Below are 144,179 nucleotides of genomic sequence, written 5' to 3'. Positions count from 1 at the left end.
ATAATGATTACGGCGGGTAAGAATGATATATATTATTACGGGTAATAATGATTACGGCGGGTAAGAATGATATATATTATTACGGGTAATAATGATTACGGCGGGTAGGAATGATATATATTATTACGGGTAATAATGATTACGGCGGGTAAGAATGATATATATTATTACGGGTAAGAATGATTTATTCGGATTCATTCATCTGCAGGCTTTAAATATTTTAGAAAACTAACTGTATTTAATAACTCTTCTGCAGGTTTATTTCCCAGAATATATTTCTATCGTTGTGAGTTTGAGCAGAGCCCTCGTCCCCGGTTGTTTCTGTTATATTCTACTTATGATGTACTGTTACCCGTTGTACAGCGCTGCGGAATATGCTGGCGCTATATCACCCAATAATAATAATAACAAATTATCCTAGCCAAGATCCAAACCAGGGCCAGACTGGTGATCATGAGATGACCCCGGCCCTTTAAGGCCAGCGGCCACCTGATGACATAAGTGTGAATTTTATTCAAGAGTGTTTATTTAACCCCTTAATGACAAAATGCATTGTTTGGGTTTCGGGACCGCCCACTGATATTACCGCACACAACAATGGTCGCTTTTTAAAGACAATATAATGAAATATATAAAAATAAGGTATCTTTTCTGACAGCGGAATTCTAATAAACTTCACAATCCAGCTACATTTTTTTTACAAATCTTTTTTATTTTTTTTTGCGCCCTGAAAAATCCCGGGGTCCTTTTCTAACTATTGCGAGGTTTTTGCGAAGTTCACACATATTTTTAATGCCAAACAAACAGCTACAGCGATGAATAATTTACACTGAAAATTCAATAGACTTAAAATGTTACTTATTAACACTTTGTGGTTCTGGATACTTGCAGGAGCAAAATAAAAAATATATATATATCCGATGACAACGAATAGCGGCTTCTGCTACGGAGGGCGACCGGGGTGTGAAGGCAACCCTGCGCTCCGGGGATCAGACCCACCGTAAGGGTTATCGGGGTTACAACCAAATACTGGCCCAAGTGCCACAAAGACAAGTACCGGGTAATAAAGAAAAATGAATAACAAGCGCATGCGCAGGGGGGGAGCTCTGGTGTCACAGGAATAGCCTCTGTTCCGGATTTTCTCAAGCAATTTTATTTTAAGTTCTAGGAATTAATTTTCCAAAATCCTGGCCGAATTCCACCAAAACGTTTTCTCTGAGGTCACCCAGCGGGGCATTCGGAGCAACTCAGGCCGGGAAAACACGAGGTCATAAAACCGAACCTGATACAGACCACATCTTCCATAAGAAGAGGTCCGGCAGCCACTTAAAGGGGCCCATAGAATTTTTTTCACCCCCAGCACTGTATACAGTAATAACCCCCCAGGGCTGTATACAGTAATATAACCCCCAGCACTGTATACAGTAATATAACCCCCAGCGCTGTATACAGTAATATAACCCCCCAGCACTGTATACAGTAATATAACCCCCAGCACTGTATACAGTAATATAACCCCCAGCACTGTATACAGTAATATAACCCCCCCAGCGCTGTATACAGTAATATAACCCCCAGCACTGTATACAGTAATATAACCCCCAGCGCTGTATACAGTAATATAAACCCCAGCGCTGTATACAGTAATATAACCCCCCAGCGCTGTATACAGTAATATAACCCCCAGCACTGTATACAGTAATATAACCCCCAGCACTGTATACAGTAATATAACCCCCCAGCGCTGTATACAGTAATATAACCCCCAGCGCTGTATACAGTAATATAACCCCCAGCGCTGTATACAGTAATATAACCCCCAGCGCTGTATACAGTAATATAACCCCCAGCACTGTATACAGTAATATAACCCCCAGCACTGTATACAGTAATATAACCCCCAGCGCTGTATACAGTAATATAACCCCCAGCGCTGTATACAGTAATATACCCCCAGCGCTGTATACAGTAATATAACCCCCCAGCGCTGTATACAGTAATATAACCCCCGGCGCTGTATACAGTAATATAACCCCCAGCGCTGTATACAGTAATATAACCCCCAGCACTGTATTCAGTAATATAACCCCAGCGCTGTATACAGTAATATAACCCCCAGCACTGTATACAGTAATATAACCCCCCAGCACTGTATACAGTAATATAACCCCCCAGCACTGTATACAGTAATATAACCCCCCCATCGCTGCATACAGAAATATAACCCCCCAGCGCTGTATACAGTAATATAACCCCCAGCGCTGTATACAGTAATATAACCCCCAGCACTGTATTCAGTAATATAACCCCCCAGCGCTGTATACAGTAATATAACCCCAGCACTGTATACAGTAATATAACCCCAGCGCTGTATACAGTAATATAACCCCCAGCACTGTATACAGTAATATAACCCCAGCGCTGTATACAGTAATATAACCCCCAGCGCTGTATACAGTAATATAACCCCAGCACTGTATACAGTAATATAACCCCCAGTGCTGTATACAGTAATATAACCCCCAGCACTGTATACAGTAATATAACCCCCAGCACTGTATACAGTAATATAACCCCAGCACTGTATACAGTAATATAACCCCCAGCACTGTATACAGTAATATAACCCCAGCGCTGTATACAGTAATATAACCCCCAGCGCTGTATACAGTAATATAACCCCAGCGCTGTATACAGTAATATAACCCCCAGTGCTGTATACAGTAATATAACCCCCAGCACTGTATACAGTAATATAACCCCCGCGCTGTATACAGTAATATAACCCCCCAGCGCTGTATACAGTAATATAACCCCCAGCGCTGTATACAGTAATATAACCCCAGCGCTGTATACAGTAATATAACCCCCAGCGCTGTATACAGTAATATAACCCCCCAGCGCTGTATACAGTAATATAACCCCCAGCGCTGTATACAGTAATATAACCCCCAGCGCTGTATACAGTAATATAACCCCCCAGCGCCAAAATCCTGGTTTTATCTAATTTTGTCCCAATGAACTCCCTTTATCTGCAGACCGGGAGCCGCCGTCGCTGTCAGTCATGTGATATTTTGGGCGACTTTCCCGGCTCAAACCCCACACTGAGCTGATGCTTTATGGCGATGCTAATGAAGTCCGTTCCTCCATAGACTTTCATTAGTCAGAAAGTCCAGCTTTATGAATAAGACTGAGCCATTCTATTGTCCTCCACAGGCAGTATGATAAGGAGTCGGGGGGGTTTAGTAGATCGGGGATCAGATAACAGAGCGAGAATCATACAAATGGCTGATATGCAGCTGTCTGAAAACTTTATATTATGGGGCAAAAACTACAACTGGGGGGAAAACAGGAAACAGCTAAATATTTTGAAACATATTTTTTATCTGATTCGGTGGGATTTCCCTTGAAGCGTTTGTTGGTATCATTTATCTGAGTACAGAGCGAAGCTGGATGGACGGTTTGTTTCCAGCGTTGGACGGGCTCCAGGGGACACGTCTTCAGAGCGGAACCGAGTCCAAGCGAGGGGGAGAGCGGTCTGCCAGGGGCACCAGAAAGAGAGAGAAACAGAAAGAGAGGGCGAAAGAAGAAACACGCCGGGAACATGGATCGCTAAATATTTTATATGGTGATTATATCACAACCCAAATATCTCTCGGGACTTTTAATTGAGCGAATAGAATAGAAACTAAAGCCACCCTGTCTGCAGATGACACACTATTATTTTCTTCACGTGCCTGCTTTGGCACAGGTGTTAACTTAGTCTTCACTTATTCACGCCTTTGCAGGGATTTTACAACACACGAGCCTCTCAGGACAGTCTCTGTTTCTCCAGACAATGTATCGGCAGCCGGGAACTGAAGCAAAAAAATCTCCAAATCTCCGGCATAATTGAAATTATAGGAAAAGAGCCTTTAACTACTTAATGACTACATCAGGGCTGACAAATATTAAAATAAATAAATAACTGTCTGACACGGGGCAGTATACCTGTGATACGGGGCAGTATAGCTGTGACACGGGGCAGTATACCTGTCTGATACGGGGCCACTGTATTCATTTTGTTTGTTATTATGATTATTTCTTTTGATTATATCTCCCACGTGTCCCCTCCAGGCACTGATCAACCATAGGAGCTGACCCTCTAATTTTATATTATGGGCTGCTGCTGCATTTCTCCTCCTTTGGAATAAACATCCCTCCTGTCCCTTGTTAAATCCTTTTATGTATTTAAACGTCTCTCTCTCGTCTCTCTCTCCTATCTCCTCTCTCTCTTCTCTTCCTCGTCTCTCTCTCTCCCATCCCCTCTCTTCTCTCCCTCGTCTCTCTCTCTCCCATCCCCTCTCTTCTCTCCCTCGTCTCTCTCTCTCCCATCCCCTCTCTTCTCTCCCTCGTCTCTCTCTCTCCCATCCCCTCTCTTCTCTCCCTCGTCTCTCTCTCTCCCATCCCCTCTCTTCTCTCCCTCGTCTCTCTCTCCCATCCCCTCTCTTCTCTCCCTCGTCTCTCTCTCTCCCATCCCCTCTCTTCTCTCCCTCGTCTTTCTCTCTCTCTCTCTCTCCCATCCTCTCTCTTCTCCCCCCAGGCCGGACACAGTGAGACCCCTCCATCTTTCCCGATCATTTTTTCCCGCGAGCCGTTCAGCGTTATATATCGGACATACGCAGCCGATAATAAAGTATTTTCGCACTCGTAGCAGCCGATACCTAATATTCCTGCAACGGCTGATGCCTCGGCTTGGGTCTTAACTATGTCTAAAGCACTGATGGGGTTAATCCCCCTCTGTGCACACGCGTGTGCTCTCTACTCCAACATGGTTACTATGGAACCAGCCAATTAAATTGACATCTTCTCACCAACTTGATCAATCATATCTGATGTTTCTTAGGTTACGGCGACTATAGAGACAAGAAGCCGAGCTAATTATTCCACGCACAAAAAAACTCAAATTTCCCCCATTTCGTTACAGCTCAGACCCGACGCACCGGCTGAAAATAAGCTCTGCTGGTTATAAAGAGATTTCCGAATGGTGCACGAGACCCCCAGCTCTGCTGCCCGTCTCTTTATTAAACAGGAAGAGAGAGAATCCATATTATCGGCGCTGGGGATGTCACGGATCCAGCGAGCGCCATGATCCGGCGTTAAACAGGAGATGGGGACATGTCTACTTCATCAGGATGCCAGCTGATGTGTTTCTAAACTCTAACGGGCGCTCTCGGGATACTAATATCACTAACATCAGATCAAAAGACTGCTTTTAAAAATATCGCTCCATCTTATTTTTTACCCCTATAATATAAATGTTTTCGGGCAGCTGCATATCAGCCGTTTGTATGATTCTCACTCTGTTATCTGACCCCCGATCTACTAAACCCCCCGACTCCTTATCATACTGCCTGTGGGGGGCAATAGAATGACTCGGTCTTAATCCCACAGCAAGACTCCATGACTAATGAAAGTCTATGGAGGAACGGACTTCATTAGCATCGCCATAAAGCATCAGCTCAGTGTGGTGTTTGAGCCGGGAAAGTCACCCAAAATATCACATGACTGACAGCGACGGCGGCTCCAGGTCTGCAGATAAAGGGGGTTATTGGGATTTATGAAAGTATTTTTTAATGGAACTTCCCCATTAATTTCCTGACATAATTCACTGTATTAATCAGCGGATTAGGGAATCATTCTCGTGTCTCGATTGCCTCACGCAGCGCGTCCCTGAGACTTAAAATAAGGAGTCTTAACACCCTATTTTTATATGGTGGCTCATTGGGTCGGAGGCTCGGAGTCCTGTATCCGGTTCCCGCCGTGAGTTAAAGGGACAGCACGAGCCGCATTAGAAAGAGAAGTCCTGATCTGAGTATATTTAAAAAAAATCAAAATATCAAATATATTAAATTATTCCTCCTCATCGTCGGTAAAGCAGGGCCGCGAATGATACGCGTGTTTATAGAACCCGAATATATCATTATAAAAGTAACATTTTATATCGCTTCTAAATGTCTGTTCTTGATCCATACATGCCCTCCGCATACTATAGACACATATGGATTATATACAGAGATTATATATAAATAGCAGACAATAGGCAGTGAAGACAAAGACAGATTTATGTCTCTCTCATTATAAATATGAATTAGTCTGCCGGAGAGACAGAAGCGTAAAGGAATTGATGATCCAACATATTTAAACGAGCCGCAGAGAGCCCTGTCGACAGAATTCCGGCTATCTGTCTCTCCGGCTCCTGGCCCCCTGCCCAGATATTCCAATACTGTAATAATATTATTCAAAACGCGTCAGCCCAAGAGCCGACGCGTTTACTGAGCGCTAAGAAGGATCTCTGATCCGTACGATGGGGGGGGGCCCACAAACGCAGAAAAACTGCCCCGATGTACAGCAGAAATAATGTGTACCCGGGTCCCGGCACCTCAGGGGTTAAAGTTATGGCAGATTTAATGATAAAAAGATGGAGAAAAGGAAACATGCGGCCTTTTAACAAATAAAGGAAACACTTAAACAGACATAAAACATAACGGAATCCATTGGGATTTATATTGTCTGTCCCGCCACAGCCGTGGCACTTGATGCTAATTCCCCCCCCGTTTCTCATGATCCCTCAGTGCAGGCGGCATCGGAATCCCATTGGTCAGCCCGAGCAGGAAGTTGGAAGCCGCTTCCTGTCCCCCCCCTGTCAGCCCGAGCAGGAAGTTGGAAGCTGCTTCCTGTTCTCTCCCCGCGTTGTTTTAGCGGACGGCGCAGGAGCCTCTAGCGCTAGAGATTGTTTCCGTCTGTGGCGTGTTATTAAAATCCCGTTTTATAAATAAAATCAGAATAATAAATGATCAGTTTAATAAAGACACAGAGTCCTGAGGAACGGCTGCTTTTAAAATGATTGCTCCGTACACCGAATCCGGCAGATTTGTAGCGAATGTTTATGTAAATACACCGGTATTCACCCCAAAAAAACAAAGCAACACGCAAAACGGGGAAACGGGGTTAATCACAGCGTAAACGCACCCAAGCGAATGTATATATTTACTGGGCGTTTATGAAGCGATGTTCGGCGGCCTGCTTTGTGACGTTTCCTTCCAGTTTTATTCTTTTGACCTCCGTATCCGTGGAAACGCGTTCTTACAATATATGTCACTTTTATTCTGCTTGCATTCCGACTCTCTAGAAATAAGATGTCCTATACAGCGTTCTAGATTGTCAGCTCCTGTGAGCGAGGCCTTCCTCACCTCTGGTTTCTGGCCAGCTTGTTATATGACGCATTGCGCATGTCCTGTTTACACGTTGTACTGGGCTGCGGAATATGATGGTGATATACCGGTATATAAATCAATAAATATTATTAATAATAATACACAGACAGTGGCTAATAAGGGGTTAATACATTGGGGATCGCCTGGATTCTGGGTTCTCCAAACAGAGGGATTTCTCCCCAAAACCAAATCCAAAGGGTATTTCGGGGTTCGCCTGCAGCGGATCTGCGCCCATCAGCCCCTCCGAAGGATACAACTGTATCAAAGTACAGCACGGCTTCCGCTCTCGCCAATTAGGAGCCTGGACCCCCGAGACGCGCATGTTTAGACGCCGTGCTGCACGTCGCATCCCCAGATCCTCCTTAGCTTCTCACAAACAGGACGGGAAGAAGCAGCCGTGTCACCCGAGGGAACACGCGACGTATCGGGAGACGCTCTGTGTTTTCAAACACGTTTAGTCAATCCTCCCCAATTAGCTGCTCGGGGACTCGGCGCCTTTACCTACAGAGCAGCGGAACAGCCCCTCGAATTAACTCCCGACGACATTAAAACGGGAGGACGAAATATCCCCGAAAACACCAGGATTATAACGAGAAAAGGTCCTTCAGCTTCTTTACATCGAGTTAGAAACAAAAATATAACAGAAGGCAGGATCTCAGCTAAATTGATAGATGTGATAGGTAAGAGGAACAGCCTCCCAGCAGAAGTGGTAGAGGGTAATACAGTGAGGGGATTCAGCATGCATGGGATAGACATACGGCTCCAGAATCTAAGACGAGACCAACGACTGATTAAGGTTTGAGTCATTTCGCCCCAATAAACCCCCCCTTTATCTGCAGACCTGGAGCCGCCGTCGCTGTCAGTCATGTGATACTTTGGGTGACTTTCCGGCTCAAACACCACACTGAGCTGATGCTTTATGGCGATGCTAATGAAGTCCGTCCTCCATAGACTTTCATTAGTCAGGATTTATATATGAGTGTCTGGCTTGGTGATTGAGACTGAGGCATTCTGTTTTTTCCGACAGGCAGTATGATAAGTAAGAGCCAACGCACCAGCCGGCTCACCAGGGGACAGGGCTAGGAATGGGGTTTTGTTTTTCTTTATTTTGACTTTATTTTGCAAAAATGTTAAAATGTAAAGTGGAGCATTTGAAACAAAAAACATAATATCAGCTGAGGAGACGATGCCAGTAAATAACTCAATGATGCTAAATCTCTGTTCCTGGTCGGTTTTCTGTTCTTTTTAAAATAAAATTGAGTGCATTTTATATCTGGAGGTTGCGTTCTGAATACCTAAAAGTCTGGTGTCAAAGATTTTAATATATTTATCTGTGTTATTTATTTATTATTATTATTTTTATTATTATTATTTATTTTATTATAAATATCATTATTTTTATTTGAATAAACAATACATTTAAATTACAAACACTACATGAAATCCAATAATTGACACCATTTTCCCCCCAAAGCTTTCTCGACCGGCAGCCCCTCTGGCCGGAGACCGGAAGCTGCTTCCGGTTAGTTTTGTGATTTTTTTGTACCAGATACTGATGAGAATTGGGGTTTTTTGTTTTTTTTTCTAAAATACCCTCCGCTTTATCAGAAGAAACGTAACTCTGCGCTTTTGGGGAGTCACAGCCCCAAACAGCTAAAAGATCTTTTTTTTTTCACTTTGTAATTTATTTATTTTTATGAATAATCGCAGATGATTGGACCGTTGGAACGCGGGATCCCGACAGACGGACGGAGGGACAGACGGACTCCTGCAAGCAGCAGCCACTTACTGCGAATCCATCATCATCTCTCGGCCTCATAACCTCAGCCATAAGAAGCCTTTTGCCTCCAGCCAATCACCTCTTTCCTTCTAGATGCTTCCTATCTATACATCTGTTTCTATGGCAACTGGACAGTGACGACGCTTAAACCTCTCCAAATGACATCAGCTCTTCTAACGATGTGAGCGTAAAGCATTTTATTATCGGCCTCTGCAGGTACAACAGGGACCCCCAACTCTCATCCCCTGAAGCCCCCATTGGATCAACCAGGGGCCGCTATGTATGACGGGGGCCACCTGTGCGTCCGGTAAAAGATAACATGTTGGTGCGGTTTGGAGGAAAGAGGGGATGAGATGGAGACATTTAAATAAGTGGTTATAGTGAAAGGGGGAGAGGCAGAAGCATGGATATTACTTCACTGAGAGGGTGGTGGATACGTGGAACAGCTAACCAGCCGCAGTGGTGGTATTTAATAATAAATGATGACCTTAATCCCAGAATTAATTCCCACAATCTTTGCTTATGAAACGTGAATTATACATGGGAGCAGGGTATCCGTGTGCATTGGGTCACCTGGCGTGTTCGGGGGTCGGATGGTATCGGGCTGCACATATATAATGCGTTGCGACATTGTTGCATTCATTATAATATAACAATCCATTTATAATAATTTGCCGCCTCCGCTGATGCCTGATTTTTCTACAAATAAATACATTTGTGTTTTTGTAACTTTCTAATAACTTTTCCAGGTGTCGGTGGCGGCATAGAACCCGCGGGGATTTATCTTTATTTTATGAGCTGTCGGCGCAGTAAAAAACTCTGATTTCCCAAACACGGCGAGCTTTAAAACGCACGGAGTGAAGAGTCTCGTAAATCTGTATTTATAACAACTTCCTGTTCCCAACCGCGGGGTGAGAGAAACCCCGGCGCCAGGTCGCCATGACGACCGCAAATCCCTTCCCAGCACCGAGGGTTTTGGGGAGCGCGGTCACCGGCACCTGTCCTGAGCCGAGGGGCAAGAAAGTGCGTGTTACACTACAGTGTGTGTGCGTGCGTGTTTGTGTTAGCATGTTACTGTGTGTGTGGTAATGTGTGCGTGTTTGTGTTAGCATGTTACTGGGTGTGCGTGCAGTAATGTTTGCGTGTTTGTGTTAGCATGTTACTGTGTGTGCGTGTGGTAATGTGTGCGTGTTTGTGTTAGCATGTTACTGTGTGTGCGTGCGTTCATGTGTGCGTGTTTGTGTTAGCATGTTACTGTGTGTGCGGTAATGTGTACATGTTTGTGTTAGCATGTTACTGTGTGTGCGTGCGTTCATGTGTGCGTGTTTGTGTTAGCATGTTACTGTGTGTGTGCGGTAATGTGTGTGTGTTTGTGTTAGCATGTTACTGTGTGTGTTATACTACTGTGTGTGTGTGTACGTTGCGTGTTTGTTAGTATGTTACTATGTTACTGTGAGTATCTCACTGAGTGTGTGTGAGTACCGCACTGCGTGTTAGTGTGTGTTTGTGTGTAATAAGTACCAAATTCTCCCACAAAACGGGGGGGGTCGCAGCGCAGAACGGGGTCTCCAGACGAAGCCGATACTTTTTTGGGGCTCATATAGAAAAACACACAAAGTCACACGCGACCCCAGACGAGGGAGTCTAAAGAGCCGAGACCCCCGGGGAATGAGAAACGCAGGTTACGACTGGGGGGGGGGCGTCCAAACCGATCCAGCCGTGTACCCGATGATCAAAGCATGGAACATCACACACGGATCAGCTCAGCGTGTCACGTATGTTCTGATATCCATGTGTAACTATATACAGGGGGAATAAAAAGGGAAATTAACCCTCACATCTCCGAGACGATCCACATCCCTCTCGCCACCCTGTCCCAAAACACAACAGGAGACCTCGTCACCAGCTGCCACGTGGGAAGAAAAATACCCACAGAGGGGCACTTTTTGGGTATTTTGGGTTTATTCACCCCTGTGTAATTATTGGGCTTTTAGGGCTGTAGAACCCTGTGATACCCTCATACCCAGCAAACATTCTGGGGCATCAGGGGGGAGAGAGGGGCATCGGGGGGGGAGAGGGGCATTGGGTCAGAGAGAAGGGCATTGGGGTGGAGAGAGGGACCGATGGATTTGGGAGAGGGACTGGTCAAACGAAACAGGTTTTTGGGAGAGGAGAGAACTCTTGTGTCTGTGATTTGCTGCCTTAATTAGGCTGGATTATTGTGTGTCACATAAAGCAGGGACAGTTGGCAGGTATGATGTGCTCCTCTTCCTCCCGCGATTCCCTGCACGGGGTAACGGGATGAGTTCGATCCATACAGAGTATCCCGGATAACAGAGAACGTGTAGCCGGTGATTAATTACTCGCTTAATTCTATAATTAGTTAAAGAGGAGACTAACCTCAGCTCTGCGTTATTTCACAATCCGAGTGACAGAACCAACGCACAAAACAGGACAATACGGCCCGTCCGGACGCTACCGGCCACAAATCAATAACAGCTAAATATAAATGTATTCAATTGCCCCAAAAACTCACTACACGGGCATAGCAGCAAAAACAATGATTTCCATGGTTGAGCCGCACCATAATACCGTTATATTCAACCATGCCCCAAATGAGTCAAAATCTGTATATATCAGAATATTCAGCAAAAAATAAAAAATAGCAAAAGACGCAGCGGAACGCAGAGGGGAGACCCCCGGGGGCCACAGGGGCCACGTCATGAATGATTATTTTGCCACAATAACTAATAAACCATTTAATTGTTACATTTTCTTCCATTCATCCCGTTGCTTGTTTTAATATTTTAATTCGTATTTTTTTCAGCGATTTCCCTAAAAAAAAGTATGAGACGCTCAGCCTTTTCACCAAGTACTAAAGCTAAACAGTTTACCAGATTAAAAATAATAGAATGGCTCGGTCTAAACCGCCCAGTTGGACTCTCTGACTAATGAAAGTCTATGGAGGAACGGACTTCATTAGCATCGCCATAAAGCATCAGCTCAGTGCGGGGTTTGAGCCGGGAAAGTAACCAAAATATCACATGACTGACAGCAACGGCGGCTCCCGGTCTGCAGATAAAGGGAGTTTATTACTGTATACAGCGCTGGGGGGTATATTACTGTATACAGCGCTGGGGGTTATATTACTGTATACAGCGCTGGGGGGTATATTACTGTATACAGCGCTGGGGGTTATATTACTGTATACAGCGCTGGGGGTTATATTACTGTATACAGCGCTGGGGGTTATATTACTGTATACAGCGCTGGGGGTTATATTACTGTATACAGCGCTGGGGGTTATATTATTGTATACAGCGCTGGGGGTTATATTACTGTATACAGCGCTGGGGGTTATATTACTGTATACAGCGCTGGGGGGGTTATATTACTGTATACAGCGCTGGGGGTTATATTACTGTATACAGCGCTGGGGGTTATATTACTGTATACAGCGCTGGGGGGTATATTACTGTATACAGCGCTGGGGGTTATATTACTGTATACAGCACTGGGGGTTATATTACTGTATACAGTGTTGGGGGGTTATATTACTGTATACAGCGCTGGGGGTTATATTACTGTATACAGCGCTGGGGGTTATATTACTGTATACAGCGCTGGGGGTTATATTACTGTATACAGCGCTGGGGGTTATATTACTGTATACAGCACTGGGGGTTATATTACTGTATACAGCGCTGGGGGTTATATTACTGTATACAGCACTGGGGGTTATATTACTGTATACAGCGCTGGGGGGGTTATATTACTGTATACAGCACTGGGGTTATATTACTGTATACAGCGCTGGGGGGGTTATATTACTGTATACAGTGCTGGGGGGTTATATTACTGTATACAGTGCTGGGGGTTATATTACTGTATACAGCGCTGGGGGGTTATATTACTGTATACAGCGCTGGGGGTTATATTACTGTATACAGCGCTGGGGGGTTTTATTACTGTATACAGCGCTGGGGGGTTTTATTACTGTATACAGCGCTGGGGGTTATATTACTGTATACAGCGCTGGGGGGTTATATTACTGTATACAGCACTGGGGTTATATTACTGTATACAGCGCTGGGGGTTATATTACTGTATACAGCGCTGGGGGTTATATTACTGTATACAGCGCTGGGGGTTATATTACTGTATACAGCACTGGGGGTTATATTACTGTATACAGCGCTGGGGGGGTTATATTACTGTATACAGCACTGGGGGTTATATTACTGTATACAGCGCTGGGGGGGTTATATTACTGTATACAGTGCTGGGGGGTTATATTACTGTATACAGCGCTGGGGGGTTATATTACTGTATACAGCGCTGGGGGGGTTATATTACTGTATACAGCACTGGGGGTTATATTACTGTATACAGCACTGGGGGTTATATTACTGTATACAGCGCTGGGGGGGTTATATTACTGTATACAGCACTGGGGGTTATATTACTGTATACAGCGCTGGGGGGGTTATATTACTGTATACAGCGCTGGGGGGTTATATTACTGTATACAGCGCTGGGGGGGTTATATTACTGTATACAGCACTGGGGGTTATATTACTGTATACAGCACTGGGGGTTATATTACTGTATACAGCGCTGGGGGGGTTATATTACTGTATACAGCACTGGGGGTTATATTACTGTATACAGCGCTGGGGGGGTTATATTACTGTATACAGCACTGGGGGTTATATTACTGTATACAGCGCTGGGGGGGTTATATTACTGTATACAGTGCTGGGGGTTATATTACTGTATACAGCGCTGGGGGGTTATATTACTGTATACAGCGCTGGGGGTTATATTACTGTATACAGCGCTGGGGGGTTTTATTACTGTATACAGCGCTGGGGGGTTTTATTACTGTATACAGCGCTGGGGGTTATATTACTGTATACAGCGCTGGGGGGTTATATTACTGTATACAGCACTGGGGTTATATTACTGTATACAGCGCTGGGGGTTATATTACTGTATACAGCGCTGGGGGTTATATTACTGTATACAGCGCTGGGGGTTATATTACTGTATACAGTGCTGGGGGTTATATTACTGTATACAGTGCTGGGGGTTATATTACTGTATACAGTGCTGGGGGGTTATATTACTGTATACAGTGCTGGGGGTTATATTACTGTATACAGCGCTGGGGGGGTATATTACTGTATACAGCGCTGGGGGTTATATTACTGTATACAGTGCTGGGGGTTATATTACTGTATACAGTGCTGGGGGTTATATTACTGTATACAGCGCTGGGGGTTATATTACTGTATACAGCGCTGGGGGTTATATTACTGTATACAGCGCTGGGGGTTATATTACTGTATACAGTGCTGGGGGTTATATTACTGTATACAGCGCTGGGGGGTTATATTACTGTATACAGTGCTGGGGGGTTATATTACTGTATACAGCGCTGGGGGTTATATTACTGTATACAGAGCGCCGGTGGGTGTATCAGCTGGGATCGCCCCCATTATATAGGGGGCAGGTATCGGGGCTGTTATACGATGAGGTTATGTTACATTTTGTTGCCTCTGCCGCGTGTAAAATGGGGGGCGCCGCATGTCCGAGGACAAAACCTATGATTTAAGTACAACTCCCAGAACTCACAGCCAGACACCAGCGCGGAGGATGCTTTAAATACCTGAAATCTCATTACCCTCAGCCAGCCCTCAGCTAACGGACCACTATAGCCCGTATCAGCCCTGACATCTCAAGCCAGTCCTTCCTTACAACTCCCATCACTCTGGGACAGAACCTATTGCATTATAAATAATATTTCCCTCTGCGGAAAAATGGAATCCGTCTCACGTGGAGAACCGGATTGAGCCGAGAACATCCCCCGCCGGCTGATGACATCATCCGGGTCAGAAATAGACAAATATTGAAATGTTTTACCCCAGATTAATGCAATCAATAAACGAGGCTGCATTAAACGCACGCGATCGCCGACAGCCGGAAAATCACCCAGACTCCGCTCACACAAAAGGAATAAATTCAACCGCAGAATTAATAGTGCACACGGCCCACGAACACAGTTACTCCTTTACTGCACCTGGAACCTCCGCCCAGCAGAGCAACATCCAGAATCAACACCTTATACAGGGAAAAAATAATCCGGAGCGAGAAAAGTTACAACAAGAGACCCGAATCTAACACCAGAGGGTCCGAGGCTGCGATGGGATGGAAGGAAGTTTTACTTCACTGAGAGGGTGGTAGATAAGTGGAACAGCCTCCCAGCAGAGGTGGTAGAGGGTAATAGAGTGAGGGTATTAAACATGCATGGGATAGACATACGGCTCCTGAATCTAAGACGAGACCGACGACTGATTAAGGTTTGAGTCATTACAGCAGGAGAAACGGGCGACTAGACGGGGGCCGCCGGGGGCCGATCTGCCGGGGGGTTCTGGGTTTCTATGGAATGGGATGCAGTGATGGTCAGTAAGAGACGCTCCGCTGGGAGACGGACGGACACACAGACTCCACGGCCGGATGGACGGACATACCGCGAGATACAGACATGGGGGTAGAGACGTTCTATCTGGACGGACGGCGGTACCCGGTTAGCGGGGAATATTCTGCGAGCCGCGCCGGGTTTTGGGGAACGGGGTTCAGTTATTGTATTTATTACGGAAACATCTAGAACGACACAAAGTGCCGCGTCCAGCACGGAGTCGCTGCAGACTGGTTTTCACGCCCGTCTCGCGGTCCGGGATACCGGTTGCGGTGGCCAAACTGGTGGAGACAGCCGCGGGTCACGGAACCTCCAACGGAGCTGCAGGGGCCACGTCAGCCACGTCTACGGCGATACCGTCCCGCAAGACGGAGCCAAGAAAAGGCTGACCACAACCCGCCCCCTAGAACCCTCAGCCGGCGGGCATTTCACAGAACAGCAACCGGCTTTCAGGGTACCGGAGGAGATCCGGAACGCGACCACGCGATGATATTATATAGACACACAATTATACCTAGAACAAAAAGTCGGTTAGAGCCAGACCATAAAATATACGACCGGTCACCGCGCGTTCCGTATGGATACATAGAACATATAGAACATCCCACGAGCCGTACACGCCAACAAATCACACGCAAACCAGGGGGTCCCGGAAGACAATGGCTGGACACACATCATGCCGAGCGCCACGGACAGACGGACGGAAACACCAGAACAACAGAATGCGTGACGGATGGAGAGGGAAGCAGAGATTGCGCGTTCTAGAGCGTGGCCGGGGAGAACACGCAGGTGGCGGGGCTGCGATGCTGTAACACGTGTTGGGCACCCACTCGGGGGGGCAGGTATCGCAATGTGTGTGATGGACGCACATACAGACGGGGTACATACAGGCGGCAATATTCCGGAACGTGTTCTATGGACTCACATTCCAGAGCGCGGAACACTGTGAGGATTCCACAGCATTCCAGAAAAATACAGAAATCGAGTTCTAGATTCTAGAACGCGAGGATCCGGAACCATCCAATCAGATGTTCCAAAGCGGAGACATCGAGTCGTGGACCCGACGTTCCAGAACACAACGAAAACACAATAATCGATAATCCAGAATAACGAGACCCGGGGTGACAGAGCGCGGAACCCATGTGGCCCCCGCCGGCGAGAAGACGGCACTTACTTGAATCTGCCTTGGCAGTGGTGGCACTGATCTCCCACCCAGCCGGGGTCGCACACGCAGGTGGCGTTGACACAGCGGCCGGAGAAGCAGGGGCTTTTCTCGCATCCTTTGCCCTGGGAGCCGGGGGTGAGGAGCAGCAGGTAGAGGAGTCCGGAGCGGAGCAGGGTCAGCCCGGGGTACATGGCGGCCGCCGGCAGCCCCCCTGCCTGGCACAGCATGGTCACCGGGCCACGTCCTGGAGCAGCCGGTGCCGGGGTTTGGGGCAGAAGCTTCCTCCAGCTGGGGTATGTAGCGGGTACCACGAGCATCTACCTCGGGGGCAGGTGACCCTATAAGTGCCCTCTATAGGCCCCGTCTATATGGCTCTGTACATGAACCCCCAGCTCTGGCATCCTGCGGGCATCTCGCATTTACCCCGGGGCTGCTGGGGGGTCTACACGGGGTGTGGGGGGCTGAGGCCGGGTGCAGGAGGCCAGAAACCTCCGAGTCCGGCTGCCAGGGACCGCGATGGGATGACTGTCGGCCCTGGGTCCCGTGCTGCCCCCTGTGTGTCCCGTGCTGCCCCCGCTTCATACACTGTATCCTCCGCCGCAGTCACTCGGATCCGGCTCCCCCTCCCGGCAGAGACGGCACAAAGCGGACAGCTGAGCATGCGCAGAGCCCGGGGGCTGGGGCACGGAGTAAAGGGGGCTGTCACTGTATATAAGGGGCTGACACTCGGTGTAGGGGGCTGGCGCTAGGTTTAGGGGGCTGGGGCAGTGTAAAGGGGGCTGTCATTGTCTATAGGAGGGCTGGGGCAGTGCATGAGGGGGGGCTTTCGTTCTGTATAGGGGACTGGGGCAGTATATAGGGGGTTGTCATTGTCTATAGGAGGGCTGGGGCAGTATATAGGGGGTTGTCATTGTCTATAGGAGGGCTGGGGCAGTATATAGGGGGTTGTTATGTGGTAAACACGGGGCTGGGTACGGTACATGGGGCTGTCACAGCGTATAGGAGGGCTGTGCAATGTATAGGGGCTGTCATTGTGTATCGGGGGGCTGGGGTGGTATATGGGGGGCTGTCATTCTGTATAGGAGGGCTGGGGCAGTGTATAGGGTGCTGGGGCAGTATATTTGGGGCTGGGGAAGTATATAGGGGGCTGGGGCAGTATATAGGGGGTGTCATTGTGTATAGCTGGGCTGGGGCAGTGTATAGGGGCTGCCTGTATATACTGTATACAAACAGTGTATAGAAATACCCCCCACACACACACCGGTCTCTCTACAAAGGGGCGGAAATCCGGGGGGAGACCGGCAAAAACTCAGCAGTAAGGGCCCAGAGAGCATACCTCCCAAGTATCCCTGTTAAGTTTGTCCAGTCCCTCTGCATCAAACCCCTGATGCCCCTCTCTCCCCTGATGCCCCTTTCTCCTCCCTGATGCCCCTCTTTTCTAGGAGGTGAGAATGTTTGCTGGGTATGAGGGGATCGCAGGGTTCTACAGCCCTAAAAGCCCCGATAATGTGTATAGAAACAGCAGGGAACGGCTTTATAAATTAAACGGGGGAAATAAACCCCATTATTCTTCTAAATGCCCCACTCAGTTACGCTATAGCCCCAACCACGCCTCTTACCACACCCCCTACAACAAAAGTGCCCAAATGTGGTGGTTTGTACCCTTGAGGGGTATAAGGAGTTTCACGTGACTGGAAGCCCTAATTTAATAGCCCCAAAGATCCAGTAACTGTGAGTCTTGTGTCATCCTGCGGAGGTTAGAGGTGGGGGGCAGCTGGGGCAGTAACTTGGGTCAGCCAAGATACATCACTGCCCCCCACCCACGGCTCCTATTCGTAAAATACCCCGGGGGCATCTTTTTAGGGTATAGGCTCTGAGGACGCAAACATTTACCCGAAAGGAGCCTCCGAGTCATTGATATCAGAGCTCTAAAACTGCCCCTGCACTCTCCTGTCACCCCCAGAGGGTCACTCGTCCCAGTAACAGCCTCCTCTCCCCGCTGTCCATGGTGCTGACCATACCTGTCCTCCGGTGCTGTTACCGGGGCCGCTGGTTCCATTAATACCCCAACCCTTCCCAGCACCCAGTCTGCTCATTACCCCCCAAACCACCCTGAGGGGGCACTTTGCTTGAGGCGTGACTGGGGGCGGGGTTATTTGTGTGACTGAGTGGGGTGTTTAGAAGACTGGATATTATTTAACATTTATTTTAGAAACCATTTTCTTCAAATATTTTAAACTTTATTTTTATTTTGTTGAGCAAACGAGCGTCGCAATAAACTTTATTACAAACACAATCTATACGTTAACAGCAAATGACGAAAATGAAAAAAGAGAGAAGAAAACACAAGAAAAAGATTCCCGGCCTCCTTAATCCGACAAACTGCATCGGCAGATCAATGAAATGTTTACGGGGGCAAAAGGGGCAAAAAATGAAAAATAAACACACTAAGCCGAGATGGCTAAGAGACGGAAGAGACAGCTGACAACAACCCTGACGCTCTAACATCTATACATTGTACACTCGCTGATTTAGCTATACATTATACAGGGGGTCGGCTTGCTAATTTATCTATACATTATACAGGGGCTCGGTTTCTTGTATCTGTTTCCACGGATTAGGCTGATGATCAGATTTGGGTCGAAGGGATTTGACTGAAACGGTTTTATTTTACAGGAAGCCGTTAAACCCCAGCGAGCGCGTGCGGCGGCCGCAAGAACCCCCGTGGATTTTGTGGCACATTAAAGCATTGAAGGAGGCCTGAAACCCTTTCAGAAGGCAGCAAGGGGTTAACAAATCGATTACAGGTTTCTGTTGCATCCGTAACAGTTAAATGTAGCGGTTAATGTCAACGGCGCCTTTTTGGGGATATTCAGCTAATTTCCGCATCATTGAAAACGCCCCAATATCCCAGCCGATAAACACATTGACTATTTCACTGCCACTGCCGGGGGGATGTGTCGGTGTGTATATATATATATATATATATATAAAGTCAGAGAAAGGACCGGAGATGGTCCGAATTTAAATAAATTGGTGTTAAATGCACTTTACTACAATGACCCGTGAGCGCCCATGTTTCTTTGGTTACATATACCTGGCTATTTTTGGGGGGCACCCGGACAAATAAAAGCCTGCGTATACTAACAGCGTGCAGCCGCTCCCTTTGGTGTGTGTGGGTGGGTGTATGTATGTATGTATATATTTATATATTCCTTACAGGTAGAGAAGACCGTATGCAAATCAATAACTCTCTACTTCGTTGGTTCATTTGCATATGGTACCATTTGATGATGTCACGGAGGAGGAGCCAGCCCATGTAAAACACTTTTAAATTGAACCATAAAGTTGCTGCCAAAGATTCATTAAACGGGTTTGTGATAATCTGATGATTTCAGGACCTCGTTATTATTGATCATGGTGAGGATCAGACGGTCATAGTGAGAGAGTCAGCGCCGCGCAGGAAGCTCCCGGACGCAGCCGGTTCCAAACAAAACATGGCTCACCCTGCTTGTGTTCAAAGTTAAACGTGGAACTTTTTCCATTTTATATTAATTTTATATCAATACATTCAAGACCAAAAAATGTAAAAAAAAAAAACAAAAAAAAACCTTTATTCATAATAAAAATAAAAAAAAATTAAAAAGCGGATAAACACAGAGCTGACGCGGCATCCGTGTGACGCAGACAGAGCCCAGAAACATCTCCAACCCACATCAACTGATCATTCATCATCCTTAAATAATTCAGGAAAGTAAAATATATACACACACCACTCCCATCACTCCTGTGTCCCAATGGCCCTTTATCACTCCCATCACTCCTGTGTCCCAATGGCACGTTGTGTTCGCTGATCCAGGTTTAAAAGGATGATTGTTGGTTAGAAACTCTTTTAGTAATTATGTTACAGACAGAAATGTCCTCGTTTTCCATGAAATCAGCCGAGTGACCCCAAACTTTTGAACGTGGTGTATCTTCACACCCAGCGGTAGGAGGGGTTGGTCTGGGACGGGGAACGCGCGGCGATGGAGTCTATTTGTGTCGCTGTCGTTTTGTCACACTTGAGGAACGACTGACTTCGCGCTTTAACGTTTGCATAACAGGGCGAGCAGATCCTCTCTCCCAACACGGATGAGACGCGACCCTCGCCGTTTGTTGCACTGAATTCTGATCGCACGGGAAGGTTTATATAACAGGAGACAGCGTTTCCCCCCCCCGCTGGCTGCGATGCCGAGCGTGAAGCTCACCGACAGGCGATAAACGCGTCTCCCGGGCCAAAGCGAAATCCGTCATACTGTCTGCTGTATCGCAGGCGACGACCCTCAGACGCCGCGGCCTTATTCGGTCTTTAATCTTTTGGCCCCCGGCTGCGCGGGAAGGAGGTGTCCGGAATCCTGTAGCGCCTGCGCGATGGAAGAGATGTTCCACTTTTCCTCCTTCAGCGCATGTTCATCCAGCGTGAACGGCCCCTGCTTGGTGCGGATCAGCTCCTTGACGCTGGCGCAGCTCGACAAAGCTGTGAAAATGGAAAATCTCAATTAAAAACAGGAATGAGGAGAGCCGGGAAGTTTTCCATGTAAAGTTACAACGAATACACGTCACGGAAAGACTTTCACCGAACACGGACGGCACAGGAGCCTCTAGCGCTAGAGATTGTTTCCGGCCGCGCAGGTCCCTCCGTAACGCTATTATCACAGATAACTCGAGGGGGGGGCATTTAAACCATGTAGGGCATTCTGGGCACACTTTTAACTTACACATTATCCCGACACGGGCCGACGTCGGCTTCCTAGGCTTAGTATTTGTTGAATAACTAATTATATATTTTTACCTTCACCGATATCTCTGACCAGACTCCTGACGTAAAAACCACCTCCGCATTCAACATCTGTGGGGGAGATTTAAACAAACGCTGGCTTCAGTCATCAAAACAGCGAAGAACGTTCGAAACCAACAATAATAAAATCAAGCGTACAGGATTTGCACAATGTATGGATCAAATGGCATGGAAAACATTCCTACAATTCTCTAGGGCAGACTCCCAGCAGAAGTGGTAGAGGGTAATACAGTGAGGGGATTAAACATGCATGGGATAGACATACGGCTCCTGAATCTAAGACGAGACCAACGACTGATTAAGGTTTGAGTCTTTACAGCAGGAGAAACTGGCGACTAGACGGGAGCCAGATGGGGGCCGCCGGGGGTTCTGGGTTTTTCAGTTTGATCACACAGTGAGGTTACATAAAACCGATAAATAGGTTCTTTATACTGTTACGGCCCTCGTGGACAGAGGCCTGGAGGCGGTGAATCTCTTACCAAGTGTGAAAAAGGGAGGCTGGAAATCGGTGAGCGTCAGCTGGTGGACAGTCACTGGTCTGGCCGGCTTCGCTTCCACCTCGGCACCTTCTCGCACCAGACAGGAAAGTCTCTTCCCATCCTTCTTCAGGGCAGAGAAGCTGGAAGAGCAAGATGTATACATTATACAGGGGCCGGGTCACTGATTTATCTATACATTATACAGGGGCCGGTCACTGATTTATCTATACATTATACAGGGGCCGGTCGCTGATTTATCTATACATTATACAGGGGGCCGGTCGCTGATTTATCTATACATTACACAGGGGGCCGGTCACTGATTTATCTATACATTATACAGGGGCCGGTCGCTGATTTATCTATACATTATACAGGGGGCCGGTCACTGATTTATCTATACATTATACAGGGGGCCGGTCGCTGATTTATCTATACATTATACAGGGGCCGGTCACTGATTTATCTATACATTATACAGGGGCCGGTCGCTGATTTATCTATACATTATACAGGCGGGGGGCCGGTCACTGATTTATCTATACATTATACAGGGCTGGCTTGAGCAGCGGGGAACTGAAGTCACTTCTTGGAAGAAAATAAAAGTCTCGCTGAACACCAAGGTCTGCCCTGCCCGATATTTATACAATATAATCTAAATAATTTATATTTCTCTCTTTAGGGGCATCGACTTAGGACCGACACCACGACGACGACGCGGAGACCGGGATGGCAGGTAAGTCGTCACTTACAGCGGAGGGATTTGCAGGATTTCCCCGGTGAAAGACGGAAGCACTTTCTCCAAATCCTCTTTCGTTACGTGATCTGCGCAGAAAGACAGACGGGTCACTGAAACGTTACTTATCATGGCTATCAAAAAATAGTCATAACTGCTTAAACCCGGATTACAAAGAGAAATAAAGGGTTAATTGTGATCGTGTTTCCCTTCAAACTCCTGCCATGTAAGAATTAGGGTGATGGACCAAGCATTTACATGATGTGCTGTATTTGGGAGCCGCCATCTTGCTGCCCCGTCGCGGGGTTAAATCGCCTGTCGCCCTGAGATATCTGTGATAATAGCATTACGCGGGGACCTGCGCGGCTGCAAACAATCTCTAGCGCTAGAGGCTCCCGCGCCGTCCGCTAAAACAACGCAGGGAGAGAACAGGAAGCGGCTTCCAACTTCCTGCTCGGGCTGATGGGAGAGAACAGGAAGCGGCTTACAACTTTATGCTCGGGCTGACGCAGGGAGAGAACAGGAAGCGGCTTACAACTTCCTGCTCGGGCTGACCAATGAGATTCCGATGGAAAATGGGGAGGGGGTGTTTGGATAAAATGCCCCGGCTATAGCTTTGGCGTTTTTTAAAACTAAACCGCAAGAAGCTCTCATGGGAGACAAATCTACGCAGCTAAAACCTGGAGCGCTCAGCCAGAACTTCCTGTTTGTTTCCATGGTAACTGCTTCCGGTGCAGACAGGTACCACACTCTCTGGCTCCCCCTGCTGGCTTGGCCCCGGCATAACGCCCGGTTCTTTCTGTATAAAAGCCCTGGAGGGGTAACAGGCGATTTCAGGGAGGGTGAAAATGATTTAATGTTATTCAGCGCCTTTCCTGCTCTCTGTATAATAAATGTAAACGGCGTAACGGCTTCTGCTGCTTCCTATCTGAGCCGCTCTCTTCTCTCACCTGTGTGCACCAAACAGTACTAAGAACCAACAAATTAAATATTCTACGCTGTAAAGTTACGGTCAGGATCTAGAAATCACGCTTTGTAAGGAAGAGACGACGGGGGTCTTCTGACGCATATAATTTCAGGGCGAGTGGGACGCACCGTAGGGTTTCTCTGCCGTCACGGCTCCAGACGCATCCAAGGTGTCCGTGGCTTTTCCCAGCTCAGCGACCGTTGTGTATTTCTGCGAAGGAAGGAGGACACGGCCTCAGACATCGGGGGAGGGGGTCTGATAATTGCCCTCCTTAGGGTGAAATTATTCACAACGACAGCCCCCACATTTTACTTACCTTGGACCCGGTCAGCATCGAGCTCAGCATTTTCGTGCCCTCACCGATACCCACCACTAAAAAAAAGGACAGTAAATTTTCTGCACGGATATATATATATACTTAGAAATTTGCTGGGAGCTCAAACCTCTAAACGCCCTCCCTGAAAAGAACTTGAAGCCCTCCTCTACATGGACATCAATTGCAGAAGATGGAGGAGGTACACAGACGCTCCTTGTCCCATACTCACAGAGTGAGTCTCAGCTCTAGAAGAGCAGATCCGGGCAGGGAGACGACGAGAGACGGCACAGAAAAGAGTCACCGAGACGCCCTAACAGGGGCCAAGAGACCGGTAACGGACAGAACATCTCGAGTGCACTCGTGCCGAAGAAAATGGCCACGGCTCGTCTCTGGAAATGAGAAGACTGCAGGCAAATATGAACCGGCTTCTCAAGGAGAACGTAGAGCTGTCCCGGCGCCGGAACAGAGGACTCAGAGAGTCTTTAGGATGGATGTGGCGGTCGCACCTAAGGGTGATGATAGTGAGGGTCATCTCCAATATAACCAGGGGACGGATATATAGTGCAGTGTGTCTTATGGAGCCAACGCGAGTAATTATAAGAAGAAGGAGAAGAAGGAGAAGAGGAAGAAGAAGGAGAAGAATATAAGATAAATATAAGATAAATACAGCTGTGTTGTAGCGGCGTGGGCAGAGTAACCCCTGTCTGTGGGCGCTCTTGCGGATGAGGCTTCTTCTGATTGAATGCTTGGGACACAGGTTTCATAGTCAATAATGTCAGAGATATAATAAGCTAATAATGGTTGCTCAGTTCTCATCAGCATGGGTGGTATTTTCAAGATAAGTGACATAATTATTATTATTATTATTATTATTATTGTTTTATATTCCGTAGCGCTTACGAGCTTACAGTCTACATTTGTTGTATTGCATGCGATGAAATGTTTTATTTATACTCTTTATTTCGTTGATTTAAATCTTTCTACTTTATTAGTGGTTTTGTCGGTGGTTTTGCACGCAATGTAACTTTATCTGTTTGTTAGGAAACGTTTGTATCGGAGCATCTCGTTGTCTAGTATCATTTACTTGGCATAATCTTTTTTATTGTTTCATAAGATATCCCGATGTTTTTGTATTCGTTTTTTAACGGCTTTGCTTTTGTTGTTGTAGTTGGTATCTTTTTTGTAGGGTTTGTTTCTTCTTTATGAGATCTTCTCTATTTCAGCGTTCGATCGGCTTTATTGTAGGATCTCTATTATTCTCAGTATATTTTTCCAGTCATTTTAAGACAGTTTGCTTGTTGGTTATAGACAGTGGTATCTGTACGATTCCTCCTCAGTCTGGTTAATTGGTTTTTCGGTATACTATCGTTTTTTTTTTAAACGTGTTTTCAATGTTTTCTTCAATGTAAATTTTACGGAACACTTAGGCGCTTTATATGAAACCACTAACTTACCCAGCACGCCGGATGCCGAGCTGTCCAGGGTCCCCCCGTGCCCTATTTTAAGGGTCTGCTTTCTTTTCTTCACATATTCCTTGAGGCCGGCTTCTGGAAAACACAAAAAGTTGCAAAAGATGACTTTGGGGATCAGCACAGAATGGGTTAACCCCCAGCGAGATAAATGGCGGCTCTGCGCATGTTTCCTGAGTTAACTCTTCACACAGAGAGCGGGAAATGCAGTCCAAAGGCTGCTTTTGCTGGTTCACACACAAAGATACCATGGGGGGGGGTAAGTGTGTATGTCAGGATGATAGGATTTGTAGTCCAGAGGCACTGATCGCATACACATATTGTCAAGCAGGGGGCCCCTGGGATGTAGTCATGGGAAGGGGCAGTTTGCAGGATGGTTAGCCGTCTCTGGCACACATTCCCCAGCAGGGGGCAGGTTGCAGAGAGCCGTCTCTGAGCACACACAGATACCCCAGCAGGGGGTAAGTTTAAGGCTCTGACCTTTCAGCAGTTGCCCCTTCAGTTGGTTCAGGACCTGCGCCGAGGTGGGTCCTTTCGGTTTGTAAATAGGGAACAGACCGCTCAGGGAGAGCAGCCTGACGGCGTCTCCAGCCATGCTCGCTGTGGGTAGTTGGGCACAGTTACTGAGTGACGTCACCAGCCCGCGACCGCACGCACAGGACTCTGGGAGTTGTAGTTCCCGCCCCCTGACCCTTATTACTCATAGCACAGAACACACAGAGGGCATGAAATGTCAGGGGCCGGGGAGCTACTTCCTGAAATAAACCATAAATACAATTATTCCTCCCCAGAAATAAAATAAAGCTCCCGGGGCACATCCTGCTACAACCACTGCCTATAACCATACGAACGATTACAGTGCATACATGCCAATTGTCCCTATTTAGTTTGGGCAGTCCTTGTCCCAAATCCATGTGCCCTTCTCTCCCCCCTGATGCCCCTCTTTTCTAGGAGGTCAGAAAGTTTGCTGGATATGAGGGGATCGCAGGGTTCTACAGCCCTAAAAGCCCCAATTCTTTTATAAGTGCTCCACGCATTATTTATTGCAATAAAAAAAAATCGACTCCGTAAACGTGATTTCTGTTCTGCTGTTACTTTTTTTAATGCTTTACAGATTTCATGCCCAAAACAGACGCCCGCTGGTTTCTGAAAACATTTTACTTTCCTGAGTTTTTACTGCAGATACGGAGAGCTCGGATTACGGTAAAACGGTCAAAAATATAAAATAATCGTCTGATTATAACCCGCAGAATCTCGCGGGCCAGAAACGGCAGCACCGCGTCCACGAAAAGCGATAAAAGTGGAAAAAGTTTTCGCTGAACCCTTTCCTCTAATCTACAGATAAACGAGCAAAAGTGTCTCCCGAGGGTAAAACGCGTCGGGCTCAAACGCCGGGGACCATCTCGGCTATCAGCCCTTCCGCTGCGCCTTTGCTCAATGGGTCGCTTACAAGGGGGACCCCTGATCTCCCCCGACCGGCCCATTCATACTATAGAGGCTGCGGAGAGGCAGCACAGCCCCCATTCTACGCATTACACGGCTGTGATGTCATAACCTGGCACTCTGTGGTGTGGAGGGTCATTTAAGGTCACCGCTGATCGTTTGCCTGGAAAGTCACGGTGTCCTCCGGCGTGAGAGCGGCCGGGCCGATCCTCGCCGTATACACAGAGCATGAGCTGGAGCTTTACATTAACAACCCCCTGCCTCTTACCCCGGTTACAGGGCATTAGAGAGAAGCTGCCCCGGACGCTTCACGCTCTCTGCCCTTCCCTTTCTCTTGGTTTATTTTATGTTATATTTTGGGTTTATTCAACAAATCAAAAGTATCCACAAAAAATAATATAAAAAAAACAGAATATAAGAAAAACGGGGCAGATTTCCACCAGATGTATTTATTCCGGAGTTTTTTTTGCCAGTGTGTGTGTGTGTGTGTGTGTGTGTGTGTGTGTGTGTGTGTGTGTGTGTGTGTGTGTGTGTGTGTGTGTGTGTGTGTGTGTGTGTGTGTGTGTGTGTGTGTGTGTGTGTGTGTGTGTGTGTGTGTGTGTGTGTGTGTGTGTGTGTGTGTGTGTGTGTGTGTGTGTGTGTGTGTGTGTGTGTGTGTGTGTGTGTGTGTGTGTGTGTGTCTTGAGCCGGACCACAACCTGGCTCTTGATTCATTCAGTTCTTTGTTCTTCAAGCGAAAGAGAACCGGATTACGGCAGCCAAAGAACGTCCAACCACTTAGTGACCTACAATATATACTTTCTTCATACTTATATACAATTAGACCTTCGACACAGCCGGGTTTACTGGCCCCAAAAGGCCAGACAACCCCCAGCATGCGCGATTACCCTACAGCTTAAAATGTAAAGGGTGCAACTAATAAGTAAATACCCCAAATATACGGATGGCATCTATAGCAAAGACATTCAAACGTGTGTGCGCATGTTTATACATATTCATACAGCTACACATCGGTATACAAGCCTTTCATAAAAGGACCACGAAGCGAGGCTTTAAGCAGCCAGTAACCTGTCGGCAGATCGGCCCCGTGGAACAGCCTCCCAGCAGAGGTGGTAGAGGGTAATACAGTGAGGGGATTAAACATGCATGGGATAGACATACGGCTCCTGAATCTAAGACGAGACCAACGACTGATTAAGGTTTGAGTCTTTACATCAGAAGGAACGGGTGACTATATGGGGCCGGCGGGGGCCGATCTGCAAGCAGGTTCCGTGTTTTGGGGAGAAAGAATAATAATTCTCTTCCGTGTAACGTGTAGAGCTGCATGCACCGGCAGACGTCAGAGCTTCAGCCCCGGCTCTGTATATTTCAGTTCATTTAACAGAACAAATTACTCAGAAAAGAAGAAAAAAAAACCAATTCTCTGCGATAAAAGGTTTGTTATTCATCAGAATATATTATGTTTCATTTCGTTGGCTGATTCTGAGAAATATCATTAAAAGAAAGTGTAACATTTCAGAGGACTCCACGGACGTAGCAGCATCTCACAAAGCAAGAGAGAGGAAAACACAGAATTTTGGCAGCAAAAAGAAAGGGATGTGCAAGAAAGAAAGACCCCCCCACACGGAGACATCGTGAACGTGGGGGGCATTCGTTCGGGTTTGGGGGAGTCACCCCAAGGGTTAATATTTGGTCGCTTTGGGGGCTTCAGCTACCGCGAGGACGAAAGGATCAGAAGAGACAAAGTCTTAACGCATGCGTGACGCGGACAGCAGCGGAAACCGCCGGAATCTTCCTGTTTTTAGGCAAATCTTGTCCAAGTTGTGACGATAATAATTGTCTATTGGAGACGCTCGCCTACGACGTATCAAACCAGCGACAAAAAGAAATGTGTGGACAAGAAACACCGTAAAAAACGCAAAACGCACTTAAAAAACGAAGGATAAAAAAGGGTATAAAGTCCGGATCGACCCTTTTCTGGTAATTTGAACATTTTTGATGTCCTCTCAGATCCGCAGCATAACGGAAATATCTTCTCGTAAACCAAGGCGGCCTTCCCAGCGACGGAGGGATCCGTCTACCTCTGTGATAAAAATATATATTAAGGAAAAGAGATTTAAAAAATAAAACCCAGTCTGTTAAATAAACGAAAAAACACGAAGCCGTTTCAAATTTAACGGAGGGGGGGATTTCCGGGCCGTAAAAGTCTGGGAAAAATAATACTTCGAGAAATGAAGAAAACTGACGCTGAGAACTCCGAGGCGAGTTTTTTTTTTTCCTGAAAACCCTAAAACCGGTGCTTTTGGTTCTAGCAGACGGCACCGCAGGTAAAGCGAGCGCGGGATCTCCGCAGATGCAGAAAGCGTTTTCCCTTCTTGTCCGAGGTTCAGACTCCGCAAAACGTTTGCAGAATGCGTGAAATTTGGTCTCGCAGGTGTGCAGATTCCAGGCCGGGGGCATCAGGGGGTCCGGCAGGTGTGATATTTGACGAACGCGATGGCGGCCAACTCCTTGCAAAATTCTTCAAGCACGATCACTCCTTCCAACAGGGTCATATGATCAACACTGGGGGGGAAAAACAAAGTAGCAGAAACTTAGCAGGTGAACCAATGAGCAGTAAAGTAATCTTCATGATACAAAGAACATGAAATTCTGTGTATATTCAGGGCCCTAAATTGGTATCACGGAGCAGAAAAAGGATCCCAGATCCCCCCCCCGCAGGCATCTCCAGGGTGAATGCAACAGAAACGCCTAATTATATATTATTATTAAATAACATTCTTTATTGCCCGTGGGTAGGTGATGTCATGGTGGTGACATCACAGGGGAGTGTTAAGGTGGGGCAGCTGGCATTTAATATACTCATTCCCTATGGATTTTTGCCTATGCTGCCCCTACACATCCAACAATGACCCAAATCCCAGCAATGACCCAAAACTCCAGCAATGACCCAAAACTCCAGCAATGACCCAAAACTCCAGCAAATGACCCAAAACGCCAGCAAATGACCCAAAAATCTAGCAAATGACCCAAAACTCCAGCAAATGACCCAATGACCCAAACCCCAACAAATACCCAACCCCAGCGACGACCCAAACCCCAGCAAACAGCCTTACATCGGTCCATCAGGCTCCAGCCCCAATAACCTTTTCCGTACAAGCAGGAGTTTGGGTGTAAAGTCTGGGATCCGCTGGATTCTCACCATAAGATCTCCTACCACCTGAAGAAAAGCACAGAATATAACCAGAAATTCTACAAACAGACCGACAATTCGAGGGATATAGAAATATAGAACCTCCCGGCGGATCGGCCCCCGGTGGCCCCCTTCTAGTGTGCCCTTTATCCCTGCTGTAAAGACTCAAACCTTGATCAGTCGTTGATCTCTTCTTAGATTCAGGAGCCGTACGCCTGATGTCTCCAGAGCTGCACCCGGAGGTCTGACCATCTCTATACATTTATTTATTTTAATATAATTCAGTGATAAAGTTTGCAGTGAAGTGAAGTTTATCCTCTGGGCCGGATTTTATTCCCCAAAGATTACGGATTTCTTATTTAGATTTCCCAAAAGTCCCTCTATTACAACTCTTCTTGTATCATTTTTCCGATTGATTAAAATTGTAATTCACCAGAAACTTGTATGAATTAATAACGTTTCCAGCCGGTCTGCAGAGTGCATTCATTCGCCGGACGACTTACCCGGACTATGACGGAGAACAGCGACCGGCACCCCGGGGCCAGATTGACGTAGGGATCCAGCAGGAACTCGTGCAAATGCGGATGGGGAAACAGCGAGAGCTTGGAAAGCACCGACGTGACTTGCAAATTCACATCATACGGCTGAAAGAAGAAACAGGTCGTCGTCCACGTCGGCCCTTTCAAGCGTTTGACTTTATAGAAAACTCTTTCATGTCGTTTGTTTGGACGTCTGTCTGGTGAATCGTTACCTGATCCAGAATCCTGCCCATTCTGTCAAACAGAACTTTTAAGAAATGTCCCTCGAAGAAAGGAGCTTCTAGGTTGCACTTCTCGATGGCCTTGGCCGTGCCGGGCCAGTCCCACTGCAGGCAGACGGCGCAGAAATCTCTGAACTGCGTAACAAAGAGGAGAATGTAAAACGTTTCTGATATATTTCACACCACCAGAGCTTTTTGGGTCTATTCTGACGTCCAGAGAGACATCGCTTGATATAACCAAGTGCAGAAGAGATCAAAATTGATGAAAAGGGTGAGCAGCAGAGTTTTGGAGAGCGCCGCGCCGCGGGGAATTCTATCCCACGGAAGAGCGAAACGTTTTGGACGGCTGACGCGCTTCCATGCCTGGCTACCGGGCAGGAGAATACCTAAAATAGCCAATTTCCAACAATGCATTAATTTGTGACAGGCCGAGAAGGCCAGCCGGGCGTTTCGGGCACCCGGCTTCACATTCGGAGCAGGGATCTGACACAAGGAACCCGTCCGGCTGGAAAGTTCTGCTCAGCAGCGCACGGAATAAGAGTTTGCGACGCGTTCTGGCGATAAGGAACGCTTCTGATCGCAGCGGCGGATCATTTGGGTATTTAATATGTTTTTTGCTTCGCGTGTTTCACACACCTGTCTGTGCGCGTCCCTGAGGTAGGTGTCATAGCCGGTGCCCTCCACTTGGTATGAAGATTTGGCTTCATCGGGTACAAGGCAGAGAAAACTAAAGAAGAAATGAATGATAAACATTAAACACGCAGAAACTTAAACATATTTATGTGAAACAAAGAAAAAAACATAGCGGAGAACGGGAATCACGAGCAAACCGACGCTCGTCACTCCACGGCACGCCAGGCACCAAAATGTTGGACTGCAATTTGCTTCCGTTTCGTTTATTAATCTATTTTTCTTTATTTCTTAACAATAATTATCACTGTCAGCAAAATATTCCACGTGTCCTGCAGCACGCACCTGTTCACTATCTTGTGCACCTCTGTCTTCCCGTCGTTGCGCTGATGATCGGGACTGACCGGCGGCGAGGCGCTCAGCCATTCTTTAGAAAGAGTGTTTTCGGGAGACATGTCGGTGAAGATGGGATCTTCTTCCAAGTCGCTAAAAAATAAAGGAGAAGAAAAATAACTTTTAGAAACGTGTAACGCAGAGCCGCGGCCCTCCGCATGCCTGCGTCTACGTACCCCAATCTATTAAGGAGTAAGTAACACGCTGTACTGCGCTGCGGCATCTGTTGGCCACATAATGAAAAGCAATAATGCAGAACACAACGCATTTCCACACCAGGGATTTCATTATTTTTTTACTGCTACTGGACTTTGGCAAAAGGGGGGGGGCATCTTCCGTCGCACTCTTCCTGCCTAAAGCAGCCCCCTTTATTTACTACGTGATCAAAAATAACGGTTAAGAACAAGCTAAATCCTCAAGTAAAGTTGGGAAAAATGTATAAGAATGTAAGTTTTATTCTTTCCCTTATATGTCGTCTGATATAGTACCATAAGAGTCCAGCGTCATGCGTAAAACTAGACTACTATTCTAATGATGCTTTAAAGAAAATGAAGCATTGTGAGGGTTGCAGTCCAAGAAGTCACAGCCAGGTGCTTTGTGATATTAAATATCCAGGACGGTCCATCCGACCCCCCCCCCCAAAGCATTCGTTACGTACACGGCTCCCGCTATCTGTCCGTTCTCCACGATGTCTTTGTCTTCTGGGCACGGGGGCTTGTACTCCGTGTAGTTGCGCTCCTCCAGGTTTCTCAGACACAGGTTATAAAGTATGTGCTCGTTGGGTTTTTGTAAGAGATGTTCAAACAGGCGGAGGGTCATAATACTGATCTGCGAGGGAAGGAAGGGTCGGACTTTAAAGCATCAAACAGAAAATTCACATTCTGATCCAAAAAACAAAGCCTGCTAAGAGTTAAACGCGTTAAAGCGGCGTTACCTCGTCGGAGATGTGATTGCAGTGCTCGATGAGCCGATAGCGTAAGGGGCAGCGCTGGATTTCCCGCAGCGTCTCCGGCTCTCTCTGCTCCCCAAGCAAGAAACAGACGATTTCCTGCAACAGGGCTTCAGACGAGACGTGGCGCACGATCCGGTGGAGCAGAGCCGTCGCCGTCAGGATCCCGATCTCAGACCTGATCAGTGGGGAAAGACCCATTACATACAGATACGTTTGGCCGGAACATGCGCGCTTCGCTCCTTCTGTGAACGAACGAAAAGGAAAAACCAAAATAGTAATCATCGCGAACTCACGTCTGCAGAAGCTGCGGTTCCATGACGCCGACGAGGAATCGCTCCCGCACGCATTTCGCCATCGCGGACGCAGCCATCTGGTGAGGACAGACACGGTTAGCACATGTGCGTTTAAATACCGGATGATTGTGACATATAAAGGGTTAGGGTTATAATAATAGGATCTGGATATCTCATTATGGAGTCCGCAGTAGGAGCGCATTCAGATTTGGCAAATTAGAAGGAAATATATTTAAAGTTAACGCGTAACCTTAATTACTGCTGCGCTAAAAACTTGTTGGAAGACAAAAAAAAAGGAATTGTATGATTCTGAATCACTGGAACAGCATCGATCGTTTCTTATTCTCTCACATTCGACTAACTGCGTCATCGTCTAAAGTTACGATGTATCCGCGTTACACACCGTCCCTTACAGAACAATTCATTCAACTTAGAAAAAGTCTAACTGTAAAAAATACAAGTAAAAGCTAATAAAACAATAAACCAAAGAAAATGTAGCTGGATTTTTAATGGAATCTCTTCACAGGCATACAGAGGGCCTTTATCACTCCCATCACTCCTGTGTTCCAATGGCCCTTTATCACCCCCATCACTCCTGTGTTCCAATGGCCCTTTATCACTCCCATCACTCCTGTGTTCCAATGGCCCTTTATCACTCCCATCACTCCTGTGTTCCAATGGCCCTTTATCACTCCCATCACTCCTGTGTTCCAATGGCCCTTTATCACTCCCATCACTCCTGTGTTCCAATGGCCCTTTATCACTCCCATCACTCCTGTGTTCCAATGGCCCTTTATCACTCCCATCACTCCTGTGTTCCAATGGCCCTTTATCGCTCCCATCACTCCTGTGTTCCAATGGCCCTTTATCACTCCCATCACTCCTGTGTTCCAATGGCCCTTTATCACTCCCATCACTCCTGTGTTCCAATGGCCCTTTATCGCTCCCATCACTCCTGTGTTCCAATGGCACGTTGTGTTCGCTGATCCAAGTTTAAGTTTAAAAGGCTAATTGATGGTTAGAAAACCCTTTTATGTTACGGACAGAAATGCTGTTGTTTTCCATGACAACAGCTCAGTGACCCCAATCTTTTGAATATATATAAATAAAGACGGGTCACCCACCCTGTGCGCTTCTTTAATAAGCTGGTCGCAATAATCAAACCAAGACAGGAAAGATATGAGAGCGCGTTTCCCAGGGAAGGCCGAGGCGTCGTCTTTAACGTTGTATGAATCCAAGCTGGATAAAAACGAGACACAATAATAATAATTAGCGAAGCCGTTTATCTGCCCCGGACTTTCCCCTACAGCTTTACACCGGGAGTCGGATACAGAATGTAAAGTAAAGTAAAGAAAGGTTTGGGCATCACCTAACGCGGGATATTTGCTGCTGTTATTATATATATGTTATACGTAACGTGGGATATTTGTTGCTGTTATTATATATATTATATATTATACGTAACGTGGGATATTTGCTGCTGTTATTATATATATTATATATTATACGTAACGTGGGATATTTGCTGCTGTTATTATATATATTATATATTATACGTAACGTGGGATATTTGCTGCTGTTATTATATATATTATATATTATACGTAACGCAGGATATTTGCTGCTGTTATTATATATATTATATATTATACGTAACGCGGGATATTTGCTGCTGTTATTATATATATTATATATTATACGTAACGCGGGATATTTGCTGCTGTTATTATATATATTAATAATAAAAAGTGGGATATTTGTTGCGGTTATTATATATATGTTATACGTAATGCGGGATATTTGCTGCTGTTATTATATATATTATATATTATACGTAACGCGGGATATTTGCTGCTGTTAATATATATTATATATTATACGTAACGTGGGATATTTGCTGCTGTTATTATATATATATTATACGTAACGTGGGATATTTGCTGCTGTTATTATATATATATTATACGTAACGTGGGATATTTGCTGCTGTTATTATATATTATACGTAACGTGGGATATTTGCTGCTGTTATTATATATATATATTATACGTAACGCGGGATATTTGCTGCTGTTATTATATGTTATATATTATACGTAACGCGGGATATTTGCTGCTGTTATTATATATATATTATATGTAACGCGGGATTTTTGCTGCTGTTATTATATATATATATTATACGTAACGCGGGATATTTGCTGCTGTTATTATATATATATATTATACGTAACGCGGGATATTTGCTGCAGTTATTATATATATTATATATTATACGTAACGCGGGATATTTGCTGCTGTTATTATATACATTATTATAAATTGTCTTTGTAAAATATATACACCATCCCCCGTTGTGACAGCGCTACGGAACCTGCTAGCGCTATAAATAAAAGTAATGTAATGTAATCATTTTCTTAGCGATATAAAGTGGGGGTGGGGTGCATAAAACAGACTGATGTCATTCATTCTGATGACATCACAGCAGCCGCGGAAAGCTGTCACTCAGAACGCGGATAAGCTTTTTGTATTTAAAACTTGCGATAAATCCGTGGTTTAGCGGAGAAAAACTCTGAACGTAGCAGAGGCGAAGGAGCAACAACACCAAAAGGCTTACAGACGTATCAGCGCATGCACGGGGTAACATAATCACAGCAGAGACAGAGAGGGGCATTTAAAAACTGAAGCCGACCATTATACAGGGAAAGGCACACAGGCAGAGGCCGCTGGAAGCGCTAACAGGTCAGTTTATTAGGGCGGCTGGCGATCGGCGGCGAATTGTTCTACGCAGCTGATAGTTACCCCCAGTTAATCCCCTCCACCGTCTCGATATCCAGCGGGTCGATGGACTGCGGCAGCGCCTGGTACAGCGAGGTCAGCCGGTCCGTCAGCAGCTCGCACATACAGGTGCCCTGCGTCAGGCATTTGGCAGCGGCAGGTTCCGGCAAACTCACGAGAAGCATGAGACCCTCGCAGGCCTTCACTGCGACCCTCCCGTCCTGCGAAAACAGCAAGCGAGCGCATTCTAAACATCATTCCAGCATCGCCCCCCCGACAGCTGCCGGCACGGCTCCTTATGGAAGCATAATATATATTTAATATAATATGATATGCGCCTTCAGCAACACACCTAGCGCTGTAATCTGTAATAACACCACACTGAGCTGATGCTTTATGGCGATGCTAATGAAGTCTGTCCCTCCATAGATTTCTCAGTCAGAGAGTCTGTCTAGATCATTAAGACTGAGCCCCCCACAGGCAGTATGATAAGGAGTCGGGGGGTTTAGTAGATCGGGGATCAGATAACAGAGCGAGAATCATACAAACGGCTGATATGCAGCTGCCTGAAAACATTTATATTATGGGGGCGAAAAACTACATTTGGCTTAAAATAGAGCAATATTTTATAATACATATTTTTGATCCGATACTAAAATTAAAAACAATGTGTAGGAGATCCCCTTTAAAAACTGTATTAAAAAAAAAACATTTTCTACAATACACAGTTTTCCCCGAGGCTTCTGTCAGACTTTGGCAGCGATCGGAGCTCACCGGACTCTTGGTGAGGTTCAGTAACGAATTCACCAGGTTATAATCCTGATAGACGTGATTGGCAGACGGTTCTGGCAGCGCAGACGCTTTTAGGTCGTCGGATGATTCGGGGGGAGGATTGGCACCGGCGTCCCCTCCTGTACCAGTCCCTGCAGTGACCGGCTGCCCAGTATCGCTGGTCAGGACCTGTCCGCTGCCACGTGGCCCCGGCGCGCTGTATGACGATGCCGCGGGTTGCGTAGATTTTGATTTGTTCTGCGACAAAGAATAAAGACGGGTTGAGGTTTAACACAGAATCGTACAGCCTGTTAGCAGATCGGCCCCATTTATTCCGCCTGCTTTTCTCGAGAGGAAACCACGAAGGACAAAGCGGCTGCCGCGATGCGACGTTTAAAGGGAACGTTCGGCACCCGCCGGCTCCTCTCCGACGGTGTGTTTTTTTTTATTTTGGGGGGGGTGGGGGGGGCGGCAGCACTTACCTCCAGGAAGAAGTTGACCAAATACGGGTCCTGTTTGAGTTTGGAGCAGACGATGCACAGGAACTGGATTTCCTCGTTTTCGGTCGGGTTGGCCAGGACTTCACCGCAAAGACGGATGAGTTTCTACGACGTTAAAAAAAAAACTCATTCTCTACATAAAACACAATCTCCAGAACAATCCGCGAGGATCTCATCATTCCAGGCTGCCCATAATAACAAAAAATCTCTTTAACACATAAAACGCAGAAAAAAAAAACAAGAAAGAGCGAAACTGACAGAGGAATAGCCGACGGGGCGATATTAAACGCCCAAACCCAACGTCCTAGAATGCGAGCTCCTTTGGCTTGCAGAAACGAAAGGTATGCTATGTCCTGTTTACCCCGTGTACAGCGCTCCGGAATATGGTGGTGCTATAGAAACCAAGAAATGATAATAAAAAGCGTGCTTTACATCAGAAAAGAAACCATCGGGAGGTTTGTAGGGAGTAAAATTCTATTAACTGCCGACAGAACATAAATGACAGCAGCGATGCGAGTGCCCCCCCCATCATCTATCTTTTCTCTGTGAATACCGTTAAAGCTGTTTCATTTTTTTAATATTATTAGATTTCTGTCATTAAAAGTTAATTATTAATTCCTGGAGGGTAATTTTCTCTCCTGTGCCCGCATTCCCAAACGACAACCCACAAAGTTTCAAAAATATTATCACTGATTATTATAATTCTCAAAAACCTCAGAATCCGGCCCCCGCATTAATACTATATACGGCCTCTTTGTACTTTCTTTCTGCGATTTCCTCGTCTCTCTCCTCGTTTTTCATTCTATTTATTTGCTATTAAATGCATCGTTTATTATTATTTTTATTGGTCTATAAAGCGCCATCATATTCCGCAGCGATGTACAATGAGTAATCAGGACTTAACAAGTAGCGCATCACAGAGACGAAAAGATGAGCCGGTCCCTCGTACAAAGGAGCTTACAATCTAGAAGAACAATCTTTAACAAACAATCCAACAACACAAACTGTACAGAACAAAATATTAAAAATATAACCATAGAGAATGATATCGCTGCTTCTTATTTAAATTTATGGTAAAAATACAAATAAACTATTTATACAAAGTAACAGAATCTGGCGGCAGATAAGACCCGCTCGGCCCTCCGGTTTGCAGATTTTTTTCCTGCTTTAAAAACCTTGAAATCATATTTTATGCCGCGATGAGATTGAAGTATTTTGACGCGTTTCACGTTATCTATACGCAGAAACCCAATATTTGTGCAGAATAATTATTTGCAAAGAAATCTCAGGATCCGTACATTCTTTTTATAACCAAACTTTATTGGCCACATAGTACATAAGGTTGAAGAAAAGACCGAGGTCCATCAAGTTCAACCTTTCTACTCCTGATCCAAAAGAAGGCAAAAAACCCCTGATTAAGCTGCTTCCAATTCTGCCATCAGGGGAAAAAATTCCTTCTTGACTCCAAACGGCAATCGGATTTCTCCTTGGATCCAGAAGCTCTTTGATGGAAGGTTGGTGGTTTTGATCGATGGAAGCTGTTTAGATGTTAAGCGCCGCATAGTTGGATACTGCTGACGCGCTTCAGTTGGTGACGGGAAGCGGCAGAAGGAACGTCTCTTGAGGCGGTCTAAGGATGGCGCTCATATTCCAGACGTTGTTCCTTTGCCTGAGCCAGGCTGTCACGGAGAGACTCGGATCTGTATGATGGATCTCAGTTCACGAGGAACTCGGAGTTAAGAAAACTCAACAAGTGTATCTGAACTGCTGCTTCTGCCCGAGGATTCAAAGTCAGAAGGGTTTTCCATCACAGCTCCTGCGTCCCTTTTCTTGAAGCCCAAACGTTCTTCAAGATTGGACGCTTTCCGAGTCCTCTCATCCAGGCGCCGAGACAACTCCACATTCTCCTTGAGAAGCCGGTTCATAATTGCCTGCAGCCTTCTGATTTCCGGAGACGAGCCGTGGCCATTTTCTTCGTGACGGTGCGAGTCCACTCGAGATGTTCTCTCTGATGACATCCGAGAGCGTCCATTGCTGGTCTCTTGGCCTCTGTTAAGGCGTCTCGGTGACTCTTTTCTGTGCCGTCTCTTGTCCTCTCGGTTCCCTGCCCTTATCTGCTCTTCTAGAGCGGAGACTCGCTCTGTTATATGGGACAGGGAGCGTCTGTGTGCCTCCTCCATCTTCAGCAACGAATGACTGATGTTGCCAACAACACGTAAAATGTTCATGGAGAGAAGGGCTTCGTGATCCTTTCTGGGAGAACGTTTAGATCTTTGAGCTCCCAGCAAAATTATAATAAAAAGCACAATATTGGTGCCGAGGCATCCAAAAATGATAAGACTGAGGAGATCCATATCTATCATCTTATCTTCGCCTGCTCTGCTGAGCAATGAGTGGTTTAACAGTGTTTGCTTGTATTTATGCCCTTGGCCACTGATGACATCACAAACAAAACTGGGCGGGGCAACTTTATGACATCACAAGCTAAACTGGACGGGGCTGGTTTCCCAGTGATTAGGCAGGACAACCTTATGACAAAACTGGGCGGGGCAGCTGTATGACATCACAAGCAAAAGTGGGCGGAGCTGCTTCCTGACTGAGTGGGCGGAGAATAATCACATCCACTGATTGCACTCACAGCTTTTGACCTTCTCATTGGGAAAAATTCAAACTTTTAACATAAATGACAGCAGCGATGCGAGTGCCCCCCCCATCATCTATCTTTTCTCTGTGAATACCGTTAAAGCTGTTTAAGTTTTTTTAAGATTATTAGATTTCTGTCATTAAAAGTTAATTATGAATTCCTGGAGGGTAATTTTCTCTCCTGTGCCCGCATTCCCAAACGACAACCCACAAAGTTTCAAAAATATTATCACTGATTATTATAATTCTCAAAAACCTCAGAATCCGGCCCCCGCATTAATACTATATACGGCCTCTTTGTACTTTCTTTCTGCGATTTCCTCGTCTCTCTCCTCGTTTTTCATTCTATTTATTTTCTATTAAATGTATCGTTTATTATTATTTTTATTGGTCTATAAAGCGCCATCATATTCCGCAGCGCTGTGCAATGAGTAATCAGGACTTAACAAGTAGCGCATCACAGAGACGAGAAGGTGAGCCGGTCCCTCGTACAAAGGAGCTTACAATCTAGAAGAACAATCTTTAGCAAACAATCCAACAACACAAACTGTCGGCTCAGCGGGTCGTTAGGGTAAGACGGGGTTAAGTTACCTGCACCGGTCGGTGGACGTTTATATGAGGGAGGAGAGGCTGCCGGATTCTGCCGAGAAGCTTCGTGTAGAAAACCAAGACCTGCTGCTTCATGCCGGGGGGACACTGCGGAGAATTGAAACCCAAAATAACCAGATTTACCCCCAAGTCAGGTTAGTATCTCGTCACGTTCAGCCAGCGGAGCGCAACACTGTGACTCTTCCCTACAGGGGGCTCCGGGGGCCAATCCGGGGCCAGACATCCCAACACAAGCAAGCCCTGGAGCTGCATGAAAACCCATTAAAAAATTGGTGAAGTTCCAAAGAAAAAACAAAAAAAAAAACTTTCATAAGATGTCGCGTCACGGAAGCTCAAGACCTCCGAGCCCTGATGTTAAAGCTGCTGTTCCACTGACTCTCCCTTTGTGCAGTAATTAGGAACATCATTCGCTCTCCTTACACCACCCCTGCCTGTGCGCCTTTCCCTGTACGGGGGGGGCGCGTGATATGACCGCACTCACATCGGCTTTGCCCAGGGTGTAGAGGGTCTCCAGGACTTTGTGGTGCAGTAAGTACTCCATGCAGGGCCCCGTCTCGCCCGACTCCCGCTCGCTCTCCTCCTGCACCAGGATGTCCAGCATCTGCTCCAGGTGAGACGGGATGTTGGTGTCGGTCACCGGGGCCTTGTCATCTGCATGAAGAAGAAGACGAGCGTCACGAGGGAGCCCGAAAAGGTTAATTTAACAAAAAAAACTAAATCTCATGTTTTAAATAATAGTTTAAAAAGCAGGGAAAAAGCTTGAAAAAAACGACTCCTTTAATCCGGCCTTTTTTTTTTATTGTAATTTTTGTGCAAATTTTGGGTATTTCCAAGAAACACAATTCCAGCTCAAACAGAGAAATCTTCCGTTCTCTTACCGGTTGTTTCGATGTAATAATGAGTGATCGCCTTCCAGTGATAAACAAAATCCTCCTGCAACGGCAGAGAAGGAGCGAGCTGCGAAAAGACACAAGTATACATTATACAGGGGCCGGTCACTGATATAACTATACATTATACAGGGGCCGGTCACTGATTTATCTATACATTATACAGGGGGCCGGTCACTAATATATATCTATACATTATACAGGGGCCGGGTCACTAATATATCTATACATTATACAGGGGCCGGTCACTAATATATATCTATACATTATACAGGGGCCGGGTCACTAATATATCTATACATTATACAGGGGCCCGGTCACTGATTTATCTATACATTATACAGGGGCCGGTCACTAATATAACTATACATTATACAGGGGGCCGGTCACTAATATATCTATACATTATACAGGGGCCGGTCACTGATATAACTATACATTATACAGGGGCCGGTCACTAATATATCTATACATTATACAGGGGCCGGTCACTAATATATCTATACATTATACAGGGGCCGGGTCACTAATATAACTATACATTATACAGGGGCCGGGTCACTAATATAACTATACATTATACAGGGGCCGGGTCACTAATATAACTATACATTATACAGGGGCCGGTCACTAATATATCTATACATTATACAGGGGCCGGGTCACTAATATATCTATACATTATACAGGGGCCGGGTCACTAATATATCTATACATTATACAGGGGCCGGTCACTGATTTATCTATACATTACACAGGGGCCGGTCACTGATTTATCTATACATTATACAGGGGCCGGGTCACTAATATATCTATACATTATACAGGGGGCCGGTCACCGTATTTTCCGGTAGAAGTCGCTCCTGCGGATCGAGGCGTTAAAAGTCCACAAAACAACAAAGTCCAGAAATCCGTGGAGAGAAAGTGCGTGAAGCGGCCGGGTGGAAGGTGACGCTGCGCAAACACTCGCTCCAGGGAGGGAAACGAGCGAGCGGGACGAGGACACGTCGGTCTCACAGTAACAAAACCAAACGGGAGCTGCGCCGGGAGATCGCTGACACCGCGGCACGATCGGGGACGGGGGCGTCATTCTCCTGGCATTAATTAGCTGCTTCGAGCACCCAATCAGTGTCAGTGACAGCGAAGCGTCCCCATCTGACCGGCAGCGGATGACAGGAGTTGTAGTCTGACAGCAGAATGTTACGGGATCCGTGTAGAAAAGGTTCTCTCTGTATATATATCTATCGTAGCAGAACTATATTATATCATATATATATACTGTATATACGCATGGCATTTATCTGGATATTGGCATTGTGTGTGTGTGTGGCATTGTTGGTTGATGAGTGGAACAGCCTCCCAGCAGAGGTGGTAGAGGGTAATACAGTGAGGGGATTAAACACGCATGGGATAGACATACGGCTCCTGAATCTAAGACGAGACCGGCGACTGATTAAGGTGATTGAAGGTGAAGCAGTTGGGGCTCCTACCGCTGGCTGCCATGGCGACTGCACCACTCTGTGCGGGTCTGGGGCATTAAACAGATGTTACGTTAACCCCTCGGCGGGCCCGGGTTATTCTAATAACCACGCAGCAGGTCTGGGGTAGAAGCAGCTGCTCGGTTGCTGCCACATCAGCAGTAATGCCGGGTGCTGCCCTCCTGCCCCGGCTCCCTGGCAGCAATAAACCCCTCCAACAGCGGCCTACTGTCGCCTGACAGGCCTCGGGCTGCAGTAAAAGATACCGCAGGCCCAGTCCCCGGTCTGGAGTAATAATTCTCCCCCAGCCGGTAGGCCCAGTCACCGAGCTGTAGTGGTGGCAGTACCCTGGCCAGCAGGCCCCGTCCCCGGTCTGTACTCACCGCTTCCACGGCCTGCTGCAGGATGGAGCTGAGTTTGGAGAACATCTTGTCCCGCTGCAGCTGGAGCCGCTCCCGGGAGCCCTTGGACAAGGCGGAGAACGGCGACCGCCGGCGATCCAGCTTGGGCGGGGGGCAGATCACGGTACGCACTACACACAACAACACAGACACTACAAGCACACAATGTACACAACACACACCGGAGCGCACAGAACACCGGCCGACCGGGGAACAACAACACACAGCGCCCCCTACCGCCCGACACAGACACAGCACTGCCACCTACTGACACAGCACTGCCACCTACTGCCCGACACAGACACAGCACTGCCACCTACTGACACAACACTGCCACCTACTGCCCGACACAGGAACAGCACTGCCACCTACTGCCCGACACAGGCACAGCACTGCCATCTACTGCCCGACACAGCCACAGCACTGCCACCTACTGACACAACACTGCCACCTACCGCCCGACACAGGCACAGCACTGCCACCTACTGACACAACACTGTCACTTACTGACACAGCACTGCCACCTACTGCCCGACACAGGCACAGCACTGCCACCTACTGCCCGACACAGGCACAGCACTGCCACCTACTGACCGACACAGGAACAACACCGCCACCTACTGACACAACACTGCCACCTACTGCCCGACACAGGAACAACACTGACACAACACACCACCTACTGCCCAACACTGCCCCCTACTGACATGTCATTATTTAAAGATACACTCAATGGAGTCACCTACATTTAAGCAGGGATATCACCCAGAACATACCGGGAACAAAAGCACCGTCCGAGAGTCTTATATATGACCCCAGCGGGGAGAACAGGAAGTCGGCTCCAGACTGTGTGAGCCGTAAATCTGCGTGGCATCGCGCAGGCCGACCAATAGCCACACAGACACGACACTGATGGCCGTTAAGCGAGGACTTTCCTGCATGAAAAATGTGAGATTCTGATCTAAAAGCAGGTCCTGGTTTTGTCCTCCTCGTCACCCGATAAGCGAGACGTTTAAACGCCAGCCAATTACTGAACGTTTCTCGCGTGGCTGGGAATTATTACCTAAACCGCGCTATGAGGAATCTCAACATCTGCCGGCCACATATGGGTTTGTTATTGCCGGTAACGGGACAATGAGGGGACGCGTGGACCCTGCCAGTTCCCGCGCCACATGCGGCTTTTCTCATAATTGGGCTTTATTTTGCGGCTTTTGGTGCCAAGTCCTCGCTTTTCTGCACATAGTCCCTATTGTTCAGCAATTAAAACTACAAAAAAACAACGTTTCCCAGATTACGGGGCAGTCCGGTGGGTGTTCAGCTCAAGGGGGGCAAATCGAACCCCGAGATCTAATAATACAAATAATTGGCAAGCAAGGGCAAAGATGTTCAAGGCAAAGCGATCCGGTCCCGTCTAATACATGTTTCCCAACATTGCATGATGGAGCATGGAAAGGATCCTAACGACATCCCAGGAAACTCATTCCTTTTATCTTTGCATTACCCGTCAGAGTGCTGGGAGTGCTGGGGGTGCTGGGAGTGCTGGGAGTGCAGAGGGTGCTGGGGGTGCTGGGAGTGCAGAGGGTGCTGGGAGTGCAGAGGGTGTGCTGGGGGTGCTGGGAGTGCAGAGGGTGTGCTGGGGGTGCTGGGAGTGCAGAGGGTGCTGGGAGTGCAGAGGGTGTGCTGGGGGTGCTGGGAGTGCAGAGGGTGCTGGGGGTGCTGGGAGTGCAGAGGGTGCTGGGAGTGCAGAGGGTGTGCTGGGGGTGCTGGGAGTGCAGAGGGTGCTGGGAGTGCAGAGGGTGCTGGGGGTGCAGAGGGTGCTGGGGGTGCTGGGAGTGCACAGGGTGCTGGGAGTGCACAGGGTGTGCTGGGGGTGCTGGGAGTGCAGAGGGTGTGCGATACCTTAAAGAGGACGAATTCCCTGTCTTAACTTGCCCAGTAAGGGGTGTTAAAATCTGTTTTGAGTTCCAGAATGATGAGTAATATTTTAGAAACGTCTAATCCAGCGACATTTTAATAGCCAAACCATAATAATAATAATAATAATAATAATAATAAAATAGAAGATACAAAACTACTAATAATACGACTAAAAATAATATAATAGGAATAGAGAATAAGAATAGAAATACTACTACTAATAAAATACTACTAATGATAATAATAATAATGCTAATAATAGAAATATTACCACTAATATCTTATTATCTGATCAAAAAGAGAAGTCAGTAATCTGGAGAATAATCTGAATATTGTGAATCTCTATAAAATCCTGGAATTTCACCACTGGTCCAGATTCACCTTCCCCGTTCACATCTGACTGATATGATGTCACACTGTGATGTCATACGGTTTCAGAGCACAGCTGGGTCATGACGTCGCGTATAATTGTGAGAGTTGTGATTCTGCCCCAGCTGCCTGTCGCCCGTTCCAGTTTTTAACCATTTCATTGTACTGAAGGCCGCGGCGGGGGCTTTCTGTGTTTCTCGCTGGACAGGCCGGGGGATCCGACCTGCTGATTTCACGGATCCGCCGCCCTGATGAGGTGTAATATGAAACACGCAGATGATTTCTTACCTCGGCGTCAGCGGTTATTGAAACCCAGGAATATTTCCATCTCTTTGTTCTGTAGCAGAGATTGTATTTCCCGGAGTCACCAACGTCCCCCAAATGTTGAGTGTTTCGCGTTATTTGGCCCCCTCCTTACCTCTCGGGTCAGCAGAGACGCGGGCAATTATGGAAAATTCTACACCTTCCATGTGTCCCTGTATGGTTTGTCCAGGCCTTCTTTGTTCCCCAAATCTTTGCACCCCCTCTCTCCTCTCCTGATGCCCCTTTTTTTCGCACTGTTGCCTCTGGTGCCCCTCTCTCTCCCCCCTGATGCCCCTCTCTCCTCCTTGATACCCCTCTCTCCTCCCCTGATGCCCCTCTCTCTCCCTGATGCCCCCCCATTGCACCTCTTTTATCCCCTTTCGCTTCCCAAATGCCCCTCTCTCCTCCTAGGATTCCCCTCTCACCCCCATTGCTCCTCTTTCATCTTCTTTGCCCCTCTCTCCTCCCCCCAATATCCCTCTCTCTCCCCTGACGCCCTTCTCTCCTCCCCTGATGCCCCTCTCTCCCCCCCTGATGCCCCTCTCTCCCCCCTGATGGCCCTCTTTTCTAGGAGGTCAGAGTGTTTGCTGGGTATGAGGGGATCGCAGGGTTCTACGGCCCTAAAAGCCCCGATAATGTGTATAGAAACAGCAGGGAACGGCTTTATAAATTAAACGGGGTGAATAAACCCCATTATTCTTCTAATAAATGCCCCACTGTTTGAAGATATGCTGTCCCCAGAACCCCATTTTTTGTGTCCCCAGGTATGTAAATGAAGGGGACCCCGATCAGAGGGTAAATGATGCCAATTGCCTGTTGCGCCCTAGGGGATATATATGAAACTGCAGGTAAAGGTCACAGAAAGGACTCTGGGCGCAGAAGAAGCCCCTTTCACATTTCTGTTCATTCCGGTTTTGAACGTAAACCCCCAACAAAAAAGTGTCTGACTTTTCTTATAATATTATTATTATTACCTTTTATTTAAAAAGCGCCAACATATTACACCGCGCTGTACAATTTACGTGGGGCAATTAACGCACATAACAAATATACATTAATACATACTGACACGTTGGGCGTTGAGAACCCGGCCCATGAGCTTACAATCTAGCATTATAATACTTTCACACAAAGCTCCTGGCTTTGAGGACCCTGCTGGTGAGCTTACAATCTATTTAATAAACATAATAAAATCCTTGAAAAAGACTTTAATCGTCATTTTATACGTCCAGCCGCCTGATTCTCATTAATTCTTTATTGCAGATATTTTTTTTATGTGTAAATAAAACCCATTTTAGGGTTTTAATATAAAACTGTATTTTTTGAAAATGTTTAAAAAATAAATAAACAGAATTTTAATGATAATTATTTAACCATCTGGGTGCCACAGAGAGGCTGCAAAGCGCAACTCAATGGATTCAAATTCAGCAGTTTGCAAAATCCAATTCCTAAGAGGTGAAATGCGTGATTTCGGTGCCTCCTGAGGACCCCCCCCGCCCCCCCAGCCCCCCCCAGCCTCCCAGGTCTCCCCCCCGCCCCCCCCAGCCTCCCAGGTCTCCAGTCTGCCGGAGGCTCGTGTGTCACAGTCTGGGCTGGAGTGCAGGAGGAGGCGCACGCCGCACACCCACCATGCGATGCTGAGTGTGAGTAGGGGGCATCCAGCAGCCAGCCAGGGGCAGCAGAACATGCAGTGACTCCGAGTCCGTGCACCAGCCCCCCCCCACATCTGATCCGAGCTCAGCCTCCATCCCTCCTCCAGGAGACATGTCTGCCAAAGGTAGGTGTGCAGCCCCCGACTGCCCGATCTCTGTGTGATGGTGCAGTGCTATCTGCAGAAGGTTCAGACCCCCCCTGCGCATGCCGCAGCTGGATGAAGGTGCCCCTGCAGCACGGAGCCGGCGACGGGGGGATGCATGCTCCATCGCAGGGACGCGTTCATTCATAACGCTGCCTCCGCTGCCTCCGCTGCAGTCTTAGAACGAGGAGAAAGCCCGGCTCAGGCAGCCGGCACTGGAAGGGTTAAGCCGGCTGGTTCCTGCAGGGGCCCCGCCGTCCGGACCTCGTTCCGGTTTGGCTGAATCTGGAGCTTTTTATTTATTTATAGAATTAGGTGTTTTTGGGTTATTGCTGCATTTACTATATTATTTATCGCTCTGAATATTCCTACGCTTTCCATGTGGCCGGCTGCATCGCTCGCTCTGATTGTAGGGCAGTTTATTTATACATATATGTTACTGTGTATATTTATACATGTATGTTACAGTATCTATTTATACATATATGTTACCGTGTATATTTATACATATATGTTACCGTGTATATTTATACATATATGTTACCATGTATATTTATACATGTATGTTACAGTATCTATTTATACATACATGTTACCGTATATATTTATACATACATGTTACCGTATATATTTATACATATATGTTACAGTATCTATTTATACATACGTTACCGTATATATTTATACATACATGTTACCGTATATATTTATACATATATGTTACAGTATATATTTATACATATATGTTACCGTGTATATGTATACATATATGTTACAGTATATGTATGTTACAGTATATATTTATACATATATGTTACCGTGTATATTTATACATATATGTTACCGTGTATATTTATACATATATGTTACCGTATATGTATGTTACCGTATATATTTATACATATATGTTACAGTATTTATTTTTATATATGTTACAGTATCTATTTATACATTTATGTTACAGTATATATATATGTTACAGTATATATGTATATATATATATATATATATATGTGTGTGTGTATATATGTTACGGTATATATTTATACATATATGTTACCGTGTATATTTATACGTATGTGTTACAGTATATGTATGTTACAGTATATATTTTTATATATGTTACAGTATATATATATATTACAATGTATATGCGACCCCCTCCCCCATTTTAATATCTGACTGTCTGATTATCCGCTGGCGGCTGCTGGGAATTAGCGTTTCGGGCGGTGATCCGAGGAATTCGCTGCCGGTTACAGTCGTTCAGTACAGCGCTACCGTCTGTGTTATCCTAAAATGCCCTTGAGTGTGTTTTGACTTGCCGTGGGCCACTGAGCTTACACTCAGCCCCAGACTGCAGCTCACGCCAGTGGTTCTGTGATTCGTTCCAGCGGGTTCTGCCTCTAAGCCGAGCGGTTCTGCCACCGGCCCGTCCGGCGGAGGCATTTGCTCTGTATGTACAGTCAGGGGCCGTTAGACTGTCCCACGTGTCATGTTTTGGTGTTGAGGTGTGGGGTGTTGAGATATGATGTCATATCCAGACTCCCAGAAGTAAGGACAGCGTTGCGGGGGGTGGCAGGCGGGTAAATACTTCACTGTCACCCACCCGGCGCCCCCTGTCTGAACGTACGCAGAGAAATCTGTGTCTCCGGTGGAAATGGTTCCAGTTTTCGGGGGGATTTATTTACACGCGGAGCGGAGAGATCCTACTGGATTCCCACGAAGGGCCCGAGGATTCTATTTGCAGAGAGATTTGGTAGAAATGAGTTTCCGGGTCCTGAATGTGACATCATAACCGGGACCTTCCGGCCTCCGGCTTCCTGCCTCTCTCTGATGATGTATTTGATGTTGTGGGTGTGTCCAGTGAGGTTATTGGTGGGGATGCACATTATATCATTATTATTATTATTTTTATATATATATATATATATAACGCCATCATATTCCACATATTTTACTTACTAGTTATAAACATAAATTATATACGAAAACCACCATTCCAAATGACCACAGAGGGGGCGCTTTTGTTTTGGGGGTGTGGTTAGAGGCATGATTGGGGCGGGGCTATTTAAGCATACCCCGTTTAATGTATAAAGCCGTTTCCTGCTGTTTCTATACACATTATCGGGGCTTTTAGGGCTGTAGAACCCTGCGATCCCCTCATACCCAGCAAACATTCTGACCTCCTAGAAAAGAGGGGCATCAGGGGAGGAGAGAGAGGGGCATCAGCGGGGAGAGAGGGGCATCAGCGGGGAGAGAGGGGTATCAGGGGGGGAGAGAGGGGCATCAGGGGGGGAGAGAGGGGCATCAGCAGGGAGAGAGGGGTATCAGGGGGGGAGAGAGGGGCATCAGGGGGGGAGAGAGGGGCATTATCAGGTGTTTGGGGACATAGAGGGACTGTTCCTAATAAGCAGCAGGAATGCTATTCCCACCAGGGTGTGTTCAGGTTTTTGGGGTAACGGACATGCGTTCTCCTTCGCACCAGATTCGGAGAATATACTTTTTTTCCACAAAAGCAAAATCTGCAAATAAACAGAGAGAACGTAAGTGAAGTCCGTGTACATGTTACACTCACGTGTTAGAGATCAGGTGAGGGACAGACTTACATGGTTTCTTTTGAAGTATGAGGCGATCTGAATCCATATGCATTGTATTTTTTTCCCGGTCTCAGTATAAAACCCCATTTAGGTGACAAGGCCCTGACGAGAACTGCAGGATTTGGCTGAATTCACCTAAAACCGCAGGTGCACGGAAACCAGGGGCAAATCGAACATGGAGGGTTTAAGCTGTTGACGGATGCCGGCGTACACACAGAGCTAGGCTGAGGGTAATGGGAGTTAATTGTTTACAGGATGCCAGTCTTGCTGTATAATGGCGCCCACATCGGCTGGCTGGCTGCTGAGATTCAGATAAGCGCCTTCCAGGAAACAATAGCGCAAATAATGGCAGGAAGCTGGAGCCGCCGGGCCACCGTCCAGATTAACGCCAACACTTTGTGTTGTAGGACAATATAGGAAAAGCAACAAGTTAATGCCCCAAACCCAATGCTTCCGTTTAACCCTTTCAGACTCACGGGGTTATTAAAGCACAGGGGGTCCCATTTCATTAGGAGGGGTTTCCAGAGCGAGTGGGACCCCCGGTATCAGTAACCCTGAGCATTACACCGACATGCCGGCCGGACAGCATTATAATTCCCCCGGCAGCTCCCAGCCCGACGGCTTCATCTGGGGCTGGAAAACAAATCTGCAGAGCAAACCCTCTAATAATACGGATCGAAAGACTGAGGGGGCTCAACATGTCCGACTTGGGGGATGGGGAGAGACATTTAAATATCTAAAGGGATAAAGGACAGGAGGGAAGTTTATCTGACACGAGAGGTTCAGAGGCTGAGATAGAATGGAAGGAAGTTTTACTTTACTGAGAGGATGGTGGATAAGTAGAACCGCCTCCCAGCAGAAGTGGTAGAAGTTACTCCAGTTCATTGAAAAGTGCATCTTTTTGATAGAAACACTTAAAGGGTTAAAATGGTATTGGAAGGCTTGGCCACTTCTTACCCCCATAAAGTGTTACTGTATGCTTTTTTTTTTTTTAATAACCCATCAACCGTCCCAAGGGTTAAGATGCTTTGTCGTTGCCTCCTCCTCCATTGTCTGCCTCTCTATGATTAATAACTGTTTAATTTCTGCCCTGTAGGATAATGCAATAGCTTATAATTAGTGTTTATTTTTTTAGTAAATCTCTCCCGGTTTATCAGTTTCTGGGATCTGCAATCATTTAGCTTTTGTTTGTATTGGAGGCATTTCCACCCCCAATGTATGTAACACACCTCTGGCCTGGAACGGGTTAATCAGGCTGTCTGTAGTACATTTCATGTTGTGATATCTTACTGCTGTCCCCAGTAATTAACAAGAAAGCGGTAGATAAGTGGAGCAGCCTCCCAGCAGAAGTGGTAGAGGGTAATACAGTGAGGGTATTAAACATGCATGGGATAGACATACGGCTCCTGAATCTAAGACGAGACCAACGACTGATTAAGGTTTGAGTCGTTACAGCGGGAGAAATGGGCGACTGGTTGGGGGCCGGATGGGGGCCGATCTGCCGGGGGGTTCTGGGGTTCTATGAAGCCCCCATGCCGCCGGGCTGTTACTGGAGGTTGGGCTCCGATGTGCGCGTTTTGGCACGTTAGATCCTCCAAGGAGTTGGCGCGTTTCCTTAATCCTCGCACGCCCTGACAACGCTCCCAAAACGGCCACTTTCCACGGAAAATTCCTTACGGGATGGGATGCTTCCTGCTTCTGGGCTTAACCCTTCGACTGCCAGAGACTGCGCAGTTCTGTGGCTCCCCCGACACATCCAGGACAACCCTCGTCATAAATACAAGAAAAATGGGAATTTGTGGAAAATATTGAGAATGGAGAAACATGGATTTGGCCCCAAATACTTTAGAAAGAAATCAGCAACAAAGTAACAAACGAAACAAACGAACTAAACGTATCCAGAAATCTCCTCGTTAACACGCAGCGGGTTTCCGGCGGTATCTGGGTCCTTTTACTTTCATTTATAATAATTAGTGGGCCAGTTGGCTATTACACCCGTTGTACAGCGCTACGGAATTTGATGGCGCTATATAAAACAATAAATAATAATAATAATAATAACTAGTCCGCAACTTTCAAGGTCTCAGTGGTCTCCTATGTGAAAGTTCATGCTGGTCCACTAGAGGTATCACAGATGTATTTGTGTGATTGTTCCTGCGTCCAATACAGAAATGTCTATTCGGGTGCCATAATGCCAATCACTCTCAGCCGACGGGAAGCTAGTGCATGATCCCTATTTGACTGTTTATTAAATTTACCCCAGCCCAGTCCTATTACCCGCTCCTCAGCGTTCACCTGACTCCGAGTCTCCAAATCTGCCCGAGAAATAAAATTCTGCCTCGTTTGTCATTTTTGATCATGTGACACAAAAGCAGGCGCTGACAGGTTGTTGCCATAGAAGCTGAGAAGTTACATTTCTATGAGTTACCTGCAGTGGACCCCAATATCTGCACTTTTTTGGGGATGTTAGGGACACTTTTATGATTATTTTATTATTTTCCTGGGCGTGCGAGACAGTTTATTGGAAATTGTATCATTTGCGTTACTTTTTTTATATTTATCCAAAATAAACAAAATATTATGTTTTAAATGTTAAAATTCATTAAAAAAACTAAAACATCCCTAATAAAGTAACATATTGAGGACAACAGATCCCCCCCCCCAGCTTCTTAGTGTCCATGTTTGGGATGAGAATAGTCAGTCTTGTGGTGTGGCTCAATCACATACACGCAGTGGGCTCTGGGAGTGGCCCCCGCGGCGTGCCGGGGCGTGATGGGCGACGGGGTGTTTTTTTTCCTGTGCTGATTCTAATTTTGCAGAATCGACCTTCAAAGGGAGGAAAAGCCTTTTAATCAAAGGAACGGAACAGAATCCAACGCGTTTAAATCAGACGCCGCGACATCTAAGGAGCAACCGCCAAACAATCTCCAGAAACAATAAATATGGGGGGGCTGCAGGCCGAACCTAAAGCAAGATGTCACAGAATAGGTATAAATGCAAAAAAAACCCACAAATAAATAAAATCAAAATAAATAAAAATCTGCTGAAATCCGCAAAATAATTAGAAGCAGAAAACATCTTAAATATAAATATTGGGGGATCCGTTATGTGATCCGTCGCTGGGGTTATTTACAGCAATTCTGGTGCAAAGTTCTCAAAGTGGCCTTATCACCACAGCAACGGCACCATTCCTCCCAAGAACCCGGCAGCAGAAGGCGTTATTTCCGGAAATGTCTGTATTTCTAGCATTTTCTTTGTACTTTGTTGCCGTTTACAAACTTTTTTTTAAATCATAGTTAATAAAATCGAGAGCGCAAACCGAGCGCAGAGGCCGAAAGAGACCAAAAGAGACAGCCGCGCTCGCGACATTTGATCGATGGACTCGTCTCTTGGTTTGCTGGGAGTTTAAGCCGCAGGATGTATGGATCAAAACTCATTAACGAGTCAGGAGGAGAGTCACCATTATGGTCCTAAAAAGAGGGGAACTCCACTATTGGGGTCCCCGACTCCCCTCCTTGTTAGGTTTCCCATCACACGGGGCATCAGCTCACGCCTCCCTGTCGGCCATGCCTGGGGGTGATGGGTGTAGCTGTCGCTGTAACTTTTGGGGGGTTATTTTTGGGGGGGTCCTGAAGCGCGGGGGGTCTCTCCATAATGATTGAGCTCTGCTGTAGGCGTCACTCATCCGGCGCGTTCTCTCCCAGCTCAGTGTCCCGAAATCTAATCTCTAAAAACAACGCCGAGGGGGCTGGGAACGCTGCCGGGGGGGGGGGCCGGGGGGCCGGGGGGGCCGGGAGGGCCGGCAGTCACCCGTGCTCTCAGTTTTGAGACACTTTTTGTTGTATCCATGCTGTTAAATTTGGCTTCATTTACAAAATCGTCTCACTTGTGTTCTATACAAAAAAAGCCAATTACTACTAACTTTATACCAAATTTTACTAAAGTATTTTCAAAAAATTCCAAAGTTAGAATTCTTTCTCGCCAGATATTCTCATAACCGGTATATCAGCACTCGGTACAAACCCCCCTCAAAAAAATGTTTTGATTTCATGCTGCTTCTTATTCTAAAATCTGCTTTTTTGGGCTCGTTTGAAGTGATTTGGTGACTTCCCCAAATTCTACATTTTATGATTCTATACCCTAAATTGTCATGTGATATTTTGGGTGACTTTCCCGGCTCAAACCCCACACTGAGCTGATGCTTTACGGCGATGCTAATGTAGTCCGTTTCTCCATAGACTTTCATCATCAGACTGAGTCATTCTATTGTTCCCCACAGGCAGTATGATAAGGAGTCGGGGGGGTTAGTAGATCGGGGGTCAGATAACAGAGCGAGAATCATACAAACGGCTGATATGCAGCTGCCTGAAAACTTTATATTATGGGGCAAAAACTACAACTGGGGGAAAAAAGAAATTATTTTTGTAGTCTTATTTTAATCCGATACGAGGAATAATAAACTTGCGCGACTTTAGATGTGAAAATAGTAACATTAATTACATTATAGTAGAAACCAGGCGTTGGTTGTGTTTTCCCAGAACGCGCCGATGCAGACGTAAAGACGCTGAGATTCCGAGCCGTTTGTTAAAAAGGGAGAAGAATTTCTGCATCAAAGTCTGCGATTCTTCTCCTTCTCCGATCCGTCAGCGGTTTTTGTTCCAAATATTTTCATTTACATTTTTAAAGCATTTTCAATACTGCGTTAGTAAAGAATAATAATTTATTATATATATATTTCTTTTTCACTGCGGACGCCCCATCTAGCGCTAAATCTGATCATCTTGTGGGCTTTGGGACCCCCGGCGTCTGAATCAAACCCAGTAAGAAAGAAGCGACTCCGCGGCTCAGACGTCAGACGCGGCTTTAATTGGCAAAGCAGAGAGTGACTCAGTCTTAACCCACAGCCAGCGATTACCCATTAACCCATTACGTCTGACTCACCCAACAGCAGCGACGTTTCAATTATTCCGCTTTACACAGAAATAGAACATTTCGGGCGGATCAGCATCTAATCGCCCGCTTCTCCTGCTGTAACGACTCAAACAGTAATCAGTCGTTGGTCTTGTCTTAGATTCAGGAGCCGTATGTCTATCCCATGCATGTTTAATACCCTCACTGTATTACCCTCTACCACCTCTGCTGGGAGGCTGTTCCACTTATCTACCACTCTCTAAAAAAGGTAAAGCCTCTTAATATTATCCGTAAGCCCCTGATGCTCTAGGGATCCACAGTATACATGTCCGCTATTTCCCAGTAATTATGGTCATCCTGTTTTTCTTTTAATTTTTTTTTTTTGCTGATTTAATCCACCCCGGGATGGTCTGCAGTGCACAGCATTTCTTCCCACCAGGCGGCAGCCCAGAGCCAGCCCTGGTGTCTGATACAGACCCTGCGCGTTTGTGGGACCCAGGGAGTCCCGTGTCCGACGTCACATAAGCTTTGGGGTCCTCAGAGGTCTCGTTTTCAGAAAGAGGTCCGGAAACCTAATGCAGCTTTGCACCTTAACTGATTGTAAGCTCCTAGGAGCAAGGATAACCTTTATGTTCTGTTTAAATTGTTATGTGATTCACTACTTATTATAAGCTTTCTACCCCGTTGTACAGCGCTGCAGAATATGATGGCGCTATATAAATAATAATAATAATAAATAATAAATATATTTTTCTATGTTTTTCTTTTGGGCTAATATGGCTAAATACCGCGTTCCGGTAGCGAGTATGGAGAGGGGCTTCTCCCTGCGCATGTTCTGGTGGATAAATGTGTGGCTCCAGAAGCCACGTTTGTTGCAATGGATTTCTGTTTTGAGACAAACGCTGTAAATAATTCCTGCCATAAGCGTTAATGTGATTTTTGTTACTATATATAAATATGATCGGCGTCTCTCGGCGGGGGAGGGGCTGTAGAAAGCGTGTAGTATGCTAATTAGGAGCCGCGAGGATGCGCGCCATATGTTCCACCACACGGTCCGTGCATCGGAGGCGTGTAGCTGGCAGCACCTGTTTGTAGCCGCGTGTAGCGTGTGCTGACCTTGGAGAGCGGAAAGCGTTTAGCGAGATCTGACAGCGAAGGTCTTGTTACTGAGAATTTACCCCCCCCCCCGGGCCCCCCCTCTCCATAAATACCCCTTTCAAATACCCCCAGATAACCCGTTTATTGAGTTTTGCCTCATTAGCCAAAGTACCGGAACTTTTACTAACAAACCCCACCAGAGAAACAAATAACCGCTAGAGCGCTAGATCCCTCTGACTTGTCACTTAGTCGGTGACCGGTCACAGCTCATTCACACTGACCACCAGCGCCTGTCTTCGGCCCGTCGGATGCAGAATACAGGGCGTATCTCCGCAGATATGTCAGGAATTGGGCAAATAAAAAAATATTGGAGAACCCAGAAGAAATAAAAAATGATCATCACGCTTAATATTTCACACTAAAAAAAACGATATAGAATCCATCTGGTGAAAAATGTATTATTGTGAATGAATAGCTTTGCTCTCTTAATAGAGGGAAACAAGGTTGCCAAAAGATAGCAGATTCACTACTGAGAGGGTGGTAGGTAAGTGGAACAGCCTCCCAGCAGAGGTGGTAGAGGTGCTGATTACCAAGTTCTTGCCCTAACCCCACCATGTGGCCCCTCCGGGGCTGGTCTACATCATTGTAGACATGTTAACCCTTCAGTGACTGCTGCTGGATGAGCTGCGGAGAGGTGTACTTTGGGAGGGTATTTGGAGGCAGCGGCGGGGGGGGGGTTAAACGTTTGCCGTCGGTCCGGCGTCTCTGATTCTAGAATGTGCAGATCGATAAAGTTTGCGGTTTATAATAAGATCTCCCGGAAGCTCGCAGGGTGCAGACGCGCGTCTCGCAAGCTTTTAATTGCCTTATAACTCTCTCTCTGTCACAAGGTGTCAGCGTCTGCGATGCCACCGAGTACCCTCAGCCGCCACGATGGGTGCTGATTCTGAATAGATTCTTACAGAAAAGAGAAAATGGCAGAGAAAGAAAAGGACATTTCTGGCTCTTCTGTAAAATACCAGCGGCTCCAGGTGCTCAAAGTGTTCACTAACAAAACGGAGTCTGCGGGTGACCTGAATATTATTCCTCCCCGACTCCACTGTGTGTTACGGAGGGATGACCCCAGAGAGCTTCTCCTGCCGGAAGAGACAGCCGTGTATAATGTATAATAAAATCAGTGAGCCGGCACCCTGTATAATGTATAGATAAATCAGTAAAATAAGTATAATAAAATAAATAACCCCCCAGCGCTGTATACAGTAATATAACCCCCAGCACTGTATACAGTAATATAACCCCCCAGCGCTGTATACAGTAATATAACCCCCAGCGCTGTATACAGTAATATAACCCCCAGCGCTGTATACAGTAATATAACCCCCCGGCGCTGTATACAGTAATATAACCCCCAGCACTGTATACAGTAATATAACCCCCAGCGCTGTATACAGTAATATAACCCCCAGCGCTGTATACAGTAATATAACCCCCAGTGCTGTATACAGTAATATAACCCCCAGCGCTGTATACAGTAATATAACCCCCCAGCACTGTATACAGTAATATAACCCCCCAGTGCTGTATACAGTAATATAACCCCCAGCGCTGTATACAGTAATATAACCCCCCAGCGCTGTATACAGTAATATAACCCCCAGCGCTGTATACAGTAATATAACCCCCAGCGCTGAATACAGTAATATAACCCCAGCGCTGTATACAGTAATATAACCCCCAGCGCTGTATACAGTAATATAACCCCCAGCGCTGTATACAGTAATATAACCCCCAGCACTGTATACAGTAATATAACCCCCAGCACTGTATACAGTAATAACCCCCAGCGCTGTATACAGTAATATAACCCCCAGCGCTGTATACAGTAATATAACCCCCCAGCACTGTATACAGTAATATAACCCCCCGCGCTGTATACAGTAATATAACCCCCCCAGCGCTGTATACAGTAATATAACCCCCAGCGCTGTATACAGTAATATAACCCCCCCCAGCACTGTATACAGTAATATAACCCCCCCAGCGCTGTATACAGTAATATAACCCCCCCCAGCACTGTATACAGTAATATAACCCCCAGCACTGTATACAGTAATATAACCCCCAGCGCTGTATACAGTAATATAACCCCCAGCGCTGTATACAGTAATATAACCCCCAGTGCTGTATACAGTAATATAACCCCCAGCGCTGTATACAGTAATATAACCCCCCAGCGCTGTATACAGTAATATAACCCCCCAGCACTGTATACAGTAATATAACCCCCAGCGCTGTATACAGTAATATAACCCCCAGCGCTGTATACAGTAATATAACCCCCCGGCGCTGTATACAGTAATATAACCCCCAGCACTGTATACAGTAATATAACCCCCAGCGCTGTATACAGTAATATAACCCCCCAGCGCTGTATACAGTAATATAACCCCCCAGCACTGTATACAGTAATATAACCCCCAGCACTGTATACAGTAATATAACCCCCCAGCGCTGTATACAGTAATATAACCCCCAGCGCTGTATACAGTAATATAACCCCCAGCGCTGTATACAGTAATATAACCCCCCAGCGCTGTATACAGTAATATAACCCCCAGCGCTGTATACAGTAATATAACCCCCCAGCGCTGTATACAGTAATATAACCCCCAGCACTGTATACAGTAATATAACCCCCAGCGCTGTATATAGTAATATAACCCCCAGCGCTGTATACAGTAATATAACCCCCAGTGCTGTATACAGTAATATAACCCCTAGCGCTGTATACAGTAATATACCCCCCAGCACTGTATACAGTAATATAACCCCCCCAGCGCTGTATACAGTAATATAACCCCCAGCACTGTATACAGTAATATAACCCCCAGCGCTGTATACAGTAATATAACCCCCCAGCGCTGTATACAGTAATATAACCCCCAGCGCTGTATACAGTAAACTCCTTTTATCTGCAGTCCTGGAGCCGCCGTTGCTGTCAGTCATGTGATATTTTGGGTGACTTTCCCGGCTCAAACACCGCACTGAGCTGATGCTTTATGGCGATGCTAATGAAGTCTGTCCCTCCATAGACTTTCATTAGTCAGAGAGTCCGGCTGGGTGATTAAGTCTATGATAAGGAGTCGGGGTGTTTTTTTCGTAGATCGGGGCTCAGATAAGAGCAATATCTTGGAAAACATATTTTAAAAAGATAATTTGAATCTCTTTTATGAGAAAACGTGGTGAGTTTTTGGATATTTCTTGGGTTTTGAGCCGTTTGTGGGCTTTACATTAAATCTTATATTTTTATTGTTTTCTGCTCCCCGGGCACAGCCTGTCACGTACTGGGGGGTCCGGCTTTCATGTCTCCCCCGTATTGCACTCCGTGTTCTAGAAGGTTTCTGGTTCTCTGCGTCGCCCGCAGACCGTCTCGTGTGAAGACGTTGGGAATGTGATGGGATTGGATCTGCCCGCTTGAGTTATTGCTTCTCTCTAAGTGTTTCCTCCCTTCGGTTCTCCGTGCGATGTAATTAAGTGCGCATCTTCATATCACATTAAGTAGCCGCACACATTAGACAGTTGCGCTGTAGTCTCGCTGAACGGAGCTTTTAAAGGAGAGAGAGAGGGAGAGAGAGAGGGAGAGAGAGAGAGAGGGAGAGAGAGAGAGGGAGAGAGAGAGAGAGGGAGAGAGAGGGAGAGAGAGAGGGAGAGAGAGAGGGGGAGAGAGGGAGAGAGAGGGAGAGCCAACGGACTGACGGGAGCCTCTGATGAGAGGAGGCTTTCTGTATGGACTCGCACCCTGCTTGGTGTTTAAGGACTGTGACACTTTTAGGGTCCTCCAGGTCCGTCGGTGGCTTGGTGGGGTCCGGGCCGACGTCCGCCTTGCCCCTTTGCTGAATCATTTTGATGGAGATCGCCATGTGTTGCCGAGCCGTCCTCGCCGTAGCATCGTATCCCTGACATGCATCGAGCGGCTCCTGCGTCTCAGACCCCAGAGTGGCTTTCAGAGGCTGATAGCTCAGCAGATTTGATTCATCATTTCAATTATTAATGATCCCAAAGAAGGCAGGGAAAGCGAAAGCCCTCCGCTGCTCATCTTAGTCTCTCCGAGGGCTTCCAACGCCTCGCCGGGCACCGGACCAGCATGGAAGAAGATGGGCACCAGTATAACGGGCTGTGCCAGTACACCCAGAAGATCACCGCCTGCTTTGGAGTCAATGGTAAGGTGGAAAGCGCCGGCGTCCCACCCTTCTCCCCAGCAGCCCCCCGGCCGGCATATAATACCCCCCGCCGGGGCTTCTCCTCCCTCCTGGCCTGGATTTCTAAATTTATATCATTTTATCATTTTTTAATTTCACTTTAAATATATTTTCTTCCTTAAATTGCCGATCATAACTTTTTTTACAAGCAGCAGCTCCTCGATGCCGTGAAATATTATTACTTGGCCGAAGAGCAATTTTTTGGTTAAATGATGCAATTGGAAGGAAAACGCCCTAAAAACAATAAATTCTAATGTTCTCGGTGTCACCGCCCGTAAAAAAACAGAAGCCCTGATTTCTGAAATTGCTTTAATTTATGGATTGTTGGACGGATCTCGCCGAGCGGAACCAGAAAGATCCGTCTGGGATTCACTAAATGTTATCGTGAAAGCCGGATATGAGATCAATGCGGTCTTTAAGATTTGGGGCTGTCTAGTTTCCTCTTAGAATGTCTCTCTATTGTGTACTTTTTTAGGTAAATTGGTAAAGAATTGGGGTTAGTCGCTTTTGTTTTATGGCTATTTTCGAAGGAATATTGAGACTCAGCACTAAAGCCCGATTTGGCATAAATTATTATTATTTTATATCGCCATCATATTCCATAGCGCTGTATAATAAATCGACCGCCGGTGATTAAATATCAGATCTCCTGTAAATTGTAAAAGGAAATTTTGACATAAAAAAAACCCCAGCCGCGTTTCCCCCGCAGTTATTGAACGGGTAATATTCTCCGGGAACGTCTGATATGAATGGATTATCTTTTCTCACGGATACATTGTTACTGCCTGGGTTTTTATTTATTTTATCTATAGAAGAATAATAAATAAAATAATATCTATTAGAAGAATAATAATGAATATTAATCTATTACGTATATTTGGGTAGAACTTCAGTGGGTAATAAGACAGATTTGCGCCGCCGGGCGTTTTATAAACTCTCAGGCCTCACGAATACTTCATTTCTCCCTTTTTATGGCATTTATTTAATGATAATTTAAAGTAAATTTTTAATGTTTTAGAACGTGGAAGCCAATGATGGGTTAAAATGCCAGGTGATGTCCTTGGGGCCTCCAGCACGATGCACGAGAGCTCTTCTAAATGTGAGGGATAGCACACCTTAGTAGACATGGCAGAGTAGCTCAGGATGGACACTAGGCGCTGTGAACGGGAGACTTATGTGTTCTGAACGCTATCTGTGTCCGAGAAGCCTGAATTTGGTGCAGTCTGGATATTGCCAGAACCCTTTCTATGGTTAGTGAGAGTTTTAGTGCGACTGGTTGGCCTCTTTCTGGAGCCGGAGTAGCTGGCTGAGAGAGATGGGAGTCGTAATACATGGACAGACCCTGGTTGCTCTACTTTCCAAGCCTATTTGCCAAAGGCTGGCTGAGCGAGTTTTTAACACAACCGGTGGAATCTGATGAGAGTTTCAACAAATCTGGAACCTGATACATCGGCTGAGTGTGATGGGAGTTTGGTAGCCACTTGGCGTACTTGTAATAGTTTTGGGTCTTACATGGAGGATAAATTGAATAGAAATGAAAACCACGGAGGTGGAATTAGTGAAGGTGGAGGTGCACGCCGGGAAGGACACGGCGGTCTGCTCCACACCCCGCATATCACAGGTATCGCGTTCCCCAGACTCTGCAATGCAGACTTCCCTATCGAGATGCATTAAAGCTGCTTATACTATGAGCCCCTCCCATAAAAATCTGCATTACAGGAGAGTACTGAGCATGAGCTGGGAGAGCTCCGCCTGCGCAGGTCCACCCCCCGCACAGGTATTAGGGAGGAAAACGGTAAAATACTGCAAGATTTAATATGAACTTTATGGACGGCGCAGCTGTAACTATTCCTTAGTGCAAATAATTTATTATTTTTATTATTTTTTTTTTATTATTCTTTTGCATGGATAGGGGTTGTTAATTGGAACAGCCTCCCAGCAGAAGTGGTAGAGGGTAATACAGTGAGCGTATTAAACATGCATGGGATAGACATACGGCTCCTGAATCTAAGACGAGACCAACGACTGATTAAGGTTTAAAATGGGCAGATGGGCCGGCGGGGGCCAGCTGGCAGGTTCTGGTTGTGTCTTTTGATGATTTCTGAAGCACATCCGAGATATTATTGATTTATGTGGCGCCATCATATTCCGCAGCGCGGTACAATGACAAGTAGCGCATCACATAACAATTTGGACAGAAAGAAAAGTTGAGGAGAGCCCTGTTCCAAGGAGCTTACAATCTACCATTTCTGTTATTATTATTTTGATTTTACTTTTCCTTTTTTTTTAACCCCTTCCGTACCGGTGACGTACCTGGTACTTCCTGGTTGGGTGTCACCCACAGACCGGGACATACCAGGTACGTCATCGATGGTGTGCGATCCAGCGTCGATGTGGACGCTGAGATCGCGAGGGGCGGCTGCTACTGACCGTTGGGTGTCCGCAGCGATCCGTAGCAGCCACTCCTCCTCAATTCCGTGCACGCGGTCGCTTTAAAGCAAATCACGAGGACAGAATTAAAATATTTAAATAAAGCTGCGGCCTACAAGGGAAGATGCAGTACGAGAATGCCGGTCCTGAAGGGGTTAATGTTATTTATATTTAGAATTTCCACCTTTGAGATCACATCAGCTGCTACATAACCCACAGCCGGGCATTTCATGCAAATTCCCCCCGTTTCCCATGATCCCTCAGTGCAGGCGGCATCGGAATCCCATTGGTCAGCCCGAGCAGGAAGTTGTAAGCCGCTTCCTGTTCTCTCCCTCTGTCAGCCCGAGCAGGAAGTTGGAAGCCGCTTCCTGTTCTCTCCCCGCGTTCTTTTAGCGGACGGCGCATGAGCCTCCAGCGCTAGAGATTGTTTCCAGCCGCGCAGGTCCCTCCGTAACGCTATTATCACAGATATCTCAGGGTGACGGGGTGAATTATACCCCGCGACGGGGCAGCAAGATGGCGGCTCCCAACTACAGCACAACGGGGGGTAACAAAGGGGTTATATTGATAGAAAAAACATAATTTAATATCTTATAGTTAGACGCAAGAATGAGGATCAGGCGCAATAAATACATTAGTCCTGATAATTAGAAACATGTTATAAATGGCAGCTTTAATCCGCGTTCTATCCGATCCCCTTATTCCGCCCCGGGGCCGCGTGGAGCAGATCCACCCCCACCCCCGGTATCTGCCCGCGGATTTCTTTCTTGTACGATATGATGTCCATCAGGCGGAAGCTCAATCCTCTTAGTTATATTGAGAAATGGGTTATTTGTTTAATGTGTCTCGGGGATTTCTCGTGCGGCTCTTACGTGCCGATTAGTTCCTCACCAGGATGAGTTTGGGTGATGGGGTCAGATGGCCCGGCCTCTGCCGGTAATCTCCTCTCATAATCACCGCAGATATATCTCATCCTAATCTCCCTCGGCCAGTAGGCTGGAGCCGGCTAAAGGACTCACGACGAAGATTCCATTCCTTGCGGCCGGGATTCCGTCGCAGAGAAACCCTATTTTTATTTGGGGTGATACGCTTTATTTTAATCTTTATTCCCCAAAATGACTTAAGGAATCGTGGGGTTGGGGAAAAAAATATCGTTATCTGTTTCTTCCGTCACCGGTGATGTCATAGCTTAAAGCTACGGATTCCAAAGGTTCTGCCGGGACATGGAATAAGCATTAAGCATCCGTGCCTAGTGCCCCTCACACCTGTCCTCAGGGTCTCGGAGATGCTGTCCTTCCCCGGACTCAACGCCCTGGGGCGTCTCTGCTCCTCGGGCCGCAGTAAGGATGTCCCGTCTGGGAAAGGCAAGTCGTCTCACGCCGTTAAGCGGATGTCCATCATAGAAGACGGTGAGATAGCGGAGGTCCTGTACCTCATCCCCAAGCAGACCATGCTGGAGCAGATGCCGTATCTCAAACCGGACGACTACTATCTGTGCGAGGAGCTCAGCAGCGTCCCCTACGGGCTGGGTAAGTGGCTGCAGTCCGAGGCGACACATTCTGTGACCTCTAAGGTGACTCTATGAGTCCCAGACCAGGCTGGGTGCAGAAACGTCAAGTAATGATGTGTAGCTGCACAGCATGCGTGCTCTGAAAGGGTTACATGCAGTTGATTTATTGGACTGGCTGTGAATGGGTTAAAGGGCAGAGATAGATACGTAAAACCACAGATACAATATGATTGGCCGAATCGTCTGCTCCTGGTTCAGATTTTTCCACTCTCCTGATACCCCTCTCTTCCCCCTGACGCCCTTCTCTCCTCCCCTGATGCCCCTCTTTCCCCCCTGATGCCCCTCTCTCCTCCCCCTGATGCCCCCTCTTTTCTAGGAGGTGAGAATGTTTGCTGGGTATGAGGGGATCGCAGGGTTCTACGGCCCTAAAAGCCGCGATAATGTGTATAGAAACAGCAGGGAATTTTTTTTATAAATTAAACGGGGTAAATAAACCCCATTATTCTTTTTCTCAATGCCCCCCTCAGTTACACAAATACCCCCATCTAGACCTGCCTATAACCGTACCCCCTTAAACCAAAGTGCCCCTCTTTGGTGCTTTTATGGTTCACCTGTCGCGCACGGTTTGTGTAGTCCTTACATGGAGGGTAATTCCCAGTAATTAGCCCACCGACTAGTCGTCTCCCGGTGACCGCGCGGATACCCTGCAATCCAAAAGTGTCATGAGACGGGGGTATTAGGGTAACTGTAGCTGCTCCAAATAATCTTTTAAGTTTGGCATTAACACTGTAAGCGCTGGTTATATTTCAGCTTCTGTTCAGGGTTCCCTCGGTCTATCCGAGAATCTGCCCAGTCGCCCGACACCTGCCCCCCCGCACATGCCCCCCCCCGCACCTGCCCCCCCCGTACACCCACCCGCCCGGATAAATCCAAACACTTCCAATTTGTTCTATTATTTCAGACAAATGAAATTATCATGTATTCTGTCCGCTTTTGTGAATCTGTCTGTACGCCGGGCGGCTCGCGTCGCAACTAACTGTATTAGAAGTGATTTATTCCCAACTGCATCACCGACACCGCACCGGAATCACTTCATTTCTGGGAAGCCGTCCTGCAAGCCGTAAACTGACTGATCTCCCCAACGCATCCTGTAACCCCCTCCCCCGGCGCTGTATACAGTAATATACCCCCCCCGGCGCTGTATACAGTAATATACCCCGGCGCTGTATAAAGTAATATACCCCCCCCCCGGTGCTGTATACAGTAATATACCCCGGCGCTGTATACAGTAATATAACCCCCGGTGCTGTATACAGTAATATAACCCCCCAGCGCTGTATACAGTAATAACCCCCCAGCGCTGTATACAGTAATATAACCCCCCCAGCGCTGTACGCAGTAATATAACCCCCAGCGCTGTATACACTGTTTTGCCTACTACCGTGTACCCCTCGACATAACAGACTCCCTCTGTTCATGGCTGAGCCCCACACCAATGACCCTCAACCCAAGCCTAGAGCCAAACTGTGACACAGGGGGTCAGCTGTAAAGGAAGGGGGTCCATGAACACGGTAGTAAGCAAAACATGGAGCCTGGCACAGTGCCACGTTCCCATTTTAAAGAAGCTTCCAAATTGAGACGTACAGGACCGTTCAACGTTTGGGGACACTTAGAAATATTTCCTGTTTTTGAAAGAAAAGCACATTTTCCCCATTAAATAACAACAACTGGATCAGAAATCCAGCACAGACGGGTTATTGTAGTAAATGATTATTGTGGCTAGATTAATCAAATCTCTTCATAGGTGTACAGAGACCCTTTATCACTCCCATCACTCCTGTGTTCCAATGGCCCTTTATCACTCCCATCACTCCTGTGTTCCAATGGCCCTTTATCACTCCCATCACTCCTGGGTTCCAATGGCCCTTTATCACTCCCATCACTCCTGGGTTCCAATGGCCCTTTATCACTCCCATCACTCCTGTGTTCCAATGGCCCTTTATCACTCCCATCACTCCTGTGTTCCAATGGCCCTTTATCACTCCCATCACCCCTGTGTTCCAATGGCCCTTTATCACTCCCATCACTCCTGTGTTCCAATGGCCCTTTATCACTCCCATCACTCCTGTGTTCCAATGGCCCTTTATCACTCCCATCACTCCTGTGTTCCAATGGCCCTTTATCACTCCCATCACTCCTGTGTTCCAATGGCCCTTTATCACTCCCATCACTCCTGGGTTCCAGTGGCCCTTTATCACTCCCATCACTCCTGGGTTCCAATGGCCCTTTATCACTCCCATCACTCCTGTGTTCCAATGGCCCTTTATCACTCCCATCACTCCTGTGTTCCAATGGCCCTTTATCACTCCCATCACTCCTGTGTTCCAATGGCACGTTGTGTTCGCTGATCCAAGTTTAAGTTTAAAAGGATAATTGATGGTTAGAAATGTTTTGTAATTATGTTACAGCCAGAAATGTCCTCGTTTTCCATGAAATCAGCCGAGTGACCCCAAACTTTTGGACGGTTGCGTATCTTTACAGATAGCGGGGGATTATGGGTGATAAAATTACTGTTCATAAACCATATACAGCACATTATATATATATTTCTGAGAAACAGGACAATACCTACAGGATATGAAAGTATGGTGAGAGACCCAAAGAAGGGAAGCATATTGAAAAAGCACACCACAGGCCGGCATTTAAATGATTGGCGCGCCGGTTAAATGTGTCCCCGGGTAATGGGGCCATCTTGTCATCCTGCATTAAGGGTCAGACAGGGTCAGAATGTCGGTTCTTTTTAAGGACAGGAAGAATTGCGTTTCCAGGTTTTTGCCTGACCTTGGAGGGCATGAGATGTCAGCCGACAGCAAGCGTGGAACGGCGCCCCAAAATATACCGAGAGCGAGAATGGGGTCGCCTCAGAGTTATTGACCCCATTTTTTTAAAACACAAAATTAAAATGGCAAGAAACGTAAGGTTTGCAAGGAAATGGCATTAAAAACCCTTTAATTAAATGTCTTCAAATTTTATGTCTCAAATTAAACTTGCAGAATAACACCAAGAAACCCAGAACCTGCCGGCAGATCGGCCCCATCCGGCCCCTGTTTCTCCTGCTGTAAAGACTCAAACCTTAATCAGTCGTTGGTCTCGTCTTAGATTCAGGAGCCGTATATCTATCCCATGCATGTTTAATACCCTCACTGTATTACCCTCTACCACTTCTGCTGGGAGGCCGTTCCATTTATCGAGATTCAGGAGCCATATGATTATTGTACCCACAAGGCATCTGTACGTAATGAGGTACAGTCACACTGCCGATGATGACCAATCCCTGTTCTTACATCTATATCCAATTATCTAGAGCCCCCCGCACCACCCGCTAAAACACTGCGGGGAGAGAACAGGAAGCGGCTTCCAACTTCCTGCTCAGGCTGGTGGGAGAGAACAGGAAGCGGCTTCCAACTTCCTGCTCGGGCCAACCAGTGGGATTCCGATGCCGCCTGCGCTAAGGGATCATGGGAAACAGGGGAAATTTACATTACATGCCCTTGGCTATGGCAGATGTGATCTCAAAGCTGGAAAGTCTAAATATAAATAACTTAAACATTTAAATAATATTAAGAGAAATGGTAGATTGTAAGCTCCTTTGAACAGGGACCTGAGGGATCATGGGAAATGGGGAGGAATTTGCATACAATGCCCTGGGTGTGCCTGACGGATATCAGAGCTGGAAAATATAAATCAGAATCATTTAAAATGTGACATTTAATAAATAAAACACAAGAGACGTCTCTTACGGGTGTCTCTCAGATGTGACAGCTCCCCTTTCTGTTAACTCTTTATTCTCCGGCACTGCTGGTGCGTGAAGCTTTACACACACACACACACATATATACGGTATATAGATATATATATATACTGTATATACGGTAATAGGTATAATTAGGGCGGTGAGTGTGAGTTTTTTACTCGCAGATGTAAGTGAGGGGGAACGAGTCTCCATGCGGCCTCCCGGACCCCGCTGCCTCCCTCTTTCTTTGTATTAGTTGCCCTTTTTACCCCAGCTATTTCTAAATGAAGGTCAGACGAGCCTCCGCTGAATGGAGGGCCCGGGATCGCTAAACCCGCAGCTGTGAGGCTGCCTGACGCATTCTGCACATTCACGCAGCCTCCGCATTACGAGAGCGAGTCGCCCGGCAGAGACGCGACCCAACTGCAGCATTTCTCAATCTAATAATAGCGGCACCGTCTCCCGCGCTCGCCCGCTGCACGCCTTTCAGGATGCCCCGCGTTAACCTGGAACCTGCCCCGGTCATACCCCTCAAAGTGTCAAGCGGGTCACTTTTGGTTTAGGTGTGGCTGGGGCTTTACTCAGACTTCCTATATGACTTACTGCCCCATCGCGGGGTGTTCGTGTAACTGAGGGGGGCATTTATTAGAAGAATAATGGGGTTTATTTACCCCGTTTAATTTATAAAGCCGTCTCCTGCTGTTTCTATACACATTATCGGGGCTTTTAGGGCTGTAGAACCCTGCGATCCCCTCATACCCAGCAAACATTCTGACCTCCTAGAAAAGAGGGGGGCATCAGGGGGGAGAGAGGGGCATCAGGGGAGGAGAGAGGGGCATCAGGGGTTTGGAAGAAGGACTGGCTAAGCTAATCAGGGACACTTGGGAAGTATGTTTTTACACACATGGCACGCTCCCCTCTTTATTTTGTTTCAGATAATATGAGATAATGCGCTCAGGGGTATCTGGGGGGCATTTTTAAGATGCCACAGTTTGTTGGTAATGAAATTTCAGGAATTCAAGGCAGCGGATCAAAGAGTAACTGGAGGGGGTATTAAGGGAATTTATTAACCCCCCCCCCGGTTTATGGCTTTGAGAGGCTCTGTTCCAACCCCTGACCAGATGTCGGGGTTCGGGTGGCATCTCCTGGGACACTCACTTTAGATGGAGGTCTAATTAATGTCCCGTCACCCTACAGAAAATCCTTGTTAAAGCTCGGAAGAGGAACGTCCATGACGTTCGGTATAAACATACAGAGAAAGTTGTGGGCAGCAGCAGTTTCAGGAGTTGCGGGGTCCTAAGCTTGTTGGATTTGGAAGCCCTGTCCTGGGAGCTTACAATCTAGTGGTATGTCCAGCATGCATTCCCTGTCCCTGACGTTTGTCCCTTGTGCAGCGGACCAGCTGAAGGGGAGAGGAGGGTGAGGAGAGGAGGGAGAAGAGGGAGAGGAGGGAGAGGAGAGGAGAGGAGGGAGAGCAGAGGAGGGAGAGGAGAGGAGGGAGAGGAGTGTGCGGAAAGGTGGTGTCTGAGCGACAGGAATCTGCATGTGTTTTCGGAGCAGCTGCAGCCGGCACGATTCACACGCAGGGCAGAGTCCAGCAGCGCAAGGCGGCCGGGAGCAGCCTATTCCGGGAGCTATTAGAGGATCAGCTCTTGTGCCTTCCTGCCTCCGCCGTCTTCCTCGACTGGGTCCGGTGCTGCCCAGGGATCTGTCATACGGAAGGTTCCAGGTTGACGAGAGCTTCTCCCGACCGTCATGGTGAAAGACGAGACAGGTACTGAGCACGGCGCCGATCAGACTGTCAGACATTGGGCTTATGAACAATAATGCTAGATAAGGAGAAATCAGCAGGAACGTTGCACGGGTTGCTATGGAGACTGCACCTGATTTTTTCCCCCTGTCTCTGTAGATGTGCTCGCTGCGATTAACCCTTTAATATCAGATTTGGTGAGCAGCTCATTTGTGTTCTGGGGTATATCCGGAAAGTCCAGGGGCAGCAGGTGTTTAACTGTTTGTGTACCTGGGGCGTTACAAAGTTACCTATAGAAGTCCTCTCTGGCTTTAGACAGAAGACGACGTTTAAAGGTCCCATCTGGCAGTGAAGGGGTTAAACAACCCAATGTCATCTGGGACGGGACATTAGAATTCAGTCTGGAAGCGAAATAAAGTAATTAGGGGGACCTTGTGTGCAGGAAACAGGGTTTGCGTCTAATCTGTTTTAACCCTTAAGGTGCATGGAATGAGATGTAAACACCTGCAGTACATCCAGCGATCCCGCATGAAGTTTAGCATCGCCTACTCTGTTGTCCTTAAAGGGTTAAGGTGCATGTCTTGATATGATCTGGTTATATTCTTGTGGCAGAGCCTCTGGGGAGGAATGAGTTAATTCAAGTTGATTTTGGTTTTCTTTATTATTGTTATTTTTATTATTATTATTATTAAAAATATTTATTATTATTAACAAAAATAACAATAATAATTTCACAAATGCTATAATTTTTTTGAAAATGTGTTCCTGCGAGGACGGGGAGCCGTACCGTAAAACTCCCAAAAAGTAAAATGCGTTGGGTGCGCGGCGTGCCCAGGATTTACCCTCGCCCATCCACCCCGTACGCGCGGCCGCCACATTGGGCTTCTTTACAGTCAGCAATTTCTACAAGCAGTTCAGTGAACACAAGCGCGTTAAATATCACAATCAGGTGAGATGTGCGGGGTAGGACAGGCTGAGTTTAGGAGCTTACAATCTGTTAGATATAATGTCATGTGTTAATTCCAAATGTTTTGGTCACACGTCTTTCAGAGGCACATGAACCCAAAAGGCTGAAACAACTAGAGAAATGCTGAGAGGGTGGTAGATGAGTGGAACAGCTCCCCAGCAGAGGTGTTTGAGGGTAATACAGTGAGGGTATTAAACATGCATGGGATAGACATACGGCTCCTGAATCTAAGACGAGACCAACGACTGATTAAGGTTTGAGTCTTTACAGCAGGAGAAACGGGCGACTAGATGGGGGCCGCCAGGGGCCGATCTGCCGGCGGGTTCTGGGTTTCTATAGGCGGAACTCATTGAGTAACGAGGCTTCAGCAGACCATTCCGCGGATCGTAGTGAATGTATCCGGGAATTGTTTCTTCTCGGGTAATGTCGCGGGGTTGTTGGATGATGCGCGGCCCGTGGGGTTGCTGTTGAGGGCCGTGCAGTGTTCGGCCCCTGTGCCCGGCGTGGCGTCTGTTACGTGCCAGGCTGGTGAATCATTGAGTGCGATGGGCAGAGCGTCCCAGCGGGAGCCTCCGACGTGTTTAAGAAATGGGTGTTTCGCTCGCGCAGGGCGACCTTTGCTCTCCATACCTGAGCGCAGACCTTGCACTTGAACCTGCTATCTGCCGGCGATCGCTGATTCACTCATCAAATAACCCTCAGGTGTCAGGAAGGCAATCCGAGCCACGGGCAAATCATGGAATACAATTCCCATCATCCGTGACTCCCCGTACTCCTCATACACGGTTACCGATACGTCTTTGAAGCGACTGCTTTGTGTGTAATGACATCAGCTGTTAAATTCCAAACAAATATATATATTTACACCATGCTTCAAAAGTTTGGAGTCGCTTAGAAATTTCCTCATTTTTGAAAGAAAAGCGCATTTTGTCCATTAAAATAACATGAAATGGATGAGAAATCCAGCGCAGACGGGGTTAATGTTGGAGATGACTAGTGTAGCTGGAAATGGAATCTCTTCATAAGCGTACAGATGCCCTTTATCACTCCCATCACTCCTATCACTCCCATCACTCCTGGGTTCCAATGGCCCTTTATCACTCCCATCACTCCTGTGTCTCAATGGCCCTTTATCACTCCCATCACTCCTGTGTTCCAATGGCCCTTTATCACTCCCATCACTCCTGTGTTCCAATGGCCCTTTATCACTCCCATCACTCCTGTGTCCCAATGGCCCTTTATCACTCCCATCACTCCTGTGTCCCAATGGCCCTTTATCACTCCCATCACTCCTGTGTTCCAATGGCCCTTTATCACTCCCATCACTCCTGTGTTCCAATGGCCCTTTATCACTCCCATCACTCCTGTGTTCCAATGGCCCTTTATCACTCCCATCACTCCTGTGTTCCAATGGCCCTTTATCACTCCCATCACTCCTGTGTCCCAATGGCCCTTTATCACTCCCATCACTCCTGTGTCCCAATGGCCCTTTATCACTCCCATCACTCCTGTGTTCCAATGGCCCTTTATCACTCCCATCACTCCTGTGTTCCAATGGCCCTTTATCACTCCCATCACTCCTGTGTTCCAATGGCCCTTTATCACTCCCATCACTCCTGTGTCCCAATGGCCCTTTATCACTCCCATCACTCCTGTGTTCCAATGGCCCTTTATCACTCCCATCACTCCTGTGTTCCAATGGCCCTTTATCACTCCCATCACTCCTGTGTTCCAATGGCCCTTTATCACTCCCATCACTCCTGTGTTCCAATGGCCCTTTATCACTCCCATCACTCCTGTGTTCCAATGGCCCTTTATCACTCCCATCACTCCTGTGTTCCAATGGCCCTTTATCACTCCCATCACTCCTGTGTTCCAATGGCCCTTTATCACTCCCATCACTCCTGTGTTCCAATGGCCCTTTATCACTCCCATCACTCCTGTGTTCCAATGGCACGTTGTGTTCGCTGATCCAAGTTTAAGTTTAAAAGGCTAATTGATGGATAGTAATTATGTTACAGCCAGAAATGTCCTTGTTTTCCATGACCGTGTATAATATTTATATATATATAATCTGTTTTATTATTATTATTATTTATTATTATTTTATTATTATTATTATTAATTATTATTATTATTATCTTGTAACTCAGAATTTTCCCTGAGTAGTCCTTGCCGTTTGTGCCAGACATTAACAAACCCCGTTGGCGAACTCTCTGTATGTTTTTTGTTCGGGGGCCGTATGTGGTTTCCCTGGGGAAGGAGCGTTGGGCGACCTGCCGATGACGAGTTTATCAATCATTTGCTTCTCATTCATTTCTGTTTCCCTGTTTGTTCGCGTTATGAAGGGACCGACGTGTTCTTGTGTCATGCGCGGACTTTGCCCCAGGATATGGGTGGATACGGGGGGTGCTGGGTTATTAGCCCCAACCTCACCATAACAGCAGGACCTAAACACCAGAGCGACGCGATGCCAGCCACTGACCGGCCCCTCGCCCGGCAATTCAAATAATAATTAATGACGCATGCGGGTAATTAAGGTTTTCAGGATAAAATGTAATTGTGAGAAATCGAGGGGGAGATAAATCCGTCACCAAGTGAGATTCAGAAAGGGAGATAAAATCTATTGTTGTTTTTATCTCAGTTTTTTGTATTGCGGGGATTGCTTTTCAGTGAATTGGGATCGATTTATCTCCACGTTTATCTCCACGTTTATCTCCACGTTTATCCACGTTTATCTCTGCACTGAATTCCGTGATTTCTTTTCTTACGGGCGCTGTGATTTCTGGATATCATCTGCTGGATTCTGACCTTTTCTCTTTTTCTCGCTGCGCAGATTACCGGATAGAATACGGGTTTCCCTTCGGTAAGAAATACCCCGCGCCGCTTCGTAGAGATACCCCCCTCCCCCCGCGCCGCTTCGTAGAGATACCCCCCACCCCCCGCGCCGCTTCGTAGAGATACCCCCCACCCCCGCGCGGCTTCGTAGAGATACCCCCCCGCGCTGCAACGCAGTGATATTGGGGTGAGCAGATTATCCCGTTACTGAACATGTATCACCCCCCCAACATGTCAAACGACCACATAGGGGGCTATTTGTGCAAGTGAGTGGGGCATTTATTAGAAGAATAATGGGGTTTATTTCCCCCGTTTAATTTATAAAGCCGTTTCCTGCTGTTTCTATACACATTATCGGGGCTTTTAGGGCCGTAGAACCCTGCGATACCCTCATACCCAGCAAACATTCTGACCTCCTAGAAAAGAGGGGCATCGGGGGAGGAGAGAGGGGTATCGGGGGGAGAGAGAGGCAAAGGGGAAAAGAGGACCAATGGGGGTGAGAGGGGAATCCTAGGAGGAGAGAGGGGCATTTGGGAAGCAAAAGGGGATAAAAGAGGTGCATTGTGGGAGGGGAGTGGGGGCATCAGGGGAGGAGAGAGGGGCATCATGGAGGAAAGGATGGCACAGACATTTGGCGGTCTCATGGCCGGTGCTTCTGGTTCGGGACGTCTGCTCACCTTTTATAGAAGGAGTAGGCATTGAAAGCTCTAAGCATGGTGGGAGTTGTAGTCCAGCGGCCGCTGGGAGCTGCGTTTCCCGCCCCTGTAGGTGAGAATCAGATCCATTAGAAACTCAAAAATCTGCGCTTCTCCCGCTCGGCTCTCAGCCCAATCTCTGCTTTATTTTGGGTTTTCCGGTAACTTTGTATCTTTTGCTTTTATTTGCGTTTGATAAATTAACGCGAATCCCCCCGGCGGCCGCGACCTCCGCATTTTCTTTATTATTTCGTGATTTGATGCCCCAGCCGTATACAGTGTATTTGAGGGATCGCGGGAGACGCGTGCTGTCTGAGTTCGCGCTCCTCAGTCCCTCTGTGGGATTCCCCGGAGGATTTCGATTTCTCACACGATGTTTAATTACAAAGCGAAGCGGTTCCTGCGCGTCTGGTGGGCGAACGCCAGCCAAGGCGGTAAAAACATTCAGAAACGGATTCCCCGCCGACGCTGCGAGACAGCCGGGGCGTGGGGGGGAGGAACGCGCTGCCGGGGGAATTTAACCCTTTATTTGGGATTTTAACTCTTAAATGTAAGATGATTTTTGTATTAAAGAGACGGAACGGGCGGAATTCTTTCTGGGTTCAGTGAGTTACACTCAGCAGTAATGCCCCCCCCCCGAGCGTCCTCACATCATGCGCGGCAATAAATTCCGTCCCCGAATCTTCGTGTGCGTTGAGGCTCGCGGCCCGCTCGGACTCCGCTCCGGTGACTTCATCGGGGGCTTTGTGCAGCGCAGCGAACGCAGAGTTTTTGTGACAAGTTTCCCTTGATACGTTCTGCATGAGCGGCGCTGCCAAACCTCCGGGGATTAAAATAAAGCCGCATGGATCAAAACGCGTCGGCCGACAGAAGAAAGTTACAGAATCTCCCAAAAAAGATCGTCTAAAATTATTCTTTGGTTTTGGTTTCATTATTTTTTTTATGGTTTTTAGGGAAGCAGCGCAGATACGGAATTCGGACGCGTTTGACCCGTACCCCCCGACCCATACGCCGTATTTATCTCTTATCATTATATTATGTATGCTGTTTAGCTGTCGGCCCAGGGGCCAAATACCTCGTATCGCCTCACAACGCCCTCGATTCCTTTCTGTTATTTCATTAAGGAACTTAAACGTACGGCTCTTCATTTAAATATTATCGGGGCTCTTATTACTAAACATTGTTTAGAACATCGTCTCTCGGTCGCACAGCCCACAGCGGCCCTCCTTTCCGAGCGTTTATTGAGAATTTTAGGAACATTACAGCGTCATCAAATAAAGATTCTTCCTAGCAGAGTTATGCCCGGCAGAGTTTTGTGATCGCGCTGTGGAGGGCCGGCAGAGTTTTGTGATCGCGCTGTGGAGGGCCCGGCAGAGTTTTGTGATCGCACTGTGGAGGGCCGGCAGAGTTTTGTGATCACGCTGTGGAGGGCCGGCAGAGTTTTGTGATCGCGCTGTGGAGGGCCGGCAGAGTTTTGTGATCGCGCTGTGGAGGGCCGGCAGAGTTTTGTGATCACGCTGTGGAGGGCCGGCAGAGTTTTGTGATCACGCTGTGGAGGGCCGGCAGAGTTTTGTGATCGCGCTTTGGAGGGCCCAGCAGAGTTTTGTGATCGCGCTGTGGAGAGCCAGGCAGAGTTTTGTGATCGCGCTGTGGAGGGCCCGGCAGAGTTTTGTGATCGCACTGTGGAGGGCCGGCAGTTTTGTGATCACGCTGTGGAGGGCCGGCAGAGTTTTGTGATCGCGCTGTGGAGGGCCCAGCAGAGTTTTGTGATCGCACTGTGGAGGGCCCGGCAGAGTTTTGTGATCGCACTGTGGAGGGCCGGCAGTTTTGTGATCACGCTGTGGAGGGCCGGCAGAGTTTTGTGATCGCGCTGTGGAGGGCCGGCAGAGTTTTGTGATCACTCTGTGGCAGAGTTTTTTGATCGCGCCGTCGGGCTGTCAGCTTTGGAAAGTGAATCCGGTCCCCGGGAAAGTGTTGAGCTGTGAGGTTTCTATTCACTCGGCGGCTTTAGCGCCGTCAGCATCGTCTGCCTTTTCAATGCACCCGGCGGAATCAGCGGATGTGCCTGGCTGCCCCGCCGCGATAAGTGCTCCTTTCATTGCAGGGATGAGGCAATGATTTGGGCAGAACGTAGCCGTCCAACTCCTATCATTCTAAGCTTACCTCTGCACGGAGGGCGTTATAACAGAATCAGTATAACGCCAAACTTGTTACATGCGCCGAGTTTATCGCTGACACGCTTCCTCAAAATCACTTTATAAACACCCAGGACTATGGCTGAGAGTGATGGGATTTGCTTCCATGACCAGGAAGGCTGCCTCTTGTCGGCGGTGAGAGTAACCCGCGGTCTGTTCAGAAATATTTGGGGATTCCTTTGTTCCCTCGCTGGCATCTTTTATGCCAAAGATCTTGGAAATGCCCCTCATCAGGAAAAGCTGCCCCCCCACCAATTGTATGGGGGGTATGAAAAAACATTGTTTTTTAACTTAATGCCTTTTTCTTGCATCCAAGAAAACTTCAGAAAACTTCAGAATCTCGGAAGATTGTAAACATCGCGTGAGACGCCGCCTCTTGTGACCCCAGAGTAATTGCCCCACAGCTGAGCCCTCGTGCCTGCCCCAGTGGTATTACCCATTAGTGACCCCCTGGGATGTGGCCCCCACGCCAACCCCGATCCGAGCTTTACACGGACCCCAAGGCACTAAGCAATGGCAGGCAGCGTTTCTCGCAGAGCGTCTCACAGGGGCCGCTGGGGGCCTGGAGTCTCGCGTCCTATTTGTGTGCCGCTTCTGGTTAAAGGATTTAGGGCTACCTTTTGGCTTTAATCGCAACGTCAAGATAATTAACATTGCGACAAACGCTGAGAAAATAGCTGATAATGCAACAAATTTCATTATCTCCCTGCCTGGAACTTGGAATTTCTGAATAAGAATAACAAAAATAATAATAATAAAAAAAAAATAATAATAATAATAATAATAACAAAAATAATAATAATAATAACAAAAATAATAATAATAACAAAACTAATAATAACAACAAAAATAATAATAATAAAAAAAAATAATAACAACAAAAATAATAATAATAATAAAAAAAAATAATAACAAAAATAATAACAACAAAAATAATAATAATAACAAAAATAATAACAACAAAATTATAACAACAAAAATAATAATAATAACAACAAAAATAATAACAACAAAAATAATAATAACAACAAAAATAATAATAATAATAACAAAAATAATAATAACAAAAATAATAATAATAACAACAAAAATAATAATAACAACAAAAATAATAATAATAACAACAAAAATAATAATAACAACAAAAATAATAATAATAATAACAAAAATAATAATAACAAAAATAATAATAATAACAACAAAAATAATAACAACAAAAATAATAATAACAACAAAAATAATAATAATAACAAAATAATAATAATAATAACAAAAATAATAATAACAAAAATAAACATTAGTAAACAAACAATAAATCATCTCAGCCGACTGATTCATTGTATCCCACAGAAACTTTTTCACCCTGAAATTAAAAAGACCAATTAATGCAAATATATAAAAATAATATAAAAATAATGTCTCTATCGATAGATTTGGGACATAGAGGGCCTTAAACGGTCAGCATGGCTCGGAGTTACCCATTTTTTCTGCGTCTTTGTTAAATATGAAATAAATATTTTTTTTCTCCTGAATATTTTGGTTTTTGGTTTCCTTCATAAACGGCGAACGCTCTTCAGTGACGTCGTTAATAAATATCGAGATTCTGCGCCTTGACGTTCATTGAAGTTTGTTTTTTATACAAAAAGCCGCATTTTTTTATTTAGATTTTTACTTTCTTATGCTTTACGTTAATGATCCGGGATCTGGAAGTCCGCGGGGGCCGTGAGGGCCGCGGTCTTTGCCGGACGTGTTGGTTTTGGGACGCGTTGCGTTGATTTTGGAGCAGTGGACGCCTGTGACAGGCGGGGGGGGTCATTGCGGAGGAGAGATAAAACATTATCGCCCGTGGCGGAGCGTTTCACTGCGGCGTTTGGTTTCGGTTTCGCTGTCCGGTCCAGAACAAAAATAATGGGGATTTTCTTAAAAGTTCATCAAACTCAAAGCTCTGTATTGGAGATAATGCAGCCTATTCACTAAGGTGTGCTCGGTGCTGACCCGCTCGCTTCTACCTCTGTCAGGAGCCATATGTCTATCCCATGCATGTTTAATCCCCTCACTGTATTACCCTCTACCACTTCTGCTGGGAGGCTGTTCCACATATCTACTACACTCTCACTAAAGTAATTTTTGCCCTGCTTTGCCATCTATCTATGGACACGAGACCCCCCCCCCGCGCTGGATCGGGTATCGGGGAGATCCGTGGTTTATGAGTATTTATAAATACCGGGTGCAGCGGAGTGATTGGTTTTGCCGTTTCCTCCCAGTTAATGTGAAATCCAATCTCACAATAGGGACTTCTCTTACCCACAATGCACCTTCTCTCCGAAAGGTCAGCGCGTTTCAGTTATGGAGCGGGAGGGAGAGCGAAAGACTCTTTAGTAACAGAAGTAATGAAACGTGGATTCATTCTACAATCCCGCTTTGTTTTAACGCACCGAGCCCTTCACACGGCGTTTAAAGCCCCCCGAGCCGGGGGGGTCCCGATTCCCACATCTCTGGAAGCCCCTCACAGCCTGCGCAGCTTATCGATTCATTAATAAACAAGACAGCGTTTAACCTCTCGCTTACCAATAGCTGCAGTTATATATAAAGGGGGGGGCAAAGAGCTTCATGGGGGCAATTACTGCAGGTGCAAGGGGTTTAATGAATTCGTTAAAGGGTCGCGGTTCCAATAGGGCTCACTCGTCAAACACCGGCTTTATAATAACGTTACTTAGGTCATTATTAACCGATTATTATTCATATAGCGCCATCATATTCCGCGGCGCAGTACAGCTGGTATGCAGGACATAAGACGTATCACATAACAATCATCACCGCTCAGCTGAGCTTACACTCTAGTAGAATGCAAGGTGTGAATATATATGTACTCTGTTACTTAGTATATACGATTAACCCTTTGTGTGCGATTACATCGGATTTACTGCAGTAAGATGTGGATTTGGTTGGCTCGGCGACGCTCTGTTTGTTGCGGGGTTTCCTTTTCTTGCGTTTCTGGTTTTTATGATAATAATAATTCTTGTTATTTTTTATTTTATTTCAGTGGCTCATCCTCAGGATCCGGGGCAATCGGCGGAGAAGCCCGTCATCCGCTGCCAGAAATGCGGCGAGCCCTGCAAGGGCGAGGTGCTGAGGGTCCAGTCCAAGCATTTCCACATCAAATGCTTCATATGCAAAGGTAGGGCGGCCATGGAGATCAGAGCCCGGGGTCTGCAACTGGTGCGGGACTCAGGAAATAAAAAGGCATTAAATGTGTTCTAAATTAATCTAACAATATTCTTCTAATTCGATGAAGTATTTTGAAACGTAAGAGGGGCGGAAACCCCTTTTTATAGGAGAAGCTGAACCCGAATTCTCATCCACCCTGCTGGGCAGCGTCCCCGGGGGCCGCATTCCTCTCTCGTCATGTGTGTCCGGAGCAGATTCTGCTTATCGGAGCCGCTCTGTATCGCTGCATATTTTCCTGCGGCACTTTTTCCTCTGTCAGTTCTGGCATTCTGCTCACAAGAGGCTTTATCTTTCCCCCTGGGGGGTTTCTGAGAGGCCCCCGCTGCGTGGCTATCGAGGGTAGGAGCGAAATAACACAAGCGTAAGAGAGAGACTCGCGGAAAGTCAGTCTCACGAACGAGTAGTCTTTGCGGGGATCCTGCGACAGCTCGGGGCGGTTTCCGGATGAGGATAGAGAGCCGGGTTTGGCTGGGGGTCCGAGGAGCGGGAAAGCCGGTATCGGTAGAGGGTCTCCAGCCCTAGGGCTCCGCTCTGTCGTCAGGACCGGAGGATCAGAGCGTCGCAAGGAGAGAGAAGAGTGAGTTAAAAGGATCATCCGGGGATTAAAGGGCATGAGATGCAGGTTCAGGGGCTCGGGGCGGGGAGGTCAGGGTAGGTCGCTGTGTAAAGTACCGTGCTGGAAACATGCGCGGGACGGCTGCGTATCACATGTAGGGTCTTTATTTCTCTTGTCTGATGTATGTAACGGGAGTGCAGCCTGCGCAATAAATGGGGAGTCTGGATAACGGGGTTCCAGTAGTCAGGGTGGGAAATGATTATAATGATTATTTATATATATATATAGCACCATCCTATTCCGTAGCGCTGTACAATGGGTAGACAGAGGAATTGGTTGAAGCATCAGGATCGTCTGGCGCTATTGGATAAATAACGGACGGGGGGCGCTGTATTTATGGTTATTAAAGGGGCGCTCTATATGTCACATGTGTGAGGCTGGGCGCTATGGGGCTGGTTATGATTGATTTTCCTGTCCCGTCGGCTGGTAAAGTTAGTGGCTGGTAAAAGGGACAGGGTCCGTGGTGTCGCCCCCATACTGGGTCATGTGACAGGTTGGTAATAGTGATATAGGGCTGTATTCACTAAACGGTTTATGTCAAAGTTTATGTCATCTCACTGGATGAAGTGATAAGCCGCCGGTTTCTGGTGTAATGGTTACATCAGCGAGATGAGACATTTTTCCTCTCCGTGATGTTGATAACTCGCGTTTTAGTGAATAAACCCTTTGCTGCGGCGTAGTTTGCGTTTTCTTTGCATCGGTTTCAGCTTTTGTGTAGAAAGGGAATTGTTTTTGCGCGGCATGGAGGAATAAACACTAAATGTTGGTTTTAAAGGGACATCTTTTCCTAACGTATCGCGTCGTCTTAGTCCGTCAGTTCTAGTTTTGTCGGACACTTTGAATGTAGGGACTGCAAGAAGCGCTGCGGGAATTGTTGGTGGGATATAAATAAAATAATAATAATGTAAGAAAATCTCTGGTTAATGTTATTAATATTAATAGATCATTTGATCTCCTTTAGACCAGGTCATGGTGTAATTATTGTAAGAAAGGAGATGGGATCCTTTAACGAAAATGACATCATGATGACAGGCAGAATCCAGGAAATCTGATCCCGAAAGGGAACCAGAAAGATAAAACAGCACAAGATTTCTGCTCGTGATTTTGCAAACGGCTTCAGAGATGAATGCAGAGAGAGAGAGAGATCCAAATAGATTTTCATGTACCACTTCCTCCGGTACTGGACCATTTCTGAGCTTCCTCTACGGGGGTAAGATATTGCAGCGGACATTTTTCATATCGTCTCTGCAATCATTGTGCTATATTACAGAATATCCCACTCTTTCCAGCCTAAAATAATAATAATAATAATAAATTGATTATTATTTTATATAACAATAATTATAATAATAAAAATAAACAATAATAATAATTTGCGCTGTGCTAAATTAAATAATAGCGCTGTACAATAGGACATACCACCATATATTAGCTGAATCTTTGCATTTATTAGTGTGATAGAGAGTATTATTATATATAATAATAATTCTAATAATAATAATAATAATAATAATAATTTGCACCATACTAAATTAAATAATGGGATATACCGCTAAATATTAGCTGAATCTTTCTTTGCATTTATTAGTGTATTAGGGAATGTTATTATTATTAATTATTATTATTATTATTAATTATTATTAATTATTATTATTATTATTGCAGTTTAGAGCATTGTAGTTTATTTGCCATTTAGACTTCGCGGAGCCGAGAATCTTGCGCTCAGAAGTCATCCCTCTCCTTTTCGTCGCTTATCCACGTCTTTTTCCGCCCCATAAATGAACATTCCTGCGCACGAAGGGCAGAAGGGACAGCGAGAGCGTCTCTAATTTTAGCTTCTGGCTAAGAGCCGGTAAAGGACACAAGTACCAGAAATATCGCTTCTTCTCCCCAAGGGAGGGAGCCGCGCTCCGGGAAGAGAAATGCCAGGAATTCCGTGCACTCGACAGCTGAATCGAACAAAGACCCCGGACCAAGCGCGTGGGCCACGGATAGAGAGCGTGGTGGGACGTCTGTGGACGGCGGTCTCGTCGGAGCTCAAACATCATTTGTGCGAATGGGATTAGCTAATTGAATGGAAGGGGATGAAGGTGTGGAGGGACGCTGCCGGCGCAGGCTCCATTATCCCATCCATTAGGAGACAGGGAGACGATGACCTGACGCCGGATCGCCGCTTCCTATTGGTTACGTTGGATCAGCCGCTGGATTCTAGGCATCGGCGTTTAGCGTCTAAACTCGCAGCAAACCTTTCGCTTGTTCCGTTCGGATTCGTAGAGCCTACAACGGATCTGTCGCAGAATGACACTCGATCCCGAGCTCCGGGGGCCGACGTTTGTCACCGGCGTGGGCCGACGCATTCATCACATTTCTGACGCGCAACAATAACAGCGATAAAAATTACATCAGCCCCCAAAGAACGCGAAAGCAAAAATTCCATCGGTTTCATGTTTCCAGAAGGACGAAAAGATGAATTTACCCGGACCGGACCATCTCCGCCTTCGCAGGGACGCTCTGAAAATATAGAAAATATTTGGGAATAAATTAAACTTTTCACTATTTTGGCCAAATTCCTATTTAAAATCTTTTTTTTAAAATTAATTTTAAAAATGCACCAACTTCAAACTGCAGTTAAATATTTATCACTCCCTGCGATTATAATCAGCTGCAATCCCATTAATAAAAACATCCTTTATACTAGAAAGGAGGCAACATAGTCCATAACGCGGTACAAATTCATAGGAAAGGACGTTTTACAGAAGTTTTAAACATGGAGCTCCTAACGTCTCCATCCATACACAGCTGGACCCAAGCAGAGAAATGCTGAGAGGATGCTAGATAAGTGGAACAGCCTCCCGGCAGAGGTGGTAGAGGGTAATTCAGTGAGGGGATTAAACACACATGGGATAGACATACGGCTCCTGAATCTAAGACGAGGCCAACGACTGATTAAGGTTTGAGTCTTTACAGCAGGAGAAACGGGCAGACTAGACGGGGGCCGCCGGGGGCCGATGGTTCATGCGTACCTGAAGCATGGTAATCGGGCGAGGATAACGTGTCCGGCTCTGACGAGGATCTGTTTGCTGTGAATTGATTTTAAGTCGGGTGACCTTGGATACATCCAGAAAATGTGATCCGTAGAGGGACTGATCCATGTTTAACGAACCCGAGAGATTCCGAGGGGGGGGCAGAAATAGATTTAAGGCTGTGGCCCCTGAAACCCCCCCAGCAGATACAGAATGTTGTGTCGGTGATGAGGGCAGCATCAGCATCCCAAGACACGTCATTTATAAACAGGGTATGAGGGGATTGCAGGGTTCTACAGCCCTAACAGCCCCGATAATGTGTATAGAAACAGCAGGAGACGGGGGAAATAAATACATTATTTGGGTGCGGGGGTTTGGAAGAGGGACTGGCCAAAGTAAACTGGGACATGTGGGAGGTGTACAGCCCAACATCTCATACTTGATATAAAATCCACCCAAATAATTTTATAGAATAATCAGTGAATAAGATAAAAACTTGATTTCATTTCCTGAATAATAATAAATACGGTAATAGTAATAATAATAATGATGATAATAATAATAATATGATAACAGTAATAATAATAATAATAATGTATTTTATATATTAATTTATACATCTGAAGGCAAACAGGTTATTTCCGTTGACATCGCGTCCCGTATCGGTGTCTCGGTTACAGCGGCTCGTGATGATTAACCCCGATTACATAACTCGGAGCAATAAATCCACGTCAGTTCATTCATCGGGGGCTGTCCCCCCCCCCCAAACCTCAGGAATCTTTGTAGCTTTTGGGAAATTGGGATTAATTTGAAGTTGCTGACATGAAGCGGATATTTAAGGGCCGGGGGCCGGGGGGGGGTTATTATCTCGTGGCAGCTCAGGTTGGATATAATTGCTTTTGCCCGGATGATAGGGCGTGCGGAGGGGCCTGGGGCAACTGATGAAAGAGTCACAGAAATCACCTGGAAAATCATTTAACGAGACTGGAAGAATCGGCTTTTTGGGAAACATCATATTCTATTATTTTTGGTAAAAAGACCCCCTATGGATACAGAGGTCTGAGCATATTGCTGCTGGGGGGGGCACTTTTGTAAATTACATTTAATAACAAATATATATTTATTTCTTTTTGAATAACTTTAAAGAAACAATATTTACAATAAAACAATGTTTCACTTTAGCCCGGGACGCTTCTGGACGGCGTATGATCCCCACGCTCCGCCATATTCTATCACTCCCATCAAACTAAACCAGGCAGGACGTGCATGACGGGCATTACGGACTACAATGGGTGGGGTTTAATGATAGCCACACCCTCCTCTATTAGTACCTTGCCCCACCCACTCACATGAGATATAAATGTTACCCTGAACAAAGCTTAATAACAATAACAACAATAATAATAATAGCATCCTAGCAGTGTGTGCCTTTGTGTCATGTGACATTTAAGAATCCCCTGATTAAATTGCTGAGTTTTTTCCTGTAATGCCAAATAAAATCGAAGAGCAGACGTTGCTGTTTTTTTGCTGAGTTCTCGTCCGTCTCTCCATTAGCCTTTTAAAGGAGAAACAGAAATGGATGAAGATCAATAACCGCTCGATTAAACCGGCAGGCCTTTCCGGACAGGCGGATTTATTACGCCAGCGGTAACGACGTCTGCGAATCGTCTGACCGATAATAAAATAACCCGCTCGCTGCTGAGCGTCTGAAACTTTAACCCCTTCTGAGCCAGGGGATGTGCAATCCTTGTGTCCGAGTTATTGTTAAAGGGCCGGTAAAACATTTTTCGTATTAAAATCAATCGGGGCTATAAATGTAAAAAGTGATTAAAAAATCTCGTTGATGGATCTTTTTGTGTCCTGCTTGGCCGCTGTACAGCGCTACGGAATATGATGGCGCTATATACCTCAATAATAATGTTCTGCAGTCTGCTTTGCGGGTTGTGATGCCTTTTACTGCAGCTGATTTTAATAATCATGGAATGGGGGCATTTGGTGTCGGGGGTAGGAAAGTTCCCAGAAGTCATCGGTATTTTTGAAGTTTCCATCACAAAGCGCTGGGGGATGTTGAGGGTTTGCTTAGGGCTCTGAGCTGTCAGAGTGCCCGGCATAGATTACTGAGCACATCAATAGCTATTGGGCCGCCCCAGGAGACTAATACCCCAGCTGTGAATCCCCAGGGTAAATAATTCTACATATAATATATTATATCATATATATTATATATAATTATATCAGTCATGATGAAGCGTTGAGAATGGGGTAAATAATCTAAAAAAAAGGCCAGAGAAATCTAAACAAAAACATAGACCCTGTGGGCAAATCGGCCCCCGTCTAGTTGCCCGTTTCTCCTGCTGTAAAGACTCAAACCTTAATCAGTCGTTGGTCTCGTCTTAGATTCAGGAGCCGTATGTCTATCCCATGCATGTTTAATCCCCTCGCTGTAATACCCTCTACCACCTCTGCTTGGAGGCTGTTCCTCTTATCTACCACCCTCTCAGTAAAGTAAATATGAACATATATATAAAAGGAGATATAAGGCTGCAGAACATTTTCAGGGGGTTTTATAGCGAATGCTTTATGTGCAGCGGGTGAATCTAGCTGGCACCGGATAACCCGTCGTGTTAAGGAGAAGGGCGTCTGCCGGCAGCTTCTGTTATTATTATTATTATTATTATTATTAACGAGTGTTTTATGTGATGGGCGCGGAGCAGAACGTCCAGAGCCAGCGAATGGAATGGAAATAAAATAAAACACGACGGGTCCCTGTCACCGGCGGCGGGAGACTTGGGTTGTATGTAGATGGATAGAAGCGGCTTGCAGCTCGCTGAGTGGCTGGTGTGAAGGGGTTAATGGAAGCCGTCCACTTGTTTGCGCACGTCCGCCGCACTCTTTGGAAACAAGGAAGCTGATTCAGGTACTTTGCTGCCGGTCACTTCATAAAATAACCGCAAAACATGAAGTTATACTGAATACAGGGCACTAGCCTGCAGAGCTTACACTCTAAGACAGGAGGGCGTGCATGTGAGTTATCCCGGTGGTGCACTATTGATTGAATATAACCCGTTATTTCGGGGGTCCCTGGTTTGCGACTTAACATAAATATTAAATACTGAAAATTATGTTTTTAGGTCTTTTCCCCGCCTATTACTCTGTTACTCTGTGATTATTGTTATTATTGTTATTGTTGTGATTATTGTTGTTATTGTTACTTTTGTTACTATGTGATTATTGTGATTATTTTTATTAGTGTTGTTATTATTGTTACTTTTGTTACTGTTTTTAAAATGTTCTTAAAATGCTTGCAAAATTGCCCTAAAATCTAAATGTTCTCGTTCTCAGCCCCCTAAAACCCCGTGTTTCTGCCCCGCCGGGGTTTGTTCCCGAGGCCGCGGCGCGGGGGGGGTCGTATGACATCAGACAAAAAAACAAAACGCCGCGATTTACTCCCTGCAGACATATTTTGTAGATTTTGTGGATTTTGCACCAACGTCTCAGTAAACAGCAAGCGTTCCGTCCAATAAACCAACACCAAGGCAGACGAGGGATCTCATAAAGGATCCAGCCCGGTTACAAATGTCTCCACGACCTCGAACGCAGGGGCCGAGGGGCCGTGTAGCTGTAGAATTCGTCTTCTCACGTAGGGATTAAGGGGGATATATCTGCGGCGTATTATCCCCCCCCCCGCTTATACCCCCGGGTATCTATCTATTAGGGGCAAATATCTCATTTTACAGCCTGAGTGACGTGGAAGCTTTGGGGTCCCCGGCAGCCTCGGGAGCTGACATATGCCGTGTGTCTCCATTCAGACCAAACACTCCCGGCTGGCAGATATTTCCAGCTGACTCTTTATTGGCAGCAGACGGAATCATTTCATAGAAACCGGTTCCTGGTTTAACCCCTTAGCGGATAAACGGAACAAGCAAAGTCTTACTGCCCCCCCCCCACGTGCTTTCCTCCTGCGCAGTGATTTACGAGCTCGGAGCCGGCGCTCTGTCATTGTTTAACGCGAAGTCACAGAAAATGCAGACTTTTCCCCCGTTTCTCCTTTTGAGTCCCTGCGTGTAACCTCAACGTTCAAAGTAAAAGAAACAGAAGCAAAATATTTTGTGTCGCTTCTGTCCCTTTAATTGGGAGACACAAAGTCTATTGTATCGGCCGCGGGTTGCGCATGAGGCGCGGATGTTTTGTTACACCCAGCGTGTGTGATGGGAGTTTAATGACCGATAATTATCGCTGTTACAAAGAATCGATTCATTCGAGACAATAAGACGTTTATTATTCCGATTTATAATATTTGCTTTGATTAAACTCCCCGTATTCACCTTTTTTATTAACGAGCTGAGGTTAGTGGGAGTGAATCTGCCGTCTGCAGGATGAGTGGAGCGTCTCTGCTCCCTGCCTGGAGACTGCTGAGTCCTCTGAACCCGGCAGATTATACTTCATACTACTTTATACTTCCCGTATCTCATGCTTTGCTTATTTTCCTTCTGTAGTCTGCGGCTGCGACTTGGCCCAAGGAGGCTTCTTTATCAAGAACGGGGAGTATCTGTGCACCTTGGATTACCAGCGCATGTACGGGACGCGCTGCAGCGGCTGCGGGGAATTCGTGGAGGGAGAAGTTGTCACCGCGTTAGGGAAGACTTACCACCCCGACTGCTTCGCCTGCACCGCCTGCAAGTGAGTAACCGATGAGAACCCCCCAACCCCCAGCGCTGTATACAAAATATATCCCCAGCGCTGTATACAAAATATATCCCCAGCGCTGTATACAGTAATATAACCCCCAGCGCTGTATACAGTAATATAACCCCCAGCACTGTATACAGTAATATAACCCCCAGCGCTGTATACAGTAATATAACCCCAGTGCTGTATACAGTAATATAACCCCCCAGCGCTGTATACAGTAATATAACCCCCAGCGCTGTATACAGTAATATAACCCCCCAGCGCTGTATACAGTAATATAACCCCCAGCGCTGTATACAGTAATATAACCCCCAGTGCTGTATACAGTAATATAACCCCCAGCGCTGTATACAGTAATATAACCCCCAGTGCTGTATACAGTAATATATCCCCCAGTGCTGTATACAGTAATATAACCCCCCAGCGCTGTATACAGTAATATAACCCCCCAGCGCTGTATACAGTAATACAGCCCCCCAGCGCTGTATACAGTAATATAACCCCCAGCACTGTATACAGTAATATAACCCCCAGCGCTGTATACAGTAATATAACCCCAGTGCTGTATACAGTAATATAACCCCCCAGCGCTGTATACAGTAATATAACCCCCAGCGCTGTATACAGTAATATAACCCCCAGCGATCTATACAGTAATATAACCCCCCAGCGCTGTATACAGTAATATAACCCCCCAGCACTGTATACAGTAATATAACCCCCACCTATACAGTAATATAACCCCCCAGCGCTGTATACAGTAATATAACCCCCAGCGCTGTATACAGTAATATAACCCCCAGCACTGTATACAGTAATATAACCCCCCAGTGCTGTATACAGTAATATAACCCCCCAGCGCTGTATACAGTAATATAACCCCCAGCGCTGTATACAGTAATATAACCCCCAGCGCTGTATACAGTAATATAACCCCCAGCGCTGTATACAGTAATATAACCCCCAGCGCTGTATACAGTAATATAACCCCCCAGCGCTGTATACAGTAATATAACCCCAGCGCTGTATACAGTAATATAACCCCCAGCACTGTATACAGTAATATAACCCCCCCAGCACTGTATACAGTAATATAACCCCCAGCACTGTATACAGTAATATAATCCCCCAGCGCTGTATACAGTAATATAACCCCCCAGCGCTGTATACAGTAATATAACCCCCAGCGCTGTATACAGTAATATACCCCCCAGCGCTGTATACAGTAATATAACCCCCAGCACTGTATACAGTAATATAACCCCCAGCGCTGTATACCGTAATATAACCCCCCAGCGCTGTATACAGTAATATAACCTCCAGCGCTGTATACAGTAATATAACCCCCAGCGCTGTATACAGTAATATAACCCCCAGCGCTGTATACAGTAATATAACCCCCCAGCGCTGTATACAGTAATATAACCCCCAGCGCTGTATACAGTAATATAACCCCCAGCGCTGTATACAGTAATATAACCCCCAGCACTGTATACAGTAATATAACCCCCAGCGCTGTATACCGTAATATAACCCCCCAGCGCTGTATACAGTAATATAACCCCCAGCGCTGTATACAGTAATATAACCCCCAGCGCTGTATACAGTAATATAACCCCCCAGCGCTGTATACAGTAATATACCCCCCCAGCGCTGTATACAGTAATATAACCCCCCGGCGCTGTATACAGTAATATAACCCCCAGCGCTGTATACAGTAATATAACCCCCAGCACTGTATACAGTAATATAACCCTCAGCGCTGTATACAGTAATATAACCCCCACCGCTGTATACAGTAATATAACCCCCAGCGCTGTATACAGTAATATACCCCCCCAGCGCTGTATACAGTAATATAACCCCCAGCGCTGTATACAGTAATATAACCCCCAGCACTGTATACAGTAATATAACCCCCAGCGCTGTATACAGTAATATAACCCCCCAGCGCTGTATACAGTAATATAACCCCCAGCGCTGTATACAGTAATATAACCCCCCAGCGCTGTATACAGTAATATAACCCCCCAGCGCTGTATACAGTAATATAACCCCCAGCGCTGTATACAGTAAACTCCTTTTATCTGCAGCCCTGGAGCCGCCGTCGCTGTCAGTCATGTGATATTTTTGGGTGACTTTCCCGGCTCAAACACCACACTGAGCTGATGCTTTATGGCGATGCTAATGAAGTCCGTTCCTCCATAGACTTTCATTAGTTAGTGTGTCCCACTGGGTGATTTAGAGTGAGTCATTCTATTTCCCCCCACAGGCAGTATGATAAGGAGTCAGGGTGTTTGCAGGAGCGTTTAGTTCTCCCATATGGTGCTCTGCTGTGATGCGCTGTGGTGGGTGAAGCATCTCCGGTGTTAGGAGTCTTTTGTGTTATTTTAAGAATAATAGATATATTCACGTTAGCCCAACAGCCAACCGATGTTTAAATCCCCTCACTGTATTAACCTCTACCACTTCTGCTGGGAGGCTATACCACTTATCTACCACCCTTTTACTCCAGCACAGGCTTTTAAGCTTTTGCGTTTGGATGCTGGCTCGGGAAGAGCCTCCGTCCCCGGCTGTGTTGTTTGCAGAGCGAGGATCACCGGGTGCTGAATTTAGAATTCTTATCTCACCAGATATTAGAAATATTTTGTTATCTGAGATGTTTTTTTGGCTCAGAAGCTCGCAGCTGGTTTTATCTCTCTGCTCTTCTATAAGCGCCCGGCGAGATAAAACCGCTTTACGTACGCCTGGCCAGCCCCGTGCATTCAGCAGCAATCGGCCTGAGGAATGTAACACGTGTGTTACGGAGAACACGCCTCGGGGACTGAACACGGTACACATACGTGTAAGAGAAGGGAGCGTCCCTTTATAGTTACTAACTGCCGGCCCACAGATATAAGTCCGCATTCCATGTATTTATATAGCGCCGGCAGATACCATAGCGCTGTTACATTACATTTATTTATATAGCGCCGGCAGATACCATAGCGCTGTTACATTACATTTATTTATATAACGCCAGCAGATACCGGAGCGCTGTTACATTACATTTATTTATATAGCGCCAGCAGATACCGGAGCGCTGTTACATTACATTTATTTATATAGCGCCAGCAGATACCGGAGCGGTGTTACATTACATTTATTTATATAGCCCCAGCAGATACCGGAGCGCTGTTACATTACATTTATTTATATAGCGCCAGCAGATACCGGAGCGCTGTTACATTACATTTATTTATATAGCGCCGGCAGATACCGGAGCGCTGTTACATGACATTTATTTATATAGCGCCAGCAGATTCCGTAGCGCTGTTACATTACATTTATTTATATAGCGCCAGCAGATACCATAGCGATGTTACATTACATTTATTTATATAGCGCCAGCAGATACCGGAGCGCTGTTACATTACATTTATTTATATAGCGCAAGCAGATACCGGAGCGCTGTTACATTACATTTATTTATATAGCGCCGGCAGATTCCGTAGCGCTGTTACATTACATTTATTTATATAGCGCCGGCAGATACCGGAGCGCTGTTACATGACATTTATTTATATAGCGCCAGCAGATTCCGTAGCGCTGTTACATGACATTTATTTATATAGCGCCAGCAGATTCCGTAGCGATGTTACATTACATTTATTTATATAGCGCCAGCAGATACCATAGCGATGTTACATTACATTTATTTATATAGCGCCAGCAGATACCGGAGCGCTGTTACATTACATTTATTTATATAGCGCAAGCAGATACCGGAGCGCTGTTACATTACATTTATTTATATAGCGCCGGCAGATACCATAGCGCTGTTACATTACATTTATTTATATAGCGCCAGCAGATTCCGTAGCGCTGTTACATTACATTTATTTATATAGCGCCAGCAGATACCATAGCGATGTTACATTACATTTATTTATATAGCGCCGGCAGATACCGGAGCGCTGTTACATTACATTTATTTATATAGCGCCGGCAGATACCGGAGCGCTGTTACATTACATTTATTTATATAGCGCCAGCAGATACCGGAGCGCTGTTACATTACATTTATTTATATAGCGCCGGCAGATACCGGAGCGCTGTTACATTACATTTATTTATATAGCGCCGGCAGATACCGGAGCGCTGTTACATTACATTTATTTATATAGCGCCGGCAGATTCCGGAGCGCTGTTACATGACATTTATTTATATAGCGCCGGCAGATTCCGGAGCGCTGTTACATTACATTTATTTATATAGCGCCAGCAGATACCGGAGCGGTGTTACATTACATTTATTTATATAGCGCCAGCAGATACCGGAGCGCTGTTACATTACATTTATTTATATAGCGCCAGCAGATTCCATAGCGCTGTTACATTACATTTATTTATATAGCGCCGGCAGATTCCGTAGCGCTGTTACATTACATTTATTTATATAGCGCCGGCAGATACCGGAGCGCTGTTACATTACATTTATTTATATAGCGCCGGCAGATACCGGAGCGCTGTTACATTACATTTATTTATATAGCGCCGGCAGATACCGGAGCGCGGTTACATTACATTTATTTATATAGCGCCAGCAGATACCGGAGCGCTGTTACATTACATTTATTTCTATAGCGTCAGCAGATACCGGAGCGCTGTTACATTACATTTATTTATATAGCGCCAGCAGATACCGGAGCGCTGTTACATTACATTTATTTATATAGCGCCAGCAGATACCGGAGCGCTGTTACATTACATTTATTTATATAGAGCCGGCAGATTCCGTAGCGCTGTTACATTATATTTATTTATATAGCGCCGGCAGATTCCGTAGCGATGTTACATTACATTTATTTATATAGCGCCAGCAGATTCCGTAGCGATGTTACATTACATTTATTTATATAGCGCCAGCAGATACCGGAGCGCTGTTACATTACATTTATTTATATAGCGCCAGCAGATACCGGAGCGCTGTTACATTACACTTATTTATATAGCGCCAGCAGATACCGGAGCGCTGTTACATTACATTTATTTATATAGCGCCAGCAGATACCGGAGCGCTGTTACATTACATTTATTTATATAGCGCCAGCAGATACCGGAGCGCTGTTACATTACATTTATTTATAGATACCGGAGCGCTGTTACATTACATTTATTTATATAGCGCCAGCAGATACCGCAGCGCTGTTACATTACATTTATTTATATAGCGCCGGCAGATACCGGAGCGCTGTTACATTACATTTATTTATATAGCGCCAGCAGATACCGGAGCGCTGTTACATTACATTTATTTCTATAGCGCCAGCAGATACCGGAGCGCTGTTACATTACATTTATTTATATAGAGCCGGCAGATTCCGTAGCGATGTTACATTACATTTATTTATATAGCGCCGGCATATTCCGTAGCGCTGTTACATTACATTTATTTATATAGCGCCGGCAGATTCCGTAGCGCTGTTACATTACATTTATTTATATAGAGCCGGCAGATTCCGTAGCGCTGTTACATTATATTTATTTATATAGCGCCGGCAGATTCCGTAGCGATGTTACATTACATTTATTTATATAGCGCCAGCAGATACCGGAGCGCTGTTACATTACACTTATTTATATAGCGCCAGCAGATACCGGAGCGCTGTTACATTACATTTATTTATATAGCGCCAGCAGATACCGGAGCGCTGTTACATTACATTTATTTATATAGCGCCAGCAGATACCGGAGCGCTGTTACATTACATTTATTTATATAGCGCCAGCAGATACCGGAGCGCTGTTACATTACATTTATTTATATAGCGCCGGCAGATACCGGAGCGCTGTTACATGACATTTATTTATATAGCGCCGGCAGATTCCGTAGCGATGTTACATTACATTTATTTATATAGCGCCAGCAGATACCGGAGCGCTGTTACATTACACTTATTTATATAGCGCCAGCAGATACCGGAGCGCTGTTACATTACATTTATTTATATAGCGCCAGCAGATACCGGAGCGCTGTTACATTACATTTATTTATAGATACCGGAGCGCTGTTACAACAGAGTAAAATAAATTCAAATGACACAATAACAAACTGATCCCGGGAGCTTACAATCTAGTCGGTGGTTGAGGATGAGGTGAATCAGTAGGAGAGGACGGCTTGGATGAGGATGAGTTGGTCGTTTAGCTGGCTTGGTTAGGATGCTGGCTGAGAGTGCTGGGAATTCCGCGTGTGCTGAACAGGTGTTTTCTGCTGTCAGATTTTATGTAATACACAGAATTTTTGGCTTCTCCACCTTTAGAAAATATCTTCCAGAACACGGATTCGGGTGGAAAAAGCACCACACTGAGCCGATGCTTTATGGCAGTGAAGTCTGTTCCTAACGTCGTCCATAGACTTTCATTAGTCAGAAAGTCAGGCTTGGTGAATAAGACCGAGCCATTCTATTGCCCCCCACAGGCAGTATGTAAGTCGGGGTGTTTAGTAGATCGGGGATCAGATAACAGAGCGAGAATCATACAAACGGCTGATATGCAGCTGCCTGAAAACTTTATATTATGGGGGGAAAAACTACAACTGGGGTAAAAATGAAAACCGCGTGAGATTTCAGAAAACCTCTCTTTAATGCGATCCGAGGAATAAAAAACGTTGTGTTCCAGGCGGACTCGCTGTCCCTGAATGGGCTCGTTTTCATTAATACTGATTTATTACTCAAATTCTACCCCCTTTACCAGCCCTCCCGAAACCCATTCATTAAAAAGCCGTTAAAGCCGCGGTAAGCGGGCAGTTTTTGGGCACGGATTTATTTTTATTATTTTCTAAATGAAAAAAAATGGTTTTCTGTCTCTTTTTATGATGCAAATTCTGCAATTCTGGTTTTATTAAAGACTCCATTAAGAAATTCTCAATAGAAAGTGGCTGCAGAGCGTTCAAATTTGGTATTTAGGCATTTTAATATTTGAAATGTTAAATTTTTTAGTAATAAATCAGTCCCAAAAACCCACAAAAGTCTAAAAATACACGTTAAATACCCACAAAAACACATTTATAAATATAACATATATCAGGGAATATATAGAGTTAAACGCCATGATTAACCAATGACAAGGAAGCGGGGTATAGCGAGAGCCTCCTATTGGCTGGACACTCACGCCTCTTTGCCCATCTCAACCCAATCAGCAATGGATACATTTTCCCAAATAACATGTGATAAAATTCCCAATAGATTGTAAGCTCATAAGAGCAGGGCCCTTTTTGTGTTGATGTTACTTTTATTAGTGCATGTTGTTAATTTTAATGTTATTGTTAAATTGCAACGGCGCTACGGAATGTAATAATTAATAATCAGAGGGTGGTAGATAAGTGGAACAGCCTCCCAGCAGAGGTGGTAGAGGTTAATCCCGTGAGGGTATTAAACATGCATGGGACAGACATATTGCTCTTGTACTGCTGCTAATGCTGACCCCGTTTATGGTGTGCAGGGGTCCTTAAACCTTTTACACTTAAAGACCCCCAATGGATTGCTCAATGTCTCCCCATCCCCCTTTATTGATAATTTAATTTTAGGGGCATGGATACCCCTGGTTAGGACCCCCTGGCTCTGATGGAAGGTCCAGAGGTATACCATTTTCTTACCATTTATTCCTTCCCGATTTACAATGAAGAAAGCCCATCTCTGTTGCTATATTTGTCTGGCGGGGGCTCCGCCGGTCAGCGGCGGGGGGGGGGTCTTGGCGAGGGTCCCGGTTACATATATAAACTTTAAATTGACTAGAATAAGCATTTCTCTGTTTTTGTCTCCTTTGTCCTGCAGACGCCCCTTCCCCCCCGGCGACCGCGTAACGTTTAACGGGCGAGATTGTCTTTGCCAGGCTTGTGCCGCGCAGCCGATGTCACCGGGGCCGAGAGAGCTGTCCGCGTCCAGTGAGTGCCCGTTCCATGCCTTCTAATGCCATGCTATTAATATTATTCTATTATTATTCTATTATTATTATTATTATTAATTTTATCATTATTATTACTAATATTACTAAAATTACTATTTAATATTACGAGAATTATTATCCATATTATTGAACGTATTAATATTATTAGCATTGTAATTACTATTATTAATTTGGAACCCTTCTTATGTACTTATTTTTACTGTCAATATTATTATTCTAATCATTGTAATTATTATTAGCATTATTATTATTAATTGGGAACGCCTCTCGAGGACTCAGAAGTCTGTTCCTTCCCTGTACATTGTTCTAGCAGAATCAGCGCAGTTACAATGTATGGAGTTCTGCGGCGTTACAGTAACTCGCGACGCGTGTACAGAACATACATCTGACTTCGCTGTTTGTTACTTTGTATTAATCGAATATTCCTCTAATCGAGCTTTTTATATATTTCTGGTTTAATTCTATACTAAAACGATAAGAGTTTAACCTGCAAAAAAAACAAAGAAAACGAGTCGCGTGAAATCAAGGGGAATTTTATGGGACATTAAACGTCTTTCCAAGGGCTTGGCGTAGGAGATGAGACATACGTGACACATAGAACACGTGATACATGTGATATGCTACACATAGGACACGTGATACATGTGATATGCTACACATAGGACACGTGATACATGTGATATGCTACACATAGGACACGTGATACATGTGATATGCTACACATAGGACACGTGATACATGTGATAAGCTACACATAGGACACGTGATACATGTGATATGCTACACATAGGACACGTGATACATGTGATATGCTACACATAGGACACGTGATACATGTGATATGCTACACATAGGACACGTGATACATGTGATATGCTACACATAGAACACGTGATACATGTGATATGCTACACATAGGACACGTGGCACATGACAGGAGGGCGTGTGCCAAACGCTGCAGTTCCCGAAATCCAGACGCACGAGGGCCATGTCTGCTAAACGCGTCGCCAAGCTGTCAGACGCTTATAGTTGTGTTTATCCACATGATACGTTTGAATGAGTTATTTCCATACTTCCCAACAATTCTGGATCTTGCAGTACAGTCCTGATTTTTGAACGCTGTCCAGGGTAGTGGCCCCCACTGAGGGGGGATCTTAAGCCAGTTGGGGGAATCCTCTCTCACCTGAGGGCCCCAGGGAGCTGTTGCACGGGGCCCCCACACAGCCTTTCAGGGGTACCCTGTCCAAGAGAAGGTTGTGAGGGTGAACAGGAATATTTTATTAAGAGAGTGGTAGAGAAGTGGAACAACGTCCCAGCAGAAGTGGTAGAGGCCGATCTGGCCTTTAGTAGACCTTAAAAACCTCCCCTAAATTTATATTTATTATTTATTCCAGAATTAGCCCCAGGAAAACATTTATTCCGGAAGATTTAGCAGTTTTTTTCAGCGTCCGTTACTTGGCCCGAGGTTTGTCTTTCTTCCTGGGATTAGATGGGGCTTTTGCGATGTTATTTATAGTTGTTTAGACTTGTTTTTTTGGACGGACGCCCCCACCAGTCTTGCTCCCCCCCACCTGTCTTGCTCCCCCCCACGTGTCTCGCCCCCCCTCACACTTCTCGCCCCCCCCTCACGTGTCTCGCCCCCCAGGCACACCTATTGTCTGCTGCCTCCCTAAACTAGTCTCAGTCGGGACTCATATCAGAGATTCACCAGAAGCTGCCGCCCCCCCGCCCCGCGGCCTCCGACTTGCAGTGATTTTTTGGATAAGTCGCATGTGTTAAGCACTGAGTATACCTGCAGGGGACGCCGGCTCGTGAACTATTTACTCCTCACCTTCTCATCTGATAGCAAATTCACGTTTAGAACCGAATCTAGAACATCGTATTATTCAAAGAGTGCGTTAGTTTTGGGATTAAGGTGAGAGTGAGAATTAATTAAGGAGAACGGAACAAGACGGACTCCCGATTGGATGGCCAGAGATTTAGATAGAATAGAAGGAGTTTTCCTTTAATGAAAGGGTGGTAGATAAGTGTAACAGCCTCCCAGCAGAAGTGGTAGAGGGTAATACAGTGGGGGTATTAGACATGCATGGGATAGACATACGGCTCCTGTATCTAAGACGAGACCGACGACTGATTAAGGTTTGAGTCTTCACAGCAGGAGAAACGGGAGACTAGACGGGGGCCGGATGGGGCCGGGAAATTCTGGGTTTTTATTTAATAACAAATGATGTCGAAATTATCGAACCAGAAAATGTCAAACACATTTTTTTCCTGTATTTTCCAAAATTCCTATTTCTGACATTTTTCTCACAGCATCCAAATTTTTAGAAATGTTTGTTCTGATTTTTGCCCCGAGCAGCCCGGTCCCCTCAAAACCCCCCTCAAAACCCCGCCCCCTCAAAACCCCGCTCCGTCCCCCGAGGGCCCCGCTCGGTCCGTAGCTCCGCGTGCTGCTTGCGCAAGCAGAAGATTTGCTGGACTGTCAGCCGCCTGGACCTGCGCGGTTAGGATGGAGTTTGTTAAATAATCAGCGTTTCAGGGGCCGGGGAAAAAAAACTGCTTGAAAATCTGGGTTTCACCTGAAATCATTAACCAGCTGGCATGTCTGGAAATCCAAAGGCAGCCGGGGCGGAAAAACATCAAGGGATCCTGCCTTTCCAATTAAAGTAGTGGTTGGGGTGCTCGGAGTCACTGCTGCCGTCAGCTGAGGACGCTTTGTAGCAGAAAACAGAACGTTCTATAAGTTTCATAAAAAGCCGATCCGCTGAATCAGTAATAATTCTACAAAACAAAGCAGATTCCGCTAAAAGCCCCGAAAGGCAATTAATCCCCTCCCGGGCCGGTGCTGAGTAATGAAAAACATCTATCGGGGGCCGAGCGGACAGCGTGCTCCGGGACAGACATATGATTGAAATGCTGATGAATGTTTAACCCTTTGCTGGCCACCAACACGGCACTCTATGTCCGAGTATTAAGCTCAAATACTTTTGGTAATAGCTGCCAACTGCCCAGATTTTCAGAGAACAGTCCCTGGTGGGAAGGGCCCTTTTTTCTTCGGGGGAAGCCAGGGGCCACTAACACCAGCACCACCAAACACCCCCGAGGTTTCATTCCTGGCGGCTTTTCTCGGACCCCCGCTTGGCGCCTGCTTTTTTTGTCCGGCCCTTTAAGCGGCAAGAGCTTGAGGGAGGAATAGCTTCGGGGCCCCTCTGGTAAGTCTCGCGGGGCCCCTATGGTAAGTCTCGCGGGGCCCCTATGGTAAGTCTCGCGGGGCCCCTGTATAACCTCTATACTGATAGGGATGTAAGAATTGCCTCAATGGGTTTTATATAAAGACTCCAAAATTGCGGAGTTATTGATCCCCCCCCCAAAAAAAATAATATCCCATGGAAACCGAAAACATGGCAGCTGCGGTATCCGTGGGCAACGCCGTCTCATTAAATGCCAGGGGTCCGGGGTATCTGCGGGATTTGTCGCTAAGCCCTCTTAGAAAGCTCATTTTCTGTTAACATATGGAGGGGATTTATATATTTAACCCTTTGCAAGGAGGGGTGAGAGACGCAGAGAAGTCCGTCGTCAGCCCGCCGCTGATCAAAGGGTTAAATCCGCTTAATTGTGAACATTTTGCATTATTTGTAAAAAGCTGCAGGAATTTTTCTTTTTTTTTGTTAAATTCCTTTTCCTCCCCAAATTTAGGAAGACGCGTAGAAAAAAAAACCTTGCGTGACGTAACCTTTTGTTTCCATTTGAAGAAGAGACCCCCGAGGTCCCGAAAGCTTATGGAATTTTACATCTTTTTTTCTGTCGACCCAATAAAAAATGATCAACTTTTTCCTGTACGATTTAACCATTTAGGTTTTGGGGCCGAACGGACGGGTTAAAACTTTCCATTTTTAGGTTTTTACGTCTTAAAATCAGAAGAAACTTTTAAACCCTAATCCCCGCCCCAGAGTACCCTTTCCAGCCACGGGAGCCCCTGCGATCCACGGGCCGGGCCACGGGCCATGCGTTCCACAGCTTCACAGCCCTCACCGTACCGAACATCTCTCATGATGAAGCCGCAGCTCCTCCGAGCTTTAAAAACGGCCTTTAGATAAAGTTTTAGAAACGGAAATTTAATAAAATTATTTCTTTTCGGAGATTATTAGTAGATTTTCATAGTGGGATTTACTGATTTTAATTCCCGACCTCTGAGTGCAGTTTTTTTTTGCTTTTAAAACCCAGAACTTGCCGGCAGATCGGCCCCGGCGGCCCCCGTCTAGTCCCCGTTTCTCCTGCTGTAACGACTCAAACCTTAATCAGCCGTTGGTCTCGTCTTAGATTCAGGAGCCGTATGTCTATCCCATGCATGTTTAATACCCTCACTGCATTACCCTCTACCACCTCTGCTGGGAGGCTGTTCCACTTATCTACCCCCTCTCAGTAAAGTTAAAATGTGAAGCTCCTTTGTCTCCCAGCGATGATGTATTAAGACAGGGGCGTCCAACCTGCGGCCCTCCAGCTGCTGCAGGACTACATCTCCCATAATGCTCTTTCACCTAAGTGGTTGATAGAGGAGTATGGGAGATGTAGTTCTGCAACATCTGGAGGGCCGCAGGTTGGACAGCCCTGTATTAAGAGTTGTAGGGTTCGTAGGCAGTAATACCGAGCTTTGTTTGTCCGTCGCTTGCGCTCCGTCTCTCCAGATGTATTAACTCTTTCAGCAGATTATTTTAAAGCAGAACCTCCGCGGGTAACAGGCCGCTGGTTGTATTGAATAATGTCGTGTAAAGTGTTTTTTTTCTCCATATCCTTATTTTTGTTTTCTGGATCTTCCGGCCCCCCGGGACGGGAGAAGAAACGTCGTTTTCAGCGAGAATCCTGCTATTTTCTGTAATTTCATAGCGCGATGTAACAGTAAAGAGAAAGGTCTGAAGAGGCAGTTCCACTATTCTGCGTAACCACATAGGAGCCCCTAATCCAGATTTTCTTCTTTTACTGGAATTTCTGTTTTAAATGTTACATTCTGCCGTATATAATAAATAAATATATATTAAAAACCCATCGTAACCTCCTGTTCTGGGGATCTGCCTGATTATTCCTCCCCATTAAGTTCTTTTTCCCCTATTGTCTGGTTGCTGATTGCTGCTGATTGGCTGCAGGGAAGGCACTTAATTGATGAGCTAATGCTGGCTCTGCCACAGGCTGCCACTGGTCACAATGTTCCTAACACAATTACACTGATTGACAAACGGTAGAAAGCAGATTTCACGGATATTCTTATTGCCGGAATCCGCTCCTAATCCGCGCCGTTTCAGATTATTCGGAGAAATCTATCCCATCACTTACTTTTATTAAACTTTGCAAACAAAGGATTACCCGGGAATCCGGTCCCCGCGCGAGTAATCGTTGAGCGTTCATTTCATTAATCTGCGGCCGGAGCGTTTTGCAATCTATTTAGTGTTGTTTTGGCCGCTGAAATCAAATCGCCGGCTCTCGTCAGCTTTATTGTCGTCTGCTGTAAGCCGCTGGAAATATTACCCGGAAATAAACATGAACTGTACAGCACTGCGCAATATGACGGCGATATATAAAACAATAAATAATAATAACTGATATGACGAGCAGCCGACAGCGAGTATCCGGCTTCTGCCTCCCAGGAGATCAGATGGAAATTATAACGGCATTAATAATAATTTCACAAAAAATACTTATTTTATATTATTCAACAATAAAACCTAAACAATCGCATCCCTTATTCATAAAATGTGCATGAAATTCACCGGATTCTGGGTTTTTATAAAATGTCTCATTCCGCTCACATGTGGAATACCGGCGCCATCTAGTGGAGAGTTTTCTGTTTGCACCCTTTATACGAAGGGTAACTGCTAGGAATTATTAATTGATTTGCCGGATATGGCGCCATCATATTCCACGGCGCTGTACAATAAAAATCAACGCCCCCAGATAACAGCATGGATAGAAACAAACGGCGAGACGGGCCCTGCTCAAAGAGCTTACAATCTAGAAGGAGGTGAGGTGTGTTGCAAGAGGTTAAAATGCAGATGACATTGTTTTTATTTATATAGCGCCAGCAGATTCCGTAGCGGTGTATGTTTGAGGTAGACTGGTGATTAAATCAATGATATTATTGAGGTATTATTGCCAGCTGCCAAGGAGCATGACTCTCATTAAGCTCATCCAGGCAGAAGGATATTCTTAGCCAGCAGACATTGGATCAAAAGATACATAAGATCTAATTTATGAACAAAAGTGAGTGAATTCAACTAACAGCCTGCCGAGTCCTCACTCACCCCCACCCTAAAAAAAGCTGTTATTCGAAGATGCTGATAATAATCCGCCTATCAACAGAGAATGGATTCTTTCATTTAGAAACCTAGAACCTGCTGGCAGATCGGCCCTACCACTTCTGCTGGGAGGCTGTTCCACTTACCAACCATTTTTTCATTCTTTTTTTTTATATCCAGGGATTGTCTTTTTTATTTACGAAATGAGAACATTATTAAACCGTTCTGTTATACCCAAGATTGCTCAAGGTAGCCCAAAGTTCCTTAGTTTAGCTGATAAATCAGAGCGTTTCTCTTTAAGTCTCGTAGTTTATCGCTCTCTGCTCCTGGTCCTTGGATCCAATCTGATTTAAAGTCAGGAATCAGGAGTGAGGCCGCCCCGAGCGCCCAGACCCGGCCGTTCCTGCTGCCTCCGGTTTGTGCCGGATCTGCAGAACTTCCTAATTCCACCGATCCGTGCAGAGGGGCTCGAGGAGGACGGTAAAGGTTCTGTCCCACTGGGATGGAGCGATCGGCTGCCAGGAGGGGTACCCAGGGCTCATTATAATAATATTATCGTTAGATTTAAAAATGTTTATTTCCGCAATAACCACAATAATCCGCAATAACATATTTCCCTGCAGACTAGTCAGGAACTCGAGATATTTTGATATTAGCTGCTTTTTGTAAAGATTCATTATTATGATATTTTTTAATGTGGGCTTTTAATATGTTATAGTTATGCTTGTGGATGCTAATTGGAAGTAATAAGGGCAGTAGATTAGTGGAACAGCCTCCCAGCAGAAGTGGTAGAGGGTAATACAGTGAGGGGATTAAACATGCATGGGATAGACATACGGCTCCTGAATCTAAGACGAGACAAACGACTGATTAAGGTTTGAGTCTTTACAGCAGGAGAAACGGGTGACTAGAGGGGGGCCGTCGGGGGCCGATGTGCAGGCGGGTTCTGGGTTCTTATTTAATAAACAATGATGTTTTGGGCTCTTCTAGTTAAATGGTTCCTCCGGGATTCCCGTGTGTCGCGTTTGAACGTTTGAGGGATGAGATGCGTTTTGTTTTCTGCGTGGTTTCCGGTCAGGAGTTTCTCGGTGCGCTGCAGTAAGATCCGACCTTGCTACGTCCTTCTCACCGGATACGCTGAATTTGGTTGGGTAACAAAGGCTTAAAAAGCAGCCAATCATCAGAGTCGGGCCAGGTGCATGCTGGGAATGTTACTCCAGAAGCTGTTACTTAAAAATATTTATGATTTATGAGCCATTAATACAGATTTAACCCATTCTCATCTTCTCTCGATTAACGTTTTTTTCATCCTCGAAATTCCATGTATTTTTGTTTTTTTTCTCTGTTATTGCTTCTCGCTGCCAGAACAAATCAGTAGAGGATCCCGAGCACGATGATGATGATGATGATGTAGGGTTGGCCGGGTTATATATATATATATGTATGTATAGTGGACATTGTATTAACCCTTGCTTGTGCTTTCAGGTTGTGCCGGCTGCGGACGGGACATTAAGAACGGCCAGGCGTTACTCGCACTCGACAAGCAGTGGCACTTGGGGTGTTTCAAATGCAAAGCCTGCGGGAAAGTCCTGACCGGCGAATACATCAGCAAGTAAGCCTCAGAAACCACGCGCTCTCCGTGTGACCCCAAAACCTCGGCACCCGCGGGGCGTCCGCTTCATTCATGCGAAGAAATAACTCCGGTGCAGCAGCCGCGGGCGCGATCTCCAAAAATTCCCTTTAATTCTTTACCTTTTAACTCACTGATCCGGTACCAGGTTCAACACCTCGGAGGTCTCTTCTTCACATGGGATAGCAAACTAAGGACCGAGAAGACATGGTGTGGACATTGATCTCAAATACATTTGAAGATGGGACCTCCGAGTTCTTGTTCTGGGAAAAGTGTAACGGAAACCCCTTTTCTCTGAGACCGACGCCGTAAAATATATTCTAGGTGAATGGTGCTGGTCAGCTGTCAGTAGAGGGGTAACGATGATTGGCAGCTGTCAGTTTAAGGGAGAGGGTTAAGTTGGTTTCCAAGGTGATTGCTCTGTGTTTAAAATGTTACATTAGAACTGCTCTCTCAAAAAACACAGCGACAGGGGCCAAGTAAACTGCTTCCAGTCCTTTAATAGATACAGTCTTCCTCTGATAATGTATATTATAATGTATAGCATTACACAGTTACCCCCCTCTATTAATAATGCCGCACTTATATATGATTGGTGGGCATGTGATCGCCCCGGAAGATGGTGAATATAATATTAATATTAATTAATTCTTCTTCTCCAGGGACGGGTCGCCGTACTGCGAAAAAGATTACCAGCTACTGTTTGGGGTGAAGTGCGAGGCCTGCCACGAATTCATCACCGGGAAGGTCCTGGAGGTAGGTCCCAGCGCTGTATATATATATATATATACCCCCGGCACTGTATACAGTAACAACCCCCCGTCACTGTATACAGTAATATAACCCCCAGCGCTGTATACACTAATATAACCCCCAGCGCTGTATACAGTAATATAACCCCCAGCGCTGTATACAGTAATATAACCCCCAGCGCTGTATACAGTAATATAACCCCCAGCGCTGTATACAGTAATATAACCCCCAGCGCTGTATACAGTAATACCCCCCCAGCGCTGTATACAGTAATATAACCCCCAGCACTGTATACAGTAATATAACCCCCCAGCGCTGTATACAGTAATATAACCCCCAATACTGTATACAGTAATATAACCCCCAGCGCTATATACAGTAATATAACCCCTGCGCTGTATACAGTAATATAACCCCCAGCGCTGTATACAGTAATATAACCCCAGCGCTGTATACAGTAATATAATCCTCAGCGCTGTATACAGTAATATAACCCCCCAGCGCTGTATACAGTAATATAACCCCCCAGTGCTGTATACAGTAATATAACCCCCCAGCGCTGTATACAGTAATATAACCCCCAGCACTGTATACAGTAATATAACCCCCCATGCTGTATACAGTAATATAACCCCCAGCGCTGTATACAGTAATATAACCCCCAGCGCTGTATACAGTAATATAACCCCCAGCACTGTATACAGTAATATAACCCCCAGCGCTGAATGCGGTGATACAGAATGAAGCCCTCTACAATTGGCCACGAGGGGGCAGTAATCATCAATAAAGTACATGAATCAGCCCCTCTACCCCCGATTTACAAACCTTTGCATGGTTTTTCACTTAATTCTTTAAGCTGCATGGTATGGAATCATTAGATGGACGATACAATTATAAAACATACGAAAATTCCAAAGTTTGGAGTCACTTAAAAATGTCCTTGTTTTTGAAAGAAAAGCATTTTGTCCATTAAAATAACATGAAATAGAATCAGAAATTCCAGCGCAGGCGGGGTTTATGTTGGAAATGACTATTTTTAATCTGTTCATGTCCCCCCCATCACTCCTGGGTTCCAATGGCCCTTTATCACTCCCATCACTCCTGTGTTCCAATGGCCCTTTATCACTCCCATCACTCCTGTGTCCCAATGGCCCTTTATCACTCCCATCACTCCTGTGTTCCAATGGCCCTTTATCACTCCCATCACTCCTGTGTTCCAATGGCCCTTTATCACTCCCATCACTCCTGTGTTCCAATGGCACGTTGTGTTCGCTGATCCAAGTTTAAGTTTAAAAGGATAATTGATGGTTAGAATTAGAAACCCTTTTTGTAATTATGTTACGGCCAGAAATGTATTTGTTTTCTATGAAAACAGCTGAGTGACCCCAAACTTTTGAACGGTCTTGTGTATGTGTATATAGTGTGTGTATATAGTGTGTATACATTGTATTTATTATTAGAATTATTTGAACTCCTTTATCTCCTGTTTTTTTCTGTTCTATTTAGCTGTAATTACGTGTTTATTATTATTATTATTATTGGTATAATTATTGTTATTATTATTGTTATTATTATTGTTGTTATTATTGTTGTTGTTATTATTGTATATTTATAAACATATATGTGCATGCAGTCGTATGATTGTTTCCGTGCGCTCTGTATGTATATACTGTATGTTTATAAGGATGTATATCTGTGTATATAGTTAAATAAGATGTTGTCAGGGAAACCGAGGTCACAATCCTTCCAGGGGCCCCTCGCAGAGCGGAGACGAGAAATAGTTGAAAATCAGCCACTTCCTGCTGGCGGAGATCGGGGGGGGGGCTTTTCTCACGGGGTGTTATTTTCTTCACTGGTAATAACCCCAATTATACGGTGACCGGGTGTATAAATGCCGGGGGCCGGTTACTAAATCACCTGGAGAGTGTGAGTGCTGCGCGTCGAGTGCATCGAGGGGTTAAATACCTAGTTTCTCTAAGTGCCCCAATTGCCCTGAAGACCTCCACAAAGCGGCGCCAGACGCTCCTTGTGGGGTATTTAAAGCCTGAAGGATGAGACTTGCGGGTGGCAGGACTGGGCTTAGAGAATATCTCGAGATAATTATCTCTCACATTATGGAAGTACGGAGCTGCTGGTAGACGTGGAACAGGATCGGGGGTCTCGCTATTATCTCCAGTAATATAGGCAGTCAGCCTTAACCCGCCGCAGCTCGCCGTGACGAACCCTCTTGGCTTCACCAGCCGTTATCACATCGGGGTTTGTGTTCCCCACTCATAACGGGGATGCGGTGTGTGACCCCACCACCTATAGTGTGGTAGATAAATGGAACAGCTTCCCAGCAGAGGTGGTAGAGGGTAATGCAGTGAGAGTATTAAACATGCATGGGATAGACATCCGGCTCCTGAATCTAAGACGAGACCAACGACTGATTAAGGTTTGAGTCGTTACAGTGAAATGGATGACTAGACGGGGGCCGGATGGGGCCGATCTGCCGACAGGTTCTATGTTTCCACAGCCGGTCCATCTTTAGTGCTTCTCACTTGGACCAGTAATAATTCCCCGAGGTAAAAATAACTCCTGTGACTCCCGTACGTCGCCGGAGGGTAATAACGGGAGGTCAGTTATTATCTACATGCGTGTTTCAGGCACAGTACACAGAATTTTCGTCATGGAGCTGCTGGAATTTTCACGTTGTTACATTGTAGCCGTTGGGGAGACAGAGGGGTGCGCGGGGCCCCCGTCACCCCCACATATTCACCCATCTGTGCAACAACCGGCAACCAAATGCCCTTCCCAGAAATAATTCTTCAATCACCATATTTCTACATCATTCACCTGGTGTGACACACCCCTCTCTACCTGGGACTGGTGTGACACACCCCTCTCTACCTGGGACCAGTGTGCCACACCCCCTCTCTACCTGGGACCAGTGGGCCACACCCCTGTGTACCTGGGACTGGCGTGACACACCCCTCTCTACCTGGGACTGGCGTGACACACCCCTCTCTACCTGGGACTGGCGTGACACACCCCTCTCTACCTGGGACTGATGTGACACACCCCTCTCTACCTGGGACTGGCGTGACACACCCCTCTCTACCTGGGACTGATGTGACACACCCCTCTCTACCTGGGACCAGTGGGCCACACCCCTCTCTACCTGGGATCCGTGTATCACGCTCCTCTCTAATTGGGTCCATTGTGTCACATCTCTCTGTACCTGGGAGCCCATGCCACGCACCTCTGCACCTGAGACCAACCTTTCACATCCTTCTACCTAGGACCCTCACCCCCTCTCTACCTGGGACGGACATATAACACCCCCGGATCTATGTGTGGCCCCCCTCTGCACCCGGGACCGGTGTGTCGCACTCTTCCCCTCTCTCCTCTCTACCTGCTGTTGTCACGCCCCTCTCCACCTGGCCTGTCACAGTGCTTCTCTCCTCCCCGTCCATCCCAGACTCTGCTGGAACGCGTTTCCCGAGCGGGCGGGATGTTTTTTGCTTCCCTGGCTGGCTGCTGATCTCTGTTGTTTGCGTCGTGCGAGCGAACGCCGGATCCCTCTCTCTCTGCAGAGATCTCTCGTTATGTAACAGAAGAGTCTATGAAAAGCGTCGTCGTCCCCGCGGAGCGGCAGAGCAGCGCGGCTGCTGCCTCCGGAATCATCTCTCACATACAGCAGCGGATCGAAAGCCCAGAGCCGCCCGCGGGACGCCGGCCGGGGGTGAGTGTCGCTCCGATTATACTCTGTGCTGCGCCCTTCCACCCGCCGCATGCCCCGGGGTTCAAATCCCAGGCGATTCGGAAAATGAATTCATTTAGTAAACAGATTTATTTAACAATTTAATGGGGAGATTCATCGACATAGAAACCTACAACCTGCCGGTAGATCGGCCCCATCCGGCCCCCGTCTAGTTGCCGTTTCTCCTGCTGTAACGACTCAAACCTTAATCAGTCGTTGGTCTCGTCTTAGATTCAGGAGCTGTATGTCTATCCCATGCATGTTTAATCCCCTCACTGTATTACCCTCTACCACTTCTGCTGGGAGGCTGTTCCACTTATCTATAACCATCCTTCAGACTCTTTCTTGTACATGTGACCCTGGAATAAACGATCCAGAATCAAATAACACAATCTCTCCTGGTAGGAATCTATTCCCCGTGTAGAATTGTAGCACATTAATTACAGGTACATGCACCCCACGGGGTTAATCCAGCCTGCGAAGGGTTTACTGAATTCCAGGATTTATTAAGAAGGGGAGAACTTTTATTTTTTAAAATAAGGATTTCTTTGATTTATACCCCAAAGTCTTACGCCCCCCCATCTCTGTAAATGTTTAATGCATCATATTAATTAGATCAGGAAAGGGGCATTCATCGCTGAATTGTGGATCTGAGGAGTTTTGGGGGATTTTTTGAGTATTTGGCTGTTTGATTCATTTAGCTTTTTGTGGGATATTCTATCTTTTAACCCCTTGCATCCCTGCTGTTTTGAGGCTGAAAAACCCGTTCTTGACACCTCTTTTCTTTTTCTTGTTGTTTGTTGTTAATGCGCTGACATCGGCTTCTCTGGGAGTCGCGTTCCGCCTCAGGGCCGCCGTTAGCGAGAGATGATGGGGGTCTCGGTGATCTCTGGGGGTCTCACTTACCTGATCACAAAAATCTCTTCCACATATACGGAGAGAGTGGTAGATAAGTGGAACAGCCCTGTTACTGTAACCCCCCCCCAGCGCTGTATACAGTAATATAACCCCCAGCGCTGTATACAGTAATATAACCCCCCCAGCGCTGTATACAGTAATATAACCCCCAGCGCTGTATACAGTAATATACCCCCAGCGCTGTATACAGTAATATAACCCCCAGCGCTGTATACAGTAATATAACCCCTGCGCTGTATACAGTAATATAACCCCCAGCGCTGTATACAGTAATATAACCCCCAGCGCTGTATACAGTAATATAACCCCCAGCACTGTATACAGTAATATAACCCCCAGCGCTGTATACAATAATATAACCCCCAGCGCTGTATACAGTAATATATCCCCAGCGCTGTATACAGTAATATAACCCCAGCACTGTATACAGTAATATAACCCCCAGTGCTGTATACAGTAATATAACCCCCAGCGCTGTATACAGTAATATAACCCCCAGCGCTGTATACAGTAATATAACCCCCAGCACTGTATACAGTAATATAACCCCCAGCGCTGTATACAATAATATAACCCCCCAGCACTGAATACAGTAATATAACCCCCCAGCACTGTATACAGTAATATAACCCCCAGCGCTGTATACAGTAATATAACCCCCCAGCACTGTATACAGTAATATAACCCCCCAGCACTGTATACAGTAATATAACCCCCCAGCGCTGTATACAGTAATATAACCCCCAGCACTGTATACAGTAATATAACCCCCAGCGCTGTATACAGTAATATAACCCCCAGCGCTGTATACAGTAATATAACCCCCAGCACTGTATACAGTAATATAACCCCCCAGCACTGTATACAGTAATATAACCCCCCAGCACTGTATACAGTAATATAACCCCCAGCGCTGTATACAGTAATATAACCCCCCCGCGCTGTATACAGTAATATAACCCCCAGCGCTGTATACAGTAATATAACCCCCAGCACTGTATACAGTAATATAACCCCCAGCGCTGTATACAGTAATATAACCCCCCAGCGCTGCATACAGTAATATAACCCCCCCAGCGCTGTATACAGTAATATAACCCCCCAGCACTGTATACAGTAATATAACCCCCCCGCACTGTATACAGTAATATAACCCCCAGCGCTGCATACAGTAATATAACCCCCCGCGCTGTATACAGTAATATAACCCCCCAGCGCTGCATACAGTAATATAACCCCCCCAGCGCTGTATACAGTAATATAACCCCCCAGCACTGTATACAGTAATATAACCCCCAGCACTGTATACAGTAATATAACCCCCCCGCACTGTATACAGTAATATAACCCCCCAGCGCTGTATACAGTAATATAACCCCCAGCGCTGTATACAGTAATATAACCCCCCAGCGCTGTATACAGTAATATAACCCCCCAGCGCTGCATACAGTAATATAACCCCCCGCGCTGTATACAGTAATATAACCCCCCAGCACTGTATACAGTAATATAACCCCCAGCGCTGTATACAGTAAAATAACTCCCGCGCTGTATACAGTAATATAACCCCCAGCGCTGTATACAGTGATATAACCCCCAGCGCTGTATACAGTAATATAACCCCCCAGCACTGTATACAGTAATATAACCCCCCAGCACTGTATACAGTAATATAACCCCCCAGCGCTGTATGCAGTAATATAACCCCCAGCACTGTATACAGTAATATAACCCCCAGCGCTGTATACAGTAATATAACCCCCAGCGCTGTATACAGTAATATAACCCCCAGCACTGTATACAGTAATATAACCCCCCAGCACTGTATACAGTAATATAACCCCCCAGCACTGTATACAGTAATATAACCCCCAGCGCTGTATACAGTAATATAACCCCCCCGCGCTGTATACAGTAATATAACCCCCAGCGCTGTATACAGTAATATAACCCCCCAGCGCTGCATACAGTAATATAACCCCCCGCGCTGTATACAGTAATATAACCCCCCAGCGCTGCATACAGTAATATAACCCCCAGCACTGTATACAGTAATATAACCCCCCAGCACTGTATACAGTAATATAACCCCCAGCACTGTATACAGTAATATAACCCCCCCGCACTGTATACAGTAATATAACCCCCCAGCGCTGTATACAGTAATATAACCCCCAGCGCTGTATACAGTAATATAACCCCCCAGCGCTGTATACAGTAATATAACCCCCCAGCGCTGCATACAGTAATATAACCCCCCGCGCTGTATACAGTAATATAACCCCCCAGCACTGTATACAGTAATATACCCCCCCAGCGCTGTATACAGTAATATAACCCCCAGCGCTGTATACAGTAATATAACCCCCCAGCGCTGCATACAGTAATATAACCCCCCCAGCGCTGTATACAGTAATATAACCCCCCAGCACTGTATACAGTAATATAACCCCCCCGCACTGTATACAGTAATATAACCCCCCAGCGCTGCATACAGTAATATAACCCCCCGCGCTGTATACAGTAATATAACCCCCCAGCGCTGCATACAGTAATATAACCCCCCAGCGCTGTATACAGTAATATAACCCCCCAGCACTGTATACAGTAATATAACCCCCAGCACTGTATACAGTAATATAACCCCCCCGCACTGTATACAGTAATATAACCCCCCAGCGCTGTATACAGTAATATAACCCCCAGCGCTGTATACAGTAATATAACCCCCCAGCGCTGTATACAGTAATATAACCCCCCAGCGCTGCATACAGTAATATAACCCCCCGCGCTGTATACAGTAATATAACCCCCCAGCACTGTATACAGTAATATAACCCCCAGCGCTGTATACAGTAAAATAACTCCCGCGCTGTATACAGTAATATAACCCCCCAGCGCTGTATACAGTGATATAACCCCCAGCGCTGTATACAGTAATATAACCCCCCAGCACTGTATACAGTAATATAACCCCCCAGCACTGTATACAGTAATATAACCCCCCAGCGCTGTATACAGTAATATAACCCCCAGCACTGTATACAGTAATATAACCCCCAGCGCTGTATACAGTAATATAACCCCCAGCGCTGTATACAGTAATATAACCCCCAGCACTGTATACAGTAATATAACCCCCCAGCACTGTATACAGTAATATAACCCCCCAGCACTGTATACAGTAATATAACCCCCAGCGCTGTATACAGTAATATAACCCCCCCGCGCTGTATACAGTAATATAACCCCCAGCGCTGTATACAGTAATATAACCCCCCAGCGCTGCATACAGTAATATAACCCCCCGCGCTGTATACAGTAATATAACCCCCCAGCGCTGCATACAGTAATATAACCCCCCCAGCGCTGTATACAGTAATATAACCCCCCAGCACTGTATACAGTAATATAACCCCCAGCACTGTATACAGTAATATAACCCCCCCGCACTGTATACAGTAATATAACCCCCCAGCGCTGTATACAGTAATATAACCCCCAGCGCTGTATACAGTAATATAACCCCCCAGCGCTGTATACAGTAATATAACCCCCCAGCGCTGCATACAGTAATATAACCCCCCGCGCTGTATACAGTAATATAACCCCCCAGCACTGTATACAGTAATATACCCCCCAGCGCTGTATACAGTAATATAACCCCCAGCGCTGTATACAGTAATATAACCCCCAGCGCTGTATACAGTAATATAACCCCCAGCACTGTATACAGTAATATAACCCCCCAGCGCTGTATACAGTAATATAACCCCCAGCGCTGTATACAGTAATATAACCCCCCAGCACTGTATACAGTAATATAACCCCCCAGCACTGTATACAGTAATATAACCCCCAGCGCTGTATACAGTAATATAACCCCCCCGCGCTGTATACAGTAATATAACCCCCAGCGCTGTATACAGTAATATAACCCCCCAGCGCTGCATACAGTAATATAACCCCCAGCGCTGTATACAGTAATATAACCCCCAGCACTGTATACAGTAATATAACCCGCAGCGCTGTATACAGTAATATAACCCCCCAGCACTGTATACAGTAATATAACCCCCCAGCACTGTATACAGTAATATAACCCCCAGCACTGTATACAGTAATATAACCCCCCCGCACTGTATACAGTAATATAACCCCCCAGCGCTGTATACAGTAATATAACCCCCAGCGCTGTATACAGTAATATAACCCCCCAGCGCTGTATACAGTAATATAACCCCCCAGCGCTGCATACAGTAATATAACCCCCCGCGCTGTATACAGTAATATAACCCCCCAGCACTGTATACAGTAATATACCCCCTTTATCTGCAGACCTGGAGCCGCCGTTGCTGTCAGTCATGTGATATTTTGGGCGACTTTCCCGGCTCAAACCCCACACTGAGCTGATGCTTTATGGCGATTCTAATGAAGTCCGTTCCTCCATAGACTTTCATTAGTCAGAGAGTCCGGCTGGGTGATTAAGACTGAGCCTTTCTATTGCCCCCCACAGGCAGTATGATAAGGAGTCGGGGGGTTTAGTAGATCGGGGGTCAGATAACAGAGCGAGAATCATACAAACGGCTGATATGCAGCTGCCTGAAAACTTTATATTATGGGGGCAAAAACTACAACTGGGGTAAAAAATAAAACAGAGAAGTATTTCTGAAAACGTGGTTTTTAATCCGATGCGAGGAATAATAAATTCTGGGAGTTTCCGCTTTAAACTCATCAGCATACAGAGCTGCGTCTGCGTTGTGATTGTTTGCTCTGGCAGGGATCTTGTCGTTGTGTATTTAGTGTCGCTCGCAGCTGCTGTTGCACGGATCTGATTGCGTTACTCGGACGCCGCTGGGTTTGGGAAATGATTTCATGCGAAGGGGGTCCAAAGATCTTTCCGCGGTGCACGATCACAGTTTAACCCTTTCAGGCGATAGCTTTCCTTTCTGGCTGTTAGTGGGTTAATGCTATGTCCCTCTGGGGTGACACACAATCGTAGCTGTGTGATTTACACGCCTCGCTGTATATATATATAGAGACTCCTCTAGTGATCGAATGGCTGCTCTCCGGGGGGCTTCCCGTTCCAGGCGATGAAATCCTGGGGGAATTTATTGTCGCATCAGTTACCATGAATCAAAAATCCCGTCTAACACAATTACACTAAATGTGCGGATCCTTTTTTACGGAATGCTTTTCTATTGCGCTGGCCCTTTAAGAGACGCAGCGTATTTATTAACATTGTATCAACATCGCAAAATATACCCCAAATAACCACCTGATCATCATAAAGAACTCACTTCATTAGCACGGATATTTATATTATTAATAGCATGACGTCAAGAAACCATGAGAATGCTTAGAGGGTGGTAGATAAGTGAAACAGCCTCCCAGCAGAGGTGGTAGAGGGTAATACAGTGAGGGGATTAAACATACATGGGAGAGACATACGGCTCCTGAATCTAAGACGAGACCAACGACTGATTAAGGAGGAGAAACGGGTGACTAGACGGGGGCTGGATGGGGGCCGATCTGCCGGCAGGTGCCGGGTCTCTCGCATGTTATTCCTGCCCCATATATTCAGGGTAAGTGCAGGGACTGCCCGTCTGCCCGCCTGCCCGTCTGCCCCTGGGTGTTACTTTGCCTGATTGTTCTCTGTCTTGTTGCTAAGCAACAGGCTCTTTAAGTACAAACAGTTCGTTAGCAGAAAAGCAGCTCTTTCCACTTCGTGTTAAATCTCGTTATTTAATGAACTCCTCGTAAAAACGTCCCATCGGCGGAGTGACTTCGCGGAGCGTTTGGAGTCGGCGCCCGGGGCGAAGCGTTACTCACCCGCTGGGAACCGGTTACACGACGGGCGTTCGCTAGGAAAGTAAAGGTGGGGACGCCGGACAAAGATATCTGTCAGGGATGATGGGGAGGACAAAGGGTTATTGGGCAAGAACAGGTTACAGCGCATGGGAAATGTCAGGGTTATCAGATCTGCCCCGTAATGAGGATAAAATCAGTTTCAATTGCTCCAAAAAATAGAAACCAGAACCTGCAGGCAGATCGGCCCCTGCCGGCCCCCATCTAGACTTAAAGTCGTTGGTCTCGTCTTAGATTCAGGAGCCGTATGTCTGTCCCATGCATGTTTAATATCCTCACTGTATTACCCTCTACCACCTCTGCTGGGAGGCTGTTCCACTTATCTACCACCCACTCAGTAAAGTAAAACTTCCTTCCGTTCCATCTCAGTCTCTGACTCTCTAGCGTTAGATTCCGGTCTCTTGCTGTAGTTTTTCTCCTACTTTGGAATAAATTCCCTCCCTTCCTTTTATTAAATCCCTTTATGTATTAAATGTCATCCTCTCTTCGTCTTTCTCTTTTCTCTCCCCATCTCTCTCTCCAATTCCCTCTCTTGCTTTTCTCTCCCCCTCTCTCTCTTCTCCCCCTCCTCTCTCTCTTTTCTCCCCCTCTCCTGATCATTTGTCCTGCACACCGTTCCCTATCAGCCGCCGTTCTCTCTTCTCCCCCTCCTCTCTCTTTTCTCCCCCTCCTCTCTCTTTTCTCCCCCTCCTCTCTCTTTTCTCCCCCTCTCCTGATTATTTGTCCTGCACACCGTTCCCCATCAGCCGCCGTTCTCTTTTCTCCCGTCCCCATTTTTTGTAATAAATGCCGCGCGTCGCTCTTCTCTCCGTTACGTTTATTTATAAATCGCCGGCAGATACCGCAGCGCTGCACTCCGGGAAGAGACCCCCCGCGGTCCTCGCGCGTTTCTGATCTCCGCTCGCATTAACCGTCCGGCTGATGGAAACGCGCCCTCCGAGGATGGACCTTTAACCCTTTCCCTTCCATGGACTTCATGCCAACAATGGCTGGCATTCCTGAAACGTGCCCAACGAGCCTGCTGGCGGGGGAAGGGTTAATGCCAAGCCGTGGGTATTTTGTCTACGCCGAGACCTCTCGATGAACCCGGTCGCTGTCGGCTCCGGTTTGTCACCCTCTGCTGCTGCGCTTCTGATGCAAAAAGAGAGAGAGAGCTGGCAGAAGTGCGGCGGGGAGAGCTTTAAACACCCGGAGTATAAATACCCGCTACGTAAACACCTGAGCTTTAACTCCCCCCCTCCCCCGCTGTGACACCAGGACAGGTATCGTAGCTCTTTGCTGCATCTCAGACATTGAGGAGTAGATTGTAAGCTCTGTGGTCGCGGGCAGAGAAATTGGTGCTCTTTACTGGCGTGCTTCTAATTTCTGCAGAAAACTACAAAAAAGGGTCCTTTCCCCCCATTTTTATCACCCTCTCTTTATTATGCTTTTTGCTGCCCCCATAAAATCGTAATTATATTTTTTTCTTGAAAATATGTAGATCTAAACTTTAGATAGAGAGATAGATAGAGGTATTTAGTTCACTTGGGATGGTGGTAGGATAAGAGGAATGGCCTCCCAGCAGAAGTGGTAGAGGTTCAGGGAGGGATTTAAACTATTAAAAAGGTAACTATTTTGTCAGTCAGTCCGTAAAGTGGAGAAACCGGCAGGGAAATGCGCCGTTCTCTGCGTTCCGGAGCCGCGCAGGGCCAGAAAAACTCCGTCGCTCACCGGCGTAATAATTAATACCGACCCAGACGTCCAACGCTGAGCTTTACCGACGGCGACGGCGACAACGACTCATCATCACCGCTGAAAAAACCTTTTATTCCTCAAATCAGATTAAAAATACATTTCCTCGCGCTGATTTTCTTTTTTACCCCAGTTGTAGTTTTTGCCCCCATAATATAAATGTTTTCAGGCAGCTGCATATCAGCCGTTTGTATGATTATCGCTCTGTTATCTGATCCCCGATCTACTAAACCCCCCGACTCCTTATCATACTGCCTGTGGGGGGCAATAGAATGGCTCGGTCTTAATCACCCAGCTGGACACTCTGACTAATGAAAGTCTATGGAGCAACGGACTTCATTAGCATCGCCATAAAGCATCAGCTCAGTGCGGTGTTTGAGCCGGGAAAGTCACCCAAAATATCACATGACTGACAGCGACGGCGGCCCCCCCAGGTCTGCAGATAAAGGGGCTGCTGCTGTTTATGTTTAGTTTGAAGTCACTAACGTTCTGTGACAGTCGGGCTGCGCAGGTTCCGCTCTCCAGCTGAAAGAATCGGTGTCTGAAAACTGAATATATTAATAGCAAATTATCATGTTTTACGTTATTGTTCGTTTTCACTCCCTGTAGTAACAGCGCTACAGACTCTGCCGGCGCCATAGAACTAAATGGAATAAAAGAAAATGTGTGTTTTTTTTTTTGCCGGAATCCTTTTGTTTTTGTCGCCGTCGGTTACACCGCGGGTCCTCCCATCAGCCATTATTACCTTAAAATACCTTTTGGGGTTAATCCTGCAAATCAAAGGAATACCTCCCCTGCTGTAACGCCCTGCCTTGTCGTGTCACCTCTGCTCTCATGGAGTCGTCAAATGACCTGGAGTTGAAAAGCTGGTTCTCCCCGGACCCCTCCGACCTTCTGCAGAAAAGTCTGAATGACTCAGATATAATGTGAGAGAGAGTGGTAGATAAGTGGAACAGCCTCCCAGCAGACGTGTTAAAGGGAATTTAAACTTGCACGTGATGTCGATGACATCAGAGTATTCTCTTGCTGTATTAATCAGGAGTCTCTGACGTTTTCTGGGTGCATGCGCAGAAAACTGATTAAGGGATCCCTCTGCCTGCTGCGTCGGATGACACTTTGTGAGCTTCTTTGCTCAAAAACCATCCTCACCTTTAACTTGTAACTTTTAGCTTGTTGTCCTCTCCTTTCTACGCGAAGTGCCCCCTGGGGGGGGAGGTGGGGGGGGCAGTTTGTTGCCGTCCCGTTGCCGAGGAATGCAGCGTTAATTGTTACAAATTCCTGTGAATAAATTCCACTCGTTTACTGCAAATAAATAATAATTAACGAGCCGCGGCCGCTGGGGATCAGGCGGTGGGGTCCGGTCGCTCTCAGGAGGTTTTCCTGTGTTGTTTGTTGTGCTAAATGTCACCAATAAATCCGGTTTATTTACACGCGTGGCACGTTTACTCTACACGTGATGAAGAAAACACGCGTGTTACTAGACCAGTGCGGTGGATGCCGAGGCCCCCGTCCAGTCTCCCCGTCTCTCCTGCTGTAACGACTCAAACCGCAATCAGTCGTTGGTCTCGTCTTAGATTCAGGAGCCGTATGTCTATCCCATGCATGTTTAATACCCTCGCTGTATTACCCTCTACCACCTCTGCTGGGAGGCTGTTCCACTTATCTACCACCCTGCGTAAAAATCAATCAGCTCCTTAATGCTAAAGTCAAACTACAACTCTCATCATTCCCAGACGGCTATAGCACTTGCAACAATGCTAGAGTCTGGACAATAAACTGCAATTATTATTATTATTATTATTATTAAAATTATTATTAAAATTATTATTATTATTATTATCGTTTATTTATATCGCGCCAGCTGTTCCCACGCTCTGTGCAGTCCCTGCATTCCCGATACATTTCCGCTCGCCTGCTTACTGAGAGTGATGGGAGTAGTTGTGCAGTGTCAGTGGCCGTTGTTGCGTGATTGTGGCAGCGGGAGGCAGGGTGTTCCATGGCTGAGCGCTCGCTGTGTTCCGAGTCTCTCTCGGATGCTTTGCAGATGTTGGACTCTCATCCGCTTTCTGTGAGATGTCTGGCTCGGTGTGCTCAGAATATTAACCCCCGCAGAGCGTCTGCCCCAATGCATTCACTCTCTCTATCTCTCTCTTTCTCTCTCGCCGCTCTGTCCTCCGACCCCCTCTCTCTGCCTCTCTCTGTCTCTCTTATATCTGAAGCATCGTTAGAAAGATGATTTTCGGTTCTCAGAAATGTTTATTTTTAGTTATCAGTGAATGTTTGGTGTAAATGGGACGGAAATCCCCTGGAGAGGCAGTTCTGGTAGAAAGGGATTGTACAGCGCCGTGGAATATGATGGCGCTCTGTATGAATCGGTAAACGCCGTCCGCTGTAGGGATTCTGTGCTGTATTTTATCAGACGGTGTTATGGAAAGTTATAGCCGCCTCAGGCTGTCTCGTTGTATTTACTTTATGAGGTCACACGTGGCTCCCTGTCATATATGAATTTCTTGTCATAAAGCCTGGCCGGGGATGCCCCTTCACCTATGAATTCGTATAGTTAAATCAGTGACCGGCCCCCTGTATAATGTATAGATAAATCAGTGACCGGCCCCTGTGTAATGTATAGATAAATCAGTGGCCGGCCCCCTGTATAATGTATAGATAAATCAGTGACCGGCCCCCTGTATAATGTATAGATAAATCAGTGACCGGCCCCCTGTATAATGTATAGATAAATCAGTGACCGGCCCCTGTATAATGTATAGATAAATCAGTGGCCGGCCCCTGTATAATGTATAGATAAATCAGTGACCGGTCCCCTGTATAATGTATAGATAAATCAGTGACCGGCCCCTGTATAATGTATAGATAAATCAGTGACCGGCCCCTGTATAATGTATAGATAAATCAGTGACCGGCCCCTGTATAATGTATAGATAAATCAGTGACCAGCCCCTGTGTAATGTATAGATAAATCAGTGGCCGGCCCCCTGTATAATGTATAGATAAATCAGTGACCGGCCCCTGTATAATGTATAGATAAATCAGTGACCGGCCCCCTGTATAATGTATAGATAAATCAGTGACCGGCCCCTGTGTAATGTATAGATAAATCAGTGGCCGGCCCCCTGTATAATGTATAGATAAATCAGTGACCGGTCCCCTGTATAATGTATAGATAAATCAGTGACCGGCCCCTGTATAATGTATAGATAAATCAGTGACCGGCCCCTGTATAATGTATAGATAAATCAGTGACCGGCCCCTGTATAATGTATAGATAAATCAGTGACCGGCCCCTGTGTAATGTATAGATAAATCAGTGGCCGGCCCCCTGTATAATGTATAGATAAATCAGTGACCGGCCCCTGTATAATGTATAGATAAATCAGTGACCGGCCCCCTGTATACTGTATAGATAAATCAGTGACCGGCAGATCGGCCCCCGGCGGCCCCCGTCTAGTCTCCTGTTTCTCCTGCTGTAAAGACTCAAACCTTAATCAGTCTCTTCTTAGATTCAGGAGCCGTATGTCTATCCCGCGCATGATTAATACCCTCACTGTATTACCCTCTACCACCTCTGCTGGAAGGCTGTTCCACTTATCTACCAACCCCTCGTTGTTCAGTGTTCACCATACGGAAGAAGGCAGGAATCATGGGGCAGGGAAGCCCTTCAGCCAAAGGCTTCAATTTCCTCTTTGTGGCATGATGTCATAGTGACATAGAGGGATGAAGTATATATTTATTTATCTAATGAAACAAACTGTTATAAACCGCTCCTGTCATTTGCATGTTGTATGTTACATGTATGTATTCCTCGATATTGGCTGAGGTTGATGGGGGTGGATCTTTAGAGCGTCCTGAGGGTTCTCTCTGTCACAGTGTGACACTTTAGTGGAATAATTGGAGAGGTTTCTCTCTGAAGTGACCGCTCTCCATCTTGTTGCAGTTTAGGTAATCGAGCCCTAGCGGTGAAGCCCCCCGTGGTCGTTGCTCGCGTCAGACCCCGGTGTTTATTCAGTGATTTTTTTTCTCGGGTTATTCATAGAATATGAACGGATTCTTTGCTTTCCTGTATTAAGGGGAATTAGGAATATTGTGACCCTTGTTGCTAGGCAACGGCGCTGTGTGGGTTAATGCCCCTCTCGCAGTTGCCCCCCCGTTCACGTCTCGTCTCTCTGTATCCGCAGGCTGGGGACAAACATTATCACCCGAGCTGCGCGCGATGCAGCCGATGCAACCAGATGTTTACAGAAGGCGAGGAGATGTACCTGCAGGGTAAGTCTTTCCGATCTGCCCTGCGACCCCGGCTCATCGGGTTTAGTGGATGCATCTCCCCTACTGGCACTCATAGGGTTAACTCTGTGCTTGTTACCCGGGCAGAGGCATTATGTGCCCAAGTGCTCTCCACCAGAGCGTTTTCATTCCTGTCACTTTGGGACTGTTGTCCACTATGTCTGTCTCTCTCTCTCTCTCTCTCTCTCTCTCTCTCTCTCTCTCTCTCTCTCTCTCTCCCCTCTCTTCTCTCTCTCTCTCTCCCCTCTCTCTATCTCCCCCCTCTTCTCTTTCTCTCTCTCTCCCTCCACTTCTCTCTCTCTCTCTCCCCCTCTCTCTTCTCTCTCTCTCTCTCCCATCTCTCTTCTCTCTCTCTCTCTCTGTCTCTCTCTCTCCCATCTCTCTTCTCTATCTCTCTCTCTCTCTCTCCCCTCTCTCTCTCCCCTCTCTCTCCTGGGATATTCCCCTCTGCTCCCGGCTCTGACGGGGAGAATGTTTACTTTATCCTGCTTTTAGCTGTTGTTTCGGTGATAAATGTTTTCGCCGCAGCCAACTCGCTGTCCGTTTCGTATCCTTTGGTGCAAAATTATTTCCTCCCCAGCTCTGGGCCAAGTGGGTTAAAGAGTTTGCGAAAAATAGGAACTTCGGTGCGAGGAGCCCCGGGAACGATTCTGTGTCCCCTGTATCCGAAAGAGAACTGACCGTGCCCCCCGATAATCTGACCATGCCCCCCATAACCTGACCGTGCCCCCCCGTAACCTGACTGTGCCCCCCGATAACCTGACCGTGCCCCCATAACCTGACCGTGCCCCCCGATAACCTGACCGTGCACCCAGCATCCTCAGCCATGCACCCCGATAACCTGACCATGATCCCAGCATTGCACCCCAAAAATCCGACCATGCACGCTCATGAGATCAGCTGACCCCCGTACCACCGGCACATCACAGTCACAGAATCCGTGGAACTTTCTCCCATAATAGAATGCGAATGAATGAGAATCGCTGACATCGCGTTCCAGGCGCCCCTCTTCCTGCTCGGGGGGGGGGGGATTTTCTCATCGTGATCGCTGAACAGAAAATGTTACTTATTTAACGCTAACGTTTCCAAAACCCGCCATTATTCTTCCATGCGCGGCGCTGAGCCTGGTCTGCCACTGAGTGACGTTTACAGCAGCGATGATGATGGAGGAAAAACAGGCTTTTAAGGAAGATTTTTTTTTATTTGACCAATATTATACCCCCCCCCGGGGTTATACCTGCGTTCAGCACAGCAACAGCCCCCCCCCCTTTAATTTACTCTCCACTGAAAGCCTTAAATGCGCCAGATGTCTGTTAAGCTCATTGTACAGCGCTATGGAATCTGCTGGCGCTATATAGATGAAAAATAATAATATCTCCCAGCGGGGGGTTGCTGGTCGTGGCGGTTTGTTTGTTTATTGCCTCAGACAGGGGTAAGGGGCAGGTAACGGGGGCGCTTGCGGGTTTCGGCTCCTGGCCAGGGCCACAGAGAGTCACGGATGTCGGCTGCTCCCCTAATGCACCGCGCTTTAAAATAACCCCCGCCAACCCGCGCCGTCATCCCCACAACGCTCAGCCGGCCTCTCTGATTTTTCCTTGCAGGTTCCACGGTTTGGCACCCGGACTGCAAGCAGAACGCCAAGGCGGAAGAGAAACTGCGGGTAAGAGGAGCTTAAAACACGTTCAAAAAAACAGGCGTGTGGAGCCAGGCGTGTGCTGGGGAACACGGAACCGCAAAGAACGCAGCTCTGTGTGTTACACGCTGAGGTCGGGAGTCTTACCGGCCGCTGATGCTGTTATTATAAATCCCTGATCGGGGATGATTTACTGCGGGGCAATAAGGCGGGGGGGGGCAAAAAGGAAGGGGCGATAAGGCGGGGGGGATAAGGCAGGTTCCTAAAACGCTAACGCCAGATAAATCACTACATTTGTAGCGGTCATGTAACACGCCATCACTTGTTACAATCTCACACGCGTGTTACCCATTACAATCTCACACGCATGCGCTGCAACACAAAAGGCCGCTAACCTTCCAACGCCGAATAAAAATGGCGGTGCGTGAAAATTAACCCCTGTGATGCCAAATTCGCTACATTAATATCAAGCAACCGCCAAGCTCCTGCTAACCGGTAGTTACGACGACGGGCATTAAATTCATTCTTTTAAAGTTTAGTTTTTTGCGCATTTAACGCGTCTCGCGGAGTCGCATGCGGAGACTCGGCTGATCGGATGAGGGAGGAAGAAAAAAAATGTTTGTTTATCAAAATAACCTGTTTAATGTTACAATAAACAATAACGGAATGGAGACAATGGGCCCGATCGTATCACCATGGCAACCAGCGGAACATACCCATCACCAGGAATATTCCATCGGTTGCTATGGTGATAAGAGCACTTTCCAAACTTTGGACCAGTATCACTTTTTGATAAATAACTTTAATTTTCCATATTTTTGGGATCTCGTCTGTATCGTAACAATGATTTATTCGGAAACGATCGAAATGAATAAAATGGCATAAAAACGCTGCCTCTTGGAATGTGTAGGGAAGGAAGGGGCCGCGATTCGCTACCGACATCAATTATCTTATATAGAAGCAGAATTATTTAAAAACTTATTAAAATATATATTTTTCTACAAATAACAGGGAATAGTTTTAAATGGTAAAAAAAAGTCTGGTTTAGAGGATTGGATCTCCAGGAATGCGATGAGTTCATCGATGGGCGAGAGACGGAGTTTAACCTTTAAACCGGTCTGACGGGGTTAAGTGTGAATGGAGACTGTTGTGTCCTGCCTCGGGAGGAATGAATGGAAATCGGCGCAGAGATTTCCACGGAGCGAGAGGCGAAATCCTGCTGACCGCTATTAATATCTCTAATAATTATTAATAAAACGTTAATCTGGCTTTATCTCTACAGAAGATGAGGTCACAGCGACTCTCCCTGCTCGTCCGCGCCCAACGCCGCATTGACAATTATACTAGGGCTTGGCTACCCTATAAAAATATCAATTCTTCATTTAACTTACATAAATTTACAGTTTACTGAGAGGGTGGTAGTTAAAAGGAACATCCTCCCAGCAGAGGTGGTAGAGGGTAGTACAGTGAGGGTATTAAACATGCATGGGATAGACATCCGGCTCCTGAATCTAAGACGAGACCAACGACTGATTAATGTTTGAGTCGTTGCAGCAGGAGAAGCGGGTGACTAGACGGGGGCCGCCGGGGGCCGATCTGCCGGCGGGTTCTGGGTCTCTGCCTTATTCAGTTGTTGGTCTCGTCTTAGATTCAGGAGCCGCATAAATCAATACATAATACCGGTAATAATAATAATATAATAATAATAATATAATAATAATAATAATAATAATTAATAATAATACTGTACTTTTTCCCTGTGTACGGAGCGTGGGTATAAGAGCATCGTATAGATACAGATATCGGGGAGGCGCTTGGCCCACAGAGCTTGCAATTTAAACATGTTGAATTTAAACCGGGTTTACGGGGTTAAACGTGCATTTTGTGGATTACGGGTGAATATTCTTTGTTTTTCGCAGCCTACGAGGTCGTCCTCTGAAAGCGTTTATTCCCGGGCCGGGTCCAGCATCCCGGGCTCCCCAGGACACACAATCTGTGTGAGTGCTGTCACTTTGTGGTGTATGGGGGGGGGTTGTCACTTTGTGGTGTATGGGGGGGTGAATGTCGCTTTGTGGTGTACGGGGGGGTTGTCACTTTGTGGTATATAGGGGGGGTTTGTCACTTTGTGGTATATGGGGGGTTTGTCACTTTGTGATGTATGGGGGGGTTGTCGCTTTGTGGTGTATGGGGGGGTTGTCACTTTGTGATGTATGGGGGGTTGTCACTTTGTGGTGTATGGGGGGGTGAATGTCGCTTTGTGGTGTACGTGGGGGGGATCGGGGGGGTGAGAAGGGGAACCGCATTCCCTTAGCAGTCTCCATAATTCCCTTGTTAGCTCCTGTGTTCCTTTTTTGGAAACATGCGCAGAGTGGGGCACATCTCACGCCTAGGAGTGGGGCATAGGGACTGGGGTAATTGCCGTTGGTATTGGTCGCCGGCCAGGAAGCTTCTTTATTATACATTTTAGTTCTGAACCCCGAACCTTTGTAGAAAAAGAGTTAAATATGATGGAATGAAGTATTTCTGCGAACAAATAACCCAATAAAAAGTGAATTACCAGGAAATGGGAGTCACTGATTCCGCAAATAACCCCCCCGAGGTGTATATCGACAAGCGGCCCCCCGGGTAAAGTTTGTAACCCCCCCAGCTTTATATAGAGGAGCTGCCAAAAAAATCAGACTCCTGACTCCTGATTTCTCTTTTCAGGCGAAAGTAGATAACGAGATCCTGGATTACAAAGATTTGGCCGCCATCCCCAAAGTGAAAGCCATTTACGACATAGAACGGCCCGACCTGATCACCTACGAATCCTTCTACACGTCCACCTACGAGGAGCGGCAGAGTGTGGGGGAGGTAAGGGCGCCGCCCCCGCGGAGTCTGTGCGTTATCATTGGCTCTGAGACGCAGCAGCTGACATAAAGCTCCAATTTCTGTAATAATTCCCCTAAAACCTTCTTCCCTCAGGGCAAAGTAGTCATTTCTTAGATTCTAAAGTTTGGGAAATGATATAAATTTGTTCTCCCATCGTAATCATCAAATAATGAAACGACTTTCGCCAACAGCCTCAGAGTCCCAGAAGTGACCGATCCTCCATTCACAATGAGAGAGTAAGTTGGACCTCTGAGCTGTCAGACACCCCCTCGCTTTACCCCCTGTCTGTCCTTCCGTGTGCGCTTTACTTATTACCCTTTAAGAGTATCATGGATAAATTATCATGTTCATTAGAGAGTGTTGGGAACAGCCTCCCAGCAGAAGAGGTAATACAGTAAGCGTATTTTTTTACTGGGATGAGTTTCCAGTTTCGTGACGTGTCAGACCCATTAGAGACACAAAAAGTGCAGTGTGTAAAAATCCAGAGCCCGGGGCGGGACGCTGGCGTTTATTGACCTCTCTGCCCTGGCGAGAAACTTCGTTCCCTTTCAGAATGCCAACCCCACAATGGCATTTATAGTTTACTGGATTAATGGGGAGCCGCTGGAAGGCGCGACCATCAGATGATCCGGTACAGCGTGTGCTGTTTACGGGGTCAGATGCTCTGACCGTGTCGTTAATTTGATGCCAGGATTGTGTTCAGTGAGCGATGGGGCAGAATGAAAGAACAAATAAATCGAACAGCTTCCCGGCAGAGGTGGTAGAGGGTAATACAGTGAGGGGATTAAACATGCATGGGCGACTAGACGGGGGCCGCCGGGGGCCACACAGGGCAGCTATTTTGTGATTAACCCTCCCAGCGTGAGTTTTTGCGTTCGATCTCCCGGTTCTCAGCGCTGCCACCTGGTGTCAATGTTGTGAAATGCTTCTTTCCCTCTTTCTATGTGAATGAAGTTCGTTATTCCGGAGATTTCCATACAAAATAACAGAATGTCGCAGAATCTTCTAATAGCTTTTTTTTTTATTGGACTAACATTCGGAACGACGAGCTTTTGGGGGTCTTCCCTTTATCAAGAAAATCTTTTCCGACCAACAAAGTAAAAAATACAGAGATTGATTCTCTTATAAATAAATGTAACGGCAGAACATCGCGACACGGGAGTGAAAGCAACACGGCGGAGAAAACACGGATCCAGTCCATAAACAGAAAGCGGAGGAGGGCCGTAAATGGACAGGGTTTTGTTGCATAGACTGCAAAGTTGGGGGGGGGGTATTATGAAAGCGTTCTATGACCTTGATTATTACCCAGCCTTTTGTATCTCACTGCGGCTATTTCGTTTACCTGCCCCCTCCCCCGATCTCGCCCCATCTTTACAGTCTATGCTGCTCGAGCTGGAATACGTTCGGCCCTCCCGGCCCCGTGGTTTTCACGCCTCTATTGGGACATTTTTACTCGTGACGTTTGACTTCTGTGTTTTACTTTGTTGGTCAGAAATGCTTTTTTGTAATAATAATAATTTGAAGAGTCTGCAACGTTCTGTTATTTTGTATCTATGTGAAGAGTAAGAGATGCCGCGGCCGTCCATGAATCATATATATACCGGTATATATATAGTACGAATATCTAAATCATGTAGATATATATATATATATATATACACTATGCAAATATCTAAATATCATATATATATACGGTACAAATATCTAAATATCATATATATATACGGTACAAATATCTAAATATCATATATATATACAGTACAAATATCTAAATATCATATATATATACAGTACAAATATCTAAATATCATATATATATACACTATGCAAATATCTAAATATCATATATATATACAGTACAAATATCTAAATATCATATATATATACACACACAAATATACAAATTTAAAAAGGATTTTCATCTAACTTTCTCGTTTCTATGTTTGCTGTGAAAAGCGTTCCCCGTGGGGATGAGATTGGACTCGATAGAAATTCCAGGCCGGATTTCCTCTTTAATTGTAATTTCCCTTCATTTTCTTGAAAGTAATTTGCGTACTTTTTGTTTTCCAGTCTCCCAGGACCCTGTCTCCAACACCCTCAGCCGAAGTAAGCGCTTGGTTCATCCATAGCCTCACAATTCAATCTTTGATGTTTTCTATAAATATGGACCGCGATTCCTGATCTTGTTAATAATGTGATGCTTGCTGGGAGTGGTGGGAGTTGTCTCCCACAGCAGCTGCTGTACTAATTATTAAACCTCGGAATAATTAGGGGTAATATTTATTAATATTAAGCACACGGCGTAAATATATTACACAGCATATATGTCATGTTTTGTGCTTCATCGCTTATTAATTTTGGGGGTCCATTGGGGGGTCATTTGGGGAAATCACTTGATGGATTCTCTGATTTTAGGGCTACCAGGATGGACGGGATCGAGTAATCCAGAGATCCACCAGCCAGGGATCCATCAACTCTCCGGTGTACAGTCGCCATAATTACACACCCACCACGTCACGCTCCCCCCAGCACTTCCACAGACCCGGTAAGGGGCCCACGTTAGAGTTTGCGCAGCACCGAGTATCTGGTGTTTTTACACAAACCTTTCAGGCATTAAATAGAATAAAAGAATTGCTATTTAGCCGTATTTTTTGCCCTGTATGCATCTTGTACGTTAACGATACAATGAAAATTATCTCCAGGAGATGACGGCTCGGTACTTGCTTCTGGACTCCATAGACCCCCACGTTTCGGGTTTGATATCCTTAGCATTTTTGCCAGCAAAATAGGAACTTTTGGCATTTATTAAACCTAAGGATGCAGTGCCAGAGATAGTATTTTTCTTAATAAGGAGGGCAGCTTAAAACCCTGATTATTGCAGGATACCTTGTTCCACCCTCAGGTTTTAAATGGTTAACATGGTTACATAAGCTGCAGGGGGGAAGCTTTATTGGCATTCCCGGGGCGCGGCAGAGGAAATTTTGGATATGACAAAAGCTTGAGACCTCCTTACATAGAACGCGTAATCTGATAGATTATTTATCTCTTACTTTATTCTTTTTATAAAGATTTATATTTCCTCCTAAATGATCATAGAATCGTTTATATGACACCCGATCGCCATCTAGTGGCCACATGCTGCCAATGCACAATGGTGACTTTAGATTCAGATAAACACAATGGATCCCAAATTCTCATTTATTCCCCCAAGAGTCAATATTCTGCCCCCAAAGCTCAGACTGAGTGTGGGGGGGGGGGCGATTCCCGGGGCGCATGGAGCCGTAGACTCATATACATGTTGTGTAGCGGCAGTGAGAAGTCCTTATTGTCACAAGGCCAGTCTTGTGTAAACACATGGGCTGGCGTACCGTACTGTCCGGACATGAGTTAGGGCAAGAATCGGGACAGTTGGCAGCTATTGATTGCTTAGCCCCCTAGACAAAATCCAAAATGACTGCTTGTCATCCTCACACAGTTATGTAGCCATAGGCATCACTCTGTATAGCTTGATCAGCCCCAGTCACTTACAGCATAAGCATCTTGAAGCAAATGGGGGACACGCATCGCGCATGATTTCTAACCCCATCACTACAGCTGAGCAACTCTTGATTAAAACTCCCGAGTTTGAACCTAAAGAAGTCTGTACTCGTGACTTAAGACCCCTCCGTGTGAGCTGCACCTTCCATTAAAAACAACTCGATGTGTAGTACGTCCATGCTTTTGACCCGTACATTGTGCAGACAAGCGTGTAGGGGACACAGAATGTTAGCTGCTCTCCGGAAGCGCACCGTGTTCTGTACATGCCAGCAGGGTGTATGTAACGTGTATTACCCCAGCGTCCTCCGCGCGTTCACGTCAGGTCCACGTTAATAAATGTTTGAATTATTGATTTTCCCCTAAATGTTAAAGGTTTTGTTCTGTTATGTATGGGGCAGATTATTAACCCTCTCACTGTGCCTGGGGCTTAACGCTTTTACATCGTATTAACATGTAACCCCAACAAGGCTGCGGCTTTGCCCCTTGATATCCCCCCCAAAGCTGTTCTGTTTCCTTTCCTACAATATTTTTTGCTTTTTTCGGATTGTGACTTGTCATTTTCTCCTTTTTAACCCTTTTTACGGTGTGTGTTTCATACTCTGCCTGTCCTTAAAGGGTTAAAAATGAAAGCTCTCTTTTTTTATTTATTCTCCTCTGGGATCTGTCTCTTATTTTTGCTGTTTTCTGTTCCTCTCCCTCTGTCTTTTTTTGGCTTCTTGTGTCCGCGTCTCGCTCCCCCCCCAATCCTCCTGTATGTTTTTTGTACCCCCCCTGTCCCGTCCCGTGTCAGAGCTGTTGTGCCCGGGTGTGCAGCGCTCGAAATACATGCGCGCTAGCAGTTTTAGCAGCACCCTCAGCGACTCTCGTCCCAACTCCCCATTCCGACACCACATGGCCATACACGCCAAAGGTAAGGAGACAGGTCAGGCCGGGCATCCCCCCCGATACAAGTGGAGTTATTAGCTTCTGCGACCCGAAGCTAATACATCATGTATCCGCAGGGCAACCCCTGGCACCCCTTCTCTTAGCATGCTTGACGTGTGGTGTTAGTGCACTGAAGGACGCGCTCCGCGCATGGTCTTCACGCTTACAGAGATGTGCAAATCACTTCCAGAATTCTTTGCTGCATTTACCTCTCTGGCCACAAGGGGGAGCTGCAGAGTTTATCTTGTAGCTTGTTTAAAATATCCTGAAACCTCATAAATGCGCAATAAATAAATAAATAATTGTGTTGATGACGTCATGGTTACAAAAAATTCTGTTAGAAAGAATTACAAAAGCCTTTTTTGTGAGAACTTCATAAATTATCTTTTTTTTTTTAATTAGAATGAATAAAATGATCCAGTTTTGATGATTTAGTTGCTAATTGCTCAGTTTTTGGACGTACGGACAGAATGACGTCCGGCCATCTGCGTTCTGTTACTTTGTATCACAAATGTCCTGCAGATGCCTCGCTGAGCGCTTGACCCTAGAGCTGACACTCCGTACGCAGCGGTTTCTGCGATCCTCAAAGATTTGCACATTTCTGTTGCTCTGAAATGCGATGCTTTTTCTTGCTAGAAGCCGATATAATGAATGATTTAGTAATAAGCCGTGTTTTGGGTGCGAAATGCTTTTTTCTGATGCCTTTAACCCCTGGGGAGCCGAGAACCCGAGGCTGGCGGCAGCGGGACCGGCGGGTGATGTCCAGCTTGAGTCATGGCGGAAAATGCTTGGCTTGGTTTGTTTGCCCCAATCCGCGGTTCCTTCTCATCCAGACCCTTCGAAATTAACTGGGATTTTCTACAATAACCACCGACTCTGGGAAGAGGAAACGCAAAAGTACTTCTCAAAAATAAAAGGATCAGAGCTTTATGGCGAGTGGGATCTTATTTTTACATTTCAGGTTTTTTTGGCTTTTCTCATAAGTTTTTAATCATTGGAGCATTACCGGTGTTTCCAAAGTGATTTCCCATCATATAAATCTCTATTATAGAAAACATAGAACCTGCCAGCAGATCGGCCCCATCCGGCCCCCATCTAGTCACCCCTTTCTCCTGCTCGCTGGTCTCGTCTTAGATTCAGGAGCCGTATGTCTATCCCATGCATGTTTAATAGCCTCACTGTATTACCCTCAACCACTTCTGCTGGGAGACTGCTCCACTTATCTACTACCCTCTCAATAAAGTAAAACTTCCTTACATTCCATCTCAGCCTCTGACCTTCTAGGTTTAGATGATGACCTCCAGTTCTATCATTTATTATTGAAGCAGAACCAAAAAAGACTCGAATAAGCAGAGTTGAAGGGCAGTTAAGGCCCCAGACGTTGGGTGTTTTTTGCTTTTTCGTGGGAGTTTAATGTCGGCTGCAGGGTTGGTTGTCGGCTCCCCTGAGAAGCCCCAAAGGAGATGCCGAATCCCAGCGCCCAGCGAGTCCCGATACTGAAAGTGGCCGCCGGCCGCCTTCCTCCGAGGACGCTGTGTGGATACGGTACATGCAGGCGGGGGGGGGGCAGACGAGACCGGACTGGATCTTTCTCCCAGCGGAGGTCCCGCCGATTTTTACTTTTTAACAAATTTTCACGAACAATAGACTGAGATCTCGCAGCCGCAGATAACGCAGATAACAGTCGGTGAAATGCAAGCCGTGCCGTTTGTTACTTTCTATCATTTTAACTCCAGTTTCAAGTAGCCATGACTCAGGCTGGGGGGGGGTATGACATCATAACCCACAGAGCCGTGAGACCCCTGGAGGCAAAGACCCCTCGACTTCTTTCTATAAGACCTCTAGAGATTGGGGGTTCAAGCCCCCCCCACAGGAAAAGGGGATTGGGAAGTTTATTTTGTGCTCTTTTATTTGTAAAGAAAGTCGATAAAAGTCACATTTAAAAAAAATAATAATAAATCGCAGAATGCAAAAAAATAAATAATGGAATAAATCAGCAAATAGCCAGAAACCAGAACAATTTGCATTGCGAGTAACCCTTTGAGATCCAGGAGGCATGCAAACAATGATTGGATTCCGCTACTATCTACATTTAAAAGGTTAAATAAAATATATATATATTTGGGGGGGATTACTTTGTATTTTCCAAGTCTATGCCTTGCGCTTTCCTCGCTTTTCTTACGGTTATTATAAGTTTATGTTTTCTGTTTCTTATCATTTAAATGAATCTGTTATTTTATTTTCTTTTTCCCTCTTGAATTTTTTATTTTTTTGCTGTTTTTTATTTTTCTCCGTTTTTGTTCACGCTTCTGATTGGAGGCACTGAGTCATCCAGTGGCAGGAATTCCCCGCTCTCTTATCGAGCTGACAGTCGCCCTCTCACCCCAACTTACGCTCAGACCCCTAAACATTTCCATGTTCCAGGTAGGAGCTGCCGGTCCGTGTTTCCGTGTCCCGTCCACCCGTAGATCGTAGTCACGGAATCTGTTGTGTGTCCATTGTCTCTGTCTGGGGAGGAATCGGTGTCATTTCCATGATTATTGGGTTCACCTAATCAATTATTCAATCAATCGATCGATCAATAACTTACTCGGCCCCTAACAGTATCCAAATCACTTGTTAATAACGCTACTGTTTTTTTTGTTGCTTCCTTTAATTTTTTATATTCTTATATATATATCTGTGTGTATATTTATTATTATTATTATTAATTATTATTATTTTATTATATTTAAAAAATATTAATTGTTGATGATAAAAAAACATATTTTAAATATTTAAACATTTCTGAAAATGATTTCACTTTATTTAAGGACAGCGATGATAAAATCTGTTCGTTATTTTTTGCTGTTATGTATGATTTTGATCCAATTACGCGAGTTCTTTCATGGTATTTCATTTGTGGGGAGCAGACATCGGGAATTCTGACACATTCAGCTGTGACTCGCTGCAAACACTTCGACCTTCCTATCTCTATTTCATGAAGAAAAATTCTTACTCGCAGTGCAGTTAATTGCAACTTTTTACCAAAATGAGATTTATTTATTTTTTTCACCCCCTCCATGAAATGCCGGTGATAAAAACTCTGCTTTCAGATTGGTGACGTCGGGCGTTTGGTGGGCAGAGTAATTCTGTGTCTAAAGTTCTAAATGTGGAGCAGTCACTATGGCAACCAATTAAATGTTCCTGCTGATTGCTTCCCATATAATACGTCTAACCGGAATTCCCCTTAAAGCTGCAGTTCCACCTACTCTTTTGATTTTAACACTTTCATAACTAAAAACATCACAGCAGGCAGTGATAGTTTGTTACCATAGAAACGAGATAAGTTATGGGATTTTTTTAATTTATTTTTTTATGGGATGTTTATGGGATTAATCCCTTTAGCTTAATGATTTAATGTTTGTCTGCCTAACATGCTACGGAGTGCAATTAATGCTCCGAATCAATGGAACTGCAGCTTTAATACCTACAGCCCGGCGCGCGACGCTCTGCAGTTACAGAGTAAAGTTGTGTCGCTGGCCGGTACTCTCCTGGGGTTGTGTAGGGGTTCTAAGAGGGGTCTTCATCTATATTGGGGTCTGCTTCTGGTTATAGGGGTCTGCCCGGGGTATCGGCTCATCAGAACATTAACCCCTTTCTTACCTAACAGATGGCATTAGATAAAGTGTGGATGGCATTAATGCAAATTAGAATTCTACTAGCGATATATTATTGCCTGTAAAGGGTTAATAAGCCCGGATCGCGTATGCATCACACGTACGATATCGAACCCCGCCGCCCGCTGTGACATCACAGAACGCAAGTTATATCCTCAACCTATCTACCCTCCTCCTGACAATGATGTTAACCCCTCATTTGCATGTATCCATGGCTATTATATTATATAGATTTCAATTTACATTCTAATTGTACATCAAATGCATCCATCGTTTTTTAAGGATTCCCGTTATATTTTCACATTTCTGCCCCGGTCAGCCTCGTTTTTGCCTCCGCTCTGGGGGTTTCAGGCCGGGATCTGTTATAATTCCCCCCCTTATATTGTATATTAGATACTGTAGACAGCGCCTCTGCTTTTAAGGGGCTTTTTTAATACCGGGGGTAATTATCAGGGCAAGAACTTTAGCACCAGATTCATTCAACGGAACCTCTGGGTATCTCAGACGGCTGCGGACCCCCCAAGAACTCTCAGGGGCCTCCGGTTGAATATTTGGTTTCTTTTGGGGTGAAAAGCGTTGTTTTCTGACTATTTTCCTAGCTGGGCGACGTCTTTCTACCCCACTTCAGTACAAAGGCTGTGTTTGGAAGGGACTTGAGAGGTTTCTGTCTCGGGAGTCTCAGCTCATCGCCCTTTTTTTTTTGTTCGATGCGGCGTCGCCGTCTGCGCTCTCATTCATTCTCACCTGTGTCTGAACGTCCCTCCGTTCCTTCGTCTCCTGGTCGTTATCACTCTGGGGGTCTTCATTTACTAACAAGATCTTCTTTTATTTCTGCAGACCAAGGAATGAACATCTACAGGAAGCCCCCGATCTACAAGCAGCACGGTAATCCCCCCGCGGACTGACTTCTGTGCGATCTCCATCGCTCGGCCGTAATGCATGTGCCTGATTGCACCCTCTGGGGTAAACATCAGAGACCCTCAGACCCCCGGCCTCCGATCTTTACCCCAGCGCTATTTGATAAGCCAACGGTTCCTCCTTTCTCTCTGGATTCAGGGGCAGAAATTTATTCCATCTAAAGACCCCTAAAAAATAACAGCCATCGATAGAAACGTGCGCAGGGGGGGGATAAGGGGGTTACAATAAAGCCATATTGGGATGTATGGAAGGGGGTGGAGCTAGAATGCAAACACGCCCATTCCTACAATCCCCATAAAAAGTGCAGATTTCCGTGAACCTGGCCCAACGGCGGGGAAAGGGGCCGATTTATTTTATCACAAACAGCATCTTAGTTTCCGACACTTCCGTTAACACACATTTATTTTTTACGTTGTGGGTATCTCCCGACACAGATAATGAAGGGGTTAATTAGCTCTGCTAAAGACAACAGTGGTTTTGATTGCCCACCTTTGGGTGAGGTAGGGGAGCATGGACTCCTATAACTCCCAGCCACCACTGTATACACGCAGGAATACCCTGATCGTTCTTGGCTTCCTGGAATCACACAGCAGGTAGTACATTTGGTTAGGTTAACAAAGGGTTAAGACATGCAGCCGCCCCCGAGGAGTCTGCCCCTGTTCTTCGCTCTTCCGTCTGCTTTGTTCTCATGTGACGTGTCTGTAATTCTCATTTTTATTTTGTTTTATGGTTTGTTGTATGTCCACCCTTAACATGTGACCATTTAACCCGTGACTCCATCACATGACCCTCAGTAAGTACCGCCAGACGTCCTGCTTTTGTAGCTTTTCCTGGCGCTTCGCTTTGGGCTGCAAACCCCTCTCCTCCTGTAGCTATCCGTCCAGCTTCCTAACGCTTTATTGTCATGGCAGATAATAGAATTCTCACTCCTAAAGGATACACTGACATGCTCAGTGTACAGAGGAAAGGGTTAATGGAACCTAGACCCTGAGATGCAGGAGAACCCCTCTGGCAAAGCAAGAGTCAAAACACCCTGACTTATTAACAAAGTACTTTCATATTTCACCACTAGATGGCGGCGATGCGCTCTGAAAAAATTAAATGCCAGCTTCCTATTTTACTGAAAAGAACATTATTTCTCAATATTTTTTATAGAAGAAAAAGTTAGTTTTTAAGCATTTTATGCCATTTAGATAAAGGCTGTAGTTTTTAAGGAATTTACTTCACCCCCCGATCAGCCGATACGTGTAAATAGGGCAACCAGGTTCCCGAAACATTAAAAACTCTCCTTCTCCATGTGATGCGTCCTTATGGTCCATCTGGTGACACTAATTCAGTTTATTATATACCTTATTTGTTCAATATCAGCAGCCGACTTTATCTCGTTTATTTTTGTTTAGAAATATGATTTTTGTTTTAAATGCAAAAAAAGGCAAATGAATTAATCACCTGCTGCTAATCACCAAGATTCAGATCATATTCAGCGAGCGGATGAAATCCCTGAACACGCAGCAAAGATCCGTCCTTTCTGCCCGATATCTCCCGACCTCCCCAACACTAATCTTTCATGCCTGCGGGTTGCTCTGCGGTGAAAATGCATGCGCGGTCACGTGGGATTAATCAGCGTTGGCGCAACCGGGGATCCCTGGACACCAGGAACGGGGGGGGTCATAAGCCTTGTGGGGTATCTGGCACAGAGAGACATATTACATGATACATATTAATAAATAGCGGAGGGATCGATTTACTAAATAGTGAGGCAAACGCTTTTATCAGATACGTTTTCCAGCAGATCGGCCCCCGGCGGCCCCCGTCTAGTCGCCCGTTTCTCCTGCTGTAAAGACTCGAACCTTAATCAGTCGTTGGTCTCGTCTTAGATTCAGGAGCCGTATGTCTATCCCATGCATGTTTAATACCCTCACTGTATTACCCTCTACCGCTTTTGCTGGGAGGCGGTTCCACTGATCTACCACCCTCTCACTAAAGTGAAAGGAATAATAACAAAAATAAATATTTATACTTGTGATTTTAGAAGTCATGACAGTATTTACAGACTGGTGTGAGACCCCCTGGTATGTTAATAACACCAGAGCCCCCCAGTGTGCTGTAGAAACGTAGAATTTAGTGACAGATGAGGATATTTAGTTTCATGAGCGCTAGACGAGGCACAAGTCGTGGCTTCTCTTTTCGGGGAGAGGCTTGATCCGCATCATCCTGTCCTGGTGCCCACGGAGCCCCCCGGCTGATCACTCCATCAGACCCGGGTGATCTCCACGTTCTGCTTTCCCCTCGAGGGTTAAATAACAACCTCATCCCGTCCAGATCCAGCTGCCTTGGCAGCCGCGACCAACTGCGAGGATATCATCAAGTCCTCCAAGTTTCCAGCCGCCCACCGGCCAGCGCCGGACGAAGTCCCAAAGATTGAGACGGACCACTGGCCGGGCCCTCCATCCCTCGCCGCCGTAGGTACGCCAACAGATCAGCCGCGCGGCTCGCAGGCGGGCTCAGGGGGGTCCGAGGTGCGCTAATCCAAGATCACGTGGGGGGGTGCTCTGACCATGCGCAGCAACGCATCTGCCGGCCCTGTGACCCGCGATAGACCTTCCGAGGACTCCGACCCAACCCGAGTGCAACCAACGGGGCCGACAACAACCCCAAAGAACCATTATCTGCGCTTCATGGGGTCCGTGCCCCATCTCCTGATCCAAAGCCCCTGTAACTCTGTATCCATGGGAATAAAAGGCATTGAAAGACGCCCCAAAGTAGATTAAGGTCCCCCCAAGACTGACCCAACCTCCCCTTCCAAGAGTCTGATCACAAAAGTACTGCTGGGGAAAATCCCCAGGTGTGTTTGCAGCTTTAGTTGTATAGTAAAGGGAGATGGACGTGGCCCCCCCAGCGACCGGGGGCCGAATTAACACATTGTAAATTCTGGTAAATAAGTAGACATCAGATACCCCCCCCCCATAGACTGAAGCCCCTCCATGAGATTCTCGGCTCTTGAAATGAGGGTCACTTCAGTCCCGGAAGCAGCGATTTCTCGCGTCTCGCGTCTTCTTCTTGTGTCGTCATTTTTTCCGTGTGATTCCATTTTCTTTTCTGTGGACCATCAATCAGGGGCATTTACACCCGGGGGGGGGCAAATATAAGTATCGGGGGTCGGAGATACCCCGGGAGTGTCAGGCGGTCCGGTTTCAGTCCCGTTATCTCTTAGCCCATAGAACTAAAGGTGAAAAATCCCCCCCCAAATCTCATTAGATGGGAATTGGGATGGAAATAATCGATTATCGAGAAAATGCGGAATGCGATGAAAAACGTTTATTTCATACAAAGAACAATAAATCGTTTCAATTCCCGATATCAGGGTCCGACACCCGGAGACGATCCAGCGGGCGCGATGAAGACGACGAAGACTTACAGAGACGCCGGCAGCTTCAGGAAGAGCAGCTGATGAAGGTAAAAACGTCGGCCCCATCCGGCCCCCGTCTAGTCGCCCGTTTCTCCTGCTGTAATGACTCAAACCTTAATCAGTCGTTGGTCTCGTCTTAGATTCAGGAGCCGTATGTCTATCCCATGCATGCTTAATCCCCTCACTGTATTACCCTCTCCCCCCGTCTCTCCCCCGTCTCTCCCCCCGTCTCTCCCCCGTCGATCCCCCGTCTCTCCCCCTTCTCTCCCCGTCTCTCTGTCGTCTCTCCCCATCTCTCCCCCGTCTCTCCCCCCGTCTCTCCCCCGTCTCTCTGCCGTCTCTCCTCATCTCTCCCCGTCTCTCCCCCGTCTCTCCCCGTCTCTCCGCCGTCTCTCCGCCGTCTCTCCCCCGTCTCTCCGCCGTCTCTCCCCCGTCTCTCCGCCGTCTCTCCCCCGTCTCTCCGCCGTCTCTCCCCTGTCTCTCCCCCGTCTCTCCCCCCGTCTCTCCCCGTCTCTCCCCCGTCTCTCCCCGTCTCTCCCCCGTCTCTCCCCGTCTCTCCGCCGTCCCTCCGCCGTCTCTCCGCCGTCTCTCCCCCGTCTCTCTCCCTATCTCTCCCCGTCTCTCCCCGTCTCTCCCCCGTCTCTCCCCGTCTCTCCCCCGTCTCTCCCCGTCTCTCCGCCGTCTCTCCCCCGTCTCTCCGCCGTCTCTCCCCTGTCTCTCCCCCGTCTCTCCGCCGTCTCTCCCCCGTCTCTCCGCCGTCTCTCCCCCGTCTCCCCCCTGTCTCTCCCCCGTCTCTCCCCCGTCTCTCCGCTGTCTCTCCGCCGTCTCTCCCCCGTCTCTCCGCCGTCTCTCCCCCGTCTCTCCGCCTTCTCTCCCCCGTCTCTCCCCCATCTCTCCCCCATCTCTCTGCCGTCTCTCCCCCATCTTTCCGCCGTCTCTCCCCCGTCTCTCCCCCGTCTCTCCTCCGTCTCTCCTCCGTCTCTCCTCCGTCTCTCCGGCTCCTGACGCCGTCTTCTCGTCTCTTCTGTTTCCGTTTAGCTGAATTCAGGCCTCGGACAGCTAATCCTGAAAGAAGAAATGGAAAAGGAGAACCGGGAGAGACCGCACTCCGCGCTCCGATCCGACTCCCCGCTCATGTCATGTAAGTCGTTAACCCTTCGTGCTCAGTGCACCCCAGCAGGGCCACAACCCTGTATTCACTAATAATTACCAGAGATCGGAGCATCCCCAGGGCTGACCCCCCCCCATATAAATCCGGCAGCCGGTGGGGTCACTGAGCTGCCGGGAGACATCGCCCCCGGGATCTGTGTATAGAATCACTAAAAAACCCTATGGCCGGCCCTGAACGTATCAATGTATTAAACTACGCATGGTGCGGGGCCAACCTGAGTGAAATTTTAATGTGATTTATTTTTGGTTTCGGAATTTAAATAGTTAACCGTATATATTTATTATATAATTCCTCCTCCCCCCCCCGTATTGACTGCAGCTCTCAACTCGGATGCTTCCAGAACCTCCTCTCTCCCGGGCTACGGAAGGAACGGACTCCATCGGGTAAAACGTGTTCATTAATGGGGTCACCTGCCAGCAGGGGGGCTGCTTCCCACCTTAGCCCAGCGGGTCACGCTTGGGGGGGGTTAATAGGGCTGTTTGGGGTAAATACCGGGAACGCTGATGGATACGTGGAGCGGCCTATCGTTAACAGACGCATTACTGCCAGGAATAGACGAAAGGGTTAAAATACTCCACTTAGGGCAGTTTAGTGACCCGACTGCCCGGCAGTTATAATATCCACGACACCCAGGTGTTCCTCGGAGTGATGGGAGTTGTGGTCTGGAACACACAGATAGTTATAATACATCTCTCCAGGCGGGGGAGGGGAGGGGGGGTTTCTCTCTTTATTATATTTTCTATGATTTTTTTTTAAAATGTGTATAAAAAATGCAGATTAAATTTCCTTTTTTCTTTCCGCCCCCCCGCAGCCGGTGTCCACGGACTTCGCCCAGTATGACAGTTACGGGGATATAAGCGGGGGCGTCCGGGGTAAGAACCATGTATAAATATATAACCCGCAGACCCCGGACCGTGACGTCACGCGGCGCTTCTAACGCAAACTTTCTTTTCTCTTTTCTTTCTTCTCCTTTCAGATTATCAGGTGAGTCTCGCTCGGCTTTTATCCCCCCGTCCGCCGTCATCAATTACTAATCTATAGAATGATGTCATAATGTGATCGCTCTATAAGGGGTGACATCATTAAGCTGGGGATTTTCCTGCATGTTATGGTTTTTATTTCAGTATTTGAGCCTTCGGGGGGGGGGGATTTAGATTCCGGGTTTGTTGTCTTCGATCGACCGACCAACCACCCCCCCCCCCCGCGTCATTCCAGTCGGGGTATTAAGGAGAAGCTGAACTTCTGTATTACAGCCGGGAACTTTAAGGATCTTTAGTGATCTCCATAACTCAGGTTTAGTTACAATGTAACGAAAAAAGGAATATTTGGAACATTTTGGGTTAAATGGCGGTCTTTTCATAAACCAAGTTAAAAAAAAACAAACACATTTCAGTGCAAACCTGGAGCGTTCTGTGGGCAGAAACGAAGCCGAAGGAAAACACGAACTTTAAATGGTTGCCGGTTACTAATCACCGGTTACAGTTACCGGTTACTGGTTAATGGTTGCTGGTTACAGTTACTGGTTACCGGTTAATGGTTACAGTTACCGGTTACTGGTTAATGGTTGCTGGTTACAGTTACTGGTTACCGGTTAATGGTTACAGTTACCGGTTACTGGTTAATGGTTGCCGGTTACCGGTTACTGGTTCATTTACCATTCCTTCAGTTTTTCTTCATTAATGCGGGTTCTTTGAGAATATTTAATTTTTAGACCGATGGCGTCCGAATATTAACTCTTTAACTCCCTCTGAGATGCCGTCGCGCGTTCCGCCTGGGGCTTTATGGGGTTCTTTCTGCTGTTTCTGGGGGCCGGGGGCCGCGTGAAGCAGGTGGATGTAGACTGTGCTGTCTGTGGCTAGATGTGTCTGACTCCCCGTCCTGTTACCCCCCCCCCCGTGCATGCGCAGCCCCTTAGCCTCCCTCCTTCCCCGCTTCCCGTATAACTAGCGCTTCTCTAAATGTTTCTCCACGTAGTCGCTACCAGACGGCCGCGTTCCTGTGATGCGCATGGATAGGGGAGTCTCTATGCCTAACATGCTGGAGCCAAAGGCAAGTGTTCCTCCGCAGGGTTACAGGGGGCCGCGTGGGGGCCGATCCGCTAAACGCTGAGCTGGTTTTACAACAGATAATCGTCTCGCAATCAGAAAACAAATGAAATAAAAATGGCTTCATTCCAGGCAGCTTCTGGCCGTCAGGGGCTTGCTGAGGATCATAGGAGTTATAGTTGCTGAGGATCATAGGAGTTATAGTTTATAACCATCTGGGGATTGTTATATATAACTTGTCCCGTCTACCCGCTGTACAGCGCTACGGAATATGATGGTGCTACAGAAAGCATTCAACAATAGAATTCCCAGCTCCTCCTAGAAATAATTGTTCAATCGCGTAGAATTTCGCCGGGAACACTTAGTAGTCATGTGACGCAAACCGCAGGCGCTGATAGGTTGTTGCCATAGAAACTGAGTTTCCTAAAGTGTTTGTATTTATCTGAATCCAGTCTAAGCGGGAAAAGCACCTTTTTACATAAATGCCCAAAACGCTGAGAATTTATACGCAGAACGGGAGCCCCTCACACGCAATTAAAGGGGCGGCGCAGCGTTTTAGGTGGGACCCTCCTTACGACGCTGCTTGTCTGTGAATTTACCAATCCCCCCGTTTTCCATCCCAGATTTATCCCTATGAAATGCTGATGATTACAAACCGGGCGCGGAACAAGATACTGAAAGACGTCGACAGAACCAGACTGGAGGTAACGACCCCCCCCATCCCCCCAACCCCCCAACCGGTGACTCCGCGCGTCCCGTCCCTTTAAATGGAGAGAAACCAATCCTACATCACAAGAGGGATTCGGTCGCCAAACAGTTAATTTTTGATACTGGGAGCTCCCTGGAGATTAATGCTGCAATTGCCCCCATTTTGCCCCCCATGTTGCCCCCCAGGTTGCCCATGGCAGCCCTACCCTGGTAGATGTCCATGTTTATGGCTTTTTACTGCATCTGATATCGGCTTCGAGTCTTGCGCCAGTTATTGAAATAGATACAAAATACCCAATCAGGAAAGAAAAAAGCTCTTTATAGTAAAGTTTGGGGTTTTTAGCCGCATAAATCAGGTCACAAGCTGTTTTTTTATTATTTAACTATTTAAGTGCCCCGCATTCTTCTTTATCTCTATTTTTTCTCCCCGTAGCGTCACCTGGCGCCCGAAATCTTTCAGGAGATCTTTAAGATGCCGATCCAGGAATTCGACCGGCTGCCTCTCTGGAGACGCAACGAGCTGAAGAAACGAGCCAGACTCTTCTGAGTCCTGCGACGCCGCCGTAAAGCGATCTCCAGCAGCCGTGGATCTGATACCGCCCCCCCCATGCGATAATTAACAGAGTGTCTGCCTGGGGGGTCCCGCTGGAGGTTGGGGGAGGGGTGAGGGGATCATAAGCGACCCCTGCCGCCAAGCACGGGATCTCCCCTATAACTGCCGCGCAGGATGAAACACTCCGCGCCCGCTTTATCCAAATACCGGGGGGGAGGGGGGCTCCCCGACGCGTTTTGTGTGTTTTGTTTGCGCAAGAGAATTTTTTTTATTTTATTATTTCTATTTCTTTAAACGTTGGGCCTTTCTGGAGATTTGATTGGTTAAAATACGGGGAGTTTCTGCTCAGAATTCTAGGTCTGCCTTTAATATTTTGGAAGTTTGGGTTAAGCTGCCGTCTTCCACCCCAAACCACGCCCCCCCCCTTAGAAATATTAAAATTAAATATTTTAGGTTTTTTTTGGGTTCGGAAACACCTTTTTAGACGAAGGATTTATTTCCCGATCTCCTGCGGATTCCCGCCGTGATTATTGTAACCGGATGTCATCTCTCCGGGCGAGACGGGGGGGGCAGGAAGGGGGTTCGGTTTTATTATATATATAAAATAATCATGTAAATCACTAATTCTGGCCACTCTTGTGGTTGGGTTATCACAATTATCTAGCAATATTCCGATACTGATTTAATTTATACAGAACGAATGCGATGGGGCCGGGGGGCCGGAACGTTCCCTTCCCTGCCGCCCCCCCCCCAAATAAAGGCTTGGGATTTAGGTAGACAAGCTTTTTCCCTGCTTTAGGGTTTTTCGCTGCTTTTTACGGAAGGTGGTCCCGTCCCAGCCAACAGCGCGCTACCGGTGACTGTGCGGACCGGAACGTGGCCGCCATATCCGTGGTCTTTACGCCAACTGGCAACGGAATGAGGAAGCAGGCTTTAAATGGTGCAAGAATGATAAAAAACTGCCAAGGAGACCCAAAATTCCGCACAGGGCTGGGTGACCCGGGATCTGAGGCTGGACTACGAGGAAGTCTTCTCGGCTAAGAAAAGGTTAATAATGCTGCGGAGTCACGAGCTGAAATGAGTTATTTCTACAATAATCAGAAAAATAACTTCTGGTGCATCCTGGTTTTAGGTTTTTTTTTAATATATTCCCTGTGTATCTGCGGACAGACTGAAGCCCGGGAGAGTTGGTTGGGATGGGTTCTCTACTTAGACAACGCGCCCCTTTCCTGATCAGCAGCGCACCGGATCACTTAGTAAAGCGTAGTAATAATAAATATAACAGATCTCATAACGAATCCAGTATCGGTGCATAAATGTGGCGTTCCGCCGCAAGGCTTTTGGGTAGAAACGAGAGGCATCGGGGTTTT

General features: G+C 46.3%; 4 protein-coding genes across 4 annotated transcripts in view; 1 reads left to right on the top strand and 3 right to left on the bottom strand.

The window, feature by feature from the left end:
• ATRNL1 (attractin like 1) overlaps positions 1 to 17,294 on the bottom strand; it is a 208,001-nt gene extending 190,707 nt beyond the window's left edge. Inside the window, exon 1 of the mRNA XM_053450329.1 lies at positions 16,692 to 17,294. Within this exon, the coding sequence (XP_053306304.1) occupies positions 16,692 to 16,999 (308 nt within the window). The 5' untranslated portion in view covers positions 17,000 to 17,294. The remainder of the gene's footprint in view (positions 1 to 16,691) is intronic.
• A 3,721-nt stretch (positions 17,295 to 21,015) lies between these two features.
• On the bottom strand, positions 21,016 to 26,087 carry TRUB1 (TruB pseudouridine synthase family member 1). The gene is made up of 8 exons (XM_053450341.1): positions 25,967 to 26,087; positions 25,472 to 25,564; positions 24,018 to 24,073; positions 23,830 to 23,911; positions 22,751 to 22,823; positions 21,999 to 22,138; positions 21,514 to 21,570; positions 21,016 to 21,198 (listed from the first exon to the last, which is right to left on the bottom strand). The coding sequence occupies exons 1-8, from the start codon at positions 26,079 to 26,081 to the stop codon at positions 21,020 to 21,022; spliced, it is 795 nt and encodes a 264-aa protein (XP_053306316.1). The 5' UTR covers positions 26,082 to 26,087; the 3' UTR covers positions 21,016 to 21,019.
• A 3,063-nt stretch (positions 26,088 to 29,150) lies between these two features.
• FHIP2A (FHF complex subunit HOOK interacting protein 2A) lies at positions 29,151 to 43,425 on the bottom strand. The gene is made up of 17 exons (XM_053450297.1): positions 43,203 to 43,425; positions 41,330 to 41,408; positions 40,933 to 41,102; positions 40,434 to 40,538; positions 37,182 to 37,304; positions 36,703 to 36,957; positions 35,953 to 36,149; positions 34,275 to 34,389; positions 33,151 to 33,227; positions 32,840 to 33,032; positions 32,564 to 32,733; positions 31,858 to 31,998; positions 31,519 to 31,609; positions 30,874 to 31,017; positions 30,626 to 30,766; positions 30,046 to 30,149; positions 29,151 to 29,494 (listed from the first exon to the last, which is right to left on the bottom strand). Exons 1-17 carry the CDS (start codon positions 43,245 to 43,247, stop codon positions 29,389 to 29,391), a joined length of 2,256 nt encoding a protein of 751 aa, XP_053306272.1. The 5' UTR covers positions 43,248 to 43,425; the 3' UTR covers positions 29,151 to 29,388.
• A 26,293-nt stretch (positions 43,426 to 69,718) lies between these two features.
• ABLIM1 (actin binding LIM protein 1) lies at positions 69,719 to 143,054 on the top strand. The gene is made up of 23 exons (XM_053451227.1): positions 69,719 to 69,976; positions 79,691 to 79,825; positions 88,011 to 88,194; positions 96,021 to 96,130; positions 103,926 to 104,052; positions 104,733 to 104,826; positions 121,276 to 121,363; positions 122,983 to 123,041; positions 124,934 to 125,011; positions 125,721 to 125,867; positions 127,956 to 127,991; positions 128,301 to 128,430; positions 132,666 to 132,770; positions 134,843 to 134,890; positions 137,246 to 137,389; positions 138,288 to 138,379; positions 139,371 to 139,473; positions 139,822 to 139,886; positions 140,315 to 140,375; positions 140,480 to 140,487; positions 141,478 to 141,552; positions 142,172 to 142,252; positions 142,690 to 143,054. The coding sequence occupies exons 1-23, from the start codon at positions 69,958 to 69,960 to the stop codon at positions 142,801 to 142,803; spliced, it is 2,103 nt and encodes a 700-aa protein (XP_053307202.1). The 5' UTR covers positions 69,719 to 69,957; the 3' UTR covers positions 142,804 to 143,054.
• Positions 143,055 to 144,179: the final 1,125 nt, after the last annotated feature.

The sequence above is a fragment of the Spea bombifrons genome, chromosome 11, assembly GCF_027358695.1.
Source record: "Spea bombifrons isolate aSpeBom1 chromosome 11, aSpeBom1.2.pri, whole genome shotgun sequence".
NCBI lineage: Eukaryota > Metazoa > Chordata > Amphibia > Anura > Pelobatidae > Spea > Spea bombifrons.
The sequence above is the reverse complement of the archived record's forward strand: the minus strand, read 5'-3'. Positions and strand labels throughout refer to the sequence as shown.

Bases quoted from the DNA above. Each gene is read 5' to 3' on its own strand.
- TRUB1 (XM_053450341.1), bottom strand. From the start codon at position 26,081: ATGGCTGGAGACGCCGTCAGGCTGCTCTCCCTGAGCGGTCTGTTCCCT. The intron at 24,074-25,471 runs GTAAGTTAGTGG...CCTTTTTTTTAG, and splicing joins CTCGGCATCCGGCGTGCTGG to TGGTGGGTATCGGTGAGGGC. The intron at 22,139-22,750 runs GTAAGTGACGAC...TTGCTCTTCCAG, and splicing joins ATCCTGCAAATCCCTCCGCT to CTTCTCTGCCCTGAAGAAGG.
- FHIP2A (XM_053450297.1), bottom strand. From the start codon at position 43,247: ATGTTCTCCAAACTCAGCTCCATCCTGCAGCAGGCCGTGGAAGCG. The intron at 37,305-40,433 runs GTAACTTAACCC...TTAACGTCGTAG, and splicing joins ACGTCCACCGACCGGTGCAG to AAACTCATCCGTCTTTGCGG. The intron at 36,150-36,702 runs GTGAGCTCCGAT...CTGTTTTCGCAG, and splicing joins TGAACCTCACCAAGAGTCCG to GACGGGAGGGTCGCAGTGAA.
- ABLIM1 (XM_053451227.1), top strand. The intron at 88,195-96,020 runs GTGAGTAACCGA...TTTGTCCTGCAG, and splicing joins TTCGCCTGCACCGCCTGCAA to ACGCCCCTTCCCCCCCGGCG. The intron at 134,891-137,245 runs GTAATCCCCCCG...CATCCCGTCCAG, and splicing joins CCCGATCTACAAGCAGCACG to ATCCAGCTGCCTTGGCAGCC.